The following is a 144179-nucleotide window of genomic DNA, read 5'->3' on the forward strand; positions in this document are numbered from 1 at the left end:
GGGCGGAGGGGGGGGCATTGTGCAGGAGCCTGAGGGCTGGCAAAAGTGGGGGAGGGACATTGGCGACTGAATGCGCTGAGCTCTTGGGGGAGATATCAGGCTGCACGAAGTGGCCCGCTCAGATGCTCTCTTTGGGAAGGGGATGGGTCTCCAGAATCTACCCGCAAAACTGCGGGCACCCAGAGCAAAGCCCCCCGGATCGCCACGCCAGGAGAGGAAGCCCGAGCGATGAGCCTGGCGGCGGGGCGCGGACCCTCCCTCCGAGCTGTGCTACCTCCTCCAGGCAACATCAGCCCGGGGGGGGGGGGGCGCTGAGCGCTTGGCAGGGCTGTAACGTTTTCTTCTTACTCAGAAAGTAGACCCCTCCCCGGAAATCCCCAGTTAATCCGGGCGGGCGGCGGGACACAATAAAGTGGGACTGCACCCCCCCCCCCCACCAGCAGCAGCAGCTGCGTCTGTGCTTTCCCTTCACCCTGCTTTGCCACACGATTTGTTGGGGGGGGGGGAAATGAGGTGGCCGCTCGTGTTCCTGCCCCCTCGCCTCTCCCATTCCCCTGCGCCCCGATCCCTCTGCCGACCCCCGCCCACTCCCCTGCCCTCTGCTCCCTTCCCCTCCCTCTGCCCCCAGACTTTTCCTTCCCTTCCGCCTCCTCCTCCCCCAGGCCCCGCTCATCTCCCCCAGCCCTTTAGCGCTGCCCCCTTCCTTTCTTCTCTCATCCCCCGCCTTTGCTTCCCCTCCCCTGCCCCCCTACCCCAGCCCCACATGGCAGCCTGGCGGGCGGGGGGCGGCTCTGGTTGTGCGTGTGCGTGTGTGTTGGGGGCAGGTGTTCGTGGGCACGGAGCCCCCTCCCGGCGAGGCCCAAGGGGGTGGGGAGGGGGGATCGCCTCGGCCTCCAGCGCAGCAAAGCAAAGCGCCACAAGTGGCTGCGGCGGCGCGGGGGCTCCAGCCGGGTGGCAGCCGCCGGGCTGCTGCGGCTGAATGACGCGAGGCCGGGGGCCTGTGTGGAGAGCGCGGGATGAGCGAGCGGGAGCGAGGCCTGACCTCGGGATCAGCGGCCAGTCAAAGCCATTTACACTCAGCCAGCGGAACCCTGACGGCTCCCGCCGCAGCAAGCGGCCGGCCGGGCAACAGGTGAAAGCGGCGTCCCCCCGCTGCGCCGGCGTGGGGGCGGGGGATCGGGCCAGAGGGGAGCCGCGGAGGGTGGGAGGGGACAGGAGGCCGCTGGGCTCGGGGAGGGCGGGCCGCTGCCGATCGCACGAGGGAGGGAGGGAGGGAGGAGGCTGGCCCGGGGTGGGGAGGGCCAAAGCCGGCGGGCAGAGGCACGGCGGGAGAAGCCGTGCGCTGCCTCTTCCCCGGACGTGGCGTTTGGCCCCGGCTTTTCCTCCCCTTTCCCCGCGGGGCAGCAGAGGAGAAGGAATCTATGGTCCCGCCCAGCGCAGCGTCCGGAGCGCGGCTCAGCCCGGGCCGGGATGGGCCAGGGCGCAGCTCCCGTGTTTTCGCGTGGGACGCAGCCGCTAGGGCGGGCAAAAGGGCTCCGAAGGGGACGAGAACTCCCTCCGTCCTTTCAGTGGCCGCCCTCCCGGGCTCCTCCCGCGCCCAGAGCCGCACCCTGCTCCTGGAGGGGGCTTGCAGAAGCGCCAGGGCGCGCGTACACGACGGCCCGCGCCCGCGCGTCAGGGCGCCTGCAACTTGCGTTCCCGGGCGCGGGATAAGGCGGCGCCCGCCCGCGAAATGACCGCGCCCCCCGGCCCCCCCCCCGCCATCGCGTGCACTTCTGCCGCCGACCTTTCCGAGCCCCCTCCTGGCAGGGGTACGGTAAGAGATAAAGAGACCCCAACGCCGCTCGCCGCGGTGCCATACAAAGGCGCCCAACGAGCAGGAGGCAACCCGGAGCAGCAAGCGCAGCCCGGGCAAAACAGGAGCTAAGGCCGATGAACCCCACCGGCCTTGGAAAGAGTCTCTTGAGAATGGCCCCGTTGCACGTAGAGTGAAGCTACACTTGGCCCCATGTAGTGAGAGGCGAGCCCCGGGCATGGCCCTTTAATCAGACACAACTGGTGCCCACTCGCTCCGATTTACGTTCTTTACCGCCTCCTGGCCTTCATAGGAAGGGGGGACCCAGCTCAGCCCTGGAGAAGCGCAACCCCGGTGGGGAAGAAGGAAGGGGCTCACGGCTGGTGGTCACAGGGGTGCAGGGTGGTCAGTGGTTGAACTGCACCCCGCGGGGTCCAGAAGAATGCGCGTCCCACATCACGGGAGCCCCGCATAACCCAGAGAACGAGCAGGGAACGAGCTCTGAACAAAGGAAAACCGAATGTCCCGGGGGGCCTAGGAGTGAGCGGCCTCCCGCAGCTTGCGGGGAGGGCGAGATGAGGGAGGGTAAGGGAGACCCGGAGTCCAGGGAAACGCGGCCCTGGCAGGGCCTGACAGGAAAACGGAACCCGAACAACTCGATTTCCAGCAGTTCCTGTGGTATGGGGATGAAGGGGTCTCCAAAGGCCCGAAGGAAATTTAGGGTGACATGGAGAGGGAGCACTCACCCGGTGGAAATTGACACATAATAGAGATAGGGGGCTGGATCCTTTACTTCTTTGCGTTGGCAGAGCTCCATTGAAGTCAAGAGAATGATTAGAGTTTACACCAGCTGAGGATCTGTCCCGGGGATCCCGCGCAGATTAAAGGAAAGTAGCTCCAGGAAGACAAGAGAAAGGAGCTCTGCGGAGAGGTAAATATTTAACCACCTCCAAGCAGACGGGGTTTGATCCTAGCTTACGTCATCACCTCCAGGACAATTCCTGAGTTAAGACAGCAAAAGAAGGGAGCCTGAAATACAGAGCTGAAGTCATTTTATTCCCCAAAACATTAAAGAGGAGAAGGTTTTTTAGCGTGGAAATAATTTTTATTGCCCAGCAAGGCAAGGCCTGCAGTGGTAATTGTTTTATAGCAGAAGACTTCAAACTTCAGACTTGGGTAAAGGAAACTGACCACTCCGAAGACTATAATGAAATATTTGTCTATGGGGGAAATATGCAACAGAAGCTATCAAACGGGAGTTCTGAGGCCTTCGTCGTGACAAAAAGTGTTGCTGGTTTTGTAGGAATTGGAAACTATTTTTCAGCTTTGCGGTTGGATCAGGAAAACGCGGGTGAACTAAGGCTGATAGGTCTGTATGGTGGGGATCATTGGGCAAATCGGCCTGCGTTTGCCTGAGGACTAATGCACGGCTTGGACTCAAATTGCCTCCAACACACGCATGGAAGGAAGAGCGGGAAACAAAGTCTGATCGCTGATGTAACAATTCCCGGAGTTTGCGAGCAGCAAGAAGAGGGGGACGTTGAAACTAAATGCCTTAGGCACTGGCTAGCAAATCAAAACCCTGGGAACTGGTGGCGTCTATGCTTCAAGTCTGAGACAGTTTGGGATGCCATGTGAGCATTTTTCTGCACCGTATGTTCTTAAGGCATTTTCCTGCACCGTATATTCTGTAAAGGAAGGGACCCGCAGTGGGAGGCACATTTCAAACGAAGCCGTTGAACTCTCCTGACGAAGCATATAATTATGTTGGTTGATTAATATGATTCATTCTAGTTAACACGTCCAGGTCCTGCTGTTCCAGCTTTCAGTATGGGTATCTCCCATTCATGTGAAGAAGAAGGGATAAAGGGTTCCCACCTAAGGAAGGCTCCTTTAGCGACCTGGAAAAGAGACTCACTGAAAATGCAAAGAAAGGGGGAACTATCTTAGCTAATCCAAGATGTACAATCGATAGAGGGAGAACATAACTCTGGAGAACGTGAAGAAGTGCAACTTCGACCAGACAGGAGGGGCCCTGCAGCGTGCAGGGGAGTGTGCCTCCCCCTGGAAGAACAGACTATACGAGGGCTGAAGAAATAGAGCAGACACCATCAGGAGGAAACGTAGACTGGAAATAGGGCATTTAAAAATGGAGGCGCTGTCACCAGAAGGAGGGCTAGAAAGTTTCGCAAGGGCTAGAACTCCCCATAACGACTGGAAACGCGCGGCGAGCAGCGACACCCTAGGTTCTGGGCGGGATAGTTTGCCAAAGGGTGGGGGGAAATATGGAAACCTTTGTTCTCTGGGCCACATTATATTGCACGTACACATTTCACAAATATTCCTCTCTTCTGGAAGGCGGAACGAACATAGAGGAATGACATAGAAAAACTGTTTTGCAAGAACTTTTTTTCATTGGTTCGATGCTAGTCAGGTTTGCAAAATTTAATGGGAGACTCTTCAAGCTGAAAGTTTGCAAGCTGTTTTATCGTAAAAGAGACAATGAGTCCTGGGAAGAAAGGTGTAATTTTTCAATCTCGATCAAAATAAAAAATATATACCGCGCTAATTGGAAAAAGGCCAGGCTCTGGGACACTCCAAATCACATTAGGTGTACATTTTCTCTCTCTCTCTCTAAAGTGCCACAAGTACTCCTTTTCTTCTCTCTCTCTCTCTCACACACACACACAGAGAGAGAGAGAGGATTTCTCCCCTCTTGAAAAAAATGGAGTAATCAATTAGCAATGATCTGGTTGGCTAAACATACTGAAGTGCTTCCTAACTTTACCTATACCTAAGAGCAGACAGAGAGGTTTGTTTGTAATATATGTATGGAGAATCTACCATTGAGTCACTTCATGGCTCTCAGTCAAACGTAGTGCAGGGTAGTTGGAATTCTTTCCGGACATTAGAATTGGAATTTAGAAAATGAACAGGAAAAATAAAACTCCCATGCAACGAATTTACTTTGACCTTTAAGAGGGAGAGAGAGAGAGAGAGGCAGAAAGAGGACGAACACTGGGACAAGAAGCATCCTTAGAGAAAGAAAAATTTTCCAGCTAGGAAAGCTATACTGGGAAAGGAGTTGAGGGTGTATAATATCTAGGCTACCACTCCCCAGCGAGATGCAGATCCCAGACGTAGTGAGGGTGTTTAGCTAAAGACAGGTAAACAGCCAAAAATCATGCACAGAAAAAAGTACAAACAAAAAACAATAGTGTGTCACAAAATATCATTAGCTGAAGAGGAAGGATTATAAACATGCAATGCATTCTCAGACTGGGTATTTGGTAATCCACAATCTGGCATCAAATAACTCGTTTAGCATCTAACAAAATAAGAATGGGAAGAGCGAAGAAAAATAAGCACGCAAATTACATTTTTCGAAACATTCTTGTGCTGAGCTTCCAGTTAATGTGCTAACTTTGGGTAGCTGGAAACCATGGCTAAGAAAGATGCCATTAACATGTCAACTAAAAGCTCCTTTTAATACAGCAACTCATAGGTCATAATCTAAATAAAGCCTCTTTATTTGTTTTCCTTTCAATCCGCAGCTGCAGGCGTAAGCCACACATGATTTTCGCGAATATAACAACATTCTAGGAGCTGCAAAGTGAGCCTAGATAGATAAGAGGTCCAATCTCAAGATGATAAACATGCCAAAAGTTCCAAATACTTAAGATATGAACACCATGTCTTTCTTGACCAAGAAAGAGGGATACATTCATAGACAAATGTACTGACTTCGGATTTATACTTTTGTTGTAAAAGAGACATTACAAACATTTTAAGAAGATGCAGGAAACACCCATTAAAAAGGTCTCTTGCTATTTGGCAAAATTATTGGGCAACATCTCGATTGGTACTTATTTAAAGGAAAACTTCAGTGTAAATTCAACAGATCGTTACTCCTTTAATTAATAATGTGTTGTAGCATGTTCTTGTTCTGTATATCTCTGTGTGTTTATAATTGAAAGTAGCAAATGTTATTTAAGAAATCTCTTCAACTTTTGTATTGTACCTCTGAATGGAAGCTGCCATTTTCCTGCTAACAAACACGAAATAAAAGAAGATGGGGAAAAAAACTTGTTCTGCACTGAGATAATTGGGTACAAGACTGGGTTTGGATTACCACATTTAGATAAATTCCAGTGCAGTGTAACCTCCCCTAGCGGTACCTGTTATCTGAAACTCCCTGTTGTTTAAAATCGGGTCATGTCCCTAGTGTCGATTATTTACATTGAAAATGAGGTTCATTAGCCAAACCTTGGTTGTCAGAAGCTATTTAATGTCTCCAGTTACATTAATGTAGAGTTGAGAATGAAAGAGAGAGAGGTAAGTTTAGCTTTGTTTTAACTTAACTTACATTTGTGTCTTTGGGAATGTCAGGGAATTTCACATGAACGCATGAACTGGCCCCATCCGTCTCTGCAGGGCGCCTTCCATTCCTGCGAAAGACCTCTGTCCCATCACCCTCCTTCAGCCCAGCATGTCAGACTCCACCACTCCTCAGAGACCAGGTGTAATCCTAGTGCTCTTGGCAGGTGATATCTGGAACAGAGCTCGTAGAATTCTGAGTTGAGGGTAAGTGAGGTTTAGTGTCGAGGGTGCACTCCAAAGTGAGAGGAAGGATGATGTGGGCCAGTGGCCTAGCCTGGTCCCACAGTGCCACACTGGAGAAAGGAAGTGGGAGTGCACAGATTGAAAGCCCGCTTTCTTTCTGAGAGAAGCACATCTGACTTCGTCTGAAATTCCTGGCCCTGGCTGTAATTTAGCTCAAATCCGCATTCTAAATTCAGTGCTTTTCCTGTTGTCTTCTATATAGAATGAGTTTCTTCCTCCCTGATTTCCTATTGACTGGCAACAAAACGGCAACTCCCAGGAACTAAGTTTTTACCTGTCTTTTTAAAGAAACGACAACAATATTTCCTGCTGTTTTTAAGTAAAGTCGATGAATGCTGGAATTTGGACAGAGCACTGTAATTCTCCTTTTAAAGAAAACCTGCTAATATGTGAGACTTGTGACTAGGATATATTTTTTCCTGTGCACAGAACACAAAATAGAAACGTTAATTTAAATGGACACTTGAAAAAGAAACAAACACATTCACAGGGTAATCTTGCAGTACAATAAAAGGCCAAGGGAAAACTCTCCTGTTAAATGAATAGCTGCATTAGGTCAATACTTTTCCTTGTATCGAATCAAAGATACTTCAAATTATAACAGCGTTCTCCCTAACGTTACATCTTAAATATATACATTTCGTATGCCTTTTTCAGAACATTGCTGCTTTATCAACACAAGAACAGTAACACAAAAGGTGCAGGCAGGAATGCTGATGCAAGATTTGCTACTTGGATAATTTCTTCAAGGACAATTTCTTTCCAAATAGTGGCTATGGAGACACAAAATCAGAGTTTAGTGTATGTCTAGCATAATCTTTTAAACTTCAAAATAAACACAGTCCCATAAATACTATTCTCAAATCGTTCAAGCATTCTGGAAACTTTACAATACAATTATTGCAAAGTACTAAGATCACTACCACTGACCCTTCAACCATACTGCACAAATATTGCCAAATTGAATTCCCCTATTATTTCTCGGAGCCAGCAGACTGCGGGGGCGGGCAGCGGGCGGGAAGAAGAGCTCTTTTTTAAAGTGAAAGAAATTTCAGAAGTCTGTAGAAAAAAAGTCTAAAGCTAGATAGCTTAGTATTGTCTCTTGTTCAACCTACATGTCTCCTGCAGGTTATTTTTTCTCTCGTACAAATGTAATTTAATAGCTGATGTTGATATTGTTTCACTTTCAGCTATCTGCTCTATACTCCGGTCTCATTCTATACTAGATGATTACCTTACTATCCTATATGCACAATTTAAAGGGAATTACCTATTACTTCAATTATTTGTTTCTTATCAACTGATGTTACACTACAAGATTTGCATTGAAAGGACACAAAGAAGGAGCAAGTCATGGCACATTGCCAAATAAAAGAGTAATGTTCTGGTGAATTTAGACTAAATAATTTACTGCTATATAAAAGTGGAAAAGTGGAAGGTGAACCCTTTGACCAATAAATCTCTTCTGCATGTGAAACCCTTATCTTGTCCCCTCCAATATATTCCACACTAGGAAGCCATCATCATTGGCTCTGGTTTGTTATTTGTAAACCTTGATCTTCTGCACTCGGTGTCCTAAATATGGATAATTAGCATCAGTTTATCACGCCTCTGCATATTTTCTCTTCTCTCCAAACATGCATGCTTCTATTGGCTGCCATTCTGTCACAGAAGATTATGGAGACAGATTGCAGAGAATGAATGTGCTAAACGAGATTAGGAAGGAATAGAAATAGCAACTTGGCCAATAAATTCCTCGTGAGAGCCTTATCATACAATTACACGTTGACTTGTTTCACACTCTCCCAGCCTCTTAATCCAACGCCCCCACCAAGAATAAAATTTCACTAATTTCTGAATTACTGCATAGCCTCATGACTTGTCACCGAGAATGGCTGGAAGAAGCAACACGGTCGAAAATAGCACATCAAACTTCCAAAAGGAAAAGAAACGTTCAAGGCAGAAATAGCTGGAGGTTTAAACCATTTGTGGACACGTTTAGAAGTGTTGGAGCCTCCACCGTTTCACGTGGCAAGACTTCACCACGAAACACTGGCGCGTTTGCTTTTACCTCCAAACTTTTGTTATAAAAAAGACACCAAATTGATGCTGCTAAATTGTTTTAAGTTCACGTTTCCTGCACTGAAATATTACTGCTAAACACCGTACAGACGTGCCAGACAGCTATTGCAAAAATGTTTACCTTCTCTGACTAGTTTCTTGAACGTCGCCGAAATTAATGTAGTCAATTAGGAATAGGTTACGGGTATGATAACACTGTTGGGACAATATGACTGTGCAGTTACAAGAAGTAGGTGTCCATTCAGATCTTTGGGAATAATTACAACCAGTGAAATGGATGAGATATTTTGTGTGGATGTTATAAACCATGACATATATTATTTAATATTAAAAATCAAATCATTCTACCTATGTAGGTAGGCACAGTGAAAAAAATCTCAATTTTTTAAGAGACTAAAGAAATATTACTCACTCCAGCCTAGAACATGTGTACTTGCATAGTGATGCTACTGTTTGTGGTACTGTTGTTTTAGATATTTTGGATAAACGGAGGGAGAGAACAAAAAAAAAACCCACAGAAATCCCGTAGAGAAGCCCCCAACTCAATGGAACTAAACTAAATACAATTAGATTGTGTCCTACAAGTTGTTTAACTGTTTTAGCAGATTTAAGATTTTGGCAACTTTCTGTTATTGTAAAATGACTGCTTTAAGGAGACCTTATCTGTATGAATGGAGTTGTTTTTTAAAATAAAAGTGAGTCGATAGCTGCCTTTCAAAGCATGAGTTAAACTATGAAAAAGTAGTGCCAACTGCTTTCAAGTTGACTGGCACCATTTTTGCTGCATGCTATCCCTATGTCAGGAGATGCTGAATAAGTTTAATGTAGCAAGAAGTTATATTTTAATTACAAGTGTAGAGTGGATTCAATTAATAATGAAGAAAAGAAAATACGGCTAACTGGAAACTTTTCTTAAAACATCTAATCCCAGTGAAAAAGAATAAAATACTCTATACAATATATTGTATCATAAAACTCTACCGAAAATAAATGATACTGGAATGAAAGATGCCACCTTTGAAATTTTGGGTAACATGGCATCCTGAACTGTACAACGGAGCGTACATACCTATTGGTCAGGCCCCTTACATCAGTGGGGGCTGAAGGGAGGTACCATCTTACCCTCGGGGATAGTATCTGTAGATACTTTTCTATAAGGAAACAATACATTAAATCGTTTAAAAACCTATCCTGCAAATATATATCTAGAGCCAGGACAATGGGTATGTATGGAAACTCCAGTCGCAACGTCCTCTGGGCCCTAACACGTGGAATCAAAGAGGGGTTATTTTTTAGATGCGTCTTTACACATTTTACAGCTTTTGAATGGTTTGTTTGTAATTCAGCTTTCTCTGCCTTGCCCATGCTGTCTTTCCCACATTGCAGCATGGTCCACGAGCAAAATTGTCCACAGCTGAGCGTCACCTTCCTCCATAGCCTTAAAACCATAATGTTGCTGAAAATATTGAGATGATAAGCCTGACCTGGGAGTGATACTCAGTAAGGAAGCCGCGATACCTGTGTGTTACAACAGCAGTCTTTGCACTCTGCAATCACATGAAGTGATATTAACACACACTCCCCCCCCCCACACACACAAACTTTTTCTTTTTCTTTTTCTTTTTCTTTTTCTTTTTCTTTTTCTTTTTCTTTTTTTTTATATCCCCTGAATTGGTTAGTTACATCAGGGAGAGGCGTTTGCCATTAATCTGGGAACAAACTGCTAACCTCGGTGACTGGTATTTTAGCTTTTCTTTTCTCACTTTTCTTAGTGTGGGGAAAGCAGTAAAGCTTGTGTGGACTGATTGTGAGGGGCTCCGCTGGAATTTGGCAGCCCAAAGGCTTGGAGAGCAGCCCCATGCTGACTCCTATTCAGCGGGCCAGTTTTCCGCGAGCTTTGGAAGTTTCACTCAGCCGTGCACTCAATGGCTTCACAAAGCTGATTACAAGCTTCAGCGCATTCCTGAAGGAGCCAAAAGCGACGCAGGTGCAAACGAGCCGAGGGAGCCCCTTATCCCGGTGACAGAATGGGACAAGCTGGGAAAAGCTTGGACCACACAAATCCAAGGCTCACCAGGCAGCAGCAAGCCTGCCTTGGGAACCGGGGGTCATTATCCGCTCCATTCAGCGGGGACCCAGAAGCAGCCGCACGTACCAGCACTGGGGACAGCTCCCCGGCAGCAGCTCTTCACCGGACACCTCCTCCCAGTTTATGCCAGCCGCCCTTCCTTTAAACTAGCTACCTTGGGTCTATTCCCCAGCCTCCTTCCGTCTCCCAATTGTAACTCAGCGTACAACAGCTTTTAGCCCCACAGTATGCAATACCTATGCTTTGTTTGTCTTTAACCCCACACACATGAAATCTCCCTCCCCCTCCTTCCTGATATAAAATATTGCTCAAGGATCTAACTTGAAATCCAGCATGGAAAATGAGCGGATCCTAAATGCCAGCCTCTTGATTGAAGTTCCTGAACACCACATTTTAAAGTGTATCTTTTAATGGGGCATTTCAGGGGGAAATAAGCAGATCCTGCCTCGGTCTCTAGGTAAATCCAATTCCCATATAACCTTACTGCAACTGCCAATATCTAGTCATTGTTTTCCTACACAATGAAAGCAGCCCCCAGTCCCTGTCCTGCCTCCTTCCCGAACGAGTGTGGGGGTGGGAAGGAGTCGAGGAGGGGTCTCTTTCTTGGCTGAAATGGGCGTTGTTGGATTTTATTTGGGGTTACTGGGCGACGCTCCCTCTTCACCGTTTCTGACTCTCCTTGCTTTTCTTCAGCCAGGCTAAGAAGCCGCAGTTTACTTTGCGGTGAAATTAATTACGGCCCTTCCCCGCTATCAATTACTGAGAAATCAGCCTTTCCTGCAGAGAGGAGGAATAATCAAGGGGATTTCAGTCTGGGGAACCTCGGACTGGAGCATGCACAATGCTGCAAAGGAATTGCAGGACGGCTGGTCACTAGTTTCATATGCAAATAGGACCAGCCTCCACGTTACTAGGATGATTTTATTTTTTGTAAGGACTGTATTATTGCGTTGATTTTTAACAAGCCACCCTCCACATGCCCTCCCTTCTCTTACAGCGAGGGGACCCTTGCTGCTACCTCCTCCTTGGGGCGCATTTCCTCCTGGTTTAGCTGCTGTCCCACCTCCATGTTAATTTCGCCCCTGAGAAATGAAGGCAGACTGGCTGGTCGCTAATATTAAAGCGATCTCCCAGTCCCTGGGCGCTCCCGCTCTCGCCCTTGCAGTGGCCATGCCCCTGCACGATCGTGATGTGCGGCTGGCATGGCAGAGGCATGAAATCCCCCCCCCCCCCCAGCCCTCCCCCTCCCGCTGAAACCCCCAAGTTCTCGTTGTCTTTCCTGTTTGCAGAATGTTGAGGAGGCAGGCAGCGGTGCATTTGCTTGTGTGGAGCGCACCGCCTGCAAGCGGTTGCCTTGGCAGAAAGGTGCAGCTTTCTGATGTTCTTTTGTCTGATAACTAATTCAAGTTAATGCGATCTTTATGTAAAGCTAACAGCGGATAATTGTCTATTTTCTCGCCAACAATCTCCACCACAATCACTTATCTGGAAACCTGCAGTTGTATTAATCGCTATATTCCCCGAGATAAGCGTCTCTCGAATTATCAGTAAACACTAGAGGGAAATTAAACAAACTCCAGAGCCACTTAAGTTTCCTCTGCAGCGTTAACCCCATCCATTGGGGGGTGGGAGGACAGAAAATCTGGGACCTAAATACAGAGCTAGGTCGCAGTAGGTGTGAGATAGGGAGGGGGTACAGGGGAGATGGGCCTGATTTTGTTTGTTTGTTTGTTTGTTTTATGTGACTTTTGCGTTTGAAAAATACAGCAGCAACCTCTGTTCGATATCTGGGGCTCTGCCTTTTGTAGCGTGTGGGACTTTACAGGCAATTCTTGTAAATCACATAATTAAGTATATTAGAAGCTTCCGGGGAAAAAAGAAGCCAGGAGATCATGCACTGAGAGATTAAGAAAAGTTGTATGGCTTTAGTTGGGTTATACCAGGGAGGAAGGAGTTTCTCCTTCTGAAAATCTCCGTATTAGCAAATTTTTGGCAATATTTATACTAGAGATTTATTTAAACCTCAGGAGAAAAAGAGCGAGAGAGTGAAACTACGGTGGGAATATGTTTTACTGCTTAGATCCCATCAGTTCTGTTAGGTGTAAAGAAATTATAGCAAATTGTTCTGGAAACCCCTCAAGGGAAAACATACTCGTATGGCAAAGATTTTGTCTTTTTGAGATGAAGTCAAAACAGCAGAGTCGAATGAAATTTATTTTAGGGGTAGGGGAGGGAGAGTGTGTGTGGGGGTGGGGGGTGTGTGTGTGTTGGAGTGCTGCAACAAAAAGCCAGCCCCTGACATTTCATTCGAAAGCCTGGGACAGTACAGAGTTTTCAACTTGTGGGGAGGGGAATGCGGTTTAATCCATCCTCTCCTCACTCATGCCCCTCGCAGATAACCGCTTTCTATCTGCCAACTCAGAACACAGCCCCTTCATTTTCCTGGAAAATAGCGGATTTCAGAGTGAAGCTGTGCGCTGCTTATTAATAATCACCATCACACTTAGTATCTATATAGGGGCTTTACATGTTCATAGCGCTTTAAAAACACTAATTAATTAATCTTGCCGTTTGGTTATAGAGCAGGCAACAAAGACCTGTAAAGCATGACTTTGTCCTGTGGTTAATTTTTTAAAAATAAACTTTTACATATAAAAGCCTTTAATTAAGCAGCTCTCTTTTTGACCGCGGGGGGGGGGGAGGGGAGAAGGATGGGGGGTTATAGATACTTCTGTGATATTTGTATATGTAAAGGCATAATGTTTCCCTTAAACAACTGATTAGGTCTTTCTAAATACTAAAACTGCTTGAACTCTGCGGTTGTTTGTTCCTCTTGAGCTGCAGGTTCCCAGGGTAGCTTTTTCTTATGGCATTCGAGAGTCATCCCACTTCATCTCTCACCTGAATCTTGTCATCTCTGCCATCTTGAAGTGATCTGTGAACAATGCAGGTCCCTTGGACAGCCCAAGCTGGTCAATCAGGCAGAACAGACTATGCAAATGGAATGGAAAGGCGAAGCGATGGAGAACAGTGGCTCCCATTGTCTTGAAAATTTCAAAGCGAAGCCCAGCTGCAGCAGCGTTGCTGTCTCGGACCTTGGTTGCTACTCTAATGTCATCATTGCAAAACATCAGATTTTGAAAACTATACACTCTGAATGCATGAGCAGCCCTCTGCAGAGATTTCACTTTTCCATAACACGTTTATCAGTTACAAAAACCTAAGGTTGCCTAGGGAAGAGGTAGGGGGAGGAGATTCGAGCACCATTATTTGATTAGATTTATAGTTTCCTCTTATTATTCAATCATATACTATTAAATAACTGTTGTGGATCTGATGCTAAATGTCCTCCCCCTTAGTTTTCTTGCAACGTGCCTCAATTTCCTGTTGCCTCGAGAGTCAAATCAGTTTGTCGGTTATCTTAAACTTAGTTTATATTGTAAAAAAGAAAAGGAGTACTTGTAGCACCTTAGAGACTAACAAATTTATTTGAGCATAAGCTTTCGTGAGCTGCAGCTCACTTCATCGGATGCATGTGTTTTAGCAGTTTTTGAGGAGACCTAACTAGCTTGCTCCAGTCTTGCAAACCGCCAGTGAAACATTTCTTAAATCTTTGTTTGCAGTTCTTAAAATATGTAGAACGTTGCAGGGTACAATAGTTAGACTATGTGTCTGCAAGTAATTAATACAGAAACGTAGTTATGTTTTAATGAAGGCTTTGACATTTTTGAGCAACCAGTTTTTAATTATCTTAAATAGCTGTCCCTATTAAATATACATTAAAGCCCTGCTTAAAATCTTCAGTTTCCACTGTGAGGACTACAGTTAAATTCCTTAGATGCTACATAAAAATAAAACTTCATCTTAGTAGAATTTAACGCTGTTGAATTGTTAATGTGTATTTTTCCCAGGACGAGATCTCTGAACATGTTTCACTTACAATTTCTTTTCCTTTTCTTTTGCCTTTAGATGACTTTTGTGATCACCATGTGGTTAGCTGAGGAAACGCCTCTCTCAAAGGCCTTCATGTCAGGAGACTGCACCTAGGAGCATAAGTCTATGTAACCAATGTTTCCCCTCCCCTCGCTTTCTCAGTTATCTTTCTGGAACTAATGCACATATAGATTGACTATATTACATTATTAAATGGTGGAATGTTCACACATTTTCATCCAGACTTTAATTTAGAAGAGAGCATGTTTAGTATTCACTTGAGAACAGGGAAGAAAGTGTCATCTTGATAAAACAACTAATCTTCAGTGAAATCTAATCGTATTTTTTGCAGTCGCATATACATTTCAACTGACCTTTTCTGTTTTATACGTTAATTCTTTTACTGTAAAGGATGGGATCTTTTCATGAACAATACGAGTTCAAGGAAAGGGTTCAGACAGGTCCTAATACTGAAGTTATCTAGGATTAAGGAATTCCTATTAAAAGTTATTTCGTCATTTTCAGAATAAAGTGACTGAGGCGCTAAGAAAAAATGGATGGGATTATCGTAAAGAAACGAGAAAAAAAAACCCCAAAAGCAAATGAGATCATTATATTATAACAGTTGTGGCATTTGATCTTCTGGCTGCAAGCTTTTCACTTAGCCAAAGAGAAACCCGTTTCCAATGCTTAGTACACAAAATACAAATTATGGTTTAAAAGGCAACCAGAGGAAAAAGTCAACATAAAAGCCCCGTCTCATGCACATAACGAAATGCGGAAAGGGAGCACGCAGCCCTCCACTCCTCCAGTCCATGCCCATGTCACTGGTCATGTTTAAATGGAAATTGTGTATGTTTGAAATTCTGCACCGTTTCTCTCAAACAGATTCCCGGGCGAACATCTCCCCAACTCCTTTTCTCCACAGTAAAACTGACCACTGAAAATATAAGATGTGCAATCTCCGCATCCAGCTTACTTCCTGAAGATGCCCTGGGTATACCTCAGCTCCTGCTGACCTTAGCTAACCCTAAATGCAGACAGCCACAGAGCGCCAGTGCTGTTCACCGGGGAGGTCAGAGTCTGGGTTCCAGCTCCAGCAGGGATATCTTCACCGCTGTTTTCAGCCCGACACCTCAAGCCAGAGGCAGCTGACTGGGGTGGTTAATTGCTGTGTAGAAAGACGAACCCAAGTCCAGCCGCAGGGTTTGTTTTGCAGTGTAGACATACTCATTAGCCAACAGATAAAGCAACGTTTGCATGGGACCATCACCGGTGCATGGCCCAAATGCTCGGCTGGCATAACCCAGCGCATCTCTAACTGGAGCTCTGCCACTTGACCCTAGCAGAGAATTTGGCCTCCTAGCCATCAAGTACGTTGGGCAGAGGGTAATTAGGTTGCAGCTAGTAAAGAGGCCCAGTTGTCCCTCCACTCACATGTTGTCTCTTATCTTGCTGGTCAAGACCCCTCCCCAGGAAGGAAACTCCACCGAAAGGCCCTGCCCAGGAACCTGGCCAGTCACTATAGTCTATAGTATCGGGTTTTTAAAAACTGGGCCTGGGCCGGCCGCCTTTGGTGTTGAGCTGCTTTCTGTTCACACCGGAACCTCGAAGCAGATCGGGAGCCCCAGCTCAGGAGGGAGCATAAAGGTGCGGAAAACTTCCGCCTCCCCTGCTGAGCGGGTTCCCCTTCCAGAGGGCAGCCGTGCGCTCCCCGGGAGCGAGCCCCGAGGGGTGGCCGCGGCGAGCCTGGATCTGTGTCTTCCCGGGGCTGCGGGGAGGGGGATGGAGAAGGAGCGATGCTGGCTCGGGAGCGAACTTAGTGGAACCGGGAGGTGGACAGCTGCGGAGCTGGGGAACAGTCTCCCTTGTCTCATGCACCAATCTTCCCCATCAGCTCCCTCCCCAACGCGCACTTTCTCCCCAAGCCCACAGCCTTTCGGAAAGGAGCGTTGTCACATCCCTGAGGCACCTCACGCCTGCCCCGGCGCCGGGTGCAGCGCTCTGAACTGGTTTGATGGGGTCCACATTGGCTTGTGCCCTCTTTGTATGCGTGTCCAATCTGGAGCCAAGCTCCCGCCTATCATACCACGCAGTGTGACCAGATGTCACGATTTTACAGGGACAGTCCCGATGTTTGGGGCTTTGTCTTAGATAGGTGCCTATTACCCCCCACCCCCTGTCCCGATTTTTCACCCTTGCTATCCGGTCACCACTCTATGATGTGACTTTGGCACGGGTGGCTACTGAGTTTCCCAGAGCTCATCCCACCGTACACCGCCGGGGTGGTGGTCACATTGATAGGACGTCCCAAACAAACTTTAGCTAAACCGATATCTTTTCTGCCCCCCCACCCCCACCCCCCGGCGACCATCACCCAGAGAGTCTTCTTCAGCTGTTTGCTCTGCATCTGCTCCCAAGCTAATATTTAAAAGACATCAGCTGGACTCTTGCAGAACGCAACTTCATCTACGCTCACAACTTTCCACTTCCGCCCCTTCTCCCCAGCCGCCGCACCCCGGTACATTCAGCCACAGTTATCTCTGCTCCTGCACCGACAGTATTTTTCATGGTTATTATCATCCGAGGCTGTGTAGTGCCATCTGGCACACGCGCACTTGGGGGACGAAAATCATATAGTCAATGAATGGAGCCTCCATGGGTCTGCTTTTTCTTCCTTCTTATGGAGCGGTGCCTGTTTAAAATTATGCAGAGGGGATAAATGAACAATTCACCCTCGTGACAAACGATCAGAAATACCAATCATGAAATTAAAAATCACCGTGGAGAAGCGATGCCAAGAATGGACAAGAAAGTGCTTTCCTCTGAAATATTGCCTTGTATTTTCTGCCTTGTACGTTTCTTTCACCTTATGTCCTCTTAAGGAACAGAATTCCTCCAAGATGTTATGCTAGCTCTGTTCCCTCTGGATCTTTATTGATCTTTCAACTAGCCTATTTAATTAGGAGGCATATATCTGAAGTAAGTGGCACGTATGAAACATCACTCCTCATGTACACCAGTTCGTCACATTATGGATCAGGTTGCAGTCCTTGAGACCTTTCTCAGTCTTACTGCTATTGTACAGGTTTCAGAGTAGCAGCCGTGTTAGTCTGTATTTGCAAAAAGAAAAGGAGTACTTGTGGCACCTTAGAGACTAACAAATTTGTTAGTCTCTAAGGTGCCACAAGTACTCCTTTTCTTTTTGCTATTGTACAGTGAGCGCAATACCAATGCTTCTACTAGGCTCAGAGCAAGCTAAAAGCCAGAGCATAGCCACCTTATTTCAAAGCTAGTTTTATAACAGAGATATATAATCAAAGCGTCTTTCTTTCATAAGACTGCAAATAGTGTAACATTATCGGAGATGCCTTCTGGAGAAAACCACACAATGTATTGTATTACTTGATTCATTTTCTTTGAATTTTTACTTTAATTCTGCCTAATTACTGTATTGTGATCTAAGTCAGCAATCTTAAATTAACTATCAACGAAACTTTTGAAGAACCCCTACAAGTGCTAGATAATGATGAAATTTAAATTACTACAAGTTATTGTGTAATGTCTACACAGTGGAAAAGCGAACCTGATATTTTCATTTCACTCGCTCACGTCTCATTTGGTTTTTCTTGCTTCATTTTTTAGCAGACAATTCTCTGCCTTTTCTACGATATTACAAATAGAGAAAACATTTGGGGGCATTTTGTTTTCCGCATTGGAGGAAGACGGTGCCAAAAGGAGAACGAAAATATCTCCCATCCCAGCCAGGATTCTGAACTAGGCAGACTTCTTCAGATGGGCAGCTGAATGATACATACATAGCCATGTGCATGCACACATACACTGTGTTAACGCTCTCTTCTTATCCTGTTGAAACAGACTAGTGGATTTCAGGACAACTCATAACATCTCTGCACGTGGACTTGGGTCTGATCTCAGACATTTTAACTTCAGGATACTCCTGGTTTAGGACCTAATCCGATGCCCATTGAAGTCAATAGAAATATTACTTCCATGGGCTTTAGATCAGGTCTTTACTCCAGTGTCATTTAGATCAGAATCCCATCTCTTCTTCTCTATATATTTATTCTCCCATGAACTCTGATTAGTTATGGAACAAATTAGAAATGCTCAATTAGGAAAAAAAAAGGTCGAGTTTAATTTATTTATACCAAATAATGCTGGAAATGTTTAATGTAATCAGGGATTGATTGCAACAATAAAAACTGTAATTTGCTATATGTTTCTGATTACTTCCGGTTCTTTTAGGGTGCAGTGGGTTTTATTTTTACGTGTGTATGCTCGTTGCTTTATTTTTTGGTTACATTTTTTGGCTACATTGCGGGTTTTATGTAACTAACGAGTGAAAGAAGAATCTATTGTAAAATACAATGTATGACAAATTCATTGCAACAAGTCAAATAATTTAAACAATGGTCTTTCAATAAATGCCAAGAGCTCAATCCCACACCTTCCTTGATCGAGGCTGCTACGTAACGGGTAAGAAAACGATCGAGGGAGACTTTTTATGCAGTAATGTATGGTGCCTGTTACAGTTGTTAAACCCTTCATTAGAAATTCAGCAAGTCTTACCAAAGGGGATCATAAACAACCGCAATTAAAAACTCAGATCTCTCTCGTCTTTGTACGGTGACGTGTATAGAAAAAATATGTTTATTTTTTGTGTGATGACTCATTAGCTCTAATTAAACTTTAAGTGTGGAAGCTAAACTGAAAAGCAAAAGAAACGTACTGTCAGATGTTGCTGTTCTACTTTTGGAACCAAGAGAACTGCTTCAATACCACCGGTAAAAGAGATATAAAAGAGAAATAAAAAATGGAAGGCACAAGGATGATACTGCAGTGGTAAAATAAAACCCTTATTTGCTGTAAGCGTTGACCGGTAACAAAGCTGACAATCTCCACCTCTGTTTATTTCATACTGTAGGGCACAAGTTCAATTACAACCAAGTCTTGTAGAAAGGGTCCTGGTGTAGAAAGGATACAAAGGTTCTACATTTTCAAATATTCAGAGTGGAGGTACTCTGGATAAATAATCCAAGATGTCGGTCAATGATCAGAGTGATAGTTCCACATGTTGAAATTATCTTGTGCCAGCTACATTGATTAAAAAAGCACTATGGACAAAAATGGTCTTATTACAAGATGTTTCAAAAGTAGATAAGAGTGGAAAGATCCCCTATCGTAAATGAGTGACCTTATCTAGATTTTAATATGGTGGTAAGTAAATTATAAATGGCTGGCAAGTGAAACAACTCTTATTATAAACTGCAAGTCCTTGGGAAGTTTTCAGTATTTCAAATGGCTGGAGATGTTATTTCATAACAAATGCTTAGAACCCAATTTTTCCTATTTATTTCTCTTGTCCTGTCCCTCACATGGTCCGAGGAATAGGTAAACCTGGATTTATTGCAAACTTTGTTACTGTTTTGCTGTGATTGTTCGGATCAACCCAGGGCAAATGTGATGGCTTAAACTAATGACTGAGCATCCATTGTGTTAGTACTGTTTCCTGGTTATCTATTTATTATTTATTTCCTGCTTGTCCTATTGTTTCTTTCTTTGTGAAGAGTCCTGTTAGCTGTGATAAAATTCCATATAACATGCTGACAGGCCACGGGTTGGTTAAAAAGGGTAAACTGAATGATAACAGAAAGAACATATAAAAAATCCATCACAGCAGTCAGTAGAACAATACAATTTATTTTCACTAGACACCTCTTCACTACTGGATAAGTCATTTCACAAATGAGCAGATGACACATAACTCACTTGAGTGGGGACTCAGTTGTTTAGGTCCTTTCGCCACCAGTGTAAATGAACTGCCAGTGCACTCACCATTATATAAGCTCTTCGTGTTTATGGCACCGTCCTGTATTTCTTGCACATTCAGTACTCACTAGGAGTTTGGAATGTGTAAGGATTTCAGGAGAAGGCATCAATCCAGGGAGTCATATACTTGCTTGGTATTATTTCTAAATGATTACAATGGATATGAATAAAGACACTGATATAGCCAGGTGGTCAAAGTTAGGAGGCCAGAGGTACACTGAAATGGTTTTTAAAAGGCCGTCTTTCTGTCAGCACACAGGCTAATGCATTCCAGAATGCTTTTTCTCCTTCTATGCTAGACATCCCTGGAGTTTGTCTCCAGTGCTCATGTTAGCAAGGTTTCCAGTCGCAGGATCAATTCCCTCTGAGTACTAAGCGAAACTGACAGCATGAAATCTGAAAATTCCTGATAGTTTTAATAAGGAAAAGGAGAGCTTGTAAGAATATTACAGTGACTCTAGGATCTACGGAATGGGATCCAAGAGTCCAACACTCTTGCCACTTAACTATGTCATCTCTGACAGCTATTATATATATTTATCAAACCCATTCCTGAGACCTGATCCCGAAATTATTGAAATAAATGAAGTTCAGAACCAAATTCTATCCTCAATAAATGATTAAATTTGGGAGATCTCTCTCTGTGACTGGCAAAAAGGAAATGTTACCATATTCCGCACTTTACTGTTCGTGCATACAGATCTTTGGGTAGGCAACAATTTCCATGTCTGGGCTTTGGTCAAGAAAAGATATAGGCCTCTATTTTTGCATTTATGTATCAATTAGGCATCTTGTTTTGCCTGTCCAATCCAGGATTAGTCTGCCAAAGGTAAATTCAGCCCTGCCCTAAACTGGCACAGTTCTACTGGCTTCGGTGAAGTTGCCTTGCTTATGCCAGGGTTGAATTTATTCCTAAATCACAGAACATTTACCAGACATAAAACAGATCATCATAATTTGATAATCACAGTCTGAGTCTGAATCAACAGAATCCCTACACTTTGCCCATCTGTACACAGGATCAGGCAGTAGAACTGTACTCAGATCCTAAATAAGGACCTGACCCAAAGCCCCTCAAAGTCAGCATAAAGATTCCAATTTTTGACTTCAATGAGCTTTATATCAGGCCTATGCATAAGGTTCTATCTTTATTCTACATCATTGATTGTTCTGTGCCAAAAGCCAGGTTAAACTATGGCCCTATGAGTGTTAGAGTCACAAAATAAATCAATTTAGCTCAGCAGTACCATACAGAATTATATATCTGGCCACTGCATTATGTAGTAATATTTTATTGGATAAGTAATTGTTATAGGTTTTTTTAAGGCCAGAAGAGACCATTATGATCATCTAGTCTGACTAGAGATGAGAGAAAAAAAATTGGATGAACCTTTTTTTTCAATGAAAAATGTATATTTGGGTTGACCAAAACATTTTGTGAATTCATGTCAAACTAGTGAATTGTTTTGGCTGAATTTTTTTTTAATTGTCAAAACATTTCATTCTAACATTTTCAAAATAAATACTTGAAACTTTTAAAATTCAAAATGGCTTTTCATTTCCAAACAACTTGCCATTTTGAATTTTATTTCCATTTTTTTAATTTAAAAAAAATCCTCAAAAACTAAATGAAACATTTCATTTTGGGATGAGTGAAATGTTTCACTGAAATTTGTTATACAAATTTCATTTTGGGTCAACCCAAATGGATTTTTTTCAGTTTGATCATTGAACTGTTCACACAACTCTAAATTTGATCTCCTTCATAATCCATAGGATTTCCTTGATTTAATTTCTGCTTCAAGGCCAAAAGCTGCAGTTGAACTAGCGCTTATCATTTAGAATAGCATCCCACTCTTGATTTTTAAAATTTCCAGTGATTGAGAATCCACCACAATCCTTGATAAGTTGTTCCAATGGTTAACTATCCTCACTGTTAAAAATTTGTTCCTTATTTCTAGTCTGATTTTGTCTAGCTTCAACTTTCAGCCATTGGATCTTGTTATACCTTTGTTGATGAATTGAAGAGCTCTCTATTATCAAATATCTCTGCCCCAGATAGATAGCTACAGACTGTGAGCAAATCGCCCTTTAACCCTCTCTTTGATAAATGAAAGAGATTGAGGCCCTTGAGTCTATCACTAAAAGATGTGTTTTCTAACTCTTTAATCATTCTAAGGACTCTTCTCTGAACCCTCTTCAATTTATCAACAACATCTTGGGTTATTCCATTGTGTTCACTTAAATAAATTATTCTGAAACAGTTAAGCAAAATTAAGACTATTTTAATCCTGAAATTACTGGAGAAATAAATGCATAAATAAATGAGCCAGCTGGTATCCTCAGATTCATATCCCTTATGTGAATGTTTTTCTAAAAGATATCCTCTAGGAATTATTTTAGGGAAATTCTATTGCCTGTGTTGTACAGGAGGTTAGACTGGATGATCACAGTGCTTCCTTCTGACCTTGGAATTTATGAATCTATCCTTGGTATATAGAAGGATGGGAGGAGAGGATGAACGGGAGTTGTTGTGTTGTCAGCATTGTTGAAAATCAGTCCATTTCTTTGGGTGTCTAAATACAGACTTAGGAACTAACTTTAGAGACCCATTTTTTGGAAAAGCTTATTGTGTCTGTGTTGGAAGAAATATAAAACCTAAATTCCTAGATTCATAGATTCTATGGCCAGAAGGGACCACTGTGACCATCCAGGCTTGATCATGTGTGTTCATGAAAAATCCCATAACACTGCATAATCATAGAAGTGCTGGCCTAGGTGTTCTGGACAAATTCCAGCTCAGTCAATTACTATGGCACAGATCCTTAAAGGTATTTAGGCACCTAATTCCCACTGAAATCACTGGGGGTTTGAATCTAAAATACCTTTGAGGCTCTCGGTATATCTGTCTACCTAAATTCCCATTCTGATTCAATTAGATATGAAGTTCTTCATTTTTTGCCTTGACTATTATATAGAGTCCAATTGCTGTTATGCCCTATGTTAATGGAAAAAAATGCAGAATCAAGTCCATAATGTCTACCCCGGAAGTAGCTGCATTTCAGGTAGTGGGTGTAATAATAGCTGTATGTCCTAATAGCTATCTCACAGGGCTGTTGGGAGGCTTAATGTTTACAAAGTTTTTGAGAGTCTTTTATGAAAGGCACTATGGAATTGCAAACACCTATTTTATTTATTAGTAATTATAGTCTAGCAACTCAAATATTCCCTGTAGCATCAGCTGAGGAAGAGTATTCTTTGTTTTCTATCTGGAATGGTGCCGTGTGCGCATTGTTTGTATGCGTTGTTAAATAGTCACGGCTTTCACCACGGAGATTACTATGTCTAGTGTTGTATCAAGCAACTTTCTGTATATGTAAATTTGTAAAAGCACTTTCAAGTTCTTCTAGGTAAAAGAAACTATTTGCTTTCATCATAAGAATAATATAGATATATTTATTTATATTATTCATCTTTCTATACTATCTGTGATTTAAGTGAAAGGTGAATAAAACTCATATTGCTGGAGTTCCATATTTGTCTCCTATCTGAGGAGGCTCATGCAAATTATTCCAGTGAAGCTCACTAATTGGCTTGAGATACAGCTTTTTCATACATACACGGCAAAAAAAATGTATGCATTTGGCATTTTTGGCTTAGCTACAGCCTTATTTGTGGAGCTGCCCTGAGAACATAGGAACTCACTGTATGCTAGAGGATCGAAATATTCTTCATAGATGATTCCAGATTTTCTTTAATACATGTCAATGTGCAGGAGGAAATACTGCCTCATTATACTAATAAATACTACAACCAAGACTTCAGACAGTAACATAAATATCAGTTTGCCTGATAGAATCATTCTCCATGTCCATGAAGTGCCACATTATTCAAAACATATATTTATGTTTTTAACAATATGTTTATGAGAAGAATAAACTATATTCTATCTATAGTTTGTTCTCATAAAACATATTGTTTTATTCATGCCAGTCACAGAAAACAGGAGATGATAAACACAAAAGCAAATAATTACAGATCCATAATGGATAATGAGTTTAGTAAAATGCTAACTGTGTGCTAATTCTTGCTTCCTTTACTCATACAATTAGTTCCGATGAAGTCAAAAAAAGACCACTCCATCTGAGTTTGGAGGAGTTCAGGGTGGTCTGAAGGGTTAAAAAGCCAGAGATTTACAAAACCAAGTTTCCCCTCTTCTGCCGGTTTTTATGAGAAAAGAAAAATAATGTCCTAATCAAGTCTTCAAACTGAGGCCCAAACATCCCTTCTGCTTCTATGCATGGCAGAGAGAGGAAATCAGGAATTGGAGTGCTGAAGGAAGGTAGAGAAAAGAAAAGAGCCAGCTTCCACACCTATGGCCGGATTATAGAATCCAAGTACGTTTGGGGTGGGTGAGTGTTTTTCCAAAGACACTGGAAAAAAACAACCACCAACCAACCTCTGAATAACAACATTAAACTATAAATTCAACTTGTCAGGGTGAAGCAAACAGTTTCTTAAATTTCTTTCCCATTTTCAGTTTTTTCTTCTAGTTATTTCCTTTAGGTAGTTTCCTTCTAGTTAGTCTTCTCCCTTAATCATTTTTTATTCAATGTTTTCCCTCTCTCCTCCTTTCTCCCTCAGACACTCCCAACTATTCTCCCTCCTCCACTTCTCTCTCCCTTACAGACTCTTCTTGGGTGGGGGCTGTAGCCTAGATCCTCCTCACTTTCCAGATGCAGGTGATGAGAGACATCTGGGTGCTATCCTCTGCATGAAAGGGAGCTGGGCTGGGGCATGCTCCAGAGTCCTGAGTACTCTGTTTAGAGTATTAGAAATGAGAATCAAAGGCGAAAGAACACAGAACTGGACAATCAACCCTAACAAGAGGGGGTTTAAGTGAAATCCTTTTAGTTTACTACTTTAAATCCACTGAATGAGGGTGAATACTTGTGCATCTTCTTGTGTTTGATCCTCATGTCTTGTAGTTTCAATATTCTTGCTCAAATTTCTACACAGTTTTGTAAGTAATTATTGCAAAGTCACCCCTGTATTTCATTCTAAGATATGCCTTGGGTCCAACAACACTCAGTGGCAAAAACAAATTCAGACCTGATTGTAAATGCCTGCCAATAGTATAATGACAATCCGAAGGAGATTCAATTCAGAGCTGCATACATGTTGCAGAAGTCCCACCTTGGAATTATGCTAAACTAAGAAAGCTCTGGCTCCCACCAGATCTCTACTCCCCTGCCAATTAGCTCAGCCATGCAATTCTTCCTGGCTTTTGCAGAGGCCAAGACATATTTTTAGCTGAACGCTGTGCTCTTCTCCCCTGAATTCCTGGTTCCCTGCTGAGCAATGGAGTCCCAATCAGTGGGCTAGCTCTGATGCTGCCCCTTCACAAAATCCTATAAAGCCAGATCAGCCAAGGGAACTTTAATGAGCTCAGCAGTTAGGGGCTTTCACAGTAAACTGCAGAAGTGAAGTGAATTCTTGTCTGAAACACCAGCCCTTTGATTCCTGAACATGCTATTGATTAGCGGTTTAACATGCAGAATAAGATGCACACATTTGTTGCCAAGTGAACAGCTTAGTCATACAATGTGTTTGGATGTGTTGGTATTAATATTTGTATGGATTCTGGCCAGTGTTTCACATTTAAGCTTAATAAGACTCCAATGCCCAATGAAATATGTTTTCTTAATTTTATTACATCACTCACAGTCCTACAAAGAACTTTTCAATCCAATTCAAACACAATATGCACAACCAAAACATGAAGCCTTGTCAATTAAAAATTAAATCCATTTTGTTCACAGATCAAATGTTTCAGTAAGCAAGAAACATATTAGAAAGATGCAGATGACATTTAAAAATGCAGGATATTGATATTATAACACAAATGCTGTTTATTTCTTTTTGGAAGCACCACTAAGGATTCGCATCACACTGGCAACACTTTTGGAGCAATCAGTGACACATGTCCTTCCACAGCCTCCCTCTTCCATTCCCCTTCCTAGGATGATCTGGTTTTATTCCTTCCCTAGTTCCTATGGACAGAGTCTCTCTGAATCTATATTATATCATTTATAATTATTTAGTTGTTGTATTATCATGCAGCCTGTTGTCAAAGATGGCAAAAAGAAACATCTGTCCATTCAGCTAGGTTCCCTGTGGCCCCCACATCCAGAGCCACCACAGGAATAGAAATGGCTGAATTAATCATGGCCAACATGCATTCGCTGAATGTTGGCCATTTTTCTTTTGGCAAATTGATCAGAACAGTTTAGATTTTACAAATGTGTTCATTTTTCACCACCGTTTGAGGAACACACACCGTGAGTATAGTTCATCCAATAGGTTTCTTGTAAACTGTTGGCTGTATGTATTGTTTTTCATTACTGTCATTTCCACTGTGTGATCAGTCACCTTAGTCACAATGGTATTGTTTCTTGTCTGTCATTGGATGAATGTAGCTAACAAGAATGAGAGGGCTTTATGAATTAGTAATTTCCTTCTTTCTGGGGAATTAGATCCCCTGTTCTTTGGGTTGAACGTATAATTGCATATTTACTCAACCAAAGCTTTTACACAGAGTAGGAAGATCAAGTGGAGGGAGTGATCAACTCCTTGGGCTTCTGATTCCCTCAGGAAGAGAATAGGTCCGCTTTATGGCAGCCAGCAGATTTAGGGACTATTTCAGACAGCGTTAGCCTTTTTCTTCTGGGCAACTTTGGTCAGTCTGTGCCTCACACACTACTGATAGAAAAATCTGCCAAGTGTATCACAGTTTGGGGCCAGCTTTAATATTAATTTTCATTTGTCAGAGTCACAAAAAACTCTCTCTCAGATATCTCATTGCTGTTATCTCAAATTCAGCATGGCAAAAACATAGTTCATAATCTTTCTTCCACAAAACTCTCCTTTACCTCCATTTTTTGATATACCTAATAATATACTTATAACCTGGGAACCAACTTAGATTCCACTCACATACGGGCCATGGCCAAATGATGGCCATTTTCCCCATCCTAACATTTCAGAAATCTCTCCATTCAATTTTGTTCCTAGTCAAATTGCTTGTCCACATGCAGGGGCAAGCACAGGATTTTATATTTGACTGCTTTTTTTGGGGGCACCTTAAAACACACACAAATGAAAGTTTAGTGACCCCCTCCTGCCCAGATTTCTCAGGATCGCTCTGGTGGGGATGCTCAGTAGCGAGGAGAGCAGCAGCCCTCCCTGGCAGTGGCATTCTCTGTGTCCCCGCAGCCCAGGAAGGGAAGAAGCAGAAAGGCGGCTGGTCACCAGCTGAGCTCCTTCTCCCCTCACCCTGACAGCTGCTGCTTCTCCTTCCCTGTTGTTGGAGTCCCACCACTGCTACCTGCTTTACAGGCTGCCCACTGAGGTAAGCCAGGGGGTGGAGGCAGTGGCAAATGGTGGAGATTTTGGGGGTGGGCCATCACCCTGCTTGCCCCCCTTTGTGCACGCCCTTGTCCACACCCAAATCATCACTGGGCTACTGCAATCTTTCCCTTGGGTCTTTTAGACACTAACCTTGTCCCTTTGAGCCATCCACCATTCTGTTCTACTCAGATCATTGTATCACGCCCATTACTATGACAAAACTGACTGAGGCCAAAGTAGAAAGTGTGGAATTTAAAGGTCCATCTTTAGAGACTCTTGAGAATGTGGATGATAGTGTCTTACTTGGAAAGACTAATGACCAATTACAACTAACACCAGAAGAATTATGAAAAACTGTTCAATCTATGCACTTAAGATCAATGGGGGTAAAACCAAAGCGCCTATAAAACAGAAACAAATGACCTGCCAATGCTGCATGTAGATGGCAGTGACATTGAATGGGTGGATAGTTTTATCTATCTAGGTTAGCTGCTTGACAGCAGGAGTTTCTATAACTGAAGTCACATATTGGATCCCTCTTGCCTAACTGTCAACTCAGTATCTTCAATGGCCTCTGTTTGGGCAGTGGGATTTTTGTTATGACAGCTAAGCTATGAGTCTGCAAAGCAGTGGTGTTCTGCTTCTGTTATATGGAACAGAAACACTGCCATTAAAAACAGCGGAGGAGAGGAACCTTAACAGTTTTCCATGTCAAAATTATGGTGTATTATTAATACCCACTGGTTTGATTTTGTCACAAACAAATTGATACTTAGATGCTCCTGGCAAGTTGCAGTCTTGTAACAGTTGAGAACAAGACAACTGCAAAGAGAGGTTCATTTTCAGTGTGCAGTAAAAGAGTTTATAGAGTTTATAGGTTGAAAGAAATAGAGCACAAGGATGACCACAAATTAAGTTGGAAGATACAATTTTGAGGGATGCAAATGAATTCCACGTATCTGAAGAGGAGTGATAAGCCATGAATAACATATGTAATGTATTTTCCCCCTAAAAGAGAGAGGAAGGTGATAATAAAGGAATAATGTCCATGCCTTCTGGGGACAAGGAATAGGGAGAGAATAGGGTCACAGTGCTTAAGACCAGGACTTAGAAAAGGAAGACAATATGGAGGAGGTCTTGGAGCACTAATGATGATATATTCTCCATAATATGCTCCATACAGAAAACATACAAATCAACTGCCTTCCTTGAAAAGAATGCACATGATATTTTTTAATGGAGACAATTCGGCTTCAGTTAGTCAGATAAGTGTGGGAAGGGGAGCTCCAGACAGAGAGATCATGAGCGAGAGTGAAAATACCAGACTCAGTATTAGGCAGCTGGCACTCCGCAGACAGGCAGCACATAAGACAACCCAACTCTGCCAGTCAACATGTCAGGACTGTCTCTCTCAAATGATTTTTTGTTGCATTTGATTGCACAACAGTTATATTGATCTATGTCTCTGTATGCATTTAACATCTGCTAACAGGTGGGTGGGAAGCCCCATTTTAGAATTTGTTTATAATCCCTATTTTGATTTAATTTAATTTAAAACATTTAATGTATTTTGAAGAACATATGACTTGATATGGGAAATCACTGTGCGTTATTTCCTTGAATGCCGTGCTTTGCAAAAGTACAGCATACTTATCTATCCCAACAGGCCAGGCCTCACTGTGCAAATGCTAATGAGAAACCAGGGGACACTGATATTTCTCTCCATGTAATACGTAGGATGACACTGCCTCTGCTCCTGCAGTCACATAGGTCTAGCATTTAATTCATGGGCTTCTAATTCCATCTGAAATTACTTTCATTTCATCACAAAAATAATTTTGGCTACAAGTTTGAAATTAATTCCATACAAATAGCATTTTGCTTGTCTAAACGTTCATGGAAAGTCAATACTAAAGGGGTGTGAGCTCAGATTCAGAACTTAATTTCCCAGTGTTTATCACTACATTTTCCCACTATTCTCCCAGCTCTACTCAACAGTTTAGTTTTTAGAGCTGTATGCTTGTGACACTAATGCTTCGGGGATATGCATGAATCATGCGGCTCATGTTTGTAATCTTCAATATCTTCTTTGGCATGATACCTTGTTATAAATGTGATTGGGCCTAATTCTATGCTGCATTACAGCTGATGATCCCCACTGACTTACAAGGAGTGTCAGTGCAGAGTTTGACCCACAATTCTATAAGATATAAGAAAGATTCGCATTCATTCTTGGTTCTTATACAGTCCTTGGCACTGTTACATCTGAGAGTCTCATACACCAACCATAGCAATAGGAGCTACATGTTTAGGAAAACTTCCTGGAACCATTGCAAAATGTCTAAGGAATTGTCAACACATTTGAAATCATGAAGCCATTTACTTTGACCTTGCTACAGAGCACATTAATCTTTCCTTCTGTATTTATATAAACTTGTCAACGCCTTATCTGGAACAGAACAATCTGAAATAAGGGCTGCAAAGCAACTCTTCTCAACTTGTCAACTGCAGCCATTGTCTTTTTACAGCATTGAAACTAGGAAAGCATACGGTATATTCAGTATAACACTAACATGAACTGTTTCCACTTGAGATTCCACTTGAGATTATTTCAATTACAAAAATTGTGTTAAATATAATCAGTTAATACAATTTGAAAAAAAAAACACCTTGACACCAGATTGTAATATCATCACCCTGAGATATACAGTTGTAATTTCATTTGGAGAAAAGTGATAATGTAGGTGTTGTCTTTATGCATCTAAGGTCTATTGACACTGTAATTTCAGAGCATACTTTGCACTGGTAACTATTCTGCAGTAATGTTGTCAATATATCTTGACTTTAGTAAAGCTTTTGATACTGTCTGCCACGTCCTTCTCATAACAAACCAGGGAAATGCAACTTAGATGGAGCTACTATAAGGTGAGTGCAAAACTGGTTGGAAAACTGTTCCCAGAGAGTAGTTATCAGTGATTCACAGTCATGATGGAAGGACATAATGAGTGGGGTCCTGCAGGGATCAGTTCTGGGTCCCATTCTGTTCAATATCTTCATTAATGATTTAGATAATGGCATAGAGAGTACATTTACAGAGTTTGTGTATGATATCAAGCTGGGAGGGGTGGCAAGTGCTTTGGAGGATAGGATTAAAATTCAAAATGATCTGGACAAACTGGAGAAATGGTCTGAAGTAAATAGGATGAAATTTAATAAGGACAAACACAAAGTACGCCATTTAGGAAGGAAGGATCAGTTGCACACATACAAAATGGGAAATGATGGCCTACAAAGGAGAACTGTGGAAAGAGATCTGGGGGTCATAGTGGACCACAACCTAAAAATGAGTCAACAGTATAACTTTGTTGCAAAAAAAGCGAACATCATTCTGGGATGTATTAGCAGGAGTGTTGTAAGGAAGACACGAGAAGTAATTCTTTCGCTCTACTCCACACTGATTAGGCCTCAACTGGAGTATTGTGTTCAGTTCTGGGCACCACATTTCAAGAAGGATGTGGACAAAGAAGAACGAGTCCAGAGAAGAACAACACAAATAATTAAAGGTCTAGAAAAATATGTCTTATGAGGGAAGACTGAAAAACTTGGGTTTGTTTAGTTTGGAAAAGAGAAGACTGTGAGGTGATATTCATGATAACAGTTTTCAAGTATGTAAAAGGTTGTTACAAGGAGGAGGGAGAAATTTTTTTTTCTTAACTTCTGAGGATAGGACAAGAAGCAATGGCCTTAAATTGCAGCAAGGGAGATTTAGATTGGACATTAGGAAAAGCTTCCTAACTGTCAAGGTAGTTAAGCACTGGAATAAATTGCCTAGGGAGGTGGTGGAATCTCCGTCACTGGAGATTTTTAAGAGCAGGTTGGTCAAACACCTGTCAGGAATGGTCTAGATAATACTTAGTCCTGCCATGAGTGCAGGGGACTGGACTAGCTGACCTCTCAAGGTTCCTTCCAGTGCTAGGATTCTATGAATATTAGAAATCCCATATAAATACAGAACAGTTACCAAGTTCAAACACTGTACTTGATGAAGCTTTTGAAGTTACCAAGTCATTCTAATTATTATCACTATATATATATCACAGTCTAATTTAAAAGAAAAAACTACCGAAGTGCTTTGTGACACAACATATTTACCTGATATTTACAGTTACAGTATATGAAGTATAGAATGGAGGAGAGTTAACTTCTGACTGAGTAGCTCCATGATATGAAATCTTTATAAACTACAATTTTGAGACATATAAGGAAAATATTTTAGTCTGATAAATAAGTTGTCTTGCCTTTCCAAAGAGATTTCCTGTTTCATGGCCTCTTATGTTTTAGTGCAAGGCTGCATGATTTCTCTTTTTCAATTCCACATTTTTGTCAATGCCTGAATTTATTTTCCAGCAGAAAACAATATGCAGATTCGACTGGAGCAGATAATATCAGCATGTGCCTTCATTGCAGAGTTAGCACAGGCTTTTACCCAAGTGTTGCCCCTAGCCTACACTCAAAAACCTCTCACCTGGTGGTGCTTTTGTCCTGGGCTAGATGGCCCGGCTAGGGGTCTGGATTAGAGTCCAGATGCTGTTTTCACTCAGGTTGATAACCCAACCATTTTGCAGTGAGTATAGAGGCTGAATCATTCCAGTGCTGAAAGTCCTCCAATGCCTTCCCAGAATTCTCCCGTGTGCCCTGAAAGACAGAAAAGTTCTCCACAATTCACAAAAAAAAATAAAGTCATAGAACAAATCAGCTTACTGCAGCATGAGAAACCATAGGATATGCCCCCAGAAGTCTAGTGACACAGACGGGGGATTGCAGCATCAGTGAGGACACAGTAACTTGGGTAGAGCTTTGCTGTAGGGACACTTACACCCAGCCCAGGCTAACCTGAGTGCTCAGATCTTGGTGCTAATCACCTGGACTAACTCTGCAGTGAAGATATACTCTTAGGAGCTGGGACCTGAGTTAGAGCCCAGTGCCCATAGGGTATGTCTACAGTGTATTATAAAGCTGGGTCTGTGGGATCTGGGCTTGCGGACTCGGTGTTTTGAACCCCATGCTTGAGTGTCCATGTTGCATTGGGTTTGTAGTCTCTGGACCTGGGTCTCACAACCATGCTAATACATCCATAGTGCACTACACCGACCTTCTGACTTCGGTCTGCAACTTGAGTTGTGTCCACACTGCAAAGTGATAGGGCTTGGACTTGAGTTTCAGTAGGACTTTGGCTCAGATTCACCCCCCCGGGTGGGGTCCTGAGTGCTTGCTGAACTGAATCTGACAGAGTTGTGTGTGGATGGTGGCAGGGGATTGGACTCAAACCAGAGTTTGACTCTGGATTTACAATGAAGCATAAATGAGACCAAGGCTTAATCAACACTGCAGGGTGTATACAACACTGCAGCTGGGTGTGTGCCTCCCAGCCATGTAGACAGACTGGCACTAGCTCCATTCAAGCTAGCGCACTAAAAACAGCAGTGTTGACATTGTGCCCTGGGTGGCAGCTCAGGAGAGCCACGTGAGTCCAAGCCCGCCTGATCCCCTGGATCCAAGCTCAAGTGGCTAACCCAAGCCACACCCATGATGCATAGTGCACTGCTAGTTTTAGCGCACTAGCTCAAATACAGCTAATGTGAGGCTTTCTACCCAGACTGGGAGGCTCGCCCCCAGCTGCAGTGTAGACATATGTTCACAGTCAAGTGATTTCAACATTCATCAAAATAAATGTTAATAAATAGTGTCCTTGAGTCCAATTAATTGTGCTCAGATTGTGTTTACAATAATGTAATTCTCCATAGATAGGTGGTACTAATTAGGTGCATGAAGTTCACTATTTGCTGTCTCCCAAAGTTCAGAATCACAACATGGTGTTACCATATAACTCAGGAGTGAAAGAACTGATTTTTTTTAAATCTGGTTTTTAAACAGACAGGATTACAGAATGGATTGTGTAGTGAAACAGAGAATAGCTCCACAGGAGCAATGATTCTTCCTATGAATCATCCCACCTATCTATCCCTTCCCTATTATATTTTTCTTAAAGGTAAAAAAAAATCTTCTCGAAGAAAAAAAGATTCTAGGCAGATAACTGTACTTTAAAGTGGCTTTAGCTGGCAGTTCAATAAATGTTGACTGCTAATGGTTATTTACCTTTTTACTTCCAGACAGAAAATGTATTTTAAGCATAAGAAAACACTTTGTTAAAATAATAAACATACCTTTCCCCTAAAATACTAAATACAACTAAAATGATGCACTTTTAATATCTGGAAAGGGAATGGGATGGAAACAGTGGTAGATTCTTTTAAGAGTAATGTTCTGTTAACAGCAGCTATTAGTCAACAGAAGTTACATAGGGAGAGGTGTTGGTACTGCAGGAATATGGTGTAGCGAACTTGCAGCGTATAACTTAGAAAATAAGGGACTGGAAGTTAAAGAAGTAAGTGACATTTAAAACTCAAATGAAAACAATGACTTGTTCATGATACATAAGTAGGAAGGCATAATCACAGGTTTCAGAGTAGCAGCCGTGTTAGTCTGTATTCGCAAAAAGAAAAGGAGTACTGGTGGCACCTTAGAGACTAACAAATTTATTAGAGCATAAGCTTTCGTGAGCTACAGCTCACTTCATCGGAAATGCATCACGAAAAGCTCACGAAAGCTTATGCTCTAATAAATTTGTTAGTCTCTAAGGTGCCACCAGTACTCCTTTTCTTTTTATAAGTAGGAAGGGTTACATGTGTGCGTGCAAGTAATTCTTCGATATTATTGGCTAAAATTGTTTCCCCTTTACTTTCAACAGACATTAGTAAAACATTACCAGCAATATTCTTGAAGAGAGAGCTTCTTTTAAATCTGTCTAAGGTATACTATTCAGTTTCCCATTATGGCACAATCCAGCCTTGGGAAATGCAGAGCTACTTCTTGCATGTCCCTGGCAGCACACTATTTGCACAGCACTTTCCATGAGCCAGCAGGTCATCCTGTGAGAAATGACCGGGCTGCACAAAGCATGCTATCCAATAGAGCCCTGACAATGCCATATGCTGCACTGAAGCCAATGTGACTACTAGGTTCCGTGTTACAGAATAAGTGACCATGTTTGGCAGAGGAAAGGATCAGGATGGGCAGGACACAACAGAACTTAAACACATTTACTGGCCATGCTGAAGATACAAAACAAATGCTGAAGTGCAGAAGCTATTGTCCATGCACTCATCCCATTCCATTTTGAATTCCATAATCACCTACTATTTCTCAAATAATACTAACAATATCTTACCTTTCCCCCTACAACTATTGTAGTACTGTTTGCTGCTTTATATTTGCCAGGCAGAGTCCATGAAAGTCAGCTTTATGGAATGGAAACAGTAAAACAAACTTACTCAACATATTATAATCAGGGACAAATACTCAGGTGTGACTGAGTTGTGCTTTCCACCAACTTCCTGCCACTCCATCTTGGGGTGAGCGGGGGCTAGTCTGGCTCCTGGTGCAAGTTAGAGCAGTCTCAGGGTGGCAGGAACTGCTCTCTTGGGCCTACTTTGCTGTCCAGTGATCCCATCCCATCCTAGGACACCGCATATGCTGGAGTGAGGGGACAGTAGCCAGTGGCATAGAACCAGCTACTCTAGTTGTATAGCACCTAGGGATTCTTCTATCAAAGGTAAGTCCCCAGGTGACTATTTAAGCCATCTCTCTGTCTCCTTTGCACTAGCAAAGTGGTAGCCAGGATCTGGCCCAAAACACAATCACCCAGAGTCATAGTGCAAAGTATTATGTGCCCACATATAAGTTCATTATAAAATGACAACAAGAACTCTTTCACTAATAACTGTGAGAGACAAGGTAGGTGAGGTAATATCTTTTATTGGACCAACTTGGGTTGGGGATGGTACAAGGTTTTGAGCTACATAGAGCTCTTCTCCAGCTCTATGTAGCTTGAAAGCTTGTACCATACACCAACAGAAGTTGGTCCAATAAAAGATATTACCTCCCCCACCTTGTTTCTCTAATATCCTGGGACCAAGATGGCTACAACACTACAAACAACTAATAACTGTTCCATGCCACTACTGGTGATGCTTCATAAGTACATCATTATATAAATACACTATTATTGTATAATACAGTTACACATTTTGCATTTGAAAATGCATACACACTCGATAGCTGTTTATGAGAAAAATAATTTTCCAATATATTTGTAGGTATGAATTAGAAATATATTGCTAACTTTCCAATCAGTAGCAAACAAGCATTCATTCTCAGTACAAATTCCTACATCAGATAAAAGAAAAAGCTTAAGAATGTTTTAAAGAAAACACATCCAATATATAGAGAGACATAAATATCAGACTAATCAGATTAATATTAAGACAGTGTGAGGACAGGTCACATGAAAAATACAAATTAGATACGTGTGTACATAAAAGAGACATAGTCATAAAAACATATTAAATTGTGTATGTGTATTTTGCTTTAGAAACTGCTTCAGAGGTACTATGGTAATAAATTACTGTCTCAGAAAGAATCTGTCCTGTTACATAAGTGTATAGTATTGCTATGCAGAGAAATTTATGAAAATACCTACTTAGAGAGTATAGCTTTTCTCATAGTAACAACTATGTCAATAAAGATTAGGATAATGAAGTTAAGGCAGTTGTACTAGATTGAAAAGAATGTTACAAGATGTTGTAATGTGGATCTAAGGTTGTAGAAACAACTGTATGATATTGTGCTATTTGAGAAACTGGATGTGATCATTAGAGCTGTGCGAATAACTGATATTTTGTTGGCTGGCAGTTTGAGCAGTGAACAAAAAAGTCATTCAAGTCAACCCAAGACTATAATTTTTTGGAATTTTTCATGAATTGAAAAGTTGAAAAAAAATTGTTCCAGGTCAAACAAAAAAATTCAAACAAAATGCTTTGCTTTGATTTCAAGCTTTTTTATATTTTTGCATTTTAAAAAAATTAAATTCAAGGACCTTTTAAAATGAAAAGTCCTGAACAATTGAAACTTTGTGTTTCAAAAATGTCAAAACAAAACATTTTGACTTGCTCATAATTTTTTCTTTGCCAAAATTATTTGTTGAAACCAAAACATGTGTGTGAAACATTTTGGTGTCACTGCATCTGTGCTTTTTGATGAAAAAAATTTTGGCCAAAAAATTTCACCTAGCTCTAGTGATCATGTAATTAAAGACTATCAAAATACAAGCAAGTCAGGGGACAGTGTTGTGGCTGGGCATTCAGAACTCAGTTTTTCAATCCTTAGCAATCCCATTGAACTCATGGTTTTGGGCTTGTACAGGACAGAAGATTTGCCCTGATGTTACAATTGGATTATTATTCAATTAATCTGCAAATAAATCCCAAAGGATATCAATGGGAACTTTTTGGAAGAAGGACTGTGGGATCTGGCCCAAATGTGAGTAACCTGTGTGTTCTGGTGTTAATTATTCTGAATAATTCTGTTATAGTAACCAGTTGGTTTAGACAAAAAAAGGAAGTCCCTGCATCACAGAGTTTACAAACTAATTTTTGTCTGTTTTCTTCTCAAAATGAGTCACCATTTATAAAATATCTAGAGTAAATTTAGACAATGAGACAGAAACAAATATAGACCAATTCAAATCTCTCAAGTGACCATCCAAGAGATCAACAAAAATCAATTCCCTTGCAGAGATAGTTGATCTTAAATAAAGATTGAAGAAAACAGCACTGGAAACCTCAGGGATTCTTTAAATTGGGGATTGCCTACCACAGGTTACTTTGTGTGTCCGTGCGTGTGAGAAAGAGAGAAGATGGACCAATCACTGTATAGACACACACAGACACCCCACATAGCACAAGTATTAAACAAGTTATTTTCAGCTATTAGCATGGGTTCCATAATTCACAAGTAGCAGAGCAACGTAAAGCCAGCATTTACGCATAGTTCTCCCTAGCAAGTAAAAAAGGAATTTTTACAACCCCTCATATTGGATGTATTTTTAGAACACTTTCTAAAATAAGTGGCTAGGTTAGTTGTGTTCTCTGATGCACGTCAATTCATGCCCACGTAGCGGATGGCAAGATTGAACCCTAAGTGCAGATCATGACATCTGCTGTGATAAAAGCCGTTTCTGTTTGCTTTAACATTCATACGTAGCGGTGAATGCCACCTGTAAAATATTGAGGATAAGTATAACTTTTTTGTTGCATTGAAAGAATATATATATATACTGAAAGTTAGACTTATTTCTGAAAGTTATATGACTCCATCTGCTTGACTAAATCCATTTACTCTAGGTTTTTAAGTTCTGTGAAAGCAGACTAGATACAGATAACGCAGATATAGACATAAATAGACTCTACTTCAATGCAACTTCAAAACATGTTACAAATTGATAACAAATAAAAACATGTTAACAGAAAGACAGCTGCTACAGATATAGGTCTTGATGCAACAAAGCACTTAAACACTTGCTTAAGTCCACCTCATTCAACAAAGCACATAGACACTTGCTTAAATCCCAGCTTGCTTCCTTAGTGTGCCTAATTCTTTGCTGAATCAGGGCCATATTAACTCTGTGTGTGTGTGCGTGCGTGCGTTCATATCTTTAGCAGAAGATTTTTTAGCCTCACTCCACATCAGACCAGGATGCCTGCATCACCTCCCAGAACTCTGCCTCTCCTTGCACAATCCAATCAGACTAGTTCTACTATCAGTTAAGTCACTGTGGTTGTGGAGGCAGGGTCAGAAATTGCCTGGAACCATTTAGATTCCTTTAATCAATCAATCTGGTTGCTCAAAAACTGGTAACATTATTCCTGATGTAATTACTGATGTATGATAGGGGCACTCAAGCAGGACAGTCAAAATGGCAGCCGGTCCCCCAAATATTCTTCATGAAAAGTTGTGCAGCTCCTCCAACAGTCTCTCACTCTGGAAAATGAGATAACTGTGTTTGTAGTGCTGCTCCTGTCGAAGTAAATGGTAAGAAAGCCTATTGATGTTAATGATTACTACCATTATTACTTAGATCATAAGTTCTCTGAGGGAGGGAGTATCATTTTATTCTGTGTCTGTACAGTGCCTAGCAAAATGGGATCCTGGCCCATGACTGAGGCTTCTAGACACTATGAGAAAGAAAGAAAGAAAGAAAGAAAGAAAGAAAGAAAGAAAGAAAGAAAGAAAGAAAGAAAGAAAGAAAGAAAGATCAAACTCTCTCCCTCCATCTGCCACCTGGGAGTAGAGCTGGCTGACTGGGAGCAAGGATGTCCCAAGGATGAGGAACCATCAGCTTCCCTCAGCCTCTCTCAACACAAGAAATAGCTAGCCAATTCCCCAGCACCTCCTTTTCCACTCCAAAGCCCACTTAGGCCTAGTTCTGTGAAATACTAAGCACCTGACGTGAACACCTTCAAATCCCATTGATTTGTGAGGCATTGAGCACCTTCCAAAACTGAGCCCTTAAGTCACTAAACTCCCTATGCCCGTAAGGTCTTTAACATTTTAATAAAATGCAAATAGATAATAAAACAATTAGTGACTGTTTCCAGCGACAATACCAATAAAACATAATAATAAAATTGCCCTCATTTAACATTTTCCTTGAATTGGGCAAACTGTCCTCATACGTTAGCTGACAGTGGTGCAACCAAAATCTCAGCAACTTTTACCCTTGAGCAATATTTTACTACTATGTGTGTATGCCTGTGTGTTATTTAATACATAACCCACTCCCTTACTCTCTGTGGTTTGTATATGTGTTTATAAAGAGAGAGTGAGAGTAAGTTTTATTTATATAGAGATATAAAACTTACTCTCATGCTCTCTCTCTCTCTCTATATATAAACATACATACACATATATATCCTACACTCTCTTTATATACGCCTGTGTGTATACGTGCATATATATGTTTCTATCCCCTGTTTGCCAAACCTGAAGTAATTTATGTAATTATACACATAATGTATTTTAACCAAATACACAAAGAAGATTTTTTATAATGCCACTTAGAATCTAGATTTAACTTAAACCACTACTTAGTCTATCTTCCCTAATAGGATACTAAAAAGGAATTTTATGACAACATTATCAGTAGCATTTTGCTGATAATTAGAATAACAATAATAATACTGAGATATTTTTTCAGTAATAATGGTGTTATTAATGAGATTTTTATGAAAGACAGACTTCTTTGGTATAATTATGAAAATTGATCTTTTGCATTTTACTTATTCACTGAAATCAGATAAGTGGCTTAACTACATGTATTATTTCTAATAAATATTCAAAAGAATGCATTTAAACAAGGCTCCTCATTCTATTCTTGCTCATATTCCTTGCATTTAAATAAAAGTGTAATTGCTCTGCTTTTTTAAACTGCTAGTTTGGATTAGCTGTCTAACCTGTACAGTGTAGCTGTTTGCTGTTTGCATTTTTAATAGCTTTATTACCATTTGGTGAAGCCTTAATTTCTGACTCCCTTGAAGAGTCCTGCCTTTAAGTCAGCTCTACAATTTAACCAGCAATAATCTGTCAAGATAAGATAAAGACCTACCCCAGATGAAATGCAGTATTTTTGTGTAGCATTCTGTCATTGTTAAAGGAAAGATCTGAGTATGTCAAAATGTAACACCTGAAAGTTTAATAAACTTTGTAGCATAATTTTACAGTTCACATTTTAAAACAAATGGCTTCAGAATACATTAGCTTGTTCACTAGTGAAATCAGTTAAATATGTATATAAATATGTTTTGGATGGAGGGAGCCAGCAGTTCAACAAGAATAAAAGTTCTTTCATTTTCCAGCTGCAGAATAAGTTACTTTAAAAAGCAATTCTAACTTCAATTCAATTTTATTAACTCTGCAATTGCCTTATAACTCTTAGCATAACATTGAGCACTAAAGTTACTCTAAGGCAGAGGTTCCCAATCTTTTCTTATTGCGTACCCCCTCCCAGATCTACCAGCTGCATGGGTACCCCAACCCTTCTCATCACTCACACTTTGAGAGTTCTTCTTAACACTACCTGTCTTTAGCCATCTGTCCATATTTCACTGTTACGTACAGATATAGTTACAGTGTGACGTATACAACTGAAAAGAACCACCCTGAATTTCTGAGCTCAGTTAGACTGGACAAGTTGCTGGACAACTGAACCTGCACCGTATGGTGATTGGAGTTGAGGGCTCTGTACATCAGCATTCCTATGTAACTATGATCTTAAGGGTACATCTTGATGTAAATTAACTATGGTATTTTATATGACAAATTCCCACAGAGTTTCAAAGCTTTGTATGAGCTGCCTGTTATGAAAACACATTAAATAAATAAAAACCACTTTTACACAATTTAGTCCGTGTATCCCCCCAGAGATGTCTTGCGTACCTCACCACAGTTTGGGAATCCCTGCTCTAAAGGGTCATTTAAAAATTAAACCTAACCTGAAAAACACTTTTGAAGACTTAACTATTCTTTCCAGTATTACAAATATTTCTAAGTAGCCAATGGTGAGCCAATTTAATAATGGCATATTTGACTTCTGTTTTCATGTTAGATTAATATAAATTCAGTAGGTTTGAAGTTCCTTTTTAAATGTACATGTATATGATTTGTTATTCACATAGGTCAAGATTTTTAAAAATAGGTGCTTAAAGAGAGGATTCTAAATCCATATTTCAGACTAGCAGCCGTGTTAGTCTGTATTTGCAAAAAGAAACGGAGTACTTGTGGCACCTTAGAGACTAACAAATTTATTAGAGCATAAGCTTTCGTGAGCTACAGCTCACTTCATCGGATGCATCCGATGAAATGAGCTGTAGCTCACGAAAGCTTATGCTCTAATAAATTTGTTAGTCTCTAAGGTGCCACAAGTACTCCTTTTCTTTTTGTAAATCCATATTCAGGCTTTGAAATAAGTGGTCTGTTTTCAAAAGTGCTAAATACTCAGCAATGCTCTATGGATCACCAGCAATTGCTCCACAGACAACGAAAGGTGAGATTCTCAGTAACACTCCATCCCCTTTATGCCGGGTCATGGGCTCAGAGTGGTGTAAAGAGATTCTAAAGTCCCTGGACCCAACCATAGGAGAATTCCCCTAGCAGAGGAAATGATGATGACAACCACACAATATCCTCTGAGGACTTCCTCATGAGCCCTTGTATGTGTTGTGCTGGAGATGTGGCTGAGGAGAAGGGAGCGGGCAGCACTGCAGCACTTAGCTCTGTGGAGATGCTGGGCAGCACTGGGAGGTCATCCTAACTTAGAGCTATCTAAATTTGGCTGTGGGCTGCTTTGGCAGCCATCTTAGCATTAGTGATGGGCAGGAAATAGTTTTCCCATGCTGTGAACAGTTTGGAAATTTATTTTTTTTCCCTGCTCTGCATTGTGAGGAAGTCAAGACTTTCTGAATTTTTTGATGAAAAGCCAGAGAGAGAGAGCAAGAGAGAGAGAGAGACTGACACCCAGAATAGCCAATAGTTTTCAGGGCACTCATCTGTAGGGACTTGGATCTGGGTCTCTCACATCCCAGGTGAACACCCCTAACCTTTGGGCTAGTGAAACTTTTTTCTCTCTCTCACTCATTTTGACCAGAAATTTTATCCTGGTCCTGGGAAACTTTCCTAGTGAAAGTTTTGTTGAAACTGATTGATTTCTGTGAAAAATTTGATTTAGATGAATTGGCATTTTCAGAGGAAAAAAACCTTTATTGAAAAATTCCTACCAGCTCTACTTAGCAGGCCTGAGCCCTAGGCTGTGAGTTCATAGATTCACAGATTCCAAGGTCAGACGGAACCTGTGATCATTTAGTCTGACCTCCTGAATGACACTGGAAGGCCATAGAGCTTCCCCAAAATAATTCCTAGAGCAACTCTTTTAGAAAAACATCCAATCTTGATTTAAAAATTGTCAGTGATGGAGAATCCATCACAACCTTTGGTAAGTTGTCCAAATGGTTAATTACCCTCACTGGGAAAACATTACACCTAATTTCCAGTCTGAATTTCTTTAGCTTCAACTTCCAGCCATTGGATCATGTTATGCTTTTCTCTGCTGCACTGAATAGCCCATTTTTAAATATTTGTTTCCTATGTAGATACCTATGGACTGTAATCAAGCCACCCATTAACCTTCTCTTTGTTAAGTTAAATAGACTGAGCTCTTTGAATCTGTCATTATAAGGCATGTTTTCTAATCCTTTAATCACTCTCGTAGCTCTTCTCCGAAACCTCTCCAATTTATCAACATCTTTCTTGAATTGTGGTTTCCAGAACATGACACCGTATTCCAGCAGCAATTGCATCAGTGCGTAAAAAGAGAAGTAAAATAACTTCCCTAACTCCTACTCAGGATTCTCCTGTTTGTGCATCTCAGGATTGCATCAGCTCTTTTGGCCACAGCATCACTCTGGGAGCTCATGTTCAGCTGATTATCCACCACAACCTCTAAATCTTTTTCAGTCATAGCTTTCCAGGACAGAATCTGTAAATATGGCCTTTGTTACCAGATTTAGCCATATTAAAATGCATATTGTTTGCTTGCAACCAGTTTACCAAGCGATCCAGATCACTGTGAATCAGTGACCTGTTCTCTTCACTACTTACCACTCGCCCAATTTTTGTGTCATCATCAGAAAAGTTCTGTGCTGAGCCTCTTACAGGGACAGCACAGACTCTCCCTGCAGAGGTCCAGAGATCACAGTTGGAGAACTGCTGTTCTCAGAAGCTGGCACTGAAAGGGTCCATGTGATTCATGAAATCACTCTCTATTGTGGATTTCCATTCCTCACCTTCAATGATTTATGAATTGCAAAGGAATTACTGAATATGCTTTTGACTCATAAAAACCAGCCTCTTCTTAAAACTGCATTTTCCCCCTGAATACTTTTGTTCTATTTTGACATATACTTGGTGGTTTTCTGCACCTTGTTTATTAGCTATGAGGAACAAAAACAGGTTTTACAAAAAGTGTAAAAATATGTATGCAATAAATATTCCTCACTAGATACCTTATCAATATACGAGTAACATAGAAAACATGACACATGTAAAGCCTTATCATGAAATCCCAGTGAAGTCAGTGGGACAGCTCACATGAGTCGGGGCTTGTAGGATTTGGCCCCTTAGTTCCCAAAAGCAGTTATGAGATTTAAATCTATGTCTGAAATCTATGACCAAGGCTTTCAAACATAAGAGCCTAAAGTTAGGCTCTTAAATCCATGTTGAAGCCCCTAAATATGTGGCCTGATTTTCAAAAATACTGAGCTGCCAGCTGCTCCTATTGAGGTTCGTGGCAGAAGTTGGAGGCTCAGAATTTTTGAAAATTGACCGCTTCATTTAGGTGCCTATGGACTTTGGATCCTAACTAGAGTTATTATAGCTCTTCTGCAAATAGTAACATGACATTTCAATAGTAGTTCTCTGACCTTTTGCGTTCCATGAAGAATTTGCTCATAATGCATTAAAAGAAGCTAAAAATAAATTCTTTCCTAATATTGCTTTTCTATGGGAACAGTCCCCAGGGATCTGAGGCACCTGCAAATGGAAGGGAAGGTGGTCCCTGCTATGACGAAGTTTGAGAGTACTTCATTTAGAAAACTGTCCTTAGAACAGGTTTCAGAGTAACAGCCATGTTAGTCTGTATTCACAAAAAGAAAAGGAGTACTTGTGGAACCTTAGAGACTAACAAATTTATTAGAGCATAAGCTTTCATGAGCTACAGCTCAATTCATGTGTGCCTCAAAAGGCAAAGATCTTTTGCATTTGGAAATATGTCTGTTATCATAGGCTTTTGATCCTAGTCCAACACAGAATCTAATCACATGCTTAAGTTTACACATGTGCCAATATCTGTCCTCACTCAGAAAAACACTTACACACTTGTAAGCCATGTAAGAAGGAAGGACAATTGGAGCTTCCCATTGGACAATGGGAGTGAGGTTCAAGTTAATTGGACTTTAGCATTTGCATAAGTACTTTGCAGGATTGGGGCCTTAAAACTGGCATTACATATAGTACCTTTCTATCTTAAACAACTTTCTAGGGAAATTATCCAAACAATGTTAATTCAAGGGTAAATGATATTGGAAATGTTTGGGCCTTTGAGAACATGATGATGACTCCCCGTTTTTGCATTTCTATTGTGTCATTTTTTTATTTCTGAAAAGTATGAGCATTCCCCTGGCCCTTTAATGTCTGTGATATGATTCAGTGTTTCAATTAAGGGTGTGAGAAAATGATTTGAAACAAAGGCTCTGATTAGAACAACCACAAGGAAACCAAGGAGTTCATGGATCAATAGCAAGCTCATTCAAGAACTTACAATAAAAGTGTGACAGCTTTAGCAAGGAAACACTTGTGGCAATACACACACACACACACACACACACACACACACACATATATATATATATTTAAAAATTACATGTTAAAATATTTAGTTTTTCCTTGCCACAAACAATAGTGTACTGGTCATAAGCCAAAACCTGACGAAGCTCCAAGGTAGAAAAGGGTTTCATTGAGTCTGTCTTCCTAGTATAATTATTGCAGGTTCAGAGGAACCAGATCTGAAATGTTGTAAAACTCAACACAATGAACTTGACAGACAGCCAGATTTCTGTTTTCAGGCAGTTTAGGGTTACTATAATCTCATTATTATGCTTGAAAGACGACAAGTAATAGAATCTCAGGTAGTCGTTCTGTCTTTACTCAGCCGCATCTTCTCTTTTATGCCGATTTCCCTTGATTACCTGAACTAGTGAAGCTCGGTTTTCAACCACTTATCTTCTAGAAATAATCATCTGATCAGCCTTACAAGGTTCTCACTGCACTCAACGGTTTTAATGGGTCAAGCGTTAAATTAACCCTTTAACCATACCCCTGGAGAATACAAAACTTATTCAAAAGCAATTTACTTTTCAATCATTGTTAACTATGCAAAGGAGAAAGAGTTAGCTAGCCAGCTTTGCTTGTGTCTGCTCCTTCAGTGTCCCCCTGTAATACTTATTTTGCCCTTGTGTAGCAAGCAAACAAAATCATTTTTAAACTTAAGAAAATCTTCTTCTGGTTTTTGCTTACATTAAGCATTTGTAAAACCAAGCCACGGGAGGAGTTGTGAGTATTTTATAGTCTGATCTAAAGACAATACATGTACATTTCTAAAGGCTGAATAAATGATTAATGTTACTTTATGGAAAAACACATCTATTAGAAATGTGAATCACCTACACAGCAGCTGATTCTGTATTACATTCAGATTTAAGACACAACCCTTACAGGTCCATCTCTGAAAAATAAAAGGCTTGCAGCCTCCCTATGCATGAAAAGCACACGGCATGGGAAGTCATTTATACTGGCCTCAGTCATAGCCCCTAAACTCACAAGTGGAGATTCTCCCCGTGCATGCACCTCCTCTGTTCTGCTCAAGAGCAAGGTCAGCCACTTCTGCTGCACCTTCCAACCTCTCTGGGGAATGTCAGCAGTGAGTTCAGGCTAGCAGAGGCATCATTCCCATCCCACCTGAGTCCAGTTCAGACTCTGTGGACTTACTTGTGGAGTCCCCTCCACGCTGGGGAAACTTCCTTTAAGGGGGTTCTCAGAGCAGGCACCTAATGAAGAAGCCCAGGCAATGCTGCTCCAATGGAATTGTGTGATCAGGAAGCTGGAGAGGGAGCCAAAAGCCCCCAGAGCCAGCACAGAGGTACAGGGCCCTTACTTGGATGGTCCTGTGAATCCTGAAATCTACCTGCATGTGGAGACTCCACAAGGCTCTGGGGGTGGAAATTACTGTCTATTTTATGATGGGGTAAACCTTCTGCACAATAGGATGATTTGGAGGAAGCTCACAGTTTTCAGATGCCACCGACAACTTTTTCTGCCTGAGGAAGTGACCAGAGCTAAAACTCAGATTGTGGTGTCTCTAATCCATAACTAATCATAGCTACATAAGAACAAGCAATATGTGGTTCATGAGTCATGACAGCAGTGCACCTGAAAGAAAATTAACCTAGAAATCACTGTGTAATATATATGCACAGAATGTAAGTCTAACCATGCATTCTTAATGCAATCCTTACTCAGACAAAACTCTCGCAGACTTCAATAGGCATTTTGTCAAGAAAGGACTTGAATGAGGAATGGAGGGTACACAATAGAAAGGAAGCTCACACACCTTCCTAATATTCTTTCACTTTATACAATCCCATGTTGTGATCCTTAATGACAACTGAACTGCTGAAATCTAAACAAGTTAAGGACCTTCATCAACTCGGCTCAGTAGTAATCAAAGGTTGCTGCCATCTGAAGATAGTACAAATCCCTGGTGTATTTTGTTCATGGTGTGCCTGTATGACAAAAGTTTTGTGGTTTCATTCCAATTCTCAGTGGACATGCATCCACATCACAAAAACATGCATCCACAACTGGCAAGACTGACACCTTTGTCCGCAGCTTCATTAGACCAAAGGTGGAATGAGCATGGAGTCTGAATGACTCTCTCACCCACAGAGTTGGTCTCTTTACATCAGGGCTGAGGCATGTTGATGTGCCAGTGTGGGGAAACTTGTTCTGACACTGACATGCTGTCTCTATTCTGCAGCTGCATAGATAGATTCACCTTCCTGGACCATCAGTCCATCACCTTTCCCCCTTTTGAAGGCCTAACTCCATTCAGAGAGGTCAAGCACGTTAGCACCCTTCACAGCACTAAATTCAAATGACTTTTTTAAAGAGTGATGGAGTTCATGAATACTATTTATACTTTATTTGACTTAGTTTAAGCCTTTTAAATACAAAATGCTCTCTCCTCAATAATTTGGCTGTTCATGCTGTATTAGCCCATTACTAGCAAGGGGAGGGACAAGATGGAAGAGATTTTATTCTTTTGACTGATACCTGGTTTTGCATGGAGCATCTTTTCCCCTCATTAATACTCATAGAAAAACACACAATAAGGGGTCCTGTACATGAACAACTTATGTTAATTGTATACTTAGTCCATTTCAATGGAAGCGATACTGAAAAAACCCATGTGACAGCAGTGCTGTGTATATTGTACAACAGCACATTCATAGAGAGTAAGTAAGCTAAACAACAGAGAATAATAAAAATGTCAAGCAACATTGAAAAAACTGAATAAAAATCCACAAAAATAGAAGACAACTAAACAAAAATAATTTTGAAATTTTAAAACATGTTCATGACATTTTTCTTCATTTTTCAACCGGTTCCAGAATTTCTACAGAAAGACAGTTTTTGCTGCCTCTTGTTCACCATTACAAGCACTTCCAAAGCAAAATAAGCAAGTTTCTGCAAGGCCCAGAGGAAGTGGAAGTCTATATAAATGACATTTCAGTCAGGCAGTATCAAAATTAGAGAAAAATGCATGTTATTACAAACTCAGTTTAAACTTCTGGGCATGTAATTGATAAAGGGGAGAGGTGGGAAATGTACTAGAAGTGATGCACTTCTTCAATAGGATACAGTTTTGAAGCAAATCTGACATGCCCACAGAAGACCGACCTCTTTATGAAGTACTTAAAACAGAATGTGTGTGTAGCTCGAATAAGCGTGCTTCTCATGTTCTAAATAAACTACAGACCATGCCTCCAGTGCTGGCATTTTATGATGTTTCCCAATCTGCAGTGATTTCAGCAGCTATGGTCTTGTAGGGGAGTTAATCAAGTCACAGAGATAATTGGCAGCCCATAGCATATTGTTCCAGATGTCTTTTAGACTTCAAGGAAAGGGTCTTCCAAAAGAAAGAGAAGGGAAGAGAGAAAGAGCCTAGAAAGTGTCTGGGTGTGCAAGAGGTTCACAAACGATTTGTAGGGGCTTGATCATTTCAATCAATTAGTCCCCTTAGTAAATAGTAAAAACCTAGACAAGGTGCCATTTCAGTGCTGGAGTTTGCTACACTAAACCTACTGGAAAATACACCAGAAAAGTCTCTAAAGACAACTGATACCTTATTGAAAATCTCTAATGAACATCAAAATTCTCCAAAAGCTTAGAGGCGGCTTAAATTCACCAAATGCAAAACTATACCATTGGATGTTTTGATATAGATTTTGAGCTACCTTTTGGATTAAAAACCAAAGTCCACCATATTTGTTTTGCTTTAAATAATCAAAGGATGAACCCTGTGATTTAAGGGAAATGACCCTCACTCTATTTGGAAGAGAAGATTATTTTAAATAGCACCCACAGACCATATTAAAAAAATTCTCTTTAGACTACTGAGGAGTTGGGATTTTCTGATATATGGAGTAGCCCTAATACAATGTTTAGGGGAAAGTCAATGCAAAACCTTAAGTGGTATGCAAGAGGTGTTAAAGAAATAAAAGATTTATATAAAAATAGGAAATTTATATCTCAGATAGATTAAGGAACATTTTGATCTGGGAAGACTAAATCTCAGTGCTATGCACACACAGAACTTTTACTAATTAATTTGAAAGGTCCTGTCCAAATCAATGGGCCTACTTATATGCTTAAAATGTATATATGTGGTTAATTACTTGGCTTAACTGGGGCCCACAGTGACAAGGCATGCTAGGATAAAAATGAAAAAATAATAATGGAAATGGCTTATAAAATGTATAAATGTATAAAATCTTCCCCTCATGTGAGACTGAGATTTGAAAGGCCTTAATCGTGCAAACTGTTCTACACCGGTAGATCCCGGAGCTGATGTGGAATTCCACTGAAGTCAAACCACATGAAGAACAACTTGTAGGATCAGGGCATTGGGGTGGAGATGTGTCTTCCTATATGTGTGTATAGGGCATGGCCCACAGTAGATGCTACCAAAATGCAAATAATTACAAATAAGGGGTGAAGTCCTGGCCCTTTTGAAGTCAATGACAAAACACCCATTGACTTCAACAGGGCTGGAATATCATCTAAGAAAATAATCCAATTCAAAATCTCCAAAGTTACGTCTCTCTTTTCAAGATGTTGAATTCTTATTTATTTGATTGATAATTTTTATTTATTTTGGTTTATAAGAAACCAAAACATGCCTCTCCATCATTCCCAGTTCTAGAAGATGCACTGATCCTATCCCTCTGCTCGTGGGAGCAATATGGAGCCCTGACTAGACATTAAATCTGCTTTCCCCCAGAAATAGACTCCCTGGAAAGGCAGTGTGGTCTAGTGACAGGGCACTAGCCCGGGACTCCAGAGATGCAGATTCTATTCCTGCTTCTTCCATTGATCTGCTGTGTGATGTTGGGTAAGTTACTTCATCTATCTGTTCCTTCTTCCACCTTTGGTCTGACTTGTCTACATAGATTGTAAGCTCTCTCTTACTGTGTGTTTGTACAGTCTCGAGCATGACCCAGCTGGAGCATCTGGGCATTGCTGTAAATATTAATAACTAACCCTACCCACCTCCAAGTGTGAATCCGCCCTCCTGTGCGGCAATGAAAATTGTCTCCTCTCTCAACTGTGCAGTGAATGGGGCCCAGTTTGTTAGACAATTGGCTATTCTTATTAATGCTTTACTTCATTTCATACAAACACGTACAATATGGACTCTAGTCAACCATGGAAATTATTAAAATTAAACCAAAAAGAAGTTTTACCTTATTTCATTATGTGATGAAATACTGGAGACAATCTCTCCCCACTCATCTTTGAAATTAACCATTGGAATTCTGGGTCAGTCAATGGAGAAATAGATCCCTTGGTCTTGTGAAATGGGCAAGTTCATTTAATTAGTTCCTGAAATAGAAAGTCCATATAAATATTAGAGGCCAAACTACTGCTGTAAGTAGGTACTTTGCACAAAATCATGTGTTACTTACCTGTTTATTGAGCTTTTAGGATGTATTGGTAATATTAGTAAGGAACCAGCCTAATTTAACATGCATTGGCCATAGCAAAATAGTGAACTATTTTATAATCCAAATGAAAAAACATGTGCCATTTAGCAGGCCCTGCCTTTACTTGGCCTGACCCAATTAATCACATGCTCTCAGTTTATACTCATCCAAAGATGGTTTCAAATCCTCAGAAGGAGGTTTGAAAAACGCTGCAGGGCAGGATTCACATGGTTCACGTAGACTGGACCCTGAAAGGTCTGTTGAGAGGCATTATCAACAAACAAACCTCTGTAGCTGCATGTGGCAGTTGGGGTCTGAACATCCAAGAAAATCACTACTCTCTGCCCACATTGACCCTGCTTATAATTACCCCCCTCATCATTTACCCTCATGTACCATTGTCCGTCAATCTGCTAGAATCTTCAGAGAATCTGGAAGCACTTTCTCTTCCAGGTCAGCTTGAGAAAAGTAATACTCCCTCTCCCACTGCAGCCCCCAGCTCCAATGGGCAGTAACAGAAGTACTTCTCAGTCCATAAAATGGGAGATCAGGAACATTCAAGGTTTTCCCAACAAACATATCCTAGTGATGCGAGGTCCCATAATTCTTAGTGCACGGTTGTTACAGAACCTTAAAGGTTCCCTAGAACAACACTAAGGGCAGCTGGGAGGTGTGAGTTCCAGTGTAAGTAGTCATTCGCATGCTAACTCTGCTCAAGTTAATGCTCTAAAATAAGCATTGTGGCTTTCGTAGCAATGGCAGCATCTCAAGTTAGCCACCTGAGTACAATCCCACCCGACTCCCTGGGTATGTATGTGAGCAGACAGCCTGAATCGCAGCCACACTGATAGTTTTAAACATGCTAATATGAGGAGAACTAGCACATCTGTCTACTTGCGCAAGGAATTACATCTCCCAGCTGCTGTGTAGACATTACCTATGGATTAGGGTCACAGTTTGCCACTGTCTCAGTGGAGCCACTAGCTGCAGCATGAGAGGAAGTGTTTCTCTTCGGTCCCTACCATCTGGACAGTAGCTTGGTTCCTGTCCCCAAAGACCCTTCAAACTGAGGGCAGTGGTCTTTCACCTGGAAGCCCCCTGAAGTGGCACGATGAAGACAGTGGCCAACTGGGGCCCCCTGAAAAACCTATGGGACTCCTGACTCAGAGCAGTCACATACTTAGCTCATTGTGGTCTGAAACTGACATAAGTGCTAAAAATGTTTTGTTACAGTGAGATGCAGTGTTGTTGTAGCCATGTTGGTTCCCGGATATTAGAGAGACAAGGTGGGAGAGGTAATGTCTTTTATGGGACCAACTTCTGTTGGTGAGAGAGACTAGCTTTTGAGCTTATACAGAAGAGGCGCTTACCTGAAGAAGAGCTTTGTGTAAGCTCAAAAGCTTGTCTCTCTCACCAACCGAAGTTAGTCCAACAAAAGATATTACCTTACCCACCATGTCTCTCTTGTTATACTGATGACTGCTATCTTGGCAGACACTGGGGAGTCAACCAGAGACTTCCAGAGCTAAATGCATGCGTATCTATGGCTTGAACTGAAGAGCCATGCTCTCAAGATGAGAGATGTAACAGACTCACATCCTTTGTGAATCAAGCACTGAGCATTATACGTAGCACATACTGACCAATGGGTTACATTATTTTACTGTTGTTAATTTAATATGCAAATAACGAGCCCATTTTCTCCTTTCCCTGAAAAAACCCACAAATGTGGCCAGGGGTTAGAAGAAAACCTCAAGGTTCCGCTTGACTAGAGGTCCTATAAAGGTAGCCAGCCAGTCAGGCAGCGGCACAGACAGCTGCAGAGGCACAGGAGCTAGCACACAGAGCTGTAAACAGGGGAGTTTGTATTGTGGTGCTTGTTTGGGGTTTGCTTTTGCTGGGGGGGGTGGTCTTTTTGGTGACTTGTTTCCCAGATTAGCAGGACTTAGGTGGGAAGGCGATGACAGGTACGGAGGCAGCTGTGGGAGTGACTCATGTGGTGGAAGACACATTGAGGATGACTGGATGTGGAAGCTGTGGTATGTACATGATCCTGGAGGGGGGACCAGGTAAGAGTTTTTTCTGCATGAAATGCCGTCTGATAGAGCTGATGGAGGAAAAGATCCGAGGTTTGGAGATGCAGGTGGAAAGTCTCGTTGAGTTTACGAAAGGGTTTGAGCAGATGATGGAGCAAAGATATGAGGTATCTGAAGGGAAAAGCTCAGACTCACAGATGGAAGCAGGGCTGGGGAATTCTGAGGGGAGACTGGGTGAGGAAAGTGGTCAGTGGAAGCATGTGACTAAAAGGACCAGGCAGAGGAAAAGACGGGCTAGTGAAGGAGAAATAGAGCTTAGGAACAGGTTTGCAGAGTTGGAAAATGAAGAAGGGGCTCGGCAGGTACTTGTTGAAGGTGGAAGGGTAAGGAAGAAGAGAAGAGAGGCTAGTCCTATAGGAAAAGCGGAAGAGTCAAGGGAGACTACACCAAATATGAGCCCCAGGAGGATACAGGATGGGTTGAAGAGGATTATAAGGGAAAATAGGAATGGAAAGAACTTTCAGCCAGAGGGAACAGGGGAGAGACTGGAGAATAGCACTGTCACCAGGAAAAGGCAGGTCTATGTGATAGAGGACTCTTTATTGAGAAGAATAGGCCTGTAACTAGAGCTGATCCAGAGAATAGAAGGGTGTGCTGTCTTCCGGGTGCTAAGATACGGGATGTAGATCTGAGGTTGAAAAGGATCCTAAAGGGAGCGGGAAAGAATCCCCTAGTTATCCTTCATGTGGGAACAAATGATACGGCTAGATTCTCGCTGGAAAGTATTAAGGGAGACTATGCTAGGCTGGGGAAGATGCTTAAGGAAATTGAGGCTTAGGTGATCTTTAGTGGGATCCTTCCTGTTCCTAGAGACGGGCAACAAAGGTGTGACAAGATTGACTGTCAACAGATGCTATAGGCAGTGATGCTATAAGGAGAGCTTTGGGATGTATGGCCACTGGGAGGCATTCACAGACAGAGGACAGTTCTCTCGGGATTGACTTCATCTGAGTAGGGAAGGAAATAGACTTCTAGGATCAAGGCTGGCACAACTGATAAAGAGAGCTTTAAACTAGGAATTAGGGGGAGATGGTTGGGAGATCTCCACGCCAGATTTTAGCATTGAGAGGGAAGAAGACGAAGTAAGAAAGGATACAGCCGTGGGTAGGAGAATGTATATAAGGAGTGAGGGCAGTGTGGATACTAGTCTAATAGGTTATACTGGCTGTAGAATGACTGTGCCTAATAGGGTACAAAATGTGAGCGACGCCGAACAGCAAAAATTAAGATGTTTGTACACCAATGCGAGGAGCCTAGGTAACAAAATGGAGGAACTACAGCTACTGGTGCAGGAAGTGAAACCAGATATTATAGGGATAATAGAAACATGGTGGAATAGTAGTCATGACTGGACTACAGGTATTGAAGGGTATGTGCTGTTTAGGAAAGACAGAAACAAAGGTAAAGGTGGTGGAGTAGCATTGTATATCAATGATAAGGTAGAATGTAAAGAAATAAGAAGCGATGCAATGGCTAAGACGGAGTCCGTCTGGGCAAAAATTACATTGGGGAAGATAACTAGTAAAGCCTCTCCTACGATAGTGCTTGGGGTGTGCTATAGACCTCCGAGATCTAATTTGGATATGGATAGAGCCCTTTTTAATGTTTTTAATCAAGTAAATACTAATGGAAACTGCGTGATCATGGGAGACTTTAACTTCCCAGATATAGACTGGAGGACCAATGCTAGTAATAATAATAGGGCTCAGATTTTCCTAGATGCGATAGCTGATGGATTCCTTCATCAAGTAGTTGCTGAACCGACTAGAGGGGATGCCATTTTAGATTTAATTTTGGTGAGTAGCGAGGACCTCATAGAAGAAATGGTTGTAGGGGACAATCTTGGCTCAAGTGATCATGAGCTAATTCAGTTCAAACTAAATGGAAGGATTAACAAAAATAAATCTGCAACTAGAGTTTTTGATTTTAAAAGGGCTGACTTTCAAAAATTAAGGAAATTAGTTAGGGAAGTGGATTGGACTGAAGAATTTATGGATCTAAAGGTAGAGGAGGCCTGGGATTATTTTAAATCAAAGCTGCAGAAGCTATCAGAAGCCTGTATCCCAAGAAAGGGGAAAAATTCATAGGAAGGAGTTGTAGACCAAGCTGGATGAGCAAGCATCTTAGAGAGGTGATTAAGAAGAAGCAGAAAGCATACAGGGAGTGGAATTTGGGAGGGATCAGCAAGGAAAGCTACCTAATTGAGGTCTGAACATGCAGAGATAAAGTGAGACAGGCTAAAAGTCAAGTAGAGTTGGACCTTGCAAAGAGAATTAAAACCAATAGTAAAAGGTTCTATAACCATATAAATAAGAAGAAAACCAAGAAAGAAGAAGTGGGGCCGCTAAACACTGAGGATGGAGTGGAGGTTAAGGATAATTTAGGCATGGCCAATATCTAAACAAATACTTTGCCTCAGTCTTTAATAAGGCTAAAGAGGATCTAAGGGATAATGGTAGCATGACAAATGGGAATGAGGATATGGAGGTAGATATTACCATATCTGAGGTAGAAGCAAAACTCAAACAGTTTAATGGGACTAAATCGGGGGGCCCAGATAATCTTCATCCAAGAATATTACAGGAATTTGCACCTGAAATTGCAAGCCCATTAGCAAGAATTTTTAATGAATCTGTAAACTCAGGAGTAGTACCGAATGATTGGAGAATTGCTAATATAGTTCCTATTTTTAAGAAAGGAAAAAAAAGTGATCCGGGTAACTACAGGCCAGTTAGTTTGACATCTGTAGTATGCAAGGTCCTGGAAAAAAATTTTGAAGGAGAAATTAGTTAAGGACATTGAAGTCAATGGTAAATGGGACAAAATACAACATGGTTTTACAAAAGGTAGATCGTGCCAAACCAACCTAATCTCCTTTTTTGAAAAAGTAACAGATTTTTTAGATAAAGGAAATGCAGTGGATCTAATTTACCTAGATTTCAGTAAGGCATTTGATACCGTGCCACATGGTGAATTATTAGTTAAATTGGAGAAGATGGGGATCAATCTGAACATCAAAAGGTGGATAAGGAATTGGTTAAAGGGGAGACTGCAACGGGTCCTACTGAAAGGCGAACTGTCAGGCTGGAGGGAGGTTACCAGTGGAGTTCCTCAGGGATCGGTTTTGGGACCAATCTTATTTAATCTTTTTATTACTGACCTTGGCACAAAAAGTGGGAGTGTGCTAATAAAGTTTGCAGATGATACAAAGCTGGGAGGTATTGCCAATTCGGAGAAGGATCGGGATATTATACAGGAGGATCTGGATGACCTTGTAAACTGGAGTAATAGTAATAGGATGAAATTTAATAGTGAGAAGTGTAAGGTTATGCAATTAGGGATTAATAACAAGAATTTTAGTTATAAATTGGGGACGCATCAATTAGAAGTAACGGAAGAGGAGAAGGACCTTGGAGTATTGGTTGATCATAGGATGACTATGAGCTGCCAATGTGATATGGCTGTGAAAAAAGCTAATGCGGTTTTGGGATGCATCAGGAGAGGCATTTCCAGTAGGGATAAGGAGGTTTTAGTACCATTATACAAGGCACTGGTGAGACCTCACCTAGAATACTGTGTGCAGTTCTGGTCTCCCATGTGTAAAAAGGATGAATTCAAACTGGAGCAGGTACAGAGAAGGGCTACTAGGATGATCCGAGGAATGGAAAACTTGTCTTATGAAAGGAGACTTAAGGAGCTTGGCTTGTTTAGCCTAACTAAAAGAAGGTTGAGGGGAGATATGATTGCTCTCTATAAATATATCAGAGGGATAAATACAGGAGAGGGAGAGGAATTATTTCAGCTCAGCATCAATGTGGACACAAGAACAAATGGGTATAAACCGGCCACCAGGAAGTTTAGACTTGAAATTAGATGAAGGTTTCTAACCATCAGAGGAGTAAAGTTTTGGAATAGCCTTCCAAGGGAAGCAGTGGGGGCAAAAGATCTATCTGGTTTTAAGATTCTACTCGATAAGTTTATGGAGGAGATGGTATGATGGGATAATGGGATTTTGGTAAGTAATTGATCTTTAAATATTCAGGGTAAATAGGCCAAATCCCCTGAGATGGGATATTAGATGGATGGGATCTGAGTTACCCAGTTAAGAATTTTCTGTAGTATCTGGCTGGTGAATCTTGCCCATATGCTCAGGGTTTAGCTGATCGCCATATTTGGGGTCGGGAAGGAATTTTCCTCCAGGGCAGATTGGAGAGGCCCTGGAGGTTTTTCACCTTCCTCTGTAGCATGGGGCATGGGTGACTTGAGGGAGGCTTCTCTGCTCCTTGAAGTCTTTAAACCATGATTTAAGGACTTCAATAGCTCAGACATAGGTGAGGTTTTTCGTAGGAGTGGGTGGGTGAGATTCTGTGGCCTGCGCTGTGCAGGAGGTCGGACTAGATGATCAGAATGGTCCCTTCTGACCTTAGTATCTATGAATCTATGAATCCTAATTCTTTTGTCAAGCATGTCAGATTTGACTCTCTCTTCCCTAGCAAGGTGCAGCAGCCCCAGCTCCCAAGCTCCAGAGATTTCCTGAGATCTACATATATCTTGAGGGATCACCTGGAGGCACAGGGCCATCTTTATAGAGCTCCTGTTGGTTTCCTCAGTTCCCTGGTAATGCAGCTCCAAAGAAAATAGGCAGCCAAGGCTTTTCCAGCTGGTAGCTACACTCAGAATCTCTTTTAAAAGGGGGCTCCCCAGTGGATTGGGGACACCACTAATGAGGCATCGAGTTTAAGGCCAGAAGGAACCATTAGATCATCTAGTCTGACCTTCTGTATATCTCAGGACATTACATTTCACACAGTTACCCCTGTATTGAGCCTAATAACTTGTGTTTGACTAAGTCATAAGCTGAATGTATTGCCGGGAGATGAGGGTGAAGTAGGGAGAGAAAAACCGTCTCTCTAGCCCTGCCATTTCCCCACTCCGTCCAAGCTCTCCCTGTGCATGAATCTCCAGACACAGAAAGAGCCCTCTGCATGGGAGGCAAGCATGGGGCATAATGGCAGCTGCCCGCTGCACCACACACAGGTTTGCACACGGATTTAGGGGGAATGATAAGGTCCAATCTTTGCTTAGTTTTCTATAGCTAACTAGGAATTTGAAAACAGGCATCACTGTCACAAACTTCTGGAGTAGATCACCCTTTGTATAAAAAAAATGATTATTCTAAGTGACTGCAAAAACTTTGCAATGAGAACCAAGAGTGCACTGATAATTCTGCTGCCCCGATTATCAGATTCATCCTATTACCATTCTAACTTGTGATTTGTTCTTCTCTCCATCAACTGAAACATGTAGCTCTAGTTATATAAAGCAAATCTGGAGCTGTCTTGTTTTTCTGTTTATTTGATGGAACCTTCTTCGTGACTTTTCCCACTGAAACCGGAATGAAGCCTCAGAACACAAAAAAGTTCATTTGGGACATCTTTCAGCAGTTCATCCGCTCTACCTAAAGTCAAGATTTCTAACAGCTGATTTGGTACATTCTAGAATATTAATTACCTCAGATGAGAGTGTAAGGCTCAATGGTTAGATCAGTGACCTTTCACCTTTAAAACTTGGGTTGCCATGGTGACTAAAAATCACTCATTAGTTGGATAAAATGGAGCTAAATAGAATCTGCTGTCCCGTAGCTAACTAAACTGGCATATTCCACTGTAAATCCATATTCCATATGCATATAGCAGTTCTTATCTAGACAAAAGCCTAGTATCCAAACATATACCATTTCTCATCAACACGTTGCTCTGGTAAAAATTAAAGTTGTCATTCATGCAGGGTTATTCTTGAGACGTCCAGAGTTTGGCAAACACATTTCACACAGTATAAAGTAAACAAAATGAATATTGCTCAGCATTCCGTTAGGGGCTAGGGTACCTGAAAGCATGCTCTCCAGGAGAAACACACACCCTGGATTTTACAACTTTCAGTGTAACATGTCCATGTAGTGTAAGTTTGTTTGGAAAATAAATCCCCCTTTTGTCTGAAGTATTTAATTATCTTGATAGAGGAACCAAGCCAAATGAAAGATTTATGGATCCCTGTTTCTCATAGTGAAGGAGAAAGTGATCGGTTTGCAGGAGTTATATTTTCAGGCACTTTGCTGAGACACCCCAACCCCCCTTGGTTGCTGACTGTAAAATAAGAAAACTATTACCCAGCTGGGGTAACAATAGGCTCCCACAGTGCTTTTCTGCTCAGCCCGCAGCTGCCAGTGAAAGTGGAAACTACAGCAGCAGGATAACATTCTTTTCTTACAGCCTGTTTCTATGGGCAAGGAGCCCTCCCACTGATTCAATGTATTTTCTATGCAAAACTGTAGAAGAAGTGACATTTTAAAAGTTTTGACCTTTGTTTTTTTTTTTTGCATGAACTGAGGCATACATTTTTTAAACCTTCTGACAGGGTGTCTGTTAGGAACGGCAATAGCCATTACTGTAATAATAAATGTTTCAAAATTTGAAAATTCTATATTGAATATAGTGCACAGATAACCTTTGTCTGGAAACTGATAGTGATGGGAAATTTAGTACTCTCTATTTTATTTTTGCAGAACAACAGATGATGATGACAGACTTCAGACACCTCTGGGAAACAATATCCTTGGCTGCAATATTTTCATTTGCTAATTTCAGATCTTTTAAGACACTATTTTTTAAAGGATTAAAGAAATCTTTGCATTTGATCTGCATCGTTTTCCCCCTGTCACTAAACTAAATATTTGCCAATTAATAAAAAGCGTGGACAGCAGAAAGAAGAGTCACCATAAACAATAATAAATAATTGAGAATTGTGCTCAAAGGTGGCCAAGTTATATTTATCTAATTCTACACAAAACTGGCATGGTTCAGAATCTGATTAAGAAAAGACACTCAACCCCCACCCACCCCCCACACACTTAAGGTTAACATACAAAACAACAAACCAATGAAAGATGTTCAAAATGTAAAACACATTTTCCCAAACACAAGTAGAATAAATGAAGACTATTCAAGCAAGAAGGGGGAGGTGGGGGAAAGAAAAGCAAATGAGTCATTAAAACAAATGCAGTATAGAAGCCAAAAAAAAAGCCTGGCAGGTTAATCCATTAGAGAGGCTCCCACGCACCACCAATTCTCTGTGCCAGTTATAACCACTAGATCTCACCAGCTTACCCCTATGTTCACCAAAGGGCAATTGCCCTGCTGTGTGTCCATCTACCTCCCCATCTCTTAGAGCCTGATCCTGCACATTTTGCATGCTCAAAACTCCCACTGAAGCCAATGGTGGTGGAAGCAATGAAGGACCGGGCCTGTAGAATAGCAGTAGCAATGTTGACTTTTTAAAGCTATCTTAAAATACAGAGATTCCAAGAGGCAGAGTAGAAAATTCTGTATTTTTAATGTGTGGCTCCATACACGAAATGCATTTTGGTAACCTGAGCATAGCACCAAATACCAGACAAAATCATCTCTCGCTATACAACAAACCCTGTGTAACAAAATCCATCATTAGCAAACTACATGGAACAATCATCCATCATTAAACAGCAATCTACAATAAATTACAGTGAGACCATTAAACGATCACTGAACCCAACAAAAGACAGGAGATTCAGTGTTAAGGCTTAAAATTCTTTCTTAACTCTGCATGTTGTGCCCGAGTTATTGCCTGGGTCTCTGAACCCAGATTTCGTATACATCCCACAGCAGTTCCAAGGCAGACAGAGCAAATAAAGTACTAGTGGCCACCTTTTCCTGGCTTTTATTGGTTGAACATTTTGTGACAGCCTTTTTCAAATTAAATGTCTCTTTTCTACTTTTTAAATGTTAGTTAAAATATTCAAAAGTACTTTCATACCAACACAACGGCTCTGGCACTAGAAAGTGCCATTGTTCTGCTGAAGCCACCTGGAGCCCATTTTAAAAGTGTGCCACGTGGATTTAGCCAAGCAGCTCCAAATGACAATAAGACAAGTGAGTCACCGGGCTGATAGCCTGATTCTGCACCCACTGAACATAACAGGAGTTTTGTCACTGACTTCAGTAGGAGCAGCAGCAAGCCCTAAATCTAGTGACCTTATTTTGAAAGTACTAGCCCTAGTTGTCTGTTGAATTAATAATTGTTTAGACGTTATTTTCTGGTTTCTGTATTACAATATGTAAATATAGGTGGAGAATTTTTTAAGTGTGTTTTAGGCCAATTGTTCTTTCATTATCCAGAACAATGTATTGTCTGGGGGCAGTCAGCTATTTGGGATAGAAGACATGGCTCCATTTGCCCAGGATTGCCAAGTGTTTGGCATGATTCATGCCAAAGAGGCAACTGGTTAGTATGAGTGCAGTAGCAACCTATTACAAGGAAGAAAATATTGAAAAGTCTAGAGAGAATTAAAGGTGCAGAATGAGAGAGGGTCTGTGGGGGCAGCAATACACAACAAATTATAATCATTAAAAATGTAAGTAAGTCAGCATTTGCCAAGTTACCAGATAATGGTATCCAAGATACCACAGATTTCCTCTGTACTTAAAATAGAAAATAATTGTACTATTTTAGATGCTGGCAAATATTGTCTGTATAATATATGTAACATAGGAAATGCAATATCTGTTTTACAGAAACACTGATTGGACATATTTTTCTATCCTAAAAAAAAATGTCCTTCAGCAATAGTTCCTTTAAGAAGGCTGATGACAGACCATTTGTAAAGTGTGAATTATTTGCCCAGTAGACTATGACTGCTTCTTTGGCACTTTTCAGTTTTACAGGTGATGTAAGTTACTCACATGCCTTTACAAGATCAAACTCCAAATATGCTTTTAGAGTGATTAGACTACAAAATCTCAGGGAAATTAATTCTTTACACATCTAGAGCTCCTCCCATGGCAGTTTCTAAAGGCGAGGTCTTCTCAAAGCACTTTAATAAACGGTAATGAATAAAACTTCAGATATCCTTTTGAAATAGTTAATAATCCTTTACAGATGGAGAAACTGAGGTAAAATATTGTAAGTGCATTACCCAAAGTCACACCGGAAGTACATTGCAGAGCCCGGAATAAAACCTAGTTCTTCTGAATACCAATCTTGTGCCACAAGATCATCCTTCTTCACAGTAATTACTGTGCAAGCACAGAGATAATATTTCAAATTAAACAGCTTGGCTAGTTACATTTATTTTAAAATGATAAGAAAGTAATCCCTGGTGTTTAGTAAATTACTTGCCAAATTTTGGATTTTTAGCTGAAATTATTTGTAGTGACTGAACGTGCAATAAAAAAAGGGTAAATGTTTAATTATTCATGCTTATAAAATATCAAAGCTGGCAAAATTAGCTGTGTGAAATTTTTAGGCAAAAATTGCTGCCATGAGGCGTTATTTGGTTCCAAATTATGGCCCAAAGTGACTTCCTTTTCTAAAGCCTTGAAAAAACAAGAGTTCACACTGCACTGGAAATATTGACCCAGTCTTCACTAAAATGTGTCCCCAGGGTAATGAATTTGCACCTCGGAAGAAGACGAGTAGAATCTTAACAGAGTACTGTACCTTTAAAAAATCAGAACAGAAGAACAGGCTGACTCAGTGGAATGTTAACAGGACATGGAGTCTTGCACCTCTAGGTGTGTTTGGAAGGGTGAAGTTTCTTTTGCAGGGAAGATATTTTACTTAGGCCTTTAACTGATATGGCATTAATGTTTTGAACTGCAACGTTAATGTGCAGATTTGCACATTTGCTTAAAGAGGCTGGATAAGCACATTTTATAAATGGAACAAATAAAATAAATATATAGGTCACTGGTTCAAATCACGCAGGTCAGTAGAGAGCAATACCTATAGTTATCATCTAACTGACGTTCAGTGACCTGTGTGAAATAAGTTGGTGGTCACATTCCATTTCCTAAAGGACAGATGTCCACTTCACAAAGCTACCATGAGTGGAGTACCCTGGTTGGCAGAGAGGCAAGGACTGCAGGGGCATTGAAAAGGAACTCTCCTCTCCCCCTGAGAGGTGGTCCATCCACTTCAGGCACATTGGCAGGGGCTATGGGAAGTTGGCTCTGCCACTACTTCTTTGCTTCTTATGTTCTCTGTACAAACAGAGGACTCGCTCTCCAGCCGAATTAATCGGGCAATTTTCACTGATACTAAATTCACATAAGTAAGTACATCTGTTAATTGAACATTCTAAAGGACACTGTCTTTTGGGTTTTGTTAATTTGCAAAATAATACCATACATATGCAAACTTTTATGCATTCTCAGAGTAGAGCTGTGCTGATCTTCACAGAGTTGCAGCCCCGTTGAACCCATTTCAATAAGGGGAGAGAGTCAGAATATTCCATCTCGTACAAATAAGTTGCCCAGAAAGCCAGCTGCAGACGTTGAAGTTATCTCCGTCCCATTCTTTAAAGTTCAAGTATCCCAAGATACTAGAGTACTGGGCACCAAAGTGTAAGTGACTTTTTTCAACAGAATACAGATCAAGTTATTAATAAAAAGCTAATTCTGGATCAGACCAGAAAACATGAAGCAGGATTTCTTGGTGAGTGCAGGTCCTTCAACATCTGTCAAAGAAGTGCTTTGCCATCTTGTTCATTTTCCCTGGAGTCCAGTATGAGTGTGTTATATTGCAAATCTAACAGATTTGTTGAAACAGAACAAACATCTAACACACATCGTTATGTCTTCATCTTATCTCTCGCTCTCATGTTCTATTTCCTACTTCTTTAAATGTTACATTAGTGTTTGAAACAGAAACCAAAAAAAGATCAGATTGTATTTGGTTAGATTTTATTCATGACTTTTTGTATTATCCTCTAGCAATAAAACTGTGATTAAAAATATCTGCTAGAAATCAAGATGGTTACAATAAGAAACTTGAGAGGAAGGTAAGATTTCTTATAGCACTAAAGAAAATGCCTTAAGTAATTAAATGTAATAGTATGTTGAACAACAGACATACTGTAGTGTTTGTTTGTTTCATTCATAACAGTAGGTAGTCCTGTAAAGGACTCTATAGAGAGAACAGTCTTTTTGTTATTACAAAGAAAACTAACATTGTGTACTGTGGGGGGGAAATGAGTAATACCAAAAAATGACGGCCCTTTATGCACATTTTTAACAAAATGTTTACAATCATTTACCTTTTCTCTTATCAGGATTTTCTCTGTAACTTCTTTTAGGGTGGAAATGAATCTGCATGACACAAAGCCATGTACGCATAATCCCCAAGAAGAATGACAATAATGAATCACATGCAAAAACTCAAGAAAAACTTTAGTGGAAACTGCTTTTAAAACAGTTCTGTGGGCCGATCAATACTAAAATAAAAACAGAAAGTCACAAATTCCCCTTTCTTTTGATGTTACTGGTTTATTCCCTCTTCACTGTGGATATTTGTTGAGAGCATCTGTATCACTGAAGAGCAGTATCAATAGCTGAACACAGTTTCTGACCATCAATTTCTGTTTTGTACTGGAAAATAAGATTGTTTGTTCTAAATGAGGATGGGATTTTGCTCCTCTAGGGCAGTGCACTGGAGCATAACAAATGTGAGGACTGGCATTATTGTTAGAAATTATTTTACTGAGAATCCCTCCTCTAACACGGTCAATTTACACGGTGCTTTCTAAACACGGATCAGACCCATCCCCTGTCCCAAACTGCTTACAGTCTAGCTAGTGCTCCAACAAGGCTTGTGATAATCTGTTGCAATTTCTTCTCTGCCTCATTCTGTCACCCTGCAGATGGGCTCCTGGCTCTCTGCCCTGGCTTGTTGTAACCCAGAATAGACTAGCTGAACCTAGGGCCCTCAGTGCATTCTCCTGGGAACACTCACAACCCTCCCTCCATCTGACTACTTCATTAGTCTCCTAGCTCCTTTACAAATCCTTCTCTCTTTACTGCTAAATTTTTACAATCCAAGAAGAGGGGTCCTCTCTGCTGGGCCCCAAAACAATTCAACATCACATCAGCATATAATACACGTTATGCACAAACAGAGTGATGTAAGGGACCATCAGAAAGGCTCTAAGACAGGGGTCTCAAACTCAAATGACCACAAGGGCCACACGAGGACTAGTACATTGGCCTGAGGACCGCATCACTGACACCCCCTGCCACCCTCAGCCCGACCCCCACTCCACCCCTTTCATGAGGCCCTGTCCCTGACCCACCTCTTCCCACCCCTTCTCTGTCCCCATTCCAACCCCTTCCCTGAAATCCCCAACCAAACTGCACCCCCTCCCTGCCCCCAGGGGATACAGGAGGGGTGAGGGGTGTGGCAGGGGGTCAGGGTGCAGGATGCAGCTTGGGCTCAGGGTCAGGGCAGGGCAGGGGGTTGGGGTGGAGGAGGGGTGTGGGGTGCGGCAGGGGGCTCAGAGCAGGGGGTCAGGGTGCGGGGTGTGGCAGGGGGTTCAGGGCAGGGGGTTGGGGTGCAGGGTGCAACAGGGGTCTCAGGGCAGGGGGTTTGGGTGCAGGAGGGGTTTGGGGTATGGCGGGGGCTCAGGGCAGGGGGTTCAGCTACAGGAAGGGTTCGGGGCGGGGGCTCTGGCCTGGTGCACACTCACCCTGCCCACGCCCTGCACCGATCCGGGAAGCAGCAGGAACCTGGGGGAGGGGAGGCACAGGGGTCTGTGTGTTGCTGTGGCTTCCAGGCACCGTCACCAGCAGCTCCCATTGGCCGGGAACAGGGAACCGGAGGAGCAGCCAGGGCAATACACAGACTCCTGGGCCCCCACCACCCTCTCCCAGGTCCCGGCCGCTTCCCAGAGCAGTGCAGGGGCAGGGCAGGCAGGGAGTCTGCCCTGCCCCCGGTGCACACTGGGCCGGAGCCACTCTAGGTAAGCGCGCAGGGGGGCTGCGGGAAGCTGGCGGGCTGCAGGAAATAGCCCTGTGGACCACATGTTTGAGACCCCTGCTCTAAGAACTGCTGGCTACGGGCTAGCAGGAAGCAGCATAATATGGAAAAGTTTCTGCTTCCGTTTTACAATTCATGATAATGAGAGATCACTTCACTGGGTCTCCCAATGCTCCAATGGGTCAGGAGGAATGATAGAGAGAAAACCTTTCAATTCCCTGTGGTTAACATCATATTGCCTCTCGTAACACTCCCATTCCTCTGTTCGTCTCAGACTACCATTTTACCACCAGCATGGAGATTAGTATAGAAACCTGAACACTCAAACTGGGTTACAAGCTATCAGACTTCAGAAGGTTCTTAAGCACATTCTCCAAAATGAATAGTGTCTCTCCCTAAAAGACCTGTAGAGGTGAATCTTGATGAAACATTGGTGAAGATGGTTTTTCAATGGTGTAGCATCCTGGACAATCAGGGAATTGCATTCTGGGAGCTTGACAAGCAAAGTGTAATCATTATTAGAGTCTTTAAGGACACAAACTCCATAATTAAAGTGCAGATCAAGGAAGTTCAGTTGAGTCTGAAGGAAATAATTGTGGCTTTGGACATTTTCAAAACTCGTCTATCGAATTACAAAACTGAGGATAATAATTGTTACAAATTGTTTTTGTGTATAGTTCTCAAATATCTAATTCTCTCATATATGGCAAGTTTCAGCAAACAAAATAATGATGCCTTGTTTTAAAACAAATCATCATCTAAAAGTGCCGAAGAATGAGAGCTGATGGAACAGTAGGAAAAAATGTTCCCTAAATACAGCAAATTAGTAACCAAATTTTCAGTTTACTATGTTCTGTGGCATGTTTGTTTGCAAACATTCTTGTGTTCAAAGTTTTGTTTACAAAATATTCACACACAAAATAAGAAATTTGGGTCCCGTGATTTAAATTTGTTTAATGATTAACTTGTTTTGGGCAGAAGCAGAGGTAGTATATTGGGCACCTAAAGTAAAGTCCATACTTCTTCCCAGAGAGCCATTATAGCAATAGGTCTTCCATCTCTGACTCTTTTCAGAGTAGCAGCCGTGTTAGTCTATATTCGCAAAAAGAAAAGGAGTACTTGTGGCACCTTAGAGACTAAAAAATAAAACCTCTGACTCTCTACTCCATCTCAATCAACATCTATGAGAAGCTGATGGAGGAGACTATGAGGTAATATGGCCTCAAATGGCACTGATATTTAGTTGACCCACAGCTCTACATCTCCTTTATACTTGAAAGACAAAGGGCACCCTTCCCAGTGCACTCCACTGGCTGGAAGACATTGGCACCTGGATACAGGGCAGTTTGCTGAAGTTGAATTCAGACAAAGAAGAGGAACAAAAGCCTAAAATGAAAAGGCTACATAGGGAGCACAATATTGCAGCCTGCCTACTTAGCAACATAGGCCACCAAGTACATACTGCATGCCTCTTACAGCCTCCTGCCTGAACCTAGAGTCAAATGCAAAGTCATTTATTTGATCCTGATATTCAAAGCCCCACATGGGACTGCCCCAGCATACCTAAAAGACCACCTCTTTTTCTACAATGGAGACCTCCCTATGTCCCTTGTGAATGACAGAAACAACAGCTTTGGGAGCATGGGACATAAAATTCTCTCAGCGGCTGGGCCAGGAGTATGGACTTTGCTTCTGTAGGAGATTAGAATGAAAATCAACCTCACCACATTTGGAACAAAATGCAAAGGTCACTTGTTGACTTAGCAAATAAAACTGAGGATGGAAGGGAAAGAATCAGAGATAATCTCTGTTCACTTTTAAGGCATGTGGAGATTCCAGTGATAAATAACCAGGCAAACAGAGATCAGGCTCTACCGATGGATGTTGTGCATCTGAGTGGAACAAAACATGGTAATGACCCTACATACAAGTTTCAATGAAGGGCCATTAGATTGGAGATGGCACATTGTGTGAACATGTCATGTATTTGGAGGAGAAATATGAGTCACTCCAAATCTGGTTTGAGCAGGTGATGTCAGGAATTGGCTGGGAAAATGGTGTCGTTTTGGAGAGACAAAGGCCCTGCTTTGTGAAAAGCACTGAGTCACCTCTTAGGAGAAAGAAAGAAAAACTGGATAAAGCTACACTGAATGAGAATTGTGAGCATGGCTGAGCAAGAGACAGACTTGTTTAAGGGGAAAAACATGCACATAGACCCAAGGCTTCATCCTACAGAAGCTTTTAAGATAGTATCCTGTAATACTTTGCAACTGAAAGTCTGCCTGGCAATACTTTTACAAAGGGGGCCAGTCCCTCCAGCAGCAGCTTCCCCAAAAGCAAACATCTCTATGAAATTTCACAGCTCATCCCAGAGTAGAGCTTTTTTTTGGAAGTTTGGTGGGGGAAAAATCATACATGAAGTTTTAAAAATAAGCAGCTTGATTCTCCACTGCACAAAACCAGTTTCATGCCAGTCTAGCACCATTGATTTCAAGGTGTTGCACCATTGTAGAATTGGTGTGATGCAATAGGAATTCAGCCCCATCGCCTTCCCAAAGTTTCTCTGTCCTGCTTGGCAATATTACAAGTTACTCAATGCCGGGGTAACTGGGTGAAATTCTATGGCTGGAGTTATACAGGTGGTCAGACTAGATGACCTAATGGTCCCTGCTGGTCTTAAAAATCTATGAATATGAATTGGCCATTATACCTCATATACCTGCATTTAATTAACATAATTTACTTTGTGGGGACTTTTATGGTGAAGTTAATCACTGCCACACATTCATGAGAGAGAAAAAGCCTGAAGAGGCTGAGTGGGAATAAAAGTACTGGATCAAAGGTGAAGAAACAAACAGGACACTCCAAAATGTTACTGTAACTAACACCCTTGCAAGATATTGAGGGCACCAGATAGTGATGTTAGAAGTGGATTTGGAAATCCTAGAGAACTTCACTCTTTAGCACATTGCTAGATGTATGTATCAGAGTCCTACAGTGCAGTTCTGATATCTCCTTTGGAAGCTGCTTTACCTGGTAAGCTGCAAGTGTTGATGTGGCAGGCAGCAGCAGCAGTAGAATATTAATGGAGGGTGGGGAGGGAGGAATTGAATCATTCATGTTGAAGAATACCACAAGAAAACACTATTCCAGCATCAGCTACATCAGATATGTGCTTAATTTTCACTCTTATTAATTAGTCAGGCTCTATAGTTCCAAATCCCTGCTTCTCTTTCATAACATTTCAGATGGCCCTCAAAAGAGCATTCTCCCTGACTTGGCTTAGCTTTGCCTTGGCGAATGCAACTTTTATGTCTTCTGTGAAAAAGCTGTAAGTGAGAAAAGAATGTGGTCCTTGATGTACATATTTGTTTCACACTTCACTTTTCAAAGGAAATACACGAGATATTCTTGTTTACAAGTTCATCCCACTCAATGAGATTAAAAGCATTCTGAGTTCTGAGGTAAATTTGGCCCAGATCAGTAAAGGTATTTAGGCATTGCTGTGCTCAGCTTTGCAACACCTAACAGATTCTATCAACTGCTGATGAAATTTAGACTCCTACCTGCCTACATCCGTTTGAGAATGAGATTTTTTAGTCTCCTAAATCAGTTAGGCGTTATGACACTGAACGCAGCAATACTTAAATAGCTTTAAAAATCTGGGCCAATGAGTATTTTCTTTGAGATTCCACAAATGATATTTTAAACCTTTTGGAATAACTTGGCCAAAGTTCAGGACAAGAGTTATACACAAAGTTATTAATAATTAAGAACCCCACTAAATTTTTTTTAAAGAAAAGGGAAAAAAACAACCCCTTTCATAGTGTTTGTTCATTATACAAAACAAATCCAGAGTGAAGAGAAGGGGGAAAGAAGATGGCAAACTGCCTGATAAGTGCACCCTTAAATCTATAATTAAAACCAAAGGCAAGCTCCAGATATAGCCCCAATTCAGTTATATAAGATCTTACAAAAGCTTCACACTGTTTTCTAGTTTTTGCTTTATTATTGTTCCTTCTCCTTGGAGTTCATTTGAGGTCAGTAACAGATGAGCTCTTGTAATCAGGTTTTATGGCAGGATAGAATCTAACAGTGCCCTTCTTGTAAAGATATTCAAGTGTGCATCCAAAGGAGAAAAATAAGTACAGGCTCAACTTAAAAGAGAAGTTAACAGTCACTTTGGAGCCCAGCTCAGACCTTCCCCAGCCCCAGAAATGACTTGTCAGCTAGTTAGAAGTTATTTTTAACAGTATCCTATGGTTCCATAAAATCCCGTTGCTGCCACTCAGAAAAATATGGTAAAATTACATAGCAAAGACATTAAACTAGATATAGTAGCAATACTTTAAACCTCAATGAAACAAAGGAGTAAATTGGTACCATAAAAGCCTGTAGCAACTATACATTTCCACACATGTACTAAAAGCAAAGTATAGGATTATATGAAAACAGCTGAATTTCACGTGGTTGCTGCTTATACCCAAAAACAGAAAACAAGATTTGTTTAGTTAATAACTCTAGCAAATTTATTAACCCCTTAACTATTGTGCCCTGCTACAGTCTATGCAGCATTGGAAAGCAGTGGTGTTCCATTGAAGCGCTGACATTACTTTGAACACAATGCTGAAATTAAGCAGTTAAACATATACAAAAGCAATAAAATTACATGTCAACACCTATAAACAACAAACAATATTATGCAGACCGCCAAACAGAGCTGAGGTACCAGATTTAGGAAGGTTGAGAAAGGTAAGCAGACTGAAAGTGCAAGAGGCAAGAGAAAGAATTGCCTCTTTCATAGATTCATAGATTCATAGATACTAAGGTCAGAAGGGACCATTCTGATCATCTAGTCCAACCTCCTGCACAGCGCAGGCCACAGAATCTCACCCACCCACTCCTATGAAAAACCTCACCTATGTCTGAGCTATTGAAGTCCTTAAATCATGGTTGAAAGACTTCAAGGAGCAGAGAAGCCTCCCTCAAGTCAACCATGCCCCATGCTACAGAGGAAGGCGAAAAACCTCCAGGGCCTCTCCAATCTGCCCTGGAGGAAAATTCCTTCCCGACCCCAAATATGGCAATCAGCTAAACCCTGAGCATATGGGCAAGATTCACCAGCCAGATACTACAGAAAATTCTTAACTGGGTAACTCAGATCCCATCCATCTAATATCCCATCTCAGGGGATTTGGCCTATTTACCCTGAATATTTAAAGATCAATTACTTACCAAAATCCCATTATCCCATCATACCATCTCCTCCATAAACTTATCGAGTAGAATCTTAAAACCAGATAGAGCTTTTGGCCCCACTGCTTCCCTTGGAAGGCTATTCCAAAACTTCACTCCTCTGATGGTTAAAAACCTTCGTCTGATTTCAGTCTAAACTTCCTGGTGGCCAGTTTATACCCATTTGTTCTTGTGTCCACATTGGTGCTGAGCTGAAATAATTCCTCTCCCTCTCCTGTATTTATCCCTCTGATATATTTATAGAGGGCAATCATATTTCCCCTCAACCTTCTTTTAGTTAGGCTAAACAAGCCAAGCTCCTTAAGTCTCCTTTCATAAGACAAGTTTTCCATTCCTCGGATCATCCTAGTAGCTCTTCTCTGTACCTGCTCCAGTTTGAATTCATCCTTTTTAAACATGGGAGACCAGAACTGCACACAGTATTCTAGGTGAGGTCTCACCAGTGCCTTGTATAATGGTACTAAAACCTCCTTATCCCTACTGGAAATGCCTCTCCTGATGCATCCCAAAACCGCATTAGCTTTTTTCACAGCCATATCACATTGGCAGCTCATAGTCATCCTATGATCAACCAATACTCCAAGGTCCTTCTCCTCTTCCGTTACTTCTAATTGATGCGTCCCCAATTTATAACTAAAATTCTTGTTATTAATCCCTAATGCATAACCTTACACTTCTCACTATTAAATTTCATCCTATTACTATTACTCCAGTTTACAAGGTCATCCAGATCCTCCTGTATAATATCCCGATCCTTCTCCGCATTGGCAATACCTCCCAGCTTTGTATCATCTGCAAACTTTATTAGCACACTCCCACTTTTTGTGCCAAGGTCAGTAATAAAAAGATTAAATAAGATTGGTCCCAAAACCGATCCCTGAGGAACTCCACTGGTAACCTCCCTCCAGCCTGACAGTTCGCCTTTCAGTAGGACCCGTTGCAGTCTCCCCTTTAACCAATTCCTTATCCACCTTTTGATGTTCAGATTGATCCCCATCTTCTCCAATTTAACTAATAATTCACCATGTGGCACGGTATCAAATGCCTTACTGAAATCTAGGTAAATTAGATCCACTGCATTTCCTTTATCTAAAAAAATCTGTTACTTTTTCAAAAAAGGAGATTAGGTTGGTTTGGCACGATCTACCTTTTGTAAAACCATGTTGTATTTTGTCCCATTTACCATTGACTTCAATGTCCTTAACTAATTTCTCCTTCAAAATTTTTTTCCAGGACCTTGCATACTACAGATGTCAAACTAACTGGCCTGTAGTTACCCGGATCACTTTTTTTTCCTTTCTTAAAAATAGGAACTATATTAGCAATTCTCCAATCATTCGGTATTACTCCTGAGTTTACAGATTCATTAAAAACTCTTGCTAATGGGCTTGCAATTTCAGGTGCCAATTCCTTTAATATTCTTGGATAAAGATTATCTGGGCCCCCCGATTTAGTCCCATTAAGCTGTTTCAGTTTTGCTTCTACCTCAGATATGGTAATATCTACCTCTATATCCTCCTTCCCATTTGTCATGCTACCATTATCCCCAAGATCCTCTTTAGCCTTATTAAAGACTGAGGCAAAGTATTTGTTTAGATATTGGGCCATGCCTAGATTATCTTTAACCTCCACTCCATCCTCAGTGTTAAGCGGCCCCACTTCTTTTTTCTTAGTTTTCTTCTTATTTATATGGCTATAGAACCTTTTACTATTGGTTTTAATTCCCTTTGCAAGGTCCAACTCTACTCGACTTTTAGCCTGTCTCACTTTATCCCTACATGTTCTGACCTCAATTAGGTAGCTTTCCTTGCTGATCCCTCCTGTCTTCCACTCCCTGTATGCTTTTCTGCTTCTTCTTAATCACCTCTCTGAGATGCTTTTATCTGTGGTCCCTCTAAGATTAGGTTACTATATGTTGGGACAGCAGGATTGGACAACCCTTGACCCAGTCAACCAGCACCTTGTACCAGGCACTCAGATCCCACTGTGATAGGCAACCTCATAGAAACTTACACAGACCAACCAGTGATTGCTGGGTAAAGCACCTGAAACATCAGAACCAGTCAATCACAGATCTAATTATTCTAGTGAATATTTAGATTGATTAGTGTTTTAAATGTAGAGCTGATCAGAAAATGGGAAATCTTTTCCAAAAGAGTTTCACAGCAAAATCATCCCTTTTTTCCCCTGTCCAAATCCCAGTTTCAATTTTTTTGACTAGCTCTGTAGTGGTTTGTAAAATGGGATGCATTTTTTTGCAAAATGCTTTAAAAAACATTTATCCCTCTGTGACCCTAAGGGCATCCTAAGGCCAGTTGGCACACCTTTGTCGTGATATCTACCCAAAACATAGCATGTAATGTATCACTGGAAAAATAAAAATTCATTGGTCATTAATAGTCTTGTGTGACTTATCATGGTAAACCTACAAATGATTTTATAATATGTGCTAGAAATATGTTCTGAAAATGTATTTGGCAAGCAGTGCCTAAGTCATGCCTGTTCCAGACACAGGAACGTGTTTCCACTTGTTTGAATGGTGTCTCTGATGGAAATTAAGCAAGATGTGACCAAAGCCAAAACCAAGCACATTTACATGCAAGGGAAACAAAGCTATTAAGAGGGTAAATGGGGAAAGATGACCACTTAATAATCTCACTGCGGGGTGGAGCCTGCACCCCCAGGAAGCCTTTCTGCCCCTTGAAGCAGGGTTAATTAACTGTGGGAAGATAGAAGGAGGGAGGAAAAGCCATTCTGACATCCTTCACCTGTGGAGACAAAGGAACCGAGCACTTTGAGATCGGTGAAGGGTCCTGGCCAGAGAGTCTGGTCAGCCAGGTTGGAAAAAGAGACTTTGTGAGAACCATTTCTTTGAACAAGAGACTCTAGTTTGTTAAATCAAGTTTTAATCTTCAAAGTGTATTTTTACTTTTGTTTGCTCGTAACCCTTTCTAGCTTTATGCCTTATACGTGGTATTACTTAAGCCAATGACTCCTTGTTTAACAAACTTGTTTTACTTTTACTATAAGTTCAGTGCTTTGATTAAAATAGAATGATTGTTAACCCTAGTTATGATAAGAAACTGCAATGTACTGTCTCTTTAAAGGAGCTGCGAATGTAATAACTTCTGTAAGTGTTCAATGAGAAGTCTGGACTCCACAAGGCAAACGGTTTGGGGAAATCTAGGACAGGGAGGATTTTGGAGACTCCCTGCAAAAAGGATCTGCATGGTGGAAGACAGAGTGTGAGCTACATGTATGACTGTTGGCTATTGGTGTCCAGGCAGTGAGCCCCAGCAGCATAGCATTTAAGGCACCTAGAATCTCAGGACAGGTGCTGACACAACCCCTTACTGGTCTGGGTTGAACCCCAAAGTGTCACAACCTCTTTTAATTTAAATTTGAAATATCAATGAAAAGTTTCATTGAAAAAAAATAAAAATGTGGCCAGCTCTTTTTACAAAGGCTTGTTTTAGTTACTTACATTCTATTGTCTCAGTTTCTGACTTTCCAGCAGATAGCTCCTTATTTATAATTTTCATAGGAAAAGTACAGTGAAAAATACCATAGCTAGAATTGTTTGTAGATGCAGTTTAATACAATATTTTATTCTCTCACATCTCACATGTGATCTTTTTCTAAGACTTTGCAATTAATATCTATCAATTGTAGGCACTACAGTGGTCACATCAATCCAGTTGTTTTAATTCCCTTAGTTAGATTTTCATAAATTCCGAGGCCAGAAGGGACCGTTTTGATCATCTAGTCTGACCTCCTGTAGAACACCAGCCATAGGACTTCCCCTGAATAATTCCTAGAGCCGATTTTTTAGAAAAACACCCAATCTTGATTTAAAATTTGTCAGCGATGGAGACTCCACCACAACCCTTGGTAAGTTGCTCCAGTGGTTAATTACCCTCATTGTTAAAACCATTAAGGTCTCAGTTGTGCACAGCCCTATGTAGGAGTGAACTGGGAAGAAGAGTGCCCCTTGCTCTTGTGACTCTGTCAGGACTAGTCACAATTGCAGTCCTTGCACTGAGGGTAGGGATGAGGTTTCAACCTTGTAACGACAGTAGTAGTAGCTTCGTCAAAGGCTTAACCACATGCCCTCAGCAGGATGGCCTCTCACCCCTCTTAACTAGCCAGTAGAATTGATGATACATAAAATGAATGCCTGCTGTACCTCTTCTAAGAGCTATACACTGGTTGTTCCCCTGGAGGCACCATGACTCTAGAGACTACTGCTGGCAGAGTATGTCTCCATACTTCATAAAGCCAAAAGCTTCATGGAATTCACTGAAGTTATGCCAGATATACAAGAGTGCCACTGAGTGGAGAATTTGGCTCATAAAGTTTGGTCAGAATCTGCTCTCAGTTTAGGCTATGCCTGTTGGTTCCATGTTAGCAGACATCACATCAAGAAGAAATTACCTTCTGAAAAGGCAGATGTTACTCTAGGAAAGGAGGAGCGTGTCACTAGAAGGTGAAGCCTCCAAACATTCATTCATTTGGATGAATCTCCTTCAGAGCAGCCTGCTATAATGCTATTCTTGTCTGACAGACGTCAGCAATTATACAAGTTTCTGCCACCCAGGTGATTTCCATGAATTCTGTGATTTTACATTTAGCACCAGTCTAGAAATGATTAGCCAATGAGAGTATATATTTAGCTACATTTAATTGTATGGGTTTCCCCTCTATGAAAATGCCAATAAAAATGTCATTGGTTAATATCAAACTGAATTGGATACTAGTTGCTGGATGCTGCACTCAGAAACAATTAGATCCTGATTTAGGGGAGTAGAGAAAAGTGGATAATATGCTGCACAGGCACCAGATCATATTCATGGAAAAGGCTACTGGCTTCCTCTGGAGTATGCCAAAGAATGGCTGATGAGGGCCTTTGTGGGCAGAAAAAGAGGTATATGACCTGAGTATGAAGTGACAATTACAAGTTCTGTTCACACAAACTCTTCTCTCTAATCTGTTATTCTAGATTTTTAAACAGCCTCTAGCTAAGTATCTAAGCATCCCTCCAAACACCCTTACTAAGATAGAAGCTCATGGAAGAAAGCACAGATCTCCACTTCCTGCTAATCTATTCTGATAAAGGATGGCCAAGACATAGAAGCTTGTTTTGTCCAGTTCTCTTGAAGAGGGACCAAAGGAAGCAAAGATTCAATTATGTACCTCAATGCACCGTTGCATCTCCATGATCAGCTCAACCTCATTGAAAGCAGTAAGGAAAAATCAGAGGATGAGGCCTCAGAAGCATTTTTTTTAATTCTGAAAGCTAACCAAACTTTAGTTCTAAAAGCTAATCAAATTCTGTGTGGTATTAGAGATGACATAGCCTTCATCACTGATTTGTAACTTGAACATATTTGATACGCAACGCAGTCTCTCAGCTGCCAAAAATCACCTAATTGTGTCATTCCCAGTGAGGTTCAACCAACCACTTCCCATAACCCTATGTAGGAGTGAAATGGGAAGAAGAGTGCCCCTTGTTAGGATATCCTAACAGACTTTTTATTATATGTACTTCTCTGTGAACTAATTCATGGTGTCCTACCATACCTCCTCCAATTTTTCGTTCATCCACTTTCTTCTAGTTTATATTTCTATTAATAGTACTATACTGGTACTCCATTCTCTTTTTCATTATATTGTATATCAGAAGACAACACGATTGATTTCAAAAACACAATCGGGTATTTATGTATATTATAGACCTTAGCTACAGCATCAGAGTTGAATGTTACTCCATGTCTACCTGGGATACAGTGAAATAAGTCCCTTACAGTTGACTCTTTTGTGCTATAATGGTCCCTTCCTCTCTAGAGCTGTACAACAACACATCCTTCATGTTCATACCACTTACATTTTCTCTGCGGATTCCCTAATGTCTGGTATATCCACTCCCAGGCCTCTGATGTTAGAGAGACACATTGACATGTGACATACCAAATGGAGTTTAATCTTTCATGCCTGATTTATATATTTGCTGGATACTTTTAATTTATCATTAAATAGTTTGTTTTTGCACAAAAGCTCAAGACTAGAATTCTTTAATTTTTTAAAATTTTGGAATTTCAGAAAATCTGGAGAGCAGTATGGATAAATATGGAAAATAAAATACAGAACCCATTCCTCTTCTCTTCTTTCCTTTTTTTTCCTTCTTGTCTAAATTTTGTAAGTTATAGGAAGAGGTCTCCATTGTTTTCAAGGCTTTTTCTCTACACTCTCCAGATTTAATTCTTGTTTCCAATAAGGAACCTGGCTTACTATGCAGAATTCCCATCAGAAAGGTTTTACTGTACTTCTGAACTCTCTGCTCCAAAAGCTTAACTTCATTCATAAGATACTTGGTTTTCCCAAAGAGACATGGTTCTAGACGTCTTATCTCAGCTGAGCCTACTACAAATAAATTGGTCAAAGTAAATAGGGAACTCCTTCTTTTACATAACCCTTTCTTCAAGTGATGTGCAAGTCTCTCTCTCACTGCAGGAAGATCTTCCTGTAATAGATAGCTGGGAACTTTTTCAGAAAGTACTTCCCCAGACTGTACTTCAGATGTTCCATTTGCATGGACTTGTATTTAATAATAAGTGAGGATGTCTCTGAACAAAATACTTCTGTGACTATCAGCTACCACACTTTCATTAGAGATCTGATTCCTCCCGCTCATTATTTACTTTCCTGAAACATGCCAGACAGAGAAGTGAGATTAAGGCTGCCTCTGCTCTTAGCTCACTTCAATCTCTGAAGCGGGCAAGGTAGAGAGAGAGATATCATCTATGTTCTTCCTGTCACCTTCTCCCCAGGAGTATTGCTGAAGCTGAAGCCTGTCATATTTGGTAGACACAGGAGAAGTTTTTCTCCATGCTCTATGGTGATCCAGTGTTAGTGTTTGTGGCAAAACAGAAAAAACACACTTTATCATGTATAGATATATTGCAAAAAAAGCGAACATCATTCTGGGATATATTAGCAGGAGTATGGTAAGCGAGACAGGAGAAGTAATTCTTCTGCTCTACTCTGTGCTGATTAGACCTCAACTGGAATATTGTGTCCAGTTCTGGGCACCACATTTCAGGAAAGATGTGGACAAATTGGAGAAAGTCCAGAGAAGAACAACAAAAATTAGTAAAGGTCTAGAAAACATGACCTATGAAGGAAGATTGAAAAAATTGGATTTGTTTAGGCTGGAAAAAAAAGACAGAGGGGACATAATAACAGTTTTCAAGTACATAAAAGGTTGTTACAAGGAGGAGGGAGAAAAATTGTTCTTCTTAACCTCTGAGGATAGGACAAGAAGCAATGGGCTTAAATTGCAGCAAGAGAGGTTTAAATTGGACATTAGAAAAAACTTCCTAACTGTCAGGGTGGTTAAGCACTGGAATAAATTGCCTAGGGAGGCTGTGGAATCTCCATCATTGGAGATTTTTCAGAGTAGGTTAGACAAACACCTGTCAGGGATGGTCTAGATAATACTTAGTCCTGCCATGAGGGCAGGGGACTGGACTAGATGAATTCTTGAGGTTCCTTCCAGTTTTATGGTTCTCTATGATAAACACAAAGTCTAAAAACAGGGAAAGAAAAGAAGACAGAGCACCATAAGATTAGCAGGTCAATGTTTTCCTCTTTCAGGTAGAGAAGGGACTCCATATTCATCTTAAGACCATGCCTGTGTGTGTTTCATACCATGTGTTTCCTCCGACAGAGATAAGAATCTCCTTCTATGCAGTACTTGTTAGATCAAGCAGGTACTAGGAACAAGAGCATATCTTTGTCCTTTGAGCGTTTTGTCCATGGGGAGAGAATTTATCAACCACCTGAACACTGGAGAGGGAATCACATTTTTTTTTGTCAGATCAAATACATGAGGTTGTATGCAGGGGAAGGATGTTGGTTTCCAGAATCCGTTCTAGAGCATTTCATGTCTTAGATCAAAAGGGTATGGGTTTTGTAGCCCCATTGGTCAGTAGGTATACATATATTTTTGACAGTCCCAGCAACTGTTCTCCTGGTTTAGTCCAAATTAAAAAGAATTGTGCCAGGGTCCAGAAAATAATAGCTAGTTAGTCTCCTTTGGGGAAGGGGAAAAAAAAGAGCTCTTCAGATACACAATCAACTGGCAGCAATTTTCACATTATTCCAGACAGTCTCCCATTCCTCAACTGACAGTTCCGTTTTTAAATCATATTTCCATTTCTGCTTAATCTCTGCCGTTGCAGGGTAGACTATAGAATTGAACTGTTTGCATCCACTAGCCAGTGTTGTTTCTACTGCCAAATTGTTTCAGGAAGTCTTCTAATGAGAAGCATGGGACCAGTGCCCAGGGCCATCTGACTTTACTATGCATTGCACAGAGCATTAGAAAGATAGGAAAGACTGGGGGTGACTAATGACTTTTCACTCATAGGAAGTTGATCTTCTGAGATGCACTCACCACACCCTATTTGATGATGCTATGGAGTATTAAGTAGGGACCGGGGGAGACGAACAGGGGAACATCCTGCTAATATAAGGTCAAGGAAAATTGCATCTCAGCCACAAACTGGGGAGCAATTCAATCGTGCACATGTGAGCAATGCTCTTTATGGGCCTTCTAAGTAACGCAAATATAACAGATTATGAAAATTACTTGTTCTTACAACACATGACTTTATTAATTGCAATGATCTCCTTTACCCAAAATATCTACATATGACCATTTAATCAGTTTTCAATTTTACCCAGGGAATGTAAATTTTGGGGGAAATAGAAGGGAAGGGAGAGCAAATTTCGAAGTTATTAATATGTAGAGTTATTAAGGTTATTAGTTATCAATATTTAGAGAATTATGTAGCATGTACCAAGTGCTACTAAAATGGTTTTTCTATAGACCAGTGGGAGTTTTTCTATATATTGGAAGGCTGCTAGAAAACTAAAGGGAGATGCTAAGTTTCTGTCACTGAGAATAAATCCCAGTTTCCAATAGTCATAGCATGGATTTTGTTGTGATTCTCTCAATTTTAGCCCTGATAGCTATGTCATACGATGATAGGATATATACCATTACACCAAGCCAATTACCATCTCTGGCTGAATTACCCTCTCCAGATACAATATAGATTATTCATAGATTCCAGGATTCTTGCCACTCCTCAAGTCAGCTAAATTGTAGGAGAGCTTTTTCATTCCAGTAAAAATCCTACCACTTGTATTTACAGTCTACAGTAGTGTGTGAAGTGAAACTGATAAGGTTTGGGTGTCTGTGGATCTATCAACAGAATCTGCTTGGCTAAAGTTAGTTTTCAAAGCATCAGTTCTGAATTACCATATGCAAAGCACTGTAACATGAGAGAACAAAGTGCGTGCATCCTCCTTTAGTAAACTGGCTTGTCTCCTCTGGCCAAGTGCTTCAGCTGCTGGATTAAGGCCACACTTGGAAGTTAAGCTGACCCAGCTACGTCATTCAGAAGTGTGAAAAATCCATACCCCGTAACAATGTAATTAAGCTGACCTAACCCCTAGTGTAGATAGTGCTACTTCAACAGAAGATTTCTTCCTTCAACCTAGCAACTGCCTCTCTGGGAATTGAATTAACTACAGCAATGGGAGAACCTCTCCCGTCCCTGTAATGAGCATCTACAACTGAAGTGCTATAGCAGCACAGCTGCATCTGTGCCACTATAGTGTTTCAAGTGTAGACAAGCCCTATGTTTCCATGCCTGACTATGTGTCAAACAGTAAAAGCCTAAATCAGACATTCAATCAAAGTCAGGGGATATTCAATTGGTGATGATTCAGTCACCAATACAGATACAATGCTCCCTGTGTGACACTGAAAAAAGACTCAAAAGTAGGAACAGGAGGAAAGTAGCACAGCATCTGCTCACTCTTCCTTTATTTCTTACCCTTAAAGGCCTCTGGCAAACATACTAGTGGAACAAACAAACAGTATGGGCTAAATTCAGACAAGGCGCAAGTAACTGCAACTTTCCTGTACTCAGTGGAGTTACAACTCACTTCCATCACCTTATAGAAAAGTCCTGTAGAATTTAAGGATGAAATCATTGGAGATCTACAGAAATTAAGGTAGTGGAGCAATCTCTCAGAATATCCATAGGACTTATTCGAGAATTATGCCCTTTCCACTGAATTTTTAAACAGTTTTACTTCTTTTAATAGAGAAATATGATCCCTACTCAAGAATTCTAAAGGTTAGTTTAAAAATTCCACAGGACTCTCACTCAGTTAAATTCTCCACAATAGCCAGGCCCAAATTTGGCTCCATGCTTCCAAGCTGGGAAAGTCACATAGCTGGCAAATACATACCAGCAGCGCATGTTGATCTTTTCACCTTTCCTACCCCAAGAACAGAAGTACCCCTGGGTGACACTGAAAAGAAAGAGAATCAGAAGTAGGAGCAAGAGGAAAGTGGCACCGTATCTGCTCTGTCTTCCTTTGTTTCTTACTCCAAAAGGTCCCTGGCAAGCAGAAAAAGAAAGCATGGATTTGTGGTGGGCTGCTTGCTGACTCACAAACAAGATGCACTGCAGCAATAGCTTTTTCAAAATTCAGCAGTTTCGGATTTAATGCAAAACTTTTTTCGTCTCAGCTTCTGTGAGTTCATACACGCTGAGTTTTGCTTTGTAGGATGAACAAACTCAAACCTCCGAACTTAGCCAAGTTTAGGCTTGGGAACAACTGCTATTGATTGTGTTAGGACTGAGATTGGCTCATTGAGTCCCTTCTTGGAGTTGGTTGAATTATTCATTATGAACCATTTGTCAGATCTGGCCCTTCTGCCTGTGAATTGCCCTCAGACTGATCATTGGCTTTACAAATATATTGCTCATAATTGTTTGATAAATAAATAAATTTGATAAATAAATAGCTGTAAAAGATATTTATTTGTGCTGATGAGGTTTTGAAGATTGCTCATAGCAGTGTTTTTAGTATTGTGACGGGGCAAGGCCAGATGGCTATAGAAAAGTAGTGGGAGATAGATATATTAGCTCCAGGCTAAACAAATCCCTGGTACCAGGATAAGTGAAATGGCAGCTGCTCCAGGTCAATTAAGACACCTGGGGCCAATTAAGAACTTTCCAGAAGGCAGGGAGAAGGCTAGGTTGATTGGCACACCTGAAGCCAATCAGGGCCTGGCTGAAACTAGTTAAAAGCCTCCCAGTTAGTCAGGTGGGTGTGTATGTCAGGAGCTGTGGGAGGAAGTTGCGCTGTTGGAGAGGCTGAGTAGTATACACCATATCAGGCACAAGGAAGGAGGCCCTGAGATAAGGGTGAAGTGGAGCTTGAGGAAGTGAGGGCTGCTGTGGGGGAAGTAGCCCAGGGAATTGTACATGTCATGTTTCTAAAAGGTTAGCTACTATAGCTGATACTATTAGGGTCCCTGGGCTGGAGCCTGGAGTAGAGGGTGGGCCCAGGCTCCCCCCCCTTTGCCCCCCGATTAATCACTGAGACTGGGAGACAACAGTGACTGTGCAAAGAAGGATAAACTTCTCCTCACCTCCCTCGCTGGCTTATGATGAAAATGGCTCAGTAGACTGTGACCCTTGTCTCTAGAGAGAGAAGGGTTACGTGCAGGGTCACGGTGAGCCTCTGAGGCTAGCGAAATCCTCCAGGAAACGCGGGACGCACGGAGGCAAGGACAGAGCTTTGTCCCAGTATTCAATATGCAGAAATCACAGTTTGAGTTGTGTAATTAGTTACATAAGCCACTCTTTGTGCCTCAGTTTTGCCACCTCCAAAATGGCACTTGCCTACCCCATGAGGTTATTGCGGAAATAAATTGCTTTCTGTAAAGTACCTTCAGATCCTCAGAAAGAAGACAGAGGAGAGAAGAATGCTATTGTGCTACATGGCTTGAGAAAGATGACACTGCAAGGAAAATGATCATTGACAAGCAAGTTTCAGATATGGTTTGCAATTCTTTTAAACATCGCTGTACCATGGTTTGAGAAATCAGTGATGAATATGTCAAAGATCTTCAAGGAGACAAACCATTCATGAGGATGTAAAGTTGGAGGAATTTCAAGTCTTTATGCAGTCAAGATGGGACATATGGTTTTGCTGAAGGGAAGAATTTGGTAGTGCTAAGCTACAGGAACAGACGGATCCTGAAGTAATTCTGAATGATACAAGTGGATTATAAATATCGAGGAGGGAAGGCTTAAATCGAGTCTTTCTGAAAATCTCACCAAATATCAAACATCTTATCCTCATAAGGGTTTCAACTAGGGCTGTTAATTAATTGCAGTTAACTCACGTGATTAACTCCAAAAAATTAATTGCGATTAATCGCAATTTTTATCGCACTGTTAAACAATAGAATACCAATTGAAATGTATGAAATATTTTTGTACGTTTTTCTACATTTTCAAATATATTGATTTCAAATACAATACAAAGTGTACAGTGCTCATTTTGTATTATTTTTATTACAAATATTTGCCCTATAAAAATGATAAACAAAAGAAATAGTATTTTTCAATTAATCTCATACAAGTACTGTAGTGCAATCTCTATCATGAAAATGCAACTTACAAATGTAGATTTTTTTTGTTACATAACTGCACTCAAAAACAAAACATTGTAAAATTTTAGAGCCTACAAGTCCACTCAGGCCTACTTCTTCTTCAACCAATCACAAAGACAAACAAGTTGGTTTACATTTATGGGAGATAATGTTGCCCGCTTCTTCTTTACAATGTCCCAATAAAGTGAGAACAGGCATTTGCATGGGACTTTTGTAGCCAGCATTGCAAGGTACTTACATGCCAGATGTGCTAAACATTCATATGTCCCTTCATGCTTTGGCCACCATTCCAGAGGACATGCTTCCATACTGATGACGCTCATTAAAAAAAATGGTTTAATTAAATTTGTGACTGAACCCCTGTGGGGAGAATTGTATGTCTCCGGCTCTGTTTTACTCGCTTTCTGCCATATATTTTATGTTATAGGCAGTCTTAGATAATGACTCGGAACATGCTGTTTGTTTTAAGAACACTTTCACTGCAGATTTCACAAAACGCAAAGAAGGTACCAATGTGAGATTTCTAAAGCTAGCTACAGCACTCAACCCAAGATTTAAGAATCTGAAGTGCTTTCCAAAATCTGAGCGGGACGAGGTGGGGAGCGTGCTTTCAGAAATCTTAAAAGAACAACACTCCGATGTTGAAACTACAGAACCTGAACCATCAAAAAAGAAAAACAACCTTCTGCTGGTGGCATCTGACTCGGATAATGAAAATTAACATGTGTCGGTCCACATTGCTTTGGATTGTTATTGAGCAGAACCCATCATCAGCATGGAAGCATGTCCCCTGAAATGGTGGTTGAAGCATGAAGGGACATAGAATCATAGAAGATTAGGGTTTGAAGAGACCTCAGGAGGTCATCTAGTCCAACCCTCTGCTCAAAGCAGGACCAACCCCAACTAAATCATCCCAGCCAGGCCTTAAAAACCTCAAAGGATGGAGATTCCACCACCTGCCTATCTAACCCATTCCAATGCTTCGCCACGCTCCTAGTGAAATACTTTTTCCTAATATCTAACCTAGACCTCCCTCATTGCAACTTGAGACCATTGCTCCTTGTTCTGTCATCTGCCACCATATGAATCTTTAGCGCATCTGGCATGTAAATATCTTGTGACGCCAGCTACAACAGTACCATGCAAACGCTTGTTCTCACTTTCAGGTGACACTGTAATCAAGAACCAGGAAACATTATCTCCTACAAATGTAAACAAATTTGTTTGTCTGAGTGATTGGCTGAACAAGAAGTAGGACTGAGTGGACTTACAGGCTCTAAAATTTTTCGTTATTTTATTTTTGAATGCAGTTTTTATACATAATTCTATATTTGTAATGTCAACTTTCATGATAAAGAGATTGAACTACAGTACTTGTATTAAGTAAATTGAAAAAAATATGTCTTGTTTTTTTACAGGGCAAATACTTGTAATCAAAAATAAATAAAAAGTGATCACTGTACACTTTGTATTCTGTATTGTAATTGAAATCAATATATTTGAAAATGTAAAAAACATCCAAAAATATTTAAATAAATGGTATTGTATTATTTTTTTAAATTGTGTGATTAATTGCGATATTTTAATTGCTTGACAGCCCTAGTAAGAATATGTAACATGTTATATTTTTATGTATGTAACACATATACATAACATGATGAAAAGTTAGCTTAGTTTGTGTTCTCTTTGCTGGCTGATAGGATTTACAGCAACAGAACAAAATATTGTATTGTATTGTAGGGGAATACAGAAACAGTGGATATTGATTTCTGTAAAACAAAAAACCAGGTAAAAGCATATGCAGACAGAGATATTTTATAATCTGGAGGGAAAAAAATCAGAATTAGTACATACATATGTTACCTAAGAAATTAACTTATTTGAAGTTGTTATATATTTTTTATAAAAGCACCAGCTATTCAATGACTTCTTATTTAGTTTAATCAAACTAATTATTCCCTGAGCTCCAGATGATGAGAAAAAATTACATCCTCCTATCTTTGGAGACTGCCTGTTGCTGTTTTTAATGTCTTGTTGACCCAATGGTGGACTTTTTTTCCTTTTTCTTCAAAGAAAACTTTGTGTGTGTGACCTGAAAGCTGCCATCCTGACACCTCTAGGGAGTGAAATCTATTTATCCACCACACAGACACATTGCAGCCTGCTTCAGTACAAGTTTCCTCCCAGTGTTCTGCCGACATAGCTCAGCCCTGCACTGGAGGGGCTGGGTATCTACAGGTAACAATAGTTCAGTCACTGTGCCCATTCATTTCTTGGCTTCTTCACTGTGGAGGTGGGGAGGTTTAAAAAGAAAGGCCATGCATCGTCCAGTAAAGTACTAAAGAACATGCTTAAAGTCACAATGTGCTCACAATTGCTTGACCTCAATGGGATTCAAGCACATTCTTAAGTGCTTTGTGGAATCTTGGCCAGGGTGATTATGAATCCAGAAGACGTTCTGAATTGTCAGCAGATTCTAACAATTTTATGTTAATTGGATCCAATTTGCTTGGACACTGGGTCTTAGTCATATATGGAACTGAATGCACATGCAACCAAGATATTTCATTCTGAATTTTCTGAAACCCAAAATGCTTAATATCTGAAGATGTGAGCTGGAACCTCCCACCCATCTCCTCCCTCCCAAACTAACACACACTGTGGGTGGTGTCTTGAGCTCCCTACAAGCAGGTGAGGGGCTCCACATCAACCTTGAATTTTAGGCAACTGGAAGTTCTGCTCCAACAGGAGCTTCTTAACTTTAAAAAGTCTATGTGGGGTCCCAGCACTCCTTTGGGGTGTCATTCATCCACTCCACTTCACCTTATCTAACTGCATCCCTCTGGCCAGAGGGAGCTGACTACAAGTTCTCAGATACTTGGAAAAACTTAGACTTCAAAATTCACATAAGGAGGGTTGTTGTTTTGTTTTTAATTTAAAAATTCTACCCAAAACCTGTGACTGAGAATCTCAAAAAGGCCCATGGGTTGGTGTACTTTTTTGGTGGGGGACAGGGAGAATAGGACTGAATATTACCCTTACTTGATTTCATTTGTATTCTTATCTAAAAGGTGGACACAAAATCCGACAACAATGTTATGATGTGCTACTTGATACTGATCTCTATTAAATATCTAATGTGCTTTGGATACACTTGACATGAACATCCCCAAATAAGGTATTTACCTCACAACGTACCTACATCCATGGGAGAGAGACCTCACATCACTATAGGAAGGTGGTATTTACACAGGCAAACCATTTTCCTGTAAGGAATGTACAATATTAAATCTGGAGAAAAGCACACAAAAAAGTAGGCAATCACACTCTCCATGTGACTGTACAGTATATCAATGAATTTCTGCCTGCATATATATGCACATGCAATACTCATACATTTTACTAGCCTCCCAATTCACTACATGACCAATTAGTCCACCTTTAGCGAATGAGCATATTTTCCTTGAATATGCACACAATACATGGGAAAAACTTAATTGCAGGAACTATTGAAAATGCAGCCCTATTTGAATAGCCAAGGAGAATACAGTATATTGAATGATAGAGTCTCCCCCATTCCCCTTGAAGCTTTGGGTCCAAATCTGGTTTAGGGAATGGATATAGGTTCAGTGAGTGCAAAGAGTCATTCCAGGCTCTAACTGCCAGGAGGAGGTTCAGAAGCTTTCCCTCATCACTGTTGTTTGTTTTTGGTTTTGCTTTAAGTGGAGATTCTGTCGCTTGAAGAAAATATCAAAACAAGTTACCCTAAGGAACTTTTCATATTTATATATATATTATCCCCCATAAAATGGTAACTGCAGGACTTGATGATGATGTGTGATAGGTTGAAGTTGATTTATTTATTCAAGGCTATTATGTGCTGTAATGAAGCATCTTTCTTCTCTCCCTCTCCCCCTCCCCCTCTCTTGCTAATAGGATTAGAAGGTGGATGCTTCTTCTGTAAGAAGAATTGATGATGGTGCACTGTATTATTGTTCCTATAATACATTAGGGATGAGAGGTTTCAGAGTAGCAGCCGTGTTAGTCTGTATTCGCAAAAAGAAAAGGAGTACTTGTGGCACCTTAGAGACTAACAAATTTATTAGAGCATAAGCTTTCGTGAGCATCCGATGAAGTGAGCTGTAGCTCACAAAAGCTTATGCTCTAATAAATTTGTTAGTCTCTAAGGTGCCACAAGTACTCCTTTTCTTATTAGGGATGAGGTCTCCTTTAAAGGTGCTATGATTCTAAAATGCTCCAGAATTTTCAACACTTATTTCATCAAACTTAATGTGATACATTATTTTTAATCCCTGAGTAAGGTAATGAAAAAATGCACTTGTTAGTAAAGTAATGTACATTTTATGGCATGAAATAAATTACTATGGCAAAGATTTTAAAAATACCCAAATCTTAGACTGTTAGCAGTTTCCAAGGATTATTCCCCATTATTCTTTGGTCCTGTCTCTGTTTCTCCTTTCACCTTGAAAGGCTCCATACTTCCTCTTCCAGGAATCAGTGTCACATTTTTTCCTCTGGCTTCCATTAAATAAACTCTCTTTCTACTAGGTTTTCCCTTTTTCCTCTCTCTTTCTACTAGGTTCTCTCACTCTCTCTCCTCTCTTGCTTTCAGGACCTCATCTTTACTACTTCATGCCCAATCGCTCCCTTTCAGCCTTGTCTCCTTTTCGCTCTATCCAGCAGCCCCCCCCCCCACAAACACACACATCCCCGCCCCTTCATCTGTGCCTCGCTTTAAAAAGAAAACTCACAACTGTTCTCCAAGCACATTTTCATTTAACCCTAAACTACACACTGAAGAATAACCTTCTGAGCCTTGACCATGTCTCAGTTTAAGAAGTTTTCTATGTTAACCTGTTTGTTGTCTGGTGCACGATTTAGGATTTTGTTGTTTTATAAACAAAGATTTTATAGAAAACCCAAAGGAAAAAAACCTTATAATTCTGTTTAACGCAAGTTATAGCAAAATGTTTGTGATGTTAAATGGGCTCCTAAAACTGTACCCATTGTTAGTGATCATAATGAGTTTTACTAACTGCTATATCAGAGGATATGTGAAAGTTAGATTGTTCACTTGCAATAGAAATGCTATGATACAAGTCTGCAGTACTTAGCTTTCAGACACTTTTTTCCCCCTCACTGCTTATCTAATGTCACACACAAACTCCCTCCCCTCTCTCCTTACATGCATATTCAATGGACCATATGCTTGATCTCAGATATCTCCAGGCATTATAGATCCTATTCACCAAGAAGTGGCTTGTACACTCATGAAGTGGGGAAGGGGGGGGGGCTCAAAGAGTATTCAAGAGTTTTCTGAGAAAGTAATCCAAGTACACAGTGACCTGTATGTACTATGACACGGTCCACTTTAAAACTAGCCCACACATTTCTCCAGAAAACACACACGGGCATTAGGAAATTCTCATTATTTCACCATAAAGGGGCCTGTAGAGAGATCTCATGAGGGATTTAAGGAGGAGCTTATTGACAAATTTTAAAAAAACGACCAATTCCTTGGCATCCAAGGAAAAGTCTAAAGAAAACAGTTTGCAGGGTGACAAGGCAGCCCATCATCAGCCCAAAATGCATGACAAAGGCAGCAGCAGCTCCAAAGCCAACACACCAACTGCCTTCAGAATCTGCCACGGGGCCAGATGCTGTGTTGGGAATTGCTCCCTGACAGCATGGCATATGGGCTCTGCATGGCCAGCTGAAGAGAGAGAGATGGCCTGGAACAATCAGGAGTGGGTGGGTAGAGGTGACACATCAGCCCACCACTATATTTTTGTTGTTGGTTAGTTATATTATGTGCAAACATGTCATTGGCTTTACGATTATTAAAAATCTTGTGCTAAACACTTCCATTGTATAACTCTATTGACTTCAATGAAGTTCAAGCAGGAATTAATTCATCCCCTTGTCTTTTAAATAAATTCAAATATTTTTTCATTATCAACTTGTAGGATCAAAGTAGAACTGAATTCAGATACATTTATTGTCACTGTATAATGTTGCTTGTTTCTTAAAGCTGCAGTAATCTGTTCACACTCTGATGAACAAGTCTCTGCAACTTCACAATTTACTTAAGCCCTGCACCAGGAAAGCACTTAAACATATGCACAACTTTAAGTATGGGAATAGTCCCATTTAAATCAATTGAACTTTTTGTGCACTTAAAGTTACACATGTGCTTAAGTGTCTTCAGAAAGCTGGCAGACTACACGGCATTGGCTCTTCTTCCTTGTTTCCTTGGACATCCAGGTTCTTCACTGTAAAAAGCCTGGATTTCCTTAAAAGAAGTTGGTGTCAAAAGAGGCAATAAGGCTGCCTCAACTAAAATCTGCTGCTACCCAGGAAAAGGAGGAGGAGGAGATGGGGCCACCAGCAAGAGCTGACAATGGTCCTGATAGTGGGAGAAGATGATGAGGCATGAAGGCAGCATGTCCAGAGAAGGGAACCAGATTGCAAGAAAGCATGTGGAAAGAAAAAAGGAATCAGACAGCAGGGAAGCATGTGCATGGGAGTAGTGGGAGGGAGAGGAATATAAATAGCACTGCAGAATATTTGAGTGCATTTTTTGTAGATTTAAAATTGCATAGTAATTTTGTTTAAAAATAAGTATGTTCTTGAGATGGGTGTTTGAAAGCCCTAGCAGGGCTCATTTTTTGTTCCACTGATAAACCTTTGTTTAAATAGTGTCAATATATCTCGGCAATGACTTTCATGAAGGAAGTGTCCTATTCCTTACTCATTTTTTACATCCCATAATTTTATGAAATAATGGCTGCTTTGTGCTATTGTGCAACTTATTCTCCTGCCTAGAATTCATTGGGAAGGTTTTGAAACTTGCTGGAGGCATCAAACAATGGGCCAGTGCGCGAAATGAAGGAGGGGAAGGCAAGAACTGTCTTAGCCAAGTCCTATATACTAAGTCTTTCCTCTAGTACCTGTGAAATTCTTGAAAATAGTGTATAGAAATCTAAAGCTCTTGAAGAAGAGTGTTGACTTGCAGAAGCAAGAAAGCAGCAACTTAGCATATCACTGCACAAGACTTTTGGTGAAAGGTTCAGCAGTCCCAACAATTGAAGAAAAGCCTAACTTTTACCCACTCTCCTCTCCACACAGGCCCCCAAGACTTAGAGAGTGTCTACACTCCCAGGTTTGATTGTATCATGGCAGGCATACCTACACTAGCTTTCATCTGTCTTGCATGGGTGACAATAGTAGTGGAGACATGGCAGCATGGGGTTGAGCATGGAGCAGCCACCCCAATACAAGTCCTCTGGGGACCCTAGGTATGTATTTGGGTTGCTATTGTTACCTGTGCTAGCTAACTTAAAGCTATCTTGCATACACATACCTGTGCTATAATCACAGCTTCACTTGCAGTGTAGACATACTCAGTATTTTCTTGGTGACTCATATAACACCCTCCTTCTCCCAGGATCTTCTTGGGACACTGGGAGACCATTCGCTCACACAAACTATTCCTAATAACATTCATACAAAATATAATGTTCAATTCAACACTATCTATGCATTCAACTAGAGCTGATCATGAATATGCTGTCCCTTTCCTGTTCAGCCAGCTCCAGATTCAGTGTTTAAATATCACACTTGTAAAACCCAAGAAAGAGTTTTCTTCCATAACAGTTTCAGGGGGCTAGCAAAGACAAATGAAAAGGAGAGAAAGGTAAACAGAAAAATAAAGTAGAGAGAGCAGGCTATATTTTACAGCCTCTATATGTGGCTCAAAACCTATAAGACCTGCACAGATGGAGTGTAATTTAAGCTGTTCCTTCATTTATGTCTTATCCCAATTTCCCACTTTTGGTTGTAGCACATTTAATTAGACAATAAGCTCTTCAGGGCAGGTACCATCTCTTCCTGCTCTACGTGACTGATCCTGCCGTCAGATCTGTGTGGGCAAACTCATAGGTGGTGGGTAGCTACAACTAGAGGGGGTTCAGCCCCCACCCTCACAAGCTATGAGCCACTCTGCTGCCTGCACACATGTGAAACCCAGTTCAGCAGGCAAAGCCTCACCTCCAGTGATGCTAGGGCCTGCCTGGCACTGAGCCGCCTGCCTGGCACTGAGCCGCCTGTCTACCCAGCAGCAAGACAAGCCAGGAGAGTCCCCACAGCCCAGTGGCAAGGGGAGTCCACGGGGCCCCAGTATGGTGCTGTGGGCAGTGTCTGTTCTAAGTGTGGCCAGTGCCCAGCAAGCCAACTCCATCCCTGGCGCAGTAACGTTGCCTCCCTAGTGCCACAGAGCAGAGCTGGGGTTGGTGACCAGGAGGGAGGGAGGGAGCGAGTGAGACACCACCGCTTATCCCCCCCCATACACCTTCTGCATTCCCCCACACCCAAGTCCATCCACCCTACAGATGAGCCCCCAGCTCCTGTCTGAACCAACCCCACCTCTCCCTTCTTCAATTGCTCCTGTCCCCTTAGGCTCAAACAGGAACTCCCCACAGGCTCCTCACCCCTGGCATCAGCATTCTATCTTCCCTATGGAGTGTTATGCAGAGTTGGTCACCTTTTCCCCTCCTCTCCCTGTGTTCTTGGAATGGTCAGATGGCTGCCTCCTCTCCTTCAGAGGAGCCCAACATAGCAAATCTGTGAGCAGCAAGAGCCAATAGGCCAGAGCAGGGGGAGGTGGGCCCAAGTCTCTGGAACAGAAGCTGCTGTTGTGGGGTGAATGCAGGGTGGACTCACTCTCCAAACCACCCTCCCAGGGCTTCCCCTCTGCATTGGGCCAGGATGAAGACAGCAATCCTCCCACACACACACACACACACACACACACACACACACAAAAGTGGGGCCTCACAGTTTTACTCAGCTACTCCAAAGAATATTTTCATCAGCTGTTTATGGGCAAACTCTTGAAGTCAGTGGGACTATGGTCCACCAGCCTGAATCAAGGTCTATGCTTGTTCCAGGCCTGACTGAGGTCTTTGGATTCTACTACCATAATAAAACAATACCATAATATATTTAATCAACAAAACTTATGTATTTATTATGACCAGTGCAAAGAAAATCCCACCCTTCCTCTGTAGCATCACAGCACAGCGATGGAGGGCATCCTCCTTTAGTTACATACTCATGTCAAAAAATTCTTGCTAAAGTATCCAATGCCTTACTAAAAGCTGTAGTGGTTATTCTTTCTCTGTAAGAGTAAATCTTTGGTTATGTTTTTCTTCTAACAGTAAGTCCTTGTTACAGGGTATTTAAAATGGATTAGCCTTATCTTAAAATATGAGATCTAAAGATAACTTCTTGAGTGTGCAACAGCAGTGTGAGATATAGCAGGCCTACTGTATTAAGAACCTGGCATGTAGTTGTCTGGCACGAAACATCAGGATTTGCAGCAAGTACAGCATGAAAATAACAACACTTTGCAATAATATGGAGGCAAATGTTTCAAAATAGCTCAGATCTCAGTCAGGCACGGAAATAAGGGCAGATTTTCAGAAGCGCTCACTACCCAGTGTGCTGAGCTCTTTTGTAATACTGGGTCATAGTGTCTTTCACCCAAGGTTTTCAAACTGCTTTATGAAAGTTGGAAGACAAAGTTTATTTACCTGCATTTCACAGACAAGAAAACTGAGGCAGAGAGAGATCAAATGGGAGATTTTCCAGAAGTATCTTTTATAGGTGTAAATTATGCCCACAACATCTGCACCTTCAGCTTTTGAGTACAGAATTGAATTGTGGACATAAATATGAGGACTTGCACTTCTAACCATCCAACTGTCGACCCACATCAGGGAGTTAGAAACACAAGTCTCACATTTGTACCTTCATTTTATTTGAGAGGCACAACATGTGGGCTCAAATCATACTCGATAAAAGAGAAGCTGGGTTTCTGGCCAGCTGACTATACACCTCTGCACGATGCACCCAAGATCAGTGAGTCAGCAGCAACTCGGGGAGACAATCCTGTTGGCCTGCCTTTGCTACCAACCCATCCTTCCCCCCTGACAGCTGAGTGTTTCTGACGGACATTGCTATCACTCAGGTTATGAGCATTTCTATTATGAAATCACTTTCTTTAGGCAGTAAGCCATAAAAAGCTTTTCTACTGGCTGAAACTTAGCATATAGCTTAAGTTATGGAGCAGAAGTTGCACAGAATTTGAAAGAGTAAATTTTTCAGCCGTTGTAGGAGGATAGTTGGTTTTTTTAGGGAGGTGTGGTGGCCAAGGGAAGATTTAAAAAAAGAACTGGTTTTTCCCCTTTATAAGTATCAAGCCCATTAGATTATAATTTAGAAATTATACTCATGTACATATATACATGTACTCATGGCACACACTTTTTTAAAAAATTAAAATATCGTGATGATTTTTAGCACATTAACTTAGTGTTTGAGAGCAGCAGCTAGACTGACAACATACAAGGGAGCCGTTTCAGTTTTATATTTCAAGAATTCACAAACTTAGAAACTTTTACATGATCAATTACAAACCAGACCCAAATTAAGAGCCAGTGTAACTGTATTGACTTCAATAGATTTACATCTGGAATGAATTTGTTCCACTGAGTCCAAAGGACTCATTGGGTTATCAGGTAAAAATACACATCTACATAATTAATACACAATTAAAGCTTTGTTCTGAACTCAATAGCACCCCACTTTCTTCTTACCACCCAGAGTTTTTTCTATTCAGCATAAGTTTTTTTAAAAATCAGACAATTAACTTTTACCTTCAAGTTCTTGTTAATTTGTGCCACAGCTTTAACATATAATTATACTTGGCTAAAGTTTAAGGCTTAAATGCTGAGTGACTACTATTGAAGAGAAAGCAGCACTGAAACTGATGCTGCTGCTAACAACACACAAAACTTGCACCCCTGTATAGGAAAATGAATATCTGCAAAAATCACCCGTGTGGCTTGTCACACAAGGAATGTCAGATTAAGCCCAGTATATTGACTATGAACCAGCCTTGTAGTACTTACTCAGGCAAAGTTGGCGGACATTGACTTCACGAGGAGTTTTGCCAGTGAAAGGACTACCTGTTTGCAAGCAGGTTTGGCCCAAAGGGCTGAGCAGACATGGACCTAGATCCTGCTCCATTTGAAGTCAATGGGAGTTTTACCATTTACCCTTATGAAAACAGAATCGGGTCTCAAATCTCACTTTGAGCTCTGTCAGTAGAAGTTTAGCAACTGACCTCAACAACAGCAAGGCCAAGCCCCTAACTGGTGATCTGCACTTCTGAGAGAGCTGGCAAAGGGGCCAGTCCACCTTGTGTGGATTATTCCTACGTAGGGGCCAGACAACTAAGTGAGCTCTCACTCACAGCATTTCCGCCTCCTCACTCTTCCCTCAGCGGGGTGGCACATTTGTTCCCCTCGTAGAAGTGGCAAGGAAATTACCCCTGAACTCACAGATGCCCAATGAGCTATGCAGATTTCAGAGAGCCCCCTGACTTCACACAACCACCAACCTCCATCCTCGCCCCTTGGTAGCATTGCTTCAATGGATCCATGCGGCCATGGACTTTGTGCCAGCTCCTGCTCATGGACCCCATTTCAGGGTGGTGGGAAGGTTTGCATAAAACGGAGACGGGAACCTGTGTAACTCTGACAGCCTAAATTTAGCTGGGGTTGGCCCACAGAGTGGGTGGGGACCAGTGCTCAAAACAGTTGCACATCCCCCAGAGTATCCACAGAGGTGGTGGAGAGGACACTGATGGAAAGGCTACACTCTCCAAGGTCCACTAGGTTCTCTTATTCTTCTCCCTGGAAGCAGAAGGTGGCCTGCAGGGTACGCTTTGTATGGCAATCTTGATAAGCTGATTTTGACATTATAGTTTGTTTTTCCCAGAGAGTAGATAAAATTTTGAGCACAAACTCTACTGAAAAAAAATCAAACCCCAGAAGAATCTGAACAAAAATATTCTTGGTCCCTCCCTACGTTACTTCTGTACACTGGTAACTACAGCTTCCCCAGCCAAGTGGAACAATACTCTGGATTTACAAACATGTATGCTTGAAAATTTATCCAAAATTTCCAGTGCTGTATTTTAACTTTGCTTTTTACTGAATTATTAGGTTTCGATTTCTTTAAAAGCAGATTCTATTTATTTCTCTTCTTTTACAAATGTTATTTTCCTGCCCAGAATTAATGGTGAAGATCAATTTTAACTGGCTTAAAATAACTGCATATAAATCTGTGGAAAAGCACATATTTGAGGTGATTGCCCTATCAACAAAATAATCAAGTGGAATTACCTCTGTCCATCCCCAGCTGCAATGTATGTCTAATTATTTCAGAGCATTCATTCAGTATATTTGGAACAGACAAAAATTAAGAGTAATTGTGGGGGGGAAACAATTCTACTTTATGAATATTTTTAAAAATAAATAATTGCATAGTTACATTCAATTTCACACCATAAGTGCTATAAATATATATTTAGTGCCCCAGCATTGTTAATGCATATTTAATTAGCTGACATGTATGATCAGTATTTTATAAAGTTATTAGTCAACATTTATTCTGTCTCCCCATGGTGATCTAGCACAGAAATACAAAACATTCTATGACACAATGATGAGCCATTTAAAACACTCCTATCCTTCTCATTGTACATCCCTCATACTGAAATCTTCTTCTTTTTTCTTTTGCTCTTCCCTTTCCCACCCCCATTCTTTCTTCCCCTAACAATGTGCTCTATTGAAATACCTAGTAGATTTCTGAATTAGTTGTATTTATCATATCTCCTCCTAAAATACATATCCTCTCAGCTAAGGAAAGGAAAAGTGGAAAGCAAAAGTCTATTTTTAGCAGGTGGTTATAATTATACAAACTTTAAAAGGGTTTATTTTTCTCTCTCGCTCTTTTTTTTCTTCCCCCAGGTTGTGCTCCCTTCAATCTTGTCAGCTGTAAAATGGGTCTCTTTTTAACCTATAATGGATCTGTGAGATTAAAGGTGAAGTCATGAATTAGTAGTAGTGACAGCCCAGCACGATGGCCCTGGCAGCAGGGGGTCTTCTTTTGTATTCGTCCACTCTGACCTCCAGTGCCACTCTATGTCTGTGGGAACCGGACAAGAAGAATGTAGGGGTGGAGTTAAAAAGCACAGAAGTGGCAGATCCTGCTACTGGCCAGAGGAGAGTTGACATTCTTTTGCTGGAAATATTCTGACATCATCCCCGTCATACCTCCTCGGCAGTCCATTCATTAACTCTTTTATGCTTTCCAAATGAAAAACAATCGATTCTGTTATAGGATGAGGAGAGAAAGAAAAAGTCTCCCCAGACAGCTTTTTTAAGCTACTACTTACTTGTTGCAGTGTTTTAATATCTGAAGGTCACTGGTTTTCTAGAGCCAAGTCTATGTTTCTTGAGACTCTAAGTTGAATGACAACTATAACCAGAAACATAGCTGACAATACACTAAGATTAAAAAGTTTACCAATACATTGCTAAAAAGCAACACAACGTGATAGTTTCAATTTGCTGACCATTCGGGTGGGGGGGGGTTGGGTTCCCGCAGGGAGTGGTGTGGGGAGGGGTTGTGGTTAGGAATATGTTGAAAGGCCATAGCGAAGCATTTAGCCATCATATACAATACATCTCCAGTTTCCTGCCAGAAGGGCTACTAGGGGGCAGCGTTCTCCCTTACAGGAATAAACCATGGAGGGAAACAGAAATGATCATTCATCTTGAGAAATGTTTTTGGATTCAGCGGTTGGGGAAGACGGGGAAAGGGGATGGTTGAGGGGTTCAGGGTTCACGTTTTCAGGGGACAACTTTTGTGCTCATTTACTCCACGATACCTTAGTGGGGCACATGGGCACACACACAGAGAGACAGGATCTAGTGAGCTCTGCCAGACAAAATAATTAAAGAACGTACAGTGGCCAAATTAAAAAAATTAGTTAAGAAATAAACAACACCTCAAAACAATTTGTTTAGACATTTTCTAAACAAATTGTTTCAACTTTTTGTCCGAGATGATGTTTTGTTTCCAAATTTAGCCAGATTTGTTTAACAACAAAACTTAAGCGATTAAAAAAAAATCTGAAAACACAATAATGCAAAACAAAAAATAACCCCTCCCCCAACACAGGGAAAAATATCATTCGTGGTCAATTAAAACATTTCATTTGACACCCCTCCCCCAAAAAATTGGGGGGTTGTTTTCTTCATTTTGTCAAGAAAAACAAATTTTTCAGTTTGACCCAAATTTTTTTTTATTTTATGTTTGTCCCCTAAACCAAAAGAAACCAACTACTGTATTTGCTGAGCACAACTCGTCATTCCTGAGGAATCTATTTTGTCCCACTGGAAAATGGATGCTTTGATTTTGGATTATTCTGGGGGGAGGAGGCTCCTCAAGCTTCATGGGTCCCCCCCAGCTAGTCACTCCTAGGGCTCATGGGATGTGGGGACACAGATCTCCACTCCTGCACACCTCAGAGCTTCAGAAGGGCTATAGGAAGTTAGAGAGAGAGGGGGGAAACATCCATTGGTCTCCCCTAGGCTTCCTGTTCTCACCCACTACCCCTTTCCCTGCAGACCTCCTGAGATATTTAGGAAGGGAGCCCTGCTCCTGCAGCCCTTTAGAGTGGGGGAGGGGAACTGTGACCGAAGGGAGTTGCTGGAGTACTTGTGGGGGGGCATTTTTCCTTCTCCTGTGGACCACCTGAGGTCTGCAGGACAGGAGAACACCAGCAATCATTAGGAGGTTCATTGCCCTCCACCCCCGAGCCCACCCAAGGCTGTTAGTCTGACAAGCCAGTTTTATTTCATCAGGAGTCCTATGGCCCAATTTTGTCTTGTTTGGTTTCTGAGATTCAAATTTCGCTCATTTGGAGATGAGGAGCCTACTAAGAGTGTGTACGTGGGGTGGGGTGGGGTTGGGGGCTCCAAGGAGCCTACTAATGCCAGCATTGGGGCACTTTGGGTGTGTCTACACTGGACACTAACCCTGGGTGCAGACACAGGTTTGAGCTCCAGTCCCCCTTCCATCCACATACACTCAGTCTGACTCAGGTCAGCAAGCACTCAGGACCTGGGTCGTAGGACCCTGCTACGGGGGGAGTGGATCAGAGCCCAAGACCCACTGTGACTGTGGTCCAAGCCCTGTCATTGTGCAGCTCAAGCTGCAGACTAAAGTCAGAAGGTCTCCGTAGTGCAGTATGGATGTGCCAGCATGGCTGAGAGACCTGGGTCCAGCAAATGTAAATCCAGCTGTACAATGCAGTGTGGACACTCAAGTGCAGGCTTGGAAACACCACATCCACAAGTCCAGGTCCCACAGACCCATGTTTACAATGCAGTGTAGACATACTCATTGGGGCCCTGATGATCACTTTAAGGTTCACTAGGGAGGAAAGGGGGCAGGAGCCTCAGACAAAGTGCATTCCAACCACTGCCAGGTGCTAGAAAATATAACTTCATCTGAGCAATGGCTTCATTGTGGGATTTTAAAGTTTACTCCAGAATGAAGGTCCCCTTTCAATGCTCCCTCAGGCTCTTCCCGCCCCCACACATAAGTTACAGCATGTTTGCAGTAATTTCCACAGGAACGCTGCAACTCAAATAGCTTCAAAAAGCAGCTACCATTTTTCAGCCAACAATTAGGACTAGCCACAAAGCAGAGTACTTCAGAGAAGCTGGCATATTCCTCAAAGACAGGGAGCGATGTGTATAAATAGTATGGATTGGAATAGATTTCTGAATAAATCAGGTGATAGTCTTAACACTGACGGGTTTCAGCCCAGTTACTCATTTATACTTTCCACAGGTCTGACGTACATTTTCCCAGAGCGGCCTCCATCCAGATCTGGCCCTTGTTATGATGTAAACCATACTGCTGACTCTGACGACAAAGAGGAAAGTAGATTGAAGATGTACCTACATGGAAAGAGAAGAATGTGGGATTTACATTGCTAAGTGTCACTTAGCAACATAACATGTGAGGAATATATAAGAACCTCATGAGTCCTGGATCAAAAAAGGACACTCCCGAGTTTTCATGTTTCTTTCCTCCCTGATCAACAACATTCCTGGCCGGGAGTTCCTGCCAAACTTTTAAATGCTCTTCTTTCTCCTAATCTTGGCAAATGGCATCTCAGGACCTCAGAAAGAAAATATTACCACATCTCTACTGTTCCTGCCCTATTTTAGGGGTGGTCAAAGATGATTGTTACAATATGTGAAAGCACTCTGGTATAGAAGGGGTTACCAGGTTCCTGCCTATCACATGGTTGATCTGGCCAGGGTTATAAAATGAAAGAAAGCAGGAGAAAAGGAGGCTACCACAGGGGATAGGGAATGTCCTTTCCCATCCCAGCTGGCTGAAGCTGGAAAGGGTTCAGGTGGTTACTACCCAGTAGTTTTAATTGATTTGTTATGGTTTCGAGTTTGTGGTTTTAGAAATAAATCAAGCCCTGAAGAAAGGGATGCAAGAGCCCTTAGCTGGAACTTCATTTTTTCCATCTCCAGCTGGTGAGTCTTTGCACCAGCTTGCACTGACATCATGATTTTTGAGCCAGTCTCATTTTTAGAGAGGCATGACTCCTGATTTTTGAATGCTTGGTGCTGGCAATACTGGGCCCATTGTAGCACTCGATTCCGAGATGAAATACTGCTCAATATCTGTATCAGATGAAAAGATGAAGATGAAGAGCTATAGGCAGCAGGTTGCTGTAAGGAGCAATAAAAGTACAAGAGAGGTGAAATATTCACATACAGCAATGCCCTCTCAACAGAATAGAATTAGCTTATTTGTGTTTCTAGCAACCAAGGACAATATAATCAATGAGGGATTTTATGGTTTTATTGCATAAATTCCATAAGCTGGATACTTTGACAATACATACTAATAAGAGAGAGGACAAGTCTTAATTACTGGATTTTGCTAGTTAGAGAGTAAACAATTCAATTAAAAATCCACATTATTGCATGACAACTGCAGTTCATTTATTTAACAAGTATTGGGTTTTATTTATGGTACCTCACAGTGGGGTATATTATAAAAAATATATCTTAGTAATTTAACATTTCACCAACCACTCTCGGCAGGAAGTAGGTGGGGAGAGATGGCTACTTTTGGGGTATGAATTACAGATGTATAAATTAGTTAAACAAGAACTAGCCAGGTTAGTGTAGAGTGACAGTCATTTTTAATATCTTTAAAAATATTGTGCTTTATTCACCACTGAATTATTCCACTTTTACACTGGTTTACGTCCACTGAAATCAGTGGAGTTACACTGATAAAAATGGTGTGGCACAGTAGCGTGTCAGGTAGGAAGACTACTTGCAGATGCACTGTTTATGTCTGACTAGAGTTTCACGAAGCAAGGGGGGGTGAAGTAATATTTTTTACAGGACCAACTTCTGTTGGGGAACGAGACAAGATTTGAACAAACTGGAGCTCTTCTTCAGGAGGTTCATGACACACGTAAGTCGGCTTGTGCTATTAAGAACATCCTTGTATTAGCATTAACTAATTTGTATGTTGCTCTTCACGTGACCACAGAAGAAAAACTGATGTTCAGAATTAATCTGTGAAATTGGAATAATCATCTTAAAAGCATGAGGCTTAGTGTGACTATGGTCAGAAAGGTTACTATATAAAAACCATCACCTTCTAAATCAATAGATCAACTCTCTATATACTTAAATGTGTACTTCTTTAGTGGCTACAAAGTTAAGGGGGTTTTTTGTTTTGTTTTGTTTTGTTTTTTAAATACACTATAGCAATTAATCACCTATACAATTAGGAAAAAACAGAATCCAACTCATTCTACCCTCACGTGTCAACATTTTTCACTATGGCCCAGGCCACCACCCTCTTGTGGGGAATCTACAAGCAGGACACCCAGGAGGGCAGAAATACCCTATGGGTGAAAGCCTGGCCTCATTAAAGGAACCGGGAGTTTTGTCTGTGACTTAACTGAGGCCAGGGTTTAACCCAATGAGTTTGACCTCTTGGAATTTTGAGGAATTATCCCCTCAAGGGCAGGGTATGAGTGGCTACAGAATTTGGAGAGGTGACACCCTCCCTGTTCGGGGATTTTTTTTTGAGGGAGGGAGGGGAAATTACACTCTAGATCCACAAAGGCATGAGCAATCCACTGGGAGATCTGTCCATCTGCCCCCACTACTCCACTCCCTTACCCTCAGCAGCCTGGCTTTCCCAGGAACCATGCTGTTTTGGGCTGATGCTCCCGTGGCTGCTCATCAGCATCTGAAGAGGAGACCCAGAGGGAGATAATACACTCCCAAGCTGTATGAACCCTGAACTGCATTTCCATGTAAAAATCCCATTGGTCTGGAGTCTCAATAACCATCAGTGTTAGTCCCTCAAGTCTCCATGGGACAATGCTACTGCAACAGTCTAACTCCCCGCTCTCCCCAGGCCTCTCCCCCTGCTCCTGTAGGGTCCTGTTCCCTTACAACTTCAGGGGAGAAGCTCTCCTAGTAAGCTGGCCTCCAGAGGTGGAGATGATGCAGCTGTGCTGTTCTTTTCATATGCTCGGGGGAGATCTGTCCAAGCAGGGTCTCCTCTGTGGTGGGAGACTGTTACTAGTGTTGAGGCATGAGCCAGAAGGAACACAGCTTGACTTTCAGCGCCCAGCTTGAGGTTGCAATGCTGGCCGCTACACATTAAATACATTGAAAATGGAGTCCACTTACTCGGGCAGTGACTGGAAAACAAAGCCATGTTTTCAGAGAAGCAGCATGCATTCATTTCTCAGTATTCGTACAGTGCCATGAGCTCTTTGGATGGAGGGGCTAGAGAATTATGACGGCCTCCCCTCCACCTCTTCCTCAAATACATGTTATGGGTACAACTGTGAATCTATATTACATGCTCATGTGAGGGGGACACTTTGTGCTCCCCGCATGGGCTACTGAAGTCATATGTTGCAGTGTGAGGAGAAGGAATGCATGTATTAGAGTAGCCTCCTTGGGACAACTACTGTCTCTCCCACGCAGGTGGGTTGACGGGAAGAGGGTGGTGCTTTAATCCTTTTGCCGGAGCACCTGAGCTTGTGGGGAAGGAGAAGGGGAAGTTATTTGTTACAGGTATAGGGCTGCTTTCACTCTCCCCCATTCATCATCCCTCAGAAGAAGGGGCAAATACCAGGGACCATCCTGTGCTCCTATAAATTACAATATGGCCCTTGGTCTCTCCTTCAGCCACAATCCAGCCCTATACTAATCACTAGGGTTTTTTTAAAAAAAGAAAGTCATTCAGAACTCCCAGCTCTTCTCCACAGACACTTTAATATCCATCCAGAGTCCTTGACATTCAAGAACATCCAGTTCTGAAAATGAACTAACTACCAAAAGAATAAAAAGCTAAAATGTTAACCATTATATCTACGCTCCCATCTTATATTGTTTACTTAAAACCTAACACTGAAATATTTTGTTTTCTAATATCACCAACTGAGAAATTGAGGCATGACCCTGAAATATTGAGCTTTCAGAATATTAGCAACTTATCTCAAGCACTGCTAATGACAACCAAAAATGTCTCCACCAGAAATTTAAAAGAAAAAAAAATACATTTTGCTTTCAGTCCTATCTGAGGCTCTTTTATTGTTGTTTCAGAGTCAATTCCAGTTATCTATTAAATTGTATTGTACGAAAAATATAAAGAAATTTTTATTTCCATTATATTTTTATTTTAATCACCTAAAAAATCATTGTTATGGAAATGAGAAAGACAAAAAGAATCCACAGGGACTGAGAAACTTCAACGATTTGCATCATTAGCATCGAAAAGAACTTGTCTGGAAATGGCCTCTTCACATTTTCTTTTATTTACATTTCCAGACAAAAATAGAATTAATTTCAACAGGGAGGATTTTCCTAGATTCAGATCCCATTTTATTAGTGTAATTAAAGTGTAAATATGGCTTTGCTGTTCGTTGATGGACTAGGTTCCTCTTTGTTACACTGAAATGTTTTTGAATTTTCACCCCATTTGTACTGGGTTTGCCATAGGGGAAACTCTTGGTAATCAGCAATTGTATTAGCATTCATAATTAGCACTGGTAACTGTGAAGACACTTTTCTAACAATTACCTTTTTCAATAAAGAAATGAGGAAAAAGTGACATTAATTTAACTAAACTCTGGAGTTTTCATTTAACAAGACTGTCCAAGCATGAGGCAAAAAATGAAAAACAGAGAATACTAAATCTATATTTAAATGCAGACAAATTTCTATGGCAAAGTAGTTCTTTCAAGCACAAATCAAAATTCTAAACAGTTTACCTTCTTTATGTCTTCTAAAGAGTTTTATGTAACAAACTTTCAGTGTCATCACTAATAGCAGTTCATGCCAAGGATTACTTTCTTAAAACTGCTACTCAAGCCTTGTGATTTGCAGTACACTTCTTATTACAGGATACATTATGCAGAAACCCTCTGCTATGTGATGGGACATGGCAACCCTGCTGTGAGAATGCCTATCAGCGCTTCTTTTAAGGCCCTTTCTCAATTGTCAGCAAAGTATTTTTTAAGGTTAAAAGGTGTAAAATTATTCTGAAATGCTTTTCTGACCTGTCGCCTATCACTGCAAAAAGCTATCGTTCTTTTTTTAAAAAAAAAAATTTTAAATGCAGTAATATTATAAGAGTAAGTCTAGTAAGAGGAAATAGTTTTTCATGCTTTTCATTACATTTTTGTAAATGTTGGTATGGATATATTATGATTGTTTTATTTCTAATTTTCTTCCTTTTGATACTCCCTTCCCAGAGTGTGCAATCAACAAAAAATCTTCTCATTTTTATTTTGTCAATTGTTCAAATGAGTTTCTAGACCATCATTTATGATGTAAAAATCAAATGCACCAGGATCATGAAGTATAAATTCAATGTAGAGGGGTATAAAGCTCACATGATCTGTCATTCTTTAAGTGGTACCTGTACTTTGATTAAAACAACACTGAATATCAACAGAAGAAGGCTTCTTTTCTCTAGCCTTGTGTCTGGCTTTCACGGTTTTGCAAGCTGCTTAACTCTAGATTTCCCAGGCTACATAAATCATTTAAGGTCAATGATCTTATGATTTTAAATCCTATGAACAAGAGTTTACCGTCTCCCATTGTCTATAGCTTAGATTTTCCAATTGTAGCTAACTGTTTATACTCCAGTGTAATGGTAGAAGGTTTTCAAAATCACTTTATACAAAGTTTCATGGAGTGTTTTATAACAGTGTATAATCAAACCTATATGGGACAACTTAGCCTTGTACTAAAGATAGCAACATTGTGTAACAAAAGTGTGCATCAAATACTCAGGGCCCAATTGTCCTCTCATATGTGTGATATATGCACACAACAGTATGAGCTGCAACTGGAGCTGGGAACAGCAAGGCAAAATAGATTGGGGGGGGTTCAGAGAGCAGGGAGAGGTAGAGCTGCTGTGCCATCCTTATGCATCAAGAAGGGTGGACAGCACTGCACAAGTGAGGCACATATGCCAAGTACTGCAACAGACAAGAGGATGTGGCCAAGAGAAAACACAGACAGTCAAAACACAGCACTGTGTTGTATGTGCCCCTCTCCGGTGGAAGTGAAGAAAAAGCACAAGGAGATCCAGCATGAACTCTGCTTTTTCTGTAGCTCTAACTATCTCCTGTAGTCTTGAAAGTGAGATTTAGCTCCTAACAGATCAAATGCTATATGTGATAAACACTACAGTGTTCCGCAATTTGATCTCTGACTTTATCATCCCTGGGTAAGTTCTTCATATTCACAGATTTATGCTAGGCTCTTCGGCTTAGTTATACAACTTTCAATTGACATACCTTCTCTTGCCCTCTGACTTCCCCCGCCCCCCAAAAGCGACTGAATTGTGTGTCCTGATGGAAGGCCTCCACAGGGTATATTTTATTCTCACTGAAAATATTCAGATATTTTCATTTAAACTGTATTCCAGTGTCCTCCAAACCTGCAAACACGCCCTATACTTCTGGCCACACACACAGTGGAGTATCAGCAGTACTTAATTTGCGCTAGAGCTTGCCAGGGTTGAGCCCCAGCACCTCTAGGCTTGGCAGTTCCTAGCCCTGGCACCCCTGGCCTTGCCATGTCAGTTATGAAAGTAAATAAATTGCTTGAGCCCTGGCACCTCTTTCATTACAAATTAAGCACTGAGTATCAGGTTCTTTTTTGTGTATTGTATAACTCCAGTTTCAGTAACAAAATTATCTTTTCCACAGGTTTCCCATCCTGGGACAAAATGGTACGAGTCTGAAACTACAAAGGGTTCCCATAGCAGGTACATTAACCTGATTCTCCATTCCTCCCAGCCAGGCTGTAGTGTTTAATATCAGGATTTGACTCAGGCTCATACTCCCTCAAGCCTTGTCTGTGCAAGGGAATGTTGTTAAAAGCTTTCCCACCTACTTTTGCTGGCACTAGCAACAAAGGGACATTTTCAGCAGATTTCCCTAGTATAGAAATAGCTTTATATTCTGCTTCTGATTGGTTTGATCACTCCCTGTTTTCTAACAAAGGGTCTGTCTACACCGCAAAGAAAAACCTACGGCTGCCCCAAGCCAGCTGACTTGGGCTCACGGGACTCAGGCTGTGGGGCTTTTTCATTTCTGTGTAGACATCCAGGCTTGGGCTGGAGCCATAGCTCTGGAACCCTCCCCCCTAAATGTATCCTAGTAGCATGAAATTCATCAGCAGATAGCACCAATCTGTTTACTACAGAATCAGTGCTAAAGTATGAGGGGAATTATTAAACTAGGAAACTGTGGAGACACAAGGAGGAGGAGACATGATCATTGTGAGACAAAATAGGGCTAGACTAGGCAACTCAGTGTGGGGGGATGAGGAAGCCTAGGGCCAGTGTGCCCTTGAGGCAACCCCATTTCTGTATCAGAAGGCGCAATCTGTCCCAGAGTCCCTTGGCACATGGGAGAGAGGTGCATACTCTGTGTTTGCTCCAGCATGTAACCCCTGCTCCTCAGGCTACTAAGCAGGGACAGGGCCATGACCTTGCCTCATCTTCCCCCCACTCCCTTAGGGCAATTTGCTCCCAGGAGGGAGGAAAGGGCAAGCACAAGTATTGCTTCTGCACCTGGCTCTTGAGTGGGCCATGCAAGGGGTAAGAGCGGGAGGCTTCATATAGAAGGGCTGATCCCCATTTGACCCTGTGAATATTCTATGAGGTATGTCTAAATGTCTGGAGGTTCTTGGTCTCCTAACAAGCAAGTGTGCACCCAGGCACACACCCCCTCCATCACATCGCAAAGGCTATGTTTTCTGACTAATAGGTAAGAGTAGCTAAGGACTAAGTGATACTGTTAGCTAGCACACAGATTGCTCATGGATGATTGATGGTGCTAATGTGCTTTATAAACACCAGTATTAACATTACTTTGTTTAAGCTATTTGTAAAGATTTTTAAGTATTTGAAGTGTAAGGTGAGGTCACTGTCATCCACCGGCCGCAGAAATCCACTTCCCTATCTGTGTGAGGAAAGTGCCAGATCACAGCTAATTGCACAAGAAGCGGTCAGTGTATCAGTAAGATGAACTTACAAATTAGGGTAAGACTTAAAAGTTGTATATCTGCTTTCTGAAATAGTTAAGAAAATAAATCTCAGATTGAAGAGTTTGACTTTATTTTACTATCAGACCTATCCCAGGACCTTTCCACCTGCTATCCCAACAAGTTCTCCTTATTCAAATACCTCTGAAAAACCTACTTCTCCAACAATGTCCCTAAAGAGTTTATAAAAACCAAACACTACATTATCTCCAAGTCTGGACTTTAAATGATAGACCCAGAGAAGACACACAGAGAAATCCATCCAGTCCTATTTATTATTTTTAATTGCACCCAGAAGAATGCTAGGCACTTGCCAAAACAAGAGAACAACCTGTTCCCTGCCCCTAAAGCTTATAAACTGAGGGCCTGATCCTGCAAATACTTATCCAATGCTTAACTTTATTTACATGAGTCCCATTGACTATTCATGGGTGTTATTTTAAGCATGCATATAAATGTTTGCAGCATTGTAGCTCAATATTAGACATGATACCTAGGGGTATGAAAGACTGTAAAGAGGTGTGAAGAAAGGAGGGACTGGATTATTCTACTTGATGTTACCAGATTCTGCAAGACTGGGCTCTTAGGATTTTCAAAGACACTCAGCACAGCCCTAACTCTGACTTCAGTGTGTGCAACAAGAACTGTTAGGTCAATGTTGAGCAATGTGGAAAATCCCACTCTCAGTCTGTAAACAGAATTGGTTCTGTTATTACCAGGGAGACAAGGTGGGTGAGGGAATATCTGCTATCGGACCAACTTCTGTTGGTGAAAGAGACAAGGTTTTGAGCTCCACAGAGCTCTTCTTCAGGCCTGGGAAAGATACTACTACTAGTAGTAACACAATGGAGAAGAATTAAACAGTCTTTGGGCACTGATGCTTTCTGTTAATTGTACTCCAATCCATGACTAAGGATTTCAGAGCATTAAAAATAAAATAAAATAAAATAAAATACAATAAAATAAAATAAAATCCAACCCTCCCCCTCCCCCACAAACACCATACCAACTCAAAAATCAATTCTGTATCCTGTGTGGATGCTTCAGGTCTCTCACTGTCATTGTTTCTTAACAAACAAGGTTAGGAGGAGCTGTGCTATTCCATGAAAACCAGAAAATGAAACTGGCTTATGGAGCTGATCCTACACCATTGGAGTAAGTTGGAATTTTGCTGTTGATTCCAATGCTTCAGGCTCAGGCTTGATAAATACAGTTATTTTGTATTACAGTAGCATTCAGAACCCCCCAGTCAGGACTTGGAGTCCGTAATGTTAGACAGCACCTGCCCTGAAGAGTTTACAATCTAAAGCACCAATGCAGGATCACGCTTCCTCAATGGAGCATGATGTGACTAGAGAAGAAAAATGGACAGGGACAGACAAGTGAAGAGAAAGGTGATAGTAACAGGAATGAACACACTTACATGTATTAGCCAAGTGTACAATTCGGAGCCATGTTTTTTTGTTGTGTTGTGTTGTGTTGTGCTGTGCTGTGTTTTAAGAAAGACCAAATGGCCAAGAGATAAATTGAATTAACTGGTCTGTTTTAATTGATGGAACTGCAAGAAATGCAGATATTAAACAGCACAAATTGCCAAAAGTTAATACTTTTTAATTTTCAGCTTTCATAAGCTAAGAAATCAGATGTTAAAATGTATTAGTTTTAACCAGACATTATCCATTTAACTGTGGGATGTCTGTTTAATTCAACAACATTGTCACCATTTGTACAAGAGAATACTTTTTCCAAACGATTATACAAGCATTGATTAATTGGTCTGCTTTCTTGATTCCCTCTCTTTTCCTTCCTGCTTAGCCTGCCTATTCTCACAGATTTTAATGCATCTCTAAAGAATGTCACTGTGTTGAATGAAGACATAATAGCAGAAATGTTCCAAAAAAAAAGCAATGACTTTGTTGCTGATGCTCACAAAGTTGACATAACACAGAGGAAGCAGAAATTTGTGTTTGGTTTTACAGCCTAGATGACAATTGACATATATAATGCCCAGAAATCAGATGAGGTAACAACAGCACCCCCTTCTGAGATCAAGTACTGATCTTACATATTACCTTCACATAAGAGCAAAATCATGACTCTTTTCATTGTGGCCCCTTAACTTCCCATATCCAGTTCCCTACCTGCAAGGAGCATGTTAATTTTTTTATCCATTCTGCTAAACTACAGGATGTACTCAGTATTTACTCAATGTCTGGTTGCTTCACTGCTTTGCACTGGTCAACACAAGAAAAGCTTAGATGGGAGGCAGCATCATGGCCCATATAATTCCAGTCAGTAGACTGGAGCTACATTTTCTACAAACAGTCCTTATCTGTAGAATATTTCATCTGGCTCACCTCGAAGTTAGGGAGCAAAACAAATAGTCCTTGTAAAGGAAATGTAAACATATGGATTCCAGAGGGTTGGTTTTGGCTTTCACAAATCAATCAAAGGGAGGTGCAAGGGACTGTGATGCAATGGGAGCTCTAAGGAGGAACTCTGTGCTCCTGGGGAGGAGGAACTGCAAAGGCATCACCATCTCCTTTGAAAAGAGACAGCATTCACCATTCCTTCCCCCATTCTCTCTGCAGCCAAACTGCTCCAATGGCTGGTGCAGAAAAGGGATAGGACGCTGGCCTCAACCTCACCCTGCTCCTCCTCGGGTGGTTAGTGCTGGCAGCAGCACTATCAGAGAGTTATATCTGTAATCACTAATGGGCTTATGCCCAGTGCCCAGGCTGCACGATGAGGGAGACGGGAAAGCTCTTGATGCCATGCCCTTCGCTTGTGTACCTACACGGAGGCAGACACAGGCTGGCTCTATAGTCAATTATCATGTAATTACAGCTCCTGCATTTCCCAGGCACTAAGGCAAAACGTATGCAGGGAATGTACAAAGTCCTTCCATTTCATGCCCCGTATCTTCTTTCCCAGTGTTAAATTGCTCAGAGAAGTATTTAATCTAAGCAGTAATGAGAGCAATTTTACCCAGACGCAACATACTGCGGGCTAAATTCACTGCTGGCATAATATGGGTGCAACTTCTCTTTTAACTCAGCAAAGGGCAATTGTGCGATGACTAGGTCATATCAGATCTAGACTGTAGTGACATATATGCACTAATAGTAAAATCATATTTATCAGTGCTCAGCTAACTAGTCCTGTACCTAAACAAGTCACACCAAATGACAGCAAACACAAAACCACTATAGACTACTCAAGAAATATACCTAGAGACAAGAGTTATAAGGGAAAAAAAATCAGAGAGCCCACCCTTAAAAAAACCCGGTTTAGAATTTTATTGTGTTTCTGAACACACATGATGGGGAAAAAACACCAATTTACATTAACACTGCCTCAAAAGACTTCCATGTGGTTCTCAATAGAGCAGCAAAGCAATCCCACAACACAAGCAGAAAAAACAAGATTTGTTTCTCTTTGAATGGCAAAGAAAGAAAAATAGTTTGATACAATCTGCCATTCACTAAAAAAAGTGAGGGAACTCCAACTTAAAAAACAGAAACTCACAACATTAAGCTATGCACAGTTTGCTACAGTTCTGTACCCCAGCAGGGAGAGTCAGAGCATACGAAGGAAACGTTAGCACTAACTGAAGGTGTAACAGAAGCCATCCCAGTATAGCAAACCTGAAAATAACTTAAGCCAAACAAACAGAAAAACAAAGCCTAGCAATATAGAAGGGGAAAAATCTGGGAAGACGTATATAAAGGAATCCACCTGGAAATTTGACCCAACAACAGCATAGTATCATTAGAGACGCATCATACTTCAAAATACCATTAAAACTACTAAACACCAATGAAGAGCCCTGTAACAATGCTACAGTTGAAGGAAAGGCTTCAGAAACCCAAGCCCATGAAATCACATGGTACAGACAATGTAGAAAACAAATGATGAAACAGCACTGAATGCAGAAGTCATCCTGGACTGAACCTTAAATTATTACAAAATTGAATATCTGGGAAAACATTAAATCCATGTGCCAGTCTATCAAATGCACCACATCAAAAAAACAACCAACCAAACCCCCACACAAAACAAACTCATGCCTTCAAGCAACAGAGGTGAGTCAGACAAGGATGTAACCTCAGTTCGACCCTATTTAACATTTACGTCAGTGTCTTACTAGTCCTGCTGAAACAATCCCCAAGAGCAAGACTCCCACTGAACTCCTTAGAGATAAAAATATCAATTGCACGCTGTTCATTCTATCATTTATGCAAGATGATCTCCAAAAAAAAACCCACCTTCTAGAAACTTAGTGCAATATAGGGGCCTGACAGGGGAACCTGGGGGAGGGGAGAAATCATGATATTTCAGAAAAAGCTCCCAATCAAAGCATGTACAAATCTTACTCTAGAGACTGAGCACACTCTAGATGACATACATTTCCTGTGAGAGATATCAGGGAGCTTCAGCCTGGCTCTAAAAGCATTACAAGAAAACACTATGCTATAGAAAACCTCACAATAAAGTTATTTGACAATATTACACTACATGTGAATGGAGCCTAGAGCCCAACTCGAACCAATTCCACTGCCTTGGGATAAATCCCCAGTTAAAACCCTCCATCTACAATTTGGCAAACAAGTCCTCCACATGCACAGAAATTCCAGCAACAGCAGATGCAGAGCAGAACTAGGCCAAGGCCACATGTTGATCAACATACAGAAAACATTCAGCTTCCGGGGCCATCTTAACCAAAGCATCTTTACCACCAAACACTAGAGGGCCAAAAAATAAAGCAAATTAAAAAATACGATCCACTTCTAGTTACCATTGCTCACGACACCGACCAACTCTAACTTCCTGATCAGTGGAATAACCAACCCATTCAAAACCAAAGAGTGATCAAGTTGCTAGACCAGTGCCTAAACCATGAAAATACACATTGCTGGGAAGAACAAATCAAACCCAGCAACCATCTCAACTGCTACTGATCCCTGCACAGAACTATCACCTTGCTAGCAGACTACCTCAGTCTGATGCATCCGATGAAGTGAGCTGTAGCTCACAAACGCTTATGTTCAAATAAATGTGTTAGTCTCTAAGGTGCCACAAGTACTCCTTTCCTTTTTGCCTCAGCACAGTGAAGTGTGCAAAACTAACAAAGACTTTTGCCATTAACAGAGTCAGTGACCACAAACTAGAGGTGGGAACAGGCAGAAACAAAGCACAATCTCAACCCAGAGCACAGGGACCATGCAGGCAGTGTGGCAGATGAGAGATCGACATTGACACTTTCTAGTCTACTGTCAAACACCAGGAAGTGCAAGAAAGACATTCCTCATAATCTGAAGAAATCACAAGAGATTTACTCAAAAAGCAATGAGGAAAAGCTGTGGCTGACTTTGCTGGGGGAAAAAAAGAGAGAGAGAGAGAGAGAGAGAGAGAGAGAGCACAGCAACCTGCCAGTGGATCAGGAATGAAACAGTAACTATAAATGGACATGGGGGATCAAGCCCCAAACATGGCATTTAACCCTGTCTTGGGTGGACACACTGAACCCTGGCCAGATACTTGAAGGGTCAGTCTCCTTCTTACACTTTGGCAACACATAGTTTTTGCCTTGCCAAAAAAGTCTCATTGACTCGAAATGAAACAAACTGGTTCAGCGGATACCAGTGATGAAGAATACCACCTGTATGGAGTGGCATGTTACCCAGACTCAAGGGGGGCATAGGGACTCTGGACTCTTTTCCTGACCCTCTGATGTGCTGCCACACCAAGCTTCAGCGGCCTGGCTGGATCCAGCACCTCTGGATAATTAGCGAGAATAAATGCAGCATGGAGTCTAGGTGCAAGGCTTCTTCATCCAATGCAGTTGTTCAGCGAAGCCTCTCAGCTTAGCACGATGGCACATCATCAAGATAGAGAAGAGAACCAATGAGGAACAAGCAGCAGCAATACTGACAGGAGGTAACCAGGGCCATAGGATGGGATAAGGAGAATGGAAAGCCGATGAGAGAAGAGAAGAAAGACAGGAAATAAAATTAAGAATATGAATATTTTAATAATGTCTGTCTATGAAACAAGAAAAGGAGTACTTGTGGCACCTTAGAGACTAACAAATTTATTTGAGCATAAGCTTTCGTGAGCTACAGCTCACTTCGCATGCGCATGCATCCGATGAAGTGAGCTGTAGCTCAAGAAAGCTTATGCTCAAATAAATTTGTTAGTCTCCAAGGTGCCACAAGTACTCCTTTTCTTTTTGCGAATACAGACTAACACGGCTCTATTCTGAAACCTGTCTATGAAGCAAATGTAATAAATTTCTGTGCTTATATTTTTCCTGAAAAAGATGAGGACATGTGCACTTATGTTACCGTTCATTTGGATATTTGTGGTCTCCCACCAGTTTTTTTAAAAAGATGAATTCAGCCATTACCAAATGTAAGCATTTTGTAACATTTATAGAGTTTAAAAATCAAGTTTAATTTTTTGGATGAGAAAGTTCATCATGTGCAACAACATAATATAATCCAACACATCATAATAAATGGGACAATTACATTCAAGTTGGACAGGAAGACTGAAGCATGTTTCAGTTACTGTGGAGTGCCTGCACAAATTCTACATTCTTTTACACATACTGAAGCCAGCCACATTATAAATAAATACTTGAAATGCAGATAGAATGTTGACGCATGCAGTGTAAGTGGGCTAATTATTGTCTCTCCAAAACTCATCCTCTTTGTTAGAGAATATCGCACATCTTGAATAGACAGAAGAAAGCATTACAATCAGGGGAGAATATCAGGAGTATGAAGATGACATTGTAAACTTCGTGGAAATGCCAGAAGATCATGAACCAGTGATCAGAATATTATGACTTAGAAAAATTTGGCTCAAGAAAGAGCAGTTAAAATAATCTTCCTGGCCCATCATTCTGACCATATAATTCCCCTTTGAATTAACCACTGGCTGCCCCTCTTCCACTCTCTCAAGCTCAAGTTTTTTGGCTTAACCTTTATGGCCCTTAATCACGTGTCCCCATCCTACTTAACCAGTATTGTCTTACCACATTGCCCTCTCCCCCATCATGCCAGGAGGCCAGCCTTGAACACCCTCCTCTCCCTTCCTCCCACAAGTGTCTACTCTTTCTTCCACATCAACCTTTGCTATGGAATACCCTCTCTGAAATGATCAGTAAGACTACTTCCCTCTTCTCCTTCAAATAATTTCTTAAGATCTTTTTCTGCTGCAATACCGACATGAAATTAACCAGTATTTAATGGTTTGGCTCAGGGGCAGTTGTGGAAAAGCCAATATTCATTTATTTAATTACTAAACTTAAAAAAAAAATGAAATAGATACATAAATATGTATAGCTGATAGTCTCCATTTTCCTCCCCACTCCAATCCTCCTTACATTTCTCACTTTTTAGGTCATTGCATTCAGCCTCAGAATACCCCAAAGGTATGTAAGGCTCATTTCAACCAACACTTGGTTGGAAACTAATGAATAGCATACAGTAATACTGCACAATAGGTTAGAGTCTTTAATGGCCACACACGGGCAGGGTCTCAGTTATGCATCTCATCTAAAAAATGAGATCTCCAACCGCACAGTGCCCAGGAGCACCATGCTGATACAGAGAGAAGAGTGACACCTAGTGAATCACAAATACTTCTTCATTCAACACTGAGGTATTTCTAGAAGATCTGCCATCCAAGGATGAAAATAGCCTGACCAGGCCTTAACATAGTTGCCAACTTTCACGCAGTAAATAAGCACCCTGACTTTCACAACAAACCAAAAATCAAGCTAATCCCATTTCAAAACAAGCCATTTCCTAAGAACCCCAACACTCTATGTGACTAGATCCCCCCAGCGTGCAATCTGGGACTGTGGTGGGCCCGCTGTGCACCCCTGACTCTCTCTTTCTCCCTCCTTACCCCTGCTTGCCCCACCTTGCCAGGAGCTGATCAAAAAACAAAAAAGAAGCAACAAGCTACAAGCAACAAGCTACAAGCCAAAACCTAGCCAATAAGCAACTCACAAGCCAATTAAGCCAAAAAAGCCCAATTTCTGTGTTTTTCCCGTGGGTTTGGCATGTCTGCCTCACAAGCCCAGTCAGAAGAGGTCACGACAAAAGGTCGGATGACTGCAAGCCACTTAAAAGCCTTTAAACTAGGAACTGTGATAATCAAACAAATAAGTATTCTTTGCCTCCATAATAAACAAATCGGCTAGAATCCAGAGTGATTCCACAGACTCCAGTGAAGTTACTTTGGATTTGCACTGATGTAACAGAATGATCTAGTAGCATTGATTCTGTTTCAACATATTTACCATCAGAGCATGCACAGAATTCAGCCTGTCCTCTCTCACAGGACACGACAGTCACTCTCCAGCACAAATTTTCCCAGTCAAAACTCCCTTTGTCTGCCCTTCTGCAGATGCCTTCATCATTTCTGTACTAGCTCCCTTAGTCAAGTATCTAAGAGGTAGGAGGGGGAAGGGTTGTCTGTCCATTCTTATAAAGCCTCAGAGTTAATACCATTGCCCTCCTTCTTGAGGCCAAGAACATTACCTGTGGAATGCACATGTTCTCCTCTTTACTGGCCTTGGTAGCAAGACTCCCGAGGTCTCTCCTGAATATGCATCTCTCGCACAAGGCAGCAGCCACTTTGTTATCAGTCCAGCCAGCACCCTTTTGTTGATCAGTGAAGTTTTGTCACTGCAGATGTGATAAGAATAAAAACATTTAAGCAATCAGTTAATCTAACAAATATGTTAAATATTATGAGACAATAAGATTGAATGCCCACTGCTTTCATTTACACTGGACATAAATCTCCGCGAAAATTGCACAGATGCAATCAGTGTTGAACATGAGAAGTGTCTGGCACATTTGAGCTCTGCTACCCTGAAGATAAGACTTGAAAAAAGGACGGACTGCCTATCAATACCTTCACAGAGCACACCCTTTTGAGCTTTCTAAATACATTACATTCTCACCACAATACTTTTTTCCCCCCAGAGCTGTCTTTAAACACATATTCTCAGTTGTAACTTAAGACTTTTAAAAGGCATCTTTTGATAACTCCCTCCAACCCGCAAATTATTAGTAGGCTATTTAATTGTAGGTAACATTTACTAATGTTAGTCAAAAGTCACTATAAATACACTGCTACTTATAAAACGTTTTAACATTTATAAAGCATTTACAGTAAACTTGTCATCAACTAGTATTCCTTAAAATCAAGTCTGACAAATATATTATGGAGGGGTTGGTAGAAACTCCAGAGGAGGTTGTATTACGATTTACAATTAAACCAGGACTACACATCCCTCTGTTTCACACTATAATGACCAAATATTGTCTTCAAATTGGGCACAATAACTTTTTGGGGCTAACTGAATTTCCACAAAATTTAATTTAAAACTTTCCTAACTTTTAGAGAAAATGTGCTTGGTTTTTTAAATTACATTCATTCCTTCCCCCCTGCCCCTCAATTGTTTTTTGGTTTTTTTTTTTTGCTTCCCAGAAAACCACCATCCCCACAAATTTCAATAATATGTGTGTGTCACACACACACTTTGGACATAGACTACCTGAACTTGTAAAATTAAATCAGTAGTTATTTTTCTTATTCAGGACAAGCTAATAAAGTTATGCCATTCACCAGTGGTATTATTAGTTCATAATATGACTAAATGCAGTCTTTGAGCAGAGGGTGGCCTAACCTCTTACATTTTCTCAAAGGGCCGCAAATTGTCTGTTCAATTTTATCCACAGCTTAATCCTGTCTAGAGAGTAGCCAAAGTCACTTTTACATCCAGGGTTGCATGTCCTCATCTCCCCAGGGAGACTATGAGGCTTTGGGTAAAACCATAGACAATGATGCAGACTGGCTGACATGTAAATAGAATACAATTTGGGGTGAGATCTAAGTACCGCTTTGTCTTTGTGGAATATGGTATAAAGCCACCAATTCTGATATCTTAATAGCCAACACCTCAGCCAGGAACAATTAGAAGAGCTTTTAGAGCCCTTAGCAGATTGCTCTCTCTCCTTTCCTGATGGTCTATGACTTTGGTTAACACCACATGCAAGTCCCAAAGAAGTGCAGTCTCCCAGATGTGATCGTTCATGTTTATATGACCCTTTAAAAATTATTTTACCAGGTGATGGTGAAATAGTGATCCTTTTCACAGGGACATGCTTGGCAGGAATAGCCAGTAAGCAAGCCAACTGAAAGCTTGCACAAATCCATTCATGTGGACCTGGGAACAAAATCTAGTGGAGAGATACTGTGTTGAACTTCCCAGACCTGTCTTGTGGGCCCCAGGCACAGGAACTGCAGAGGTAGTCACAAAGATGCTTCTGGAAGACCAATCACAAGCCCTGACATAGGTGGCAGCTGTGGTGCATCAGGGCAGGATCACACCACTGCTGAGATTCCAGGCAGGGCTGGGCCCACAAGACAGGCCTGGGAGACTGCTGTAACTTTGACAGCTAGGGGGCCCACTCCAGGCCCCAGAGCAGCCCAGAGGAGGAGGCACAAGAGATGGCTTTAATCCACCATAGCCTTCTCCTCCCACTTGCCTGAGAGTTTTGTTTTGAACTTCTAAGGGGCCCAATGAAGAATCTCTCCACTAGGTTTCATTCCCAGCTGTGCATGAATAGATTAGTGCAAACTCTGAGTTATCTGCAACATGGGTAAATCACAGATTGGTACACACCTCCTCCACCCCCTCCCCAAAGCAAGGTATGAAAGTTGCACAACAGGAGAAAAGGTTCCTGGCGTGATTCCCCACTTTCACATCAGTGCAAAGGCCTATCACACTATGGCCCTACAATCCTTATGGAATAGTTGTCTCACCTCAGTTGGAGGATACCATGAAACAATCCAGTAAAACAGTTCTCACAGCATGGACCACTGTATGCTAAATTATAGTGGTCTGAATGTTTAGCTAATAGAGGAATCCTACTGGCTGAATATCCTTAAGTGTTTTCTAATATATTTAATAGCAGTGAAAGTGCCTGTAGAAAGGCCCTCTTTAAAGTCCTGGCAGCCCCTTTTGTAACTGAAAAAGTATCACTGAATATAGCAATTGCTTTTTTTTTTCTGAAATGAAAGACGGTAGGGATAGAGGTGCTTAAAGAACACAATCATTTCAGTTATATCACACACTGTCTTACTTTTAGAACTATCAGATGGCGATAGTCTATTACTACTGTTACATGCTCACAATGTGTTTGGAGCTGCACAAGACAAAATGGAGGCAACCCATGTTCCACGGAGTTTACAATCTGAGGCCTTTAGCTGTGCAAATACTAGCCTGTGCATTTTTACACATGTGAGTTAATCCCAGTGACCACAGTAAGACTATGTACATAAAGTTAAGCAGGTGTATGTTTTCATCTCCTTTTTAGATCCTGATACTGCAGAATCCAGAATGACCTGAGAAGTCTAGAGGAAGAATTAAGAATGCAGGGTGGGGTGGAGGGATTGTGGGTTTTTTCCTTTGTTTGCTCACTGGTGTTTTCACATGGATATCTGAAGTACATTGTCAGCTATTTCTTGCACTGCTAGGAGTTTAGCTCATTGCAGTAATCGGGTCCCATTAGAATTTAGAAAATAGTTCCAATGTCTGCGCAAACTGCAAGCACCAGGGCACCTGTGCTCATTAGCACAAATTTTCCTCCTGTCTCTGCTCCACCCATGACCCGTATCACTCTCTAGGCAGTGAGACTGGAGCAGTTCTCAGGCACTGGAATTAGGGGAAAGGGTCTATGCATCCTGTAACGCTATGCTCCTGTAAGGCAGGATGATGATCTGATTGTCCCAGCACTCAGTATGGAAGCAATGATAGTGCAAAATAGACAACTTAGTGCCTCCCTAAGTTATGAGGCAGACATAAGTCTGCAATAGAGGCAATAGAATTGCCTGATACAGGATTCCATCTCTCTTGAACCCCACAGGACTCTGCCCCTATGCATTTAACTTGGGCAGCATAAGGACTGTAGGGACCAGAATTTGGCCTATTTTGCATATGGACCTAAGGATATAGATCTGAAAAGATCCTCAACTTGCCCTCTGTATGCAAGTGTTCTCACCTCTAGGGGGCCCCCTCATGCCTGGATATGGCATTACAGGGAATTGTCTCCAATGTTTCCCTACCCAGGTCTCCCACAGACCTGCAACAACCTCTCTCTTTCCGATTCCCCCTCTGGGTGCTCTGGGGTTTGCCCTTTGGCCAAGTCCCATAGAAGTCTGAACCCCTTCTGGGGTAGCACAAGTCCAAATAAAAGTTCAGACAAGTCTTCAAACTCTTAGCCCTTCCACCCCACTTCAGCTTCTCTGTAATTTCCTCGTTCACCCTACCTGGAGCATTCGCTGCTCCTGTAACACACACCCCCTGTTGTACCTGGATCTGGATAAAATAAAAACTAGCCTGAATCTTTTAGGTGCTTCTCTGCCTTTTAACATTTGCCTATCACATGTCAGAACATGCTGGACAAAATGGCACACAGCACCACACCACAACTCGAGATAAATCCATTGGGAATTTGTGCATGGAGAAGTGTGGATTAAACATGTAAAGTTGTGTGCATATGTGATTGTGTATGCACACACATGCAAGTTTCTGTGCGGAGACCCAAACACGAAAGTTCACACAATAATTAAATAAACAGAAAGCAGAATGTCTGGGAAGATTCCAAATGCTGTGACTTAATTACCCTGCAGCCACATTTCAGATTATTCTGTTTATTAGTTACATGTTAAAATGCAAATCACATACTGTAGTTTTAACAAAACAAAAAACTATTTTTGACATAAAGATCTACCAAAATAGATTTTTTTTCCCCAAATTAACTTGTCTGAAACATCCTCTGCTCCAGTATTAGTTCCTTCTTCTCTATATTGCAGTTCTTTTGGTAAAACGCCAAAGCCTGTCAATTAACAGTAAGCCTATCCCTTATAAACAGAAGCAGAGACTGTGATCATGTTCAGCTAAGATCAAGGATTAGTAAATCAGCATGGCACCAGATTGCAGACACTATTTAAACCCCACAGGCCTACAAGCCAGTGTAGCTATATTATATTCTGGCTGGATGTGAAGAACAGAATCTCAGGGTTACAGAGGAGCTCACTTTTACCTTTCCTGTACAGTCAATTACAAGTCAACTTAAAATGTGCACTGATTTTATCGTGTGGGTCTGATCAAATGCCAGCTAGCAAACATCAACATCCTACCCCTATAATGTCTTATCAGGGACTTTCTATCAAATTAAACATATTTCATTACACCCCCAATCAATTATAGAAGACTGGATTTATTTATTTATTTACAGGCAAACCAAATATCGCACTGGGGTTGGCACAGAGGATTCATTTCAAAGCTTGATGGAACATAATTGTATCTTTATATTCTCCATCACACATTGTTGCTTTGGAGCCAGCCATTTGCAGCAGAATCACGGTCTGAACATTAAGAGACATTTTTAACCTGCATAATAAAACAGCGCTTGAGTCTAATGCTTCATTTTAAGGCCAAATAAGGACACACCGTACAGTACACATCTTCCTCAGAATAATCATTTCTTTCCCCAGTATTCTTGCAAAAGGAACAGATTTCTTTCATCCCAGATCAAGTGACAAGGGAGGGAGTTGAGATGTTTACTGCAAGGTAGAATACAAAGTCAAAGAGGTCCAGAGGGACCTTCACTCCACAACGTGAGTGCGAGACTGAAAAACAAATGATATTATCAGAAAGGGATCACAGAAAGCAAGCTTCACTCAAATAAAAACAGCCTTTATTAACCTCTCTTTGAAATAATCTGAAAGCAAAGTCAACGAACAATGGGCAGGGGTGACCTGTACCCCTATTAGCTCCCCTCCCACCCCCACACCCATACACATACAAGCATCTTCAGCTGGAACAAAGTATAGTGTACTGCTAGTGTTAGGACAATGCTACCTCTGTAACTAGAGAGGGTATAAAAAAACCGAGGAGTCCTTGTGGCACCTTAGCCTTTAAGAATAAGCTTTACTTTAGCACTACCTCCCCACAGAGCCAGAGTTTTCTGTATCTGTGAAGTGCAAGACTTGGAATAATACAGAAAGAAAACTAGTTATCAAATGGTCATCTCTGCATCCAGTAACTTTCTCTTGCTCACATCAATGATACAAAGTGCAAAGAGTGAATGAGGCCAACAATCAAGGGATCCTCTAAGTATGGTGAGATGGCATCTCTGGAACCTGAACTTCCAACTTAAAAAAAAAGTATTGTAATTTTGTTTAAAATGCATGTTTAAAAACAGGGTCAGGTCATCCTTAACACATCTGTCTTGTTTTGACTTACCAGCATGTTGCCCCTTTCCTGAGTGGTAAGAGATCTGGGGGGGCTTGCAAGTCAACTCCCTGTTTAGAGCAGAAATCAGTGACAAGATCAGGATATTTTCTTAGCATAATTTATGTACAAAATATATATTTCCTTGCACAAAGGCAGCTCCCTTTTGCAGAAACATCAGGTAAGACACCACTGCCTATCCCCAAAATAGCCATCTTTGGCCTCGGTCTCTTAAGGATCTCACACCAAAGTAAACAATAGCTTAATAAAAGTCCTCCTCTTCACACCCCAGTTCATGAGCTCTCCACCTGGGAAACCCCTCTAGGTAAAAGCTCCTCCCCAAGGATCACATGGTCTTCAAAGGCGAGCCTGAGCATCAACCCCTTCTTTTGCACAGCTGTTCTGCAGTACAAAGGAACCTCCAAGTTCTAACTGCCAGTCAGAGGAAAGTGATTTAAACCACATGGTCTCTTTAATGAGAACCTGGGTGCTTATACATCAGTGACCCCTTGATGGACAAGCAATTAGAATCTTTTTGCACAACAGCACTTCTGCAAAGAGACCATCCTAACGTTAGAACTGAATCCATTTGGAGCTATGCAGACTCCTGCTTGCCTTGAAATCTTAACTTTAAGCCCCTGCTTAAATCCAAAAAGTCAAAAGACAGGTTCTTAAGGTGAATAGGCATGGTGAATCAGGGCCTCAAGTACTATAGTCTCTCTAAGAATTGTGCCCTGTATCTGTCACTAAATTCAAGTCACTTTAGCAGAAGCATTCTTAAAAATCACCAATCATTGGATACTCAGGACCCAGAATACTGAACTGGGGCCAAACTCATCCCTAGTCATTGAAGTCAATGGAGTTACGTTAAATATGACTTTGATCCAGCATGCACACATTGTTTTACACTCAGACAAGTAACCAGGCAAAACTAGACATTCATATTTGCTATAAAGTTAGACACTGAAAAAATAGTTTCTCATTTTCTCTTTTATTCTATGCAATTGCTTAGACGGACATATATTGGCTCGCATAATGTCTGACAGGCTCTGAAGAGCTAAGTAAGAAATAGGAAGTTAACAATGCTGCAGTAATTCTACATGTACCAGTAAGAATGATCACTCAGAAAATGTTTCTTGTACCAAATGAATGCAACTCCTCATTGATTTAACTTGTTACTGCAATTTGCTTCTAACTATGTCCCCTCATGTGACAGGGTTTGCATGTGAGGAAAATCCTAGAGCAGTGCTGTATCAGGTCTATCCGGACTAGGAAAGCATTGGTAATTATTTGAGGTCTGAAAAGAGGGAGGAGGGATGAAGAGAATGGAGGGCTGTGGGGAAAACACAATGAAACCTGATATAGATTTTCCAGTTCCCTTTGAAATTAACATTTAAATGCAAAGAACTTCTCCATGTCCTTGAAGTCCCAGACTGTTATATTAGATATATTTTCCTATTTTACCAATACAGAAAGACTTTCAACTTCTGACTCATTTATATACCTACTCTGGAAGGCCTAGAATAAATTTAAAAATTTTTAAGTATACAATCCAAAGCCAAACGTATTTGTAGGAGGAATTTATCATATTTGTTAATTACAAGCTGAAATATCGTATAATCAGTATCACTATCAACTAATGAACAGCATTTGTGTCAAGTTTCAAATCTTCAGAAGTGTATTATTATAGTTTCATAGAATGGGGTACTAGTCAAACAACCTTCCCTCCCCATCCTGTTTCAGACTTTTTTTAAATTCTCCATACTCATATGGAAACATTGTAATAAATTTGTCCAGACATACATTGTAGTGATTGGCTATGGACACTCAGATTCATTGGAACCAAAGGTTTTCATAGAAACTTATGGGTTTTGACAAAAATGTTTATCAGGAAGGTTTCTCAGGTCCAGGATAGAATTTCTGATTAAAACCAGAGACTGGTACCCCAGAATAGCCTATAGCCTGGGGCATCAGTTAGTCAAATGGGAGGTTGGAGTGCCGGCCTGATTCACCCAAACCATTGGGTTATTGGCTATTTTCTTTTCGTCTTTTGGGAAGTCTCATTTTCATCCCAAAAAGGAATGAAAAATTTTGAAACCTCAAAATATTTCACAAGAGAATTTGTATTTTCCAGCCTGCCCTATGTGGCACTTTTTCCATCACTCAGATGGTTCACTTGAAAGATATGATGTAGAGTATCAAGAATGGGGTGGTTTTTTTCCAGGTATAGTGTAGGGATCAGTCTGGAACTAGGTTTTTTTTAAGGACGCCTTTAAAAAGAAATAGGTTCTCAGTGAGTTATTGCTGGTGTGTCTTTGATAGGGATGAAGAAATGGCCTTATTCATTCATAAATACCCAACAAACAGCTCATCAGGTTTGTCTTAAAGAAACGTGAGGAGCTCTGTGACAGCAACAAAAGCTACACTGAAGAACTATAATCTTTAAGTGACTCATAGGAGGATGTAAAATAAAGTGGGTGTTTGATGGTTGTGTCTCTACACCCCTTCTGCCCTTTGCCATGTAAGTTACTTTAGCCAACCAATGCCAAAGTGGTGCAAGATGCATGTTGAGTGTAAGCAGCCAAGTAGTATAATACCATTTACTGTATAATAGCAGTGAATTTGGCCCAGAGACTCTTCTCTCTGTATGAGAGATTTGAATTTGAACTAGTGCAGACTGTGATTAATATCATTTTATACTTTCCCCAAGCTTCTGCACACAAAAATATGAAAAGGAAAAGGGTCTTTTTATGATACAAACACATGTGGGCCATGGTGGAAAAGTGTTACTTATATACTAATATCACAAAAGCATCTTTTTCGTCCAACCTAACATTCAGTGGTTCCCACAAACAGTGCAGTTTGTCCAGGTTGTTTAAAAAAAAAGTGAAAATGTACAGAGTATCACAGTGACCACAGGTACATGGGAAAGATGTGTTTATATCATCAGCTTCCTTCCTTTTTCTCTCTGCAGTGTTAAATACAGTGAGGCATAAAAAATGTACCATAGCCATAATTCAACAGCAAAATAAATATCTTCACTTGTGCACACTGCTTTTATTTTGTATGGTTCAACCATGTCTCATGTGCACATGCATGCATGCCATGTAACTGGGTTTTAGCATACAGAATAAGGTAATTATTCATTCTTGAATAGAAGGATAATTATTGTCACAGAAACTCACATAACTTACAGATTTTTTTGTTCTTTTTAAAATGATAAAAACAGTATTTTCTGTTTTGGAGCAGGATGCACCCTTTTCCTTCAGATTCCCCACCACCCCTCCCACCCCACCCCATTGAATTACAGATGTTTTGAATGAACAACGAGGGATATCACTTCGCACAAGGGAAAAAAACAAGATTATTTAGAATTTATAAAAATAAAAGTAATCTTGTGTCTCTAGAGACAGCGAGGTGAGTCATCATTTGTTAAAGTGGGTTCTCATCAGTTATGACCTCACTTCACATCAAATTACTGATACAAACACACCTGGTAGAAATGGGAAAAATAAAGAGGTGGCAAAAAAGAAAAAATTAACCAGCCGCAGATAGACACTTAAAACAAGATGTTCATATTAATAATTATTAAAAAGCACCAATAATTCAAGGGTATCATTGTCCCAGTCATTTAGATGCCACAATGATGAGCATTAGCTAGACCAGTGGTTCCCAAACTTGTTCCACCGCTTGTGCAGGGAAAGCTCCTGGCGGGCCGGGCCAGTTTGTTTACCTGCCGTGTCCACAGGTTCGGCCAATTGCAGCTCCCAGTGGCCAATGGGAGCTGCTGAAAGCGGCGGCCAGTATGTCCCTCAGCCCATGCCACTTCCAGAAGCTCCCATTGGTCTGGAGCAGCGAACTGCGGCCACTTGGAGCCGCGATTGGCCGAACTTGCAGACGCGGCAGGTAAACTAACAGGCCCAGCCCACCAGGGGCTTTCCCTGCACAAGCGGCGGAACAAGTTTGGGAACCACTGAGCTAGACAGATACTAGAATAGGCCGTGGGAAAATGGGCCCATGTCTGTGCAATTCACTCCTTCATCAAAAGTAGCACATATCTGATGGACCCCCAGAGAATGCTGCAAGGCTGATCTCCCACCACCACCACTGGCAACTGATAATGGGGATAATTGTAATTGTGGGAGTGGGGAATTGTTCAAAGAAAGAAGGTGGATTTCCAGCAGTTTCTCTTAGATTGCTGCAGTCAGAATATATTTTTAAGTAATGTCAAGGACTCCTGGAGTGCCCTTTCTATCTTTTTGTAAGTCTAAATAATTAAATATAAATGCTGATTAATTATAGGATACTAAGCCAAAAATATGGATTTTAGAAATAAGTTTATGATATATCCTAACAAAATATTTATTAATCTCTCTTCTTTGATGGTGATTGGGATACTTAGATTCCCTTTAAAGACCCCATTGGAGACCTATATTGACAAATTAATCTTTGTCCATACGGTTGCAAAAAAATTAAGAAATCTCTGTCCTCCTATCATTAAACAGCAACAAATATGGCCACAGCCACTAAAAGAGAAGAGCATGGAAGTCAAATTCTGCTCTGTCCACTGGCATAAATCTGAAGTAACTAAATCAGCTTCAGTGAAGTTATCCTGGATTCACACTGGTGAAGCAGAACAATTTATATTAAAGTAGCATTTTGGGGGATCCCATTCCAGGACTTGATTTAAAAAAAAAATCAGTACACGTTCTTTACAATCCACCATAAATAGTAGACTGTCAGTTCGACACTCAAATTGAGATTCTGCCTGTTTGAAATAACTTCCTTAACAACCAAAAATTGCACAAGATGATTCATATTGGCTAGGTATAGCCAAACCACATACATTCAAAATGCAAGCTCTTCTCATGAGTCTCAGAAACAGAATTTTTAAGTAAATCTTGCATTTACGGAGTTCTCTTCCATATTGACCATATTCCCCTTCGACTTAGCACATTGTCACAGATAGGAAGTCACAATCACCATATTCTTTCTGTAGATTTTTGTGGTCCTCTACCCCAACAGCTTCAGTTTCAACCCTCCCAGCACCATACCCCAACTCAGTTTTGTGAGCTGTGTCAGACCACATTGGTCTTATTTAAAAAAAAAAAATATATGTTTATTGTACCACTTCGTCAGCTAATAAACTGCCTTTTTCAATTGGTTTTGTAAATCAAGAATTTTAGAAGTTCACTTTGTTATTAAAAACTGAGAATTTTTGTTTGGGCTGTTGCCAACTTCTGTACCATTTAGGGCCAAATCTTTGTGGGGAAAGAGCAGGGGTGGGGGAGAGGAGAGAGAGAGAGAGAGTAGAAAAGCCCCTAATAAAAGACTTGCTTCAGCAAGAAAAATGTCAGCACAAGGACAGAATTCTCAGCTCCAATGGGCCAGGTGGTTCTGTATGTGGGCCAGAGCTGATAGAAACAATTTGTGTCCTGCAAGAAATTTTTCTATTTCAATATTTGTTTTGTTCTCAAATCAGATCATGGTGATGCCAGAGGCCTACTTCCACAATCCTGCTGTCTCACGGGGGAGTGGGCATCAGAAGCGCCACGGTCTCTAGAGAAGTGCTGCCCTTCCCTTTCCAGAGGGAAGGCTGCTGCAGCATGTGCTAACCTCATCATGTGTTTTGCTGATAGCTGGAATTGGTCTCCAATTCAAAATTCAGTTTTTCCCCTGCTCTAATTATCCCTTCAATTTAGCTCCTGATATTTTAAAATTATGCTCTAATTCTCCTTCTTTAACCAGATGGTTTATATTTTTAAAAATCCTTGATTATACTAATTTGCACATCCCTACTTAAACATTGTTAGCATCTGCTGACCTATCCCCCCATTAAAACTGTGATGAATTTTGACTGCAGTCACTCCAGCTGTTCACTAAATATTTTCCACATTTCTACAGTGGATTTTTCCATTACACGTGGGATTCTAACACCGGATTCTCAAAACCTTTTCTGCTAATTCCTACTATTATTTACCTTACAGAATTATAGAACTGTAGGGTTGGAAGAGATATCAAGAGGTCATACAGTCCACCCCTCCCACCCTTCCTGGAGAAAAGATTAAGTACACCTAGACAAACATTTGTCAGGGATGGTCTAACTTGTTCTTTAAAAACCTGCAAGGACAGGGATCCCACCACTTCCCTTGGTAACCTGTTCTAGTGCTTAACTACCTTTACAGTTAGAAAGTTGTTCTAATATTTCACCCAAATCTCCCTTATTGCAAACTAAGCAGATTATTTTTTGTCCTACTGTTGGTGGAATGGAGAACAATTGCTCACCATCCTCTTTATAACAGTCCCTTTACATTTTTGAAATCTTATGCCTCCAGTAGATTGGCGCTGTCTCAGGGCACCACCTTGTGGCATGAAGTGGCCCTGCAGGCACCCTGCCTCATTTTCCTTTAAGTCCCCAGAAATATTTTACTCGCAGCACAAGTATTTAAAATCATATTCTCATAGGGTCTAATTCATTAAGCACCATTTGGCTCCCAAAAGAGCCCCTTAAGTTCACAGCTTACCTTCTACAGACTGTGGCTTTAAGTTCTAGCCTCTCAGGCCCATATCTTGCCCCTCAACTCAAGGGTCTCACAGTCCTCTGATCGGAACTATGAGCTACTTGATTTATTTTCCTCAGGAGCTGGGTTCAGCAGCTCCCTTTCAGGGGCACTGCCTCTGACTGGGCTTGGAGCCTCCTTCTAAGTCATCCATCTAGTCACCTGAACACACCCTTAATCCTTCACAGGTAGGTCTAAGAACCCCAGACAGCTGTCTTTGCTGACTGGGAGAGAAGGGAGCTCTGGACATGCTGCAAGGCTTCTGCTCCAGTGCCCTTAAAGAAACAATAGTCTGGGATGGCCCTGTACTTTCCCTCTGCCAGACACCAACTCTTTCCCAGGACCCAGTGATTGCTTTGGTTATTCCAGACACCTGGAACTGGGTAACTGGCCTCTCTCAATACCTTAGAAGGCAGTACCCATTACATTCCCCCTCCCCCCCCATCTTCTTTTGACTAAACGTGTATTTGACATCTAAAAATATTGTCATCACTAGGTCCTAGGAACTGCTGAATTTCGACTTTGTTTACTGAGACTTCATTGTTTTCTTAGGAGTAGATCCAGAGCAGCCTATGATCTTACAGTCAATTCAACAAATTATAGTGGAATCCTGAATTACTTCTCAAAACATTTGTCATCACTTCACTATTGCTCCTCTTGTTCAAAGAGGAGTCATTAAAATTCCTGGATCAATGTTTTGGCCTCCTTATGAGCAGTGTGGCAGGCTTGTTTGTTTGTTTTGTATTTTTAAATCTGTAGAGCATTTCTTGATCTACTTTCTCCAGCTGCTACGGAGGACCACTGCAGCAGTCAATGTGAGTAATGATGGAATCATGATGTCTATTTTCCCTAAATTTTATACAAGAAAGACATGTTGCTATGAACAAAATACCTATATCAGTCCTCATCGATATCATCTGCCCCTTACCTATTTTATTATGTACATGTACAAATAATGCTTTATTTATTTATTATGTACAAATAATGCTTAGTTCTTAGGCAAAAAGGCCCATAGATTTAATCTGAGCTTTCCTTAAGTAAAAATTGAATTGAAGATCCCAAATCCCATTTTAAATCTCAATCATTTTTCCAAATTAACCACTTTCCTCTTATTTGTAGCATATTAATTCTTCCCATGAGCATACAGAATTCAAAACCAGCAGTCTTAAATGCTCACAGCAGAATGCGTGTGGCACCTTGTTTTAATTGACACTTCCTTGCATTCTATTTTTGCTCTGAGGTACAGTGTTGCCATAATGATATTAAGGGAAAAAAATAACTTGAAGAGTTAGGGATGAAGATTTGTTTAATAACAGCTCACGATTTAACATGTACAGAGTTATCAGATGTTGGGATTCACTCTGAGACCTTTTCCACTCAGCTAGGGTTTCCATATTGCAGGCTCCCAAAAAGAGGACACTGTAGGGTAGGGTGGGAGGGAAAGACCTGGAAGAAGGGGTACAGTTGGGGGAGCTGGAGGGGTACCTGCGGCAGGGGTTTTGCTTTATGTGACTTGTCCAGCATCACACAGGAACTCTGTGGCAGAGGCAAGGATTGGAATCCAGGGTGGGGTCCTACAGCATGAGACAGGAGTCCTGTGTAAAAGGCTAGTACATAATCATGCAATTAAACACTATATCATAATGCATTTATACAAGGGGGCAAATTAAGGTGGCATAAGCAACATTCTAGGCCTTTTCTAATTTTTGAGTGGTTAATTTTGCAATTTTAATATTCTTTAAGTGTTAGAGGGGCTATCACAAGTTTCAGAGGGCTATGTAATTTCCTAATTTTAAAAAAATGGAAATATAATTCTGCTATATCAAACTATATTAACCCCATACTTGGATAATCAGCGGGGTTCAGATTTTTAGATCGATAACACAGTCCCCTATACGTGAACTAGTGGAGGTAAATGGAGCATTAAGAGGTTATCTTCAATATGGCCCTGTCTCTAGAGGGGGATGAGGTTTTGCCAGTGGCTTTCACAGGTATGTACTGACTAAGGAAAAATGGGTTAAATTCCAGGTTTTGTACAGTAGTATGCTTTAGGAGTCATAAAGCCTTCTGTCCTCACCCCCTTCTGCTCCTATCCCCCACTCCCCATCTCCTATCCTTTTTCCCCTCTAGCTCCAGCTATCCTCCTTGATCCTACCCCCATCGCCATCTCCTCAACTCCCAGACGTCTGCCCTGATCTCGTCTATTCTCATCCTTCCCAGATCTTCCCCTCCCAACTCCTCATCTTCTTCTTCCTGTCCTTGTCCCTTAACTCCCATTCTGCTCCTAGCCCCAAATCCTGGCCATGTTCTCCCCATCACTCCTTGCTCCTCTCTCTTCTTGTGCCTGCCCCTCTCCCTTCATTCTGGAGACTGTACCTGATCTTATTCTATTACTAGGACTGTACAATAATTTTAGAAACTGTAGAGCTTTAGACCTCTGAATAAGGCAGAAAATAAAGAAAGCTTCCAATTCATGGTCATTAAAATTTCAGCTTTATTTTATTTTATAGTTTCTGCATATTCATACTTTAGATGTTGGTACATTAACTAGAATGTTCTTCAGTGCAAACGTTTTTAAGTGAGTGCTGGTCTGTAACATTTTCACACTGCTGTAGAATAAGTTCTTTTTGGAGGAAGTTCATCTTACTGGTTCAAATGGAGTGGCATTGTCTGCAAATTCTCATTTTGAAATTATTGCACTGTTTTTTTGTTATGCTGCAAGATGTGAAGTCCACAATATTTACGTTTCTGATTGTCAGTCTTTCCTTCACAGAGATGTGTGAGTGAAGACAAATAGACAACTTATTTTGTTGAATCAATAGAGGCATATTATCACAGCAAGATTGTAAAATACAAGTATTGTACACCTGAATTATAGGGTACAAAAATGAAACTGCCATGTACTGTGTGTCACAGCAGGTAACTAATATCAACAAAGTACCAAAAACTATGTTCAAATAACATTGTATGGGTCTGACTTCAATCCACAAAAGCAAGGCAATTCAAAGTTAAGGCTTAAGCTCTATCTTTAACCCACTCTGCTGAGATTTGGAATTGCAATATAACTAAGGCTGAATTCTAATCTCCAGTGTATATTGGTACATGTTGCTGGGCATCTTAAAAATCTGCTGTTATATTTGCATGCAGATGTATACTGAGCCATACTATATCTACTAATAGCATTAAAATATTGTTTACCTTTACCTAGGTCAGAAATGTATTTTGTGAACATTTGGACAAACTATGAAACACATCAAATGGAGCAAGTGTTTGGGAAGAGTGAGGTTTGGGCAGGTGGATTTTTTTTTCTTTTTGGTGGTGAGATGGATGATGATTTTATGAAGGCAGAGGTGGGGAAAGTTGTTTTGTGCATTAACTTCTTGTGCAAAGGAAAACAATTGGTTGCTGTTGCAGTCCAACAAAGAAGCAGAAAGCTGTCTTAATTAAAGGGATGCCAAGAGCATGCAAGAGATATTATGTTTCATGTTGAAAAATCAGAGTTATACTGCTTTTCATCCAGAGAATCCCAAAGGTATTGATGGTCGCAAGATAAGGGATCACTTCTCCGACCACCAAAGTTTTGGCCCTGTGTGTGTTGGAACATGGCAGCCCTTAACAAATATCACACAAAAGTTTAGCACAGGAAGTGAGGAATATCAAATCCAGCTGAACTCCAGCTGGGAGTATAGGTAGACTGAAGACCTACAAAAAATATCTTTACTTTTTTTATACACTAAGTGCACAAACACATAACTGGTGACTGAAAGTATGTGTCTAGCTTTTGAGTACAATTAGTTTATAGTACACATGTTCCCATAATGCATAGCATCTCACTGCATGAGTCGGCCCTTTGAAATCAATGGCACAGATTGCGGGGCAAGGTGTTATTCAGTACAGCTAAGGGGATCAAAATCTGGCCTAGGATGATATCTATACAAGCCTGAAAACATAGGTAGTTGAATATATGCCATATATTTTCTTGCTCTAATAAGAACACACAAGAAGGGTGTGGTCTAAGCATCAGACTGGGAGCAGCAAGGAATAGCTAGATTTTGTTAGAAGAACATAGTCCCTTTGAAAAGAACATCCCAGGAAGAACTTGTGACTAAGAGAGCCATAATTCCCTATCTGCTCGCTGGGGTGCAACATGTGCATATGTTATTAATTTACTGCTGGGATAGGCCAGGAAGTTAATACAGATGTGCGGTGCAGCTGAGCTGCTGCAGGGTTAAGTGGGAGTTGGAAATTCTTTCCCCACCTACTTGCTCTAAGGGGGTTTTATCCGGTAACTGAGTTGCATACTGCCCTAGACTTTGATCCAAGATCACGAGTCTTATCCAAGCAAAAACATAAGAATGGCCATACTAGGTCAGACCTATGGTCCATCTAGCCTAGGGTCCTGCCTTCTGACAATGGTCAGTGGCAGATGCTTCAGAGGGAACAAACACCACAAGGCAATATATTGCATGATCCATCCCTGTCAATGACATCAGCCAGTCCCAGCTTCTGTGGTGGGACAGCTTGCTTCCCTTTTCTGTTCTGCTCTGCCAAGTAAGAGGCAAGCACATTCAAGATGTCTCTATTTGTAAAGCATAAAGCACAGGTGGCTCTGAACCTGACTAACTCTAGGTATTACCACAATATAAATTAAAACCTATTAGTGCTATGCATTGAAAATGTATTTGTTTCTACACTTCCTTGATTTCTCTCAAAAACAGTTCTAATATCAGTTTCCCAATGAGATTAGTTATTTTTGTAGAGGATCCTAGAAAACACTGAAGGCCTCAAAACTGAATGAACTGTTTACTAGGACATTGAGATTTTACAAAATAAAAAGCAACTGTTTATTGCTTCAAGTATTATAGCAGCATACTCTGCGAGAGAGATCACAGAAGAGTCTTTTGTGTCAGTTTTATTTTGAACCCCTTTTGCTGCTGACTATGGGAAGAGATTAGTTCACTGCTAATTGTGCTGTTGGTTTTGTGATCCTATGAAACCCCCCTAAAAGTCTGCATGCAAAACCAGTGAGGTAGAACATGTTTGACAAGCTTAGCTCCAATATGACCGATGTAGCAGGAAAAGATTTTAAAATCATTGCCTCTCTTCAATAACAATAGTACATACAAGTGTTTACAAGAGGATTAAAAGCTGCTTTAGTGAGCTGTATTAAAGATTCCTTTATCAGACAAGTTTTACTGAAAAACCTGTTGGAGCACTAGTCGACTAACCAGATTCACAGAGGAAGGGGTTATTTTATTTACTTTATTTCACTTGCTTTAAAAAGGTGCAGAATGTATTGGTCAGATATACATCATGGCTATAATAAGCCATACCTATTAATAACCTGTCCAATTACAACAACAGCAGCAAAATAACCCACAAGCTACGACCCCTAGCACCTGGTAATTAAAATTGCTAATCACCAGCAATTATCTGGCAGAGCTTTATAGCCAAGGGAAACAGTTTGACCCTTTGCCCATTGAAAGAAGAATGTTTGCTGTCTATTGATAAGCGCTTAGGAAAGCTGTGTGCAGCTCCCATCCATTAAGTGGCTACTAATAGGAAGTCAACAAAAGAGCTTTGACATCTGTGGTGGGTACTTCTACCAGGCCAGGCTTGAGAGCACAGGTGTTTGATGTGCCCTTGCCAAAGAACACATACAGGAGAAGGAAAGTTTACTAAAAATGAAAGGTTTCAGAGTAGCAGCCGTGTTAGTCTTATTCGCAAAAAGAAAAGGAGTACTTGTGGCACGTTAGAGACTAACAAATTTATTTGAGCATAAGCTTTCGTGAGCTACAGCTCTATGCTCAAATAAATTTGTTAGTCTCTAAGGTGCCACCTTTTCTTTTTGCTAAAAATGAAACTGTCCCACATTTCAAAGCTGGTGTCTCCAGTCGTCAAAGAGTAACTGCAATCAGATTCAAGCACATAGATTAAAATAGTTACATTGCTGTTTTCAGGAGCCGCTGTTTGCTAAAAGGAATATTTTTAAAGTATAAAGAGGTACAAAGTCATTTCAGGTTAATTTATGTAAAACATACATCTTTTCTATTAGAAGTATATTATTTTCTGCTTTTATTAAGCACTCAGTAAAAGACAGCAAAAATGTTGCTTTATTGTTATTTCTTAGTCTCAAGGAGAGAGAGCTTGAGATAATAAAGATTCTTCCCATAGGATGCTATTATGACACTGGCTGTAAAGTATTCTGCTATCGTTAGAGCTCAAAGAAGCAGTTGCTAATCTGCAGCAAACAAGTCCATTAAAGCTCCAGAACTCACTAATACCTGCTCTGAAAAGGGCTGGATAAAAAGATCAACTTCCCCCACCCCCCCAAAAAAGGTTTAAAAATATTGCAAACTTTTAATGAAGAAACGGCTAAAATATCTGCAGGACAAAAGCATCACTTAGCCACTGAGAGTTCAAATTGCTCCACGAATAGGAACTAATAGAAAGGGTGATGCCAGGAGCTGAGGTTGTTCAGAATCAAACAACAGTGTGATCTTCTCATTCTAAAATGTGGTTGGTTGTGGTTGGGGGGGTTGTGGTTGGGGGGGGGGTTGTTTTGTTTTTTGGCTTTTTGGAAATGGAGGGTGGGGAGGTGCTGCTCAGGCACCTATAAGCTAAAGTCTGAGTATCAAAGAAACAAGGAATGAAGAATCAATTCCAAACACTTTCACAGAGCTAGAGAAACAGTACTGACTGCTGATTTATATAGTACCTTTCATTGCATAGGATCTCAAAGCACTTTACAAATGTATTTATACTTATAAGCAAGATTCAGGCATGAAACTATCCACAGCAATGGGTGTCCACCAAAAAAAAATAGCACAACAGAGGACTACAGGGTAGAAGGTAACTCCAGCTGCTGATTCTTCATAGTTTCTACTCATTGTTTCCATCCAGGCATCCAGTCTATCTCATTTCCCATGACACATGCATAGGACTGTATCTTCTGCAGACCTGAACCATTATGAAGGCTACAGCCATCTCCTCACCAGTGAAGTACTCCCAGTTTCTTTGGGCAAGCCTACTTTGTTCCTCACCATGACCACCACACTTGTGGTCTTCAACAGCGCTATGCTCCAGCACACTACCAGTCTGTCTCCTACAGACACTCCAGCAATGCTGGCTTTCACCACTTGTCACTGACTCCCTGTTGCCACTTGCTTTTAATTCACTTGCTTCCTTGCTACTAACTGATTTGGACCTCCATATAGTACTTCACTGTGCCACCTGCTTCAACCCTCTTGATCCTTGTCTCTACCCACTCATACTCTATACCTATCCATTGCCTACTCTCTCTGTTCCCATCCACCATGCATACACCCCTCATTCCTATCACCACAGCTCTATATCTACCGCACACCAAGACAGCCTGTGAAAATTGATCTGTGTTTAAGATTCCATCAGGTTCTACTCTTGACTAGCATGAGCATGTCTTTGTTATTCTCATTCTATCTGCCTTCTTATCGCTTCACACATGTATGAGTCATGTATGACTTATTTCTTAGACACAGGGACCCTGTCTTTTGTGCATATGATGCCCAGCCCTTTTGGGCATTTAAATAAATTACTGGCATTTCACAAGCATTGACAACTTTTACCCCACATTATTTGTGTTATCATAGCACCTAGGAGCCCTACTCATTGAGCCACTTCCTACTAATGCTAGTTGAGATTTTGGGCCGGTTTTTTAAGTCTAAGTTTCAATTAATTTTCAAAATTTTTCACGGAAACTTATTTTCAAACTCTTCAATCCATAGACTTACTTCCCATCTAGAAAATAAAAGTCTGTTCTATATTGCTCTTTGACATGGGCATAGCTTATTAGTCCGACGCCAATTCCTAATGATGAGATAGCAACAGCCTAGGATCCTCATCCATTGTTTGTAAGCTCACATCATTGAAATCCCAGGGCCAGATTCATCATTGGGAAAAAATTCCAGAGAAGTCAACATAGGAACTAAAATCAGTGGAGTTGCACACCAGGGATGGATTTGGCCCTGTGACAGGGTTTACAAGCCCTGAGCAAAGACCAAGACAGGGAAAGGGCTGGAACAGTAATGGGCTAAGGATGCCCAGCCCCTCAGGAAACTTCAGCAGCCCCTGCTAGTGGGGAAGAAAGAGGCCATTTCTTGAAGGGGCACTGCTCTGCAGCAACAGAAGAGAAAGCTTCTTCTGAGGAGACCTGGCTGTAAGTCTTCACCCCCGACCCCTCCCGCCAACCCCAAGAGTCAAGGCTCGAGAAGGCTGCAGGCATCAGCTCTAGATGGTGAGAAGCTGGAAGGAAAAGATTAAGTCCACTACAACTATGTCCCAAACCGAGATGTAGCAGTGATAGGAAGTAGTCCAGGGGAAATGAACAAGGGCTGGCGGAACCACGGCTGGTGCATGCCATTTCACTTGTAGGGCTGGGCCCCAGTCGAGAGGGAGGGTCTGAGTCCCTCTACCCACCCTGGAGCTATGACCCCTGGCCCCAAGAAAGGCAGAGCTAAGGGGTTACCATCAAAGAGGCCAGTCCAGCTAAGACCTCCATCCAGAGGGCTGGGGCACCTTGAACTAACAGAAAAGCTGGAATTGGAGGCCCAAACCAATAGATCTGCTGACTGAACAAAGTACCCTACTACAGGCCCCTAATATCCAAATCAAGAGAGGAAGAGAGTTTTGCCTACAAATGCGAGCATTCCTGGGATACTAATGTTCACATCCTTCTGTGTTTCCAGTTCACCAGTGGTCCATTGTATGTTAATCTGCTCACATTCTTCTGTATGCTATATGTTATAGATTAAGTTATACCTAATGGCAACTCCCTGGTTTATCTGATGTAATGGAAGATGAACTAGGCAATGGGAAGCAGGAACAGATTTTTTTTAATTCACTCAATAATAATATTGAGGGTATTAAATACTACTAGATTTTACAAGCAACAGCCAACCTATTCTAGTCACTACCCAGGTTAAAAGTGTCTGCAACACATGGCATGTCCACAAACCTTTACCTTTAATTGAACATTTAATTTTAGTTCTATTGTCCAAAACTGCAATCCTGTGGAAAGGTCACTGGGGTTAAGCCAGTCAGCTGTTTCTTTGTCAAGTTAATGTATGAGGTTGTCAGGAGTATATGGTACTTTTCTGGGTGGAGGAAGCAAAGCCAGGAAATAATAAATTCATTTGCCTATAAAGATTGTGTGGCCCAGTAAATTAGCAGATAGAGCAGAAGGAGACCTAAATCACAAGTCCCTAGTGTATGGATTTATAAAATGTGCACATTTGTACATCTCAGGGCACATGTACAAACATTACAAAACCACAAACAATTATATAAAGAGAAAGTGGCCAGCCCCAAAACAAATTAACAACTCACCTATTCTACCTTCAGGTGAAAGCCTGAGAACAGAGAGATGAGTGGGCCCTAACAGTCAACACAAACTGACTATGGGGCCACCTGGGGAAGAGAATTCCAGAGTCAAGAGCTCTCCACTGAGAATGCCTTGCTACCATCTCCCAGACATTTAAGTCTAGGTACTCTTAGGTCATGTACCCCAGCTGACCTCTACCATCATGGCAGCTCAGAGGGAGAAAGTGAGAGCAATCCTAAACCATTTAAGGTTTGATTGTGCTGTTTAGATAGAGCCCTATATTGGGGGTGGGATGGAACTGTATTATCAGAACAGCTCTGGGAGGCATTCGGTCTCAAAGCCAAAGGTCTTCCAGAGCTCCCAGGCATGCAGAGGCTGGTGTGCCTGCTACTCCACTCTTCTGTGGGTTTCAGCATGCAGCTTGCAAGAGTTTGACCCCAAGTGATTTTAAAGTATGATCCTACTAAGAGTGAATACTGTAATCTAGAATTCAGAAGGATCTGCCCTATTTTATGTCCTGCATCTGAAAGAAAAGGTCACCAGTGTCTAGCTAGATGCAGATGAGAGATGGAGCTTTTGCTACCTGTGACTCCACAAGTAGATGGGGTTCCTAAAACACTCCCAAAATTGCCACCTCTTGGATGAAGGGCAGTGGTGAGCTTGAGCTGGTTCACACCGGTTCGCACGAACCCGTTGTTAAATTTTGAAGCCGGTTTAGAACCGGTTGTTAAAGAGGTGGGCAAACTGGCCCGCGGGACCGTCATTTCCATCCCACCTGAGCAATCAGCTAGGGAAGCCCCCCTGAGAATTTTTACTCACCCAGCGGCATTCCGGGCCTTCGGCGGCACTTTGGCGGCAGGGCCTTCAGTGCCACTGAAGACCCAGAGTGACTGAAGGAACCGGTTCTTCAGCTTCTGGCAGGTCATCACTGATGAAGGGTAGACAAATCCTCATAAAAAGGGAACAGAGCCCACTGCACCATTCTGTCAAGATCCTTCCTCTATCACCACCCCTGTGTCTTATGCAGATTAAACTTCAGCCAACTCACTTATCATCCATCTCCCAGTCTCTGCCAGCCTCTTGGTAAGAGAAGATTGTACCATTTGGGCTTAATGAAGGAGACAGAGCTGCATATCAGCCTTTTGCCTCCAGAGAACCTCCATGTGTTCAGGTGTCATGTTTGTGTCACTTCTGGAGGTTACTGGGGTGCCCTGAGGTGAACAGGTGGCAGTGTGTTCTCCAGGGTGACTCAATGTGATTATGAAGAAGCAGAAAGCATACAGGGAGTGGAAGATGGGAGGGATCAGCAAGGAAAGCTACATAATTGAAGTCAGAAGATGTAGGGATAAAGTGAGAGAGGCTAAAAGTCGAGTAGAGTTGGACCTTGCAAAGGGAATTAAAACCAATAGTAAAAGGTTCTATAGCCATATAAATAAGAAGAAAACTAAGAAGGAAGAAGTGGGGCCGCTTAACACTGAGGATGGAGCGGAGGTTAAAGATAATATAGGCATGGCCAATATCTAAACAAATACTTTGCCTCAGTCTTTAATAAGGCTAAAGAGGATCTTGGGGATAATGGTAGCATGACAAATGGGAAGGAGGATATAGAGGTAGATATTACCATATCAGAGGTAGAAGCAAAACTGAAACAGCTTAATGGGACTAAATCGGGGGGCCCAGATAATCTTCATCCAAGAATATTAAAGGAATTGGCACCTGAAATTGCAAGCCCATTAGCAAGAATTTTTAATGAATCTGTAAACTCAGGAATAGTACCGAATGATTGGAGAATTGCTAATATAGTTCCTATTTTTAAGAAAGGAAAAAAACGTGATCCGGGTAACTACAGGCCAGTTAGTTTGACATCTGTAGTATGCAAGGTCCTGGAAAAAATTTTGAAGGAGAAATTAGTTAAGGACATTGAAGTCAATGGTAAATGGGACAAAATACAACATGGTTTTACAAAAGGTAGATCGTGCCAAACCAATCTAATCTCCTTTTTTGAAAAAGTAACAGATTTTTTAGATAAAGGAAATGCAGTGGATCTAATTTACCTAGATTTCAGTAAGGCATTTGATACCGTGCCACATGGGGAATTATTAGTTAAATTGGAGGAGATGGGGATCAATATGAACATCAAAAGGTGGATAAGGAATTGGTTAAAGGGGAGACTGCAACGGGTCCTACTGAAAGGCGAACTGTCAGGTTGGAGGGAGGTTACCAGTGGAGTTCCTCAGGGATCGGTTTTGGGACCAATCTTATTTAATCTTTTTGTTACTGACCTTGGCACAAAAAGTGGGAGTGTGCTAATAAACTTTGCAGATGATACAAAGCTGGGAGGTATTGCCAATTCAGAGAAGGATCGGGATATTATACGGGAGGATCTGGATGACCTTGTAAACTGGAGTAATAGTAATAGGATGAAATTTAATAGTGAGAAGTGTAAGGTTATGCATTTAGGGATTAATAACAAGAATTTTAGTTATAAGTTGGGGACGCATCAATTAGAAGTAACGGAAGAGGAGAAGGACCTTGGAGTATTGGTTGATCATAGGATGACTATGAGCTGCCAATGTGATATGGCTGTGAAAAAAGCTAATGCGGTTTTGGGATGCATCAGGAGAGGCATTTCCAGTAGGGATAAGGAGGTTTTAGTACCGTTATACAAGGCACTGGTGAGACCTCACCTAGAATACTGTGTGCAATTCTGGTCTCCCATGTTTAAAAAGGATGAATTCAAACTGGAGCAGGTACAGAGAAGGGCTACTAGGATGATCCGAGGAATGGAAAACTTGTCTTATGAAAGGAGACTTAAGGAGCTTGGCTTGTTTAGCCTAACTAAAAGAAGGTTGAGGGGAGATATGATTGCTCTCTATAAATATATCAGAGGGATAAATATAGGAGAGGGAGAGGAATTATTTAAGCTCAGCACCAATGTGGACACAAGAACAAATGGGTATAAACTGGCCACCAGGAAGTTTAGACTTGAAATCAGACGAAGGTTTTTAACCATCAGAGGAGTGAAGTTTTGGAATAACCTTCCAAGGGAAGCAGTGGGGGCAAAAGATCTATCTGGTTTTAAGATTCTACTCGATAAGTTTATGGAGGAGATGGTATGATGGGATAATGGGATTTTGGTAAGTAATTGATCTTTAAATATTCAGGGTAAATAGGCCAAATCCCCTGAGATGGGATATTAGATGGATGGGATCTGATTTACTATAGAAAACTCTTTCCTGGGTATCTGGCTGGTGAATCTTGCCCATGTGCTCAGGGTTTGGCTGATTGCCATGTTTGGGGTCGGGAGGGAGTTTTCCTCCAGGGCAGATTGGAGAGGCCCTGGAGGGTTTTTTTGCCTACCTCTGTAGCATGGGGCATGGTTGACTGGAGGGAGGCTTCTCTGCTCCTTGAAGTTTTGAACCATGATTTGAGGACTTCAATAGCTCAGACATGGGTGAGGTTTTTCATAGGAGTGGTGGGTGACATTCTGTGGCCTGCGCTGTGCAGGAGGTCGGACTAGATGATCAGAGTGGTGCCTTCTGACCTTAGTATCTATGAATCTAAATGTCTCCCCCTGGTCAACAGCTGGGAATAGACAATCAGCCATGCCAAGGTTAGGTTTCTGTCCCTTTCTTCAGGGTTCTGTTTACTGTCTTCACAAGCAGAAAAGAAAAGTGCACAAAACAGCAAACCATCTGGTCAGGGATTCAGACTGGAATACTCTGGCATGTACTAGCTAATGGATAGGGCCTTCTCTGACCCCAGAGAGTTGAATCATAGGGACTGGCTACAACCTCCTGCTCTGGTAACCAATCCTCTCTCTCCTGGTTTTCCTCCTTTATATTGTCCGGCTGAGTGTGGGGGGCTAATCATGCAATGCTGATGGGCTGTGTCAGCAGGTTCCCAGCACCTGCCTGCTGGGCTGCTCCCTGTTTTCCCTCCCCTCCCCCAGGCTATTAAAGGGGCAGATCTCACTGTCACAGTGCCTACCAGAGGAAATTCTGCCCAGCCACAGCAGCTGGGAATACAGGCACTCAAGTCAGAGTGCCCCAAGCCCCACTCTTTCCTCCTGTAGGCTAGCAATTTACACAACCCACTTTGTTACATTTGACAGGCTTCAGAGTAGCAGCCGTGTTAGTCTGTATTTGCAAAAAAAAAAGGAGGACTTGTGGCACCTTAGAGACTAACAAATTTATTTGAGCATAAGCTTTTGTGAGCTACTTCATCGGATGCATTTGAGTGCACAGTCACTTGTCTTCTATCAGGGGGTAGCCGTGTTAGTCTGTATCCATAAAAACAACAAGGAGTCCGGTGGCACCTTAAAGACTAAGGTGCCACTGGACTCCTACTTGTCTTCTAGACACCCACAATGTACACTAATCTGCTGCCTTCATGGAAGCAGTGCCCCCCTACCTCCTTACCCCCCATTCACCTCAGTTCAACACTTCCCTTAGCACAGGGCACTTAGACCTGTCTATTATAGAACCAAACTGAAGTTTAATAGAGCTTGAGAAACAGATTCAAATAAAAGCAAGTGTAAGGGTTTGCAAACATAAGGTTAGAATTAAAAGGAAAAAAACAACACAATGTATAGCCTATACATCTGGTAAGTCCTTGTAGTGCTCGTAGATCTCCGCTTTCTGAACTAGACCTGTCCTGAGATACCCTAACTGGCAGTCTCTCCTCTATAATGGATCACAACTTTGGCCATTTCTTCTGCTCTCATTCTGTTACAGACTATTGTCTCTTACCCCAGGGAAGGGGGCCCTTTTCAGAGAGCTCTCCTGGGGTTTGTCTTTGTCAATGCTCAAGTCTCCACCTGGTTAAGACTGTAAACAAAAAAGTTTGGTCTCCACAGATGTCCGTTGTTCTCCACACTCATTGAGTTAGCCCTGAAACCCTGCCTCTCCCCAGGTGACAAGCCTCACTTCAACTGTTTTGCAACCTAATATTCTACATATCTCAAACTATTTTCCATACAAACATCTCAATAACCATGACAATCAGCTAGTTCTTAGCTTCTGCCCAAAAGCACACATGACCCCTTTCAGTAAAATATTGAAAAGATGGTCAGACAAGGGTAATATGCCTGCCAGGGTACATCTGAGACAGTGTTTTGGGGTCCTCCCCCCACAGTTTAGCATTCCCTTTAGCCAGTCTAGTTCCACATCAATTTGTCACTTTCCATGGCCTAGACCTCCAGCCAGGTCACTATTCAGGCCATTGCCCTTCCAGGGTAAGCAAGAGTGTCCAAAAATAGGAAACTCGGAAGCTAATGGCCTTCAAGCCTGTCTCCCAACATCTATCTGGAGCTTGTCATTCTTGTCCTCATATACTCTTTTTAAGACTCATGCACCCTCGCTTGGTCTGGGAGGAGAGATAGGGAACCCAGGCTCACCCTTTCTTCCAGCCCAGAGATCCTATTTTGGGCTAATAAGAACTGTTTCCTATAGTCAGTCTGCCTCTTTCCTGAGCTGCTCCTACCTTCACCCCACTTGTCAACATCTTCACCAGGTCTCCTTAGCCAGCTATGAAGGTGGTTCCTCAAAGACCAGTTTAGCCCTTCTCTGCAGCAGCTAGGTTGTATTGCAAGCAGTCCTCTGTCTCTCATCTTTAAAGCAATCAGTATCTCCCTCCTCCAAACAGAAGTTCCCCCTCAGACCTCTCCTAGATCTGAAGTTTGGATCTCAGACCTCTTGCCTTGGACTAGTCAACTGCTAGGCTTTTGCTAGCTTCTATCAGCTGAACACCCACTCTAATTAGCCGTCCAGTCTGGAGGACTCAGCAGACTAGCCATCAGTGTCTGCCCTCCCTGTGAGGGAGGAGAAGGGCTTTATGCTGGCCCCTTTCTGCCAATTCATCCCCGATTGGTTAGAGAGTAGGGGAGCCTTGCCCCACTCACTCTGCCAGGTTCCTGGCCTCAGACCTTTACAGAAACAGTGCCAGTCTTTCTCCCAACCACTACTTATTCCTAAGGATTGCTTTTCTTCGTCTATCCCTACAACTCCTTAGATCCTTGTATATATATATATCTTTACTGGCCTTTCAAAATCCCTAAAGGACCATGCCAGGTGGTGGGTGGGCTGACCACTAGACACTACTGCCCTAAAAGGCAGGTCACCCCATCACTGATGGCATGGCAGCCCAAGTCATTTCACTAGTTTCCACAACAGTCTTAGTACACAATGAACAGGAGGGGATTAGAAAACAGTTTTGCATCCCCATATAAGGGAAGAATGGTCCCGAAGCAACTTCTTACTCTTTTGATACCTATAAAAAGGAGTCAGCATGGACTCCTGATCCATTAAAAAAAGGATAAACAGTGAAATTAACTCGCCGGAGGGTGTGTGGGGAGAAAAGCGTTATGGCTGACTCTATGGGCCAGATAAGTGGACACAAACCAAGAAATTCTATAAAGAATTTGTAAAAAAATATCAGAGGGACAGTTTTCTCCGCAGTAACTTGGGAGCTACAAGAAACATGGTGGCGGAGAACTCACATTGGAACAACGAGGAATCCTTGTGGCACTTTAGGGACTAACGAATTTATTCGGGCATAAGCTTTTGTGAGATATAACCCACTTCATCAGATGCATGGAGTGGAAAATACAGGAGGCAGGTATAAATATACAGCACATGAAAAGATGGGAGTTGCCTTACCATGTGGGGGGTCAGTGCTAACAAGGCCAATTCAATTAGATGGATGTAGCCCATTCCCAACAGTTGACAAGAAGGGGTGAATATCAGAGGGAAAATTACTGTTACTAGTGTTTTTACTGATACAGACTAACACGGTTACCCCTCTGAAACCTGTTACATTGGAACAGTGACTCTAGACACTACAGGCATGCTGTTATTCAGTATTAGAATGTCTCAAGAGCAGTTAATTGTAGCTCTAACATTTATTAAAATAGCAATGAGAACTTGATACAAGAGTTAGTAATCTAGAAGGAAAGTGGCAGTGAGGTGGACCTAGTGTACGTATACAGAAACATGAT

This window comes from Dermochelys coriacea, chromosome 1 (assembly GCF_009764565.3).
Source record: "Dermochelys coriacea isolate rDerCor1 chromosome 1, rDerCor1.pri.v4, whole genome shotgun sequence".
NCBI classification, from domain to species: Eukaryota; Metazoa; Chordata; order Testudines; family Dermochelyidae; genus Dermochelys; species Dermochelys coriacea.